The 144,179-nt window shown below is 40.0% G+C and overlaps 3 protein-coding genes and 1 long non-coding RNA gene across 7 annotated transcripts in view; 2 read left to right on the top strand and 2 right to left on the bottom strand.

Moving 5' to 3' along the window:
- Positions 1 to 19,362: 19,362 nt before the first annotated feature.
- LOC125935133 (uncharacterized) lies at positions 19,363 to 21,428 on the bottom strand. Its single transcript, XR_007461607.1, has 2 exons — positions 20,640 to 21,428; positions 19,363 to 19,568 (listed from the first exon to the last, which is right to left on the bottom strand). It is a non-coding gene; the product is annotated as an uncharacterized LOC125935133 (long non-coding RNA).
- A 20,617-nt stretch (positions 21,429 to 42,045) lies between these two features.
- Positions 42,046 to 115,362, bottom strand: AP3S1 (adaptor related protein complex 3 subunit sigma 1). Its single transcript, XM_049649057.1, has 6 exons — positions 115,195 to 115,362; positions 90,457 to 90,548; positions 88,463 to 88,574; positions 67,046 to 67,117; positions 51,876 to 51,983; positions 42,046 to 42,765 (listed from the first exon to the last, which is right to left on the bottom strand). The coding sequence occupies exons 1-6, from the start codon at positions 115,261 to 115,263 to the stop codon at positions 42,637 to 42,639; spliced, it is 582 nt and encodes a 193-aa protein (XP_049505014.1). The 5' UTR covers positions 115,264 to 115,362; the 3' UTR covers positions 42,046 to 42,636.
- A 121-nt stretch (positions 115,363 to 115,483) lies between these two features.
- Positions 115,484 to 127,954, top strand: ATG12 (autophagy related 12). Of its 3 annotated transcripts, none has more exons than XM_049649058.1 (4): positions 115,489 to 115,912; positions 119,843 to 119,979; positions 125,512 to 125,574; positions 126,915 to 127,954. In XM_049649058.1, the coding sequence occupies exons 1-4, from the start codon at positions 115,750 to 115,752 to the stop codon at positions 126,972 to 126,974; spliced, it is 423 nt and encodes a 140-aa protein (XP_049505015.1). In that variant the 5' UTR covers positions 115,489 to 115,749; the 3' UTR covers positions 126,975 to 127,954. The 3 variants fall into 3 exon arrangements, with proteins under 3 accessions (XP_049505017.1, XP_049505015.1, XP_049505016.1); XM_049649059.1 differs by lacking the exon at positions 126,915 to 127,954 and adding an exon at positions 124,437 to 124,489; XM_049649060.1 differs by lacking the exon at positions 119,843 to 119,979 and having other exon boundaries at positions 115,484 to 115,912.
- A 7,177-nt stretch (positions 127,955 to 135,131) lies between these two features.
- Positions 135,132 to 144,179, top strand: part of CDO1 (cysteine dioxygenase type 1) — a 13,630-nt gene continuing 4,582 nt past the window's right edge. The window contains exons 1-3 of one of the 2 annotated variants that reach the window (XM_049649055.1): positions 135,132 to 136,001; positions 139,499 to 139,576; positions 141,497 to 141,651. In XM_049649055.1, the coding sequence (XP_049505012.1) occupies positions 135,832 to 136,001; positions 139,499 to 139,576; positions 141,497 to 141,651 (403 nt within the window). In that variant the 5' untranslated portion in view covers positions 135,132 to 135,831. Of the gene's footprint in view, positions 136,002 to 136,071; positions 136,938 to 139,498; positions 139,577 to 141,496; positions 141,652 to 144,179 lie in introns of those variants that run through there. The other variant, XM_049649056.1, reaches the window with a different exon arrangement.

The raw sequence follows: 144,179 nt of genomic DNA, 5'->3' as shown, positions 1-144,179 counted from the left end.
CTCTGTCTCTCATTCTTTCAAAATAAATAAACAAACATTAAAACAATATTTAGAAGAATTAAAAATTTCATTTGGTCTTCTTTAGAAGCAACTGTACATTTCCTTACTTACACATAAATATTTATTGGTTACTTTTTATATATACTGGATTCTGGGGTATGGAGGTTTAAGCATGTACACAAAGAGTTATAAGACAAGCAGAATGTGATTAAGTGCCATGAGAGAAACGTGACCTATCCTCAATACCAAAGAGTGCACAAGGCATCCAGGGGAGAAGAGCCCTCACTGGCTGCCAGACAGATGCCAGGGAGGCCTAGCTGCATATTAGCTAAGGGCACATACTCAGGAACCTAGCATCAACCTTGTGCCTCCATTAATCAGCTGTGTCACCCGGGACAGATTCTTGCCTCCTCAGAGATACAGTTTCCTCACGCATAAAAGGGAAAGAAAATGCTACTTACTTCACAGGGTGACCACAAAGATGAATTGAAATAATCTAGGTGGAAAGTTTTGCACAGTGCCTGAATCATTCCTAATAGTATCGTCGTGCTGTTAGGATGATCAAGGTTAATCAGTAAAGGCTGACTTTCGCTAATACAGGCACATAAACAAATACAAAAGAATGTATTGGTAATTTAAGGGAACAGCTTACAGATTCAAGAAAAGAGTTAAAGAGTCAGGTCATGGAAGAAACAGGAGTTCAAGGTCAAATCAGGGATCAGAATAATAGGAAAAAATGAAGAGTCTTTGGAGGAAACCACTGTCACTGCTTTTCAATCCTAATATCACTTGGCCCAGATTTGCATTCCAGGCAGAAAGTACAAGATTGGCAGACATCTTGGACACATGACTGGCCACACCCACTTTGTGGACAGAGGAAGGAAGGGATAAAGAGTCTTAGAAGTCTTCTTGGAAGCTCTGGTGTTTGTTGGTCCAGGGAAAGAGAAAAAGGGCCATTCACAGTAAAGAGTCTGAAGACAATGGGCCACAACCAAGCAGCAGCAGCAGTTCTGATGGCAGGGTCAGAGCTGCCTGAATATCTGGTCAGGGAGGAGAAGGATTGTGGTGAGGCAGATGGGAAGAGGCTGGATTTTCCGGGGCTCCCTGAAAAGCCAGGAGAGGAGTTCAGAGGTAGTGTAATAGAAACAGAGAAGCCAACGGGGTGCCTGGGTGGCTCAGTCGGTTAAGCGTCCGACTTCGGCTCAGGTCATGATCTCGTGGTTCGTGAGTTCGAGCCCAGCGTCAGGCTCTGTGCTGATGCCTCGGAGCCTGGAGCCTGCTTCGGATTCTGTGTCTCCCTCTCTCTCTGCCCCTCCCCTGCTCATCATGCTCTCTCTGTCTCTAAAAAATAAATAAATGTTAAAAAAAAAAAAGAAACAGAGAAGCCACTGATGGGATCTGAGGAAGATGAAGCAGAGAAGAATGCACATTTCCTGTTTCATAGTTTTGCACACCTCATAGAGTTTGGCAGCAGTGGGCAGTGTGATTTGGAAAGGGGAGAAATTAAAAAAAAAAAAAAAAGGCCTAGACTCCAGAACTCTGCATGGGGTGATGAAGTGCTAAAACAGGGTGGCAGTGCTGGGAAAAGACAAAAAGTTCTAGGTAAGGGAGATGTTGCCTTTTTTTTTTTTTTTTCAGAGAAAAAGGATTTTTCTCAAGTCGACAAGATAGCTAGAATCAAAATGGGAGGCAATAATAACTGTGGGAGAGAATGTGGAGAAGTTGAAACACTGTATGCTGCTGGTAGGAATGGCAAATGGTGCAGCCACTTTGGAAAACAGTCTGGCAGTTCCTCCAAAGGATTAAGCTTAGAGTTACCGCCACCCAGAAATCCTACTCCCAGGTATATGCCTAAGAGAAAGGAAAATGTATGTTCACACAAAAAACTTGGACACAAAGGTAGCAGCATTATTTATGACAGCCAAAAAGTGGAAATGCACCAGAGGTCCATGAATGGAGAAACAAAATGTGATATGTCAGTATAATTAAATATTTGGCCATCGAGAAGAGTGATATACCGAAGTAGGCAACAACATGGATGAATCTTGAAAACATTAGGCTACGTGAAAGAAGCCAGTCACCAAAAAAAACATCTTGCAAGATTTGTATTCACGTGGAATTCCAGAACAGGCCAATCTATGGAGCCACAATGTAAAGCAGAGGTTGCTGAGGGCTGGCGTCAGGGGTGGACAATGGGAGGGCACAGGGGTGACAGCCAAAGGGGACAAAATTTGTTTTGGAGGTGATGAAAATGTTCTAAAATTGACTCTGATGATAGCTGCACATATCTGTGACTATCCTAGAAACCAGTGAATTGTACCCCTGGAATGGACAAAGTGTACAATGTGAATTATATGTCAATTAAAGTGTGTTTTTAAACAGCCGACAGGATGTGGTGATTTAGTAGAATGGGAGATGAAGTAGAAGACTGGGTCCAAGATAGTTCCAAGGCAACCTACTTGGTTTAATGGGAGAGGGTATCATAACAACCAAGAGAAGGAAGACAGTAGAAGGAAGCTGGTTGGGAAGCCTAAAGAAGTGCATTGCCTGTTACACATGTCAGGTCTGCAGTGGCTGTTGAAAGAGCCATGTAGGTTATTAATGTAACCAAGAAAAAAAAAAAGGATGTGAGAATGCTCTTGCTCCAGCTATGTACGGTCCCTCTTCCCGGGGACCTGGGCTTCTTTCAGAATGACTCAGGAATACAGCGGGACCCGATTCCAAAAAGGCTGCCAACCCCACACAGGTTTAGAAGTAGAAGACAGATTTGCATTCGCAGGGTATCCATAATATAAGGTTGCTTGCTATTACAGTACTTTCTTGAATTCTGTCTGTCGATTACAGGTCTTGGCTAACTTATCCCCAAATCTGTATTACCAACCCTAGCTAGCTCACTGTTCCGCACTTGAAAGCTATTCAATAATTCTTACAGTAATTTCAAATTTCAAATTAGATTCTCATTTTCGCTAATATACCAAACATATGAAATACAAAGACAGTTCAGAGATGAATGTTTAATCAGATCTCTGACCAATCTCTACACATTGTGCAAAACTTGGAAACACATACCTGGGTCAGATTGGGTCTGATACAAGAAAGGCTGTAATCATTCTTCCTGCTGCAGTGACAAAAACGCATTCTTCTCCATCCTGAGAAGTCAAATAAATCTGCATAGTAAAGAATCTTTTAGGGTCTGAACCTGGCATTTTATGTTCATTGTCTTATTTAATGCTCATACGGATGAGGACATAGACCCAGAAAAGCACAGGGATTTGCCCAAGGTCACTTACCTAGGATCTGAAACCAGACCGTTCTGTTTACAAAGACTGGACTCATAACTAATATATTGCGATGGCTTCAAGTGTATAAAACCCCCATTAGTGCTATGTCTTGCATTTATGAGCCATTTATTTATGAGTGTTAGTTAAATGCATTTGAGCGGTGAACCATCACTAAGTAATGTTTTTGGACAGTAGTGATCTCTCAACCCAGGCCAGTGGTTGTGTTGCACCACAGGCCTCACAGCTGGGGAATGGCCTCAACGGAACCAAGAATAGCAGCTCCCTGCCACTCAAAGATGGGAAATCCTGGAAGCAGGCCTCGTGCTCTGACTTACCTTTCACATACTTTAATATTGACCACCTCTAAACCGGATGTTGCCAAATAATTCATTGACTCTCTTCATTTTGAGGACCATGTTCATTTTAAAAGGAAATGTAATCCATATGTTTCTGGTTCCTTTACACTTAATCACCAACAATATGTTCTTCTGCAATAGCTACTAGATGTCAAATGTTTTTGGAGACAATTTTTTTTTCATGAGGGCAGGAAGCTGATTTGGACAAGAGTAATCACCAAAAGGTTTAAGTTCAAAACTTGAAAATGCAAACTCATAAGGTTTGTAAACTTGTCCACTCCTTATTCTGAAAGGGCCCCAAAGAGCAGTAATAGCAAGGATCTGGCAAGAATTAATACATGAACATCTGGGAAAGGGGGACAGGGAGTGGATGAGAAAACAGGACAATAATTGGTAGGGATGCCATCGGAATGGCAGGCCAGGGCAGAGTCTCCTGACAGGTCCAGAAGACACAGTGTCCTTGGAATCCTGATGTCCTGTTTGTGAAGTCAGCAATGGCAGTAACAACCAGAAGAACACATAAGGAGCCATGAAGGAATTCACTGTTGAAAACAGAGCACAGACTTAGATCCATTTTTTATTTAAAACAAAATCTGTGGCTGGCCCACAGGCTTTTATTTGTTCAAGTGTCTAGGAAAAGGTCTCTACTTCTGCCACGTTGTGGCAAAATCTCAATCTGGGATACAAGTAAAAGAGTAAGGAAAGTTAATTTTTCAGAGTCAGTGGATTAAGCAGAAACTTTCTTGACAAGGCCTATATAATACGGTGCTTTATTATATGTTTACTTTGATCTTGATTTAGAAGGACTGAGTATTTTCTCAGTTGTAATAAATATCACAAAATGGAAATAAAATTTGGTTAGCTTGAAGAAAAGAGTAAATAAATGGTCCTGAAAATCGTTGAAATGTGAATATTTTCTATCATTAATTAGAGATAACAGAGAACAAATACTGAGTATGGTACAAAATCCAACCATATGGGCATTCTCCTGGAGAAAAATTAAAGTTACATGATTCCTAGTTCAAGGACTAGTTGTAGAATTAGCAATAAGAAAAGCATGATGGGGGGGCGCCTGGGTGGCGCAGTCGGTTAAGCGTCCGACTTCAGCCAGGTCACTATCTCGCGGTCCGTGAGTTTGAGCCCCGCGTCAGGCTCTGGGCTGATGGCTCGGAGCCTGGAGCCTGTTTCCGATTCTGTGTCTCCCTTTCTCTCTGCCCCTCCCCCGTTCATGCTCTGTCTCTCTCTGTCCCAGAAATAAATAAAAAACATTGAAAAAAAAATTTTTTTTTTTTAAAAAAGAAAAGCATGATGGGTTTCCTCTTGTGCCATCACGGGCCCCACAGAGACACAGGCGACACTGGAGAACAGGAAATTATTGTCTCATAGACAAATTCCACAGCATGACCCTGAGCTTCATATTACTCACGCACATGTCTCTGTCAAGTGCTACTCCTAGCCTCCTTACCAGGGAAAGATGTAATTTGAGGAATGGGGGCAGGAGGGCAGGGAGAAGAGAAAGCCTGGGGAGGCTCTAGGAACCAAAGATTACAGGGAGAGAAAAGAGGCCTATTGTGGCTTAAGTGGTCTTTATCCATTTCATTGCTTCACTGCTTGGAAGCTATGTTCTCCAAGTTCACTGGAGTAGGAGAAAGAGATTACAGTGGAGGCACACCAGCTGTTAAACGCCTCAGCATAAAAATGCCATGCATGACTTCTGCTGGGCTGTTGGCCAGGCCTAGACACATGCCTCAACTGCAAGGGACACCGGGAAATCTAGGAAGTCATGGATAGTTGGTGACCTCCAGCTGTTTCTGCCACAAGCACCTACCTGACCTGTGCCTGTCCTTTGACTTCCTCTGGATCTCTTTAACTTAGTTTTTTGTTAATTCACTGAGTTAAGTTGGCAATCTCCCAATAATTCCCGGCTCCACAAAATGAATCAGTGGTTAGGACAGGACATGGAAAGAATTTCCAATACTGAGAGTAGACATACTACATGAGGCCTGAACTATAGCATGGAGCAAACAGGGAGCTTCCTGTCAGTTACCATGCATCATTACGCTATGTCTGGATCAAATAACATGGAATTTGAGAGAAGATGGTTCCAACAGATGTTCAGTTCTCAATTACCTTTTCCATTTCTCTCTAAAGAAGTATATTTTGGGGCTCCTGGGTGGCTCAGTCAGTTAAGCTCCGACTTTGGCTCAAGGCATGATCTCGCTGTCCATGAGTTCAAGCTCCATGTCAGGCTCTCTGCTGTCAGGTTCAGAGCCTTAAGCCTGCTTCAGATTCTGTGTCTCCTTATATCTCTCTGCCCCTCCCCACTCACACTCTGTCTCTCTTTTAAAAATAAATACACATTGGGGCGCCTGGGTGGCGCAGTTGGTTAAGCGTCCGACTTCAGCCAGGTCACGATCTCGCGGTCCGTGAGTTCGAGCCCCGCGTCGGGCTCTGGGCTGATGGCTCGGAGCCTGGAGCCTGTTTCCGATTCTGTGTCTCCCTCTCTCTCTGCCCCTCCCCCGTTCATGCTTTGTCTCTCTCTGTCCCAAAAATAAATAAAAAACATTGAAAAAAAAATTTAAAAAAAAAAAAAATAAATAAATAAATACACATTAAAAAAGAACTGAAAAAAAAAAAAAGAAGTATACATTATTTTCACTGGGAGAGAAGACTGCCAAAGAGATTCCAGGTACAACTTGATGGAAAGAGGGATGAGCCTTGTCTGGAGGGTGTGCTGGAGCGCATAGGTGTGAGACCACATAAGTACACACTACATGTTCTGTGAGTCTCATTCATGGAATAATGGAGGCTGTAATGCTGCACAGGGCATGCCCCCTATGATGTCACCCCATAGTTTATGACATGAGCAAACAGAATGCTATCGTGATGCTAGATGGGACCAACCTAGAAGACCAGGGGTGGGGAAGAAGCATAAAAGAAGGATACGGGGCTCTCTGCCTCCCCCATGGACTAATAAATATGGAAACCAGGACAGTGGTAAGTAACCTAGAGAGCAAATACAAGGGTTCAGGTCATCTACAGCCACCAAATATTGAACATAAATGTACCTATATGTCCTAGCCTTTGGATATATCATGAGGTCACATGTATGGTAATGTTCCCAATGTACTACTTTGGGCACTTAGTTGCAGGAATTCCAAAGCTTTCTGTCCCCGGGTTCTCTGGCCCGTAGGTCCCTTGAGGCTGGTGGGGGCCAGAGGTGGGAGGTAGAAGACAAACTGTACATTCTTGAATGACTTAACTTTTCCAATTCATTAAACATACTTGACACATGGTGGGCATGTGATAGTGATGATATTGTCAGCTGGTTGTGGCAACGTGGGTTCTCCAGGGGCAGAAGCTGAGATGGCGTTTTGGGTATTAGGTAGATTTCTATTAGGTATCAACTCCTGTGACAGGATGGAAGGACTGACAGAGAGAGAAGTCAAACCATGACATAGACCAACCCAGAGGGGACCTCTGGAGCTGACCCAAGACAAATGTGTAGGACTTTATCTCCTTGAAATAAATGGCCAGCCCATGTTCAGTCACCAAATGCAGACTGCCCCAGGCTGGGAGTGACCTCAGGCAAAGAAACTCTGCAACAGAGGCAGAGCCTAAACAAGAAGCTGGAGGCTGTCTGCTGATTGCACTTCCCAAGGCTGGTAAGCAAATCCTGCCTTGAAGAAGGATCTCTCCATCATGCACATCGGTGTCTACCATGCTGATGGGTTAGTCCAAACCAAGGAGGAGGGTAAAGAGATGAGAAGATGCAAACATGTGAATGGTACACAGAGCCACCTGTGGTGTAAGGTCAAATCCCACTCTTGCCCTTGAGCCTAGAAGACACTGGAGTCAGAGGTCACTTGTTCCCATCCAACCTCCTCTGCAACAACCAGCTCCATGGAGCCTCCAACAGCCTGACAGTCCTCACCTCTTGCAACATGATCCCCTTGACCTGGGCCTCAACTTCCTCAAGGTTGGCGAGGCACGGGACCACTCAGTGCCCACAACTTATACAATCCAGAATGGGGACAGAGGTGGGCAAGATCTTATTTGACAGCCCAAATATAAATTCTTCTGCCCTTCTCTCAAAAGACACGTTGGCTCTCCCAACTCCCCATCTCTGCTATTTCCCCGACTCCTTTGATTGCACTCTCTAATAAAGCCATAGCACATAACCTCCTGCCTCTTAAAGAACCCACGTAAGAAGCTTTATTTCTTAGTTTAGGACAAAATATGTCAGGACCAAATTTTCCCATGCAGTAAAACATCCAGGCATGTGCAAGAATAGCTATGGATAGTCCAAGACCTCAAGACTGTTGCTGTATGGAAAGCAAGTCCCATATGGGGAACACTTAGATTCTGATCTTGCCCCTTCCCTACTCCGCCTTGTAGTCAGAGGTTTAATGAATGCAAATTTGCCTTAAAACCTTGCCTTTCACTATGACCAAACAATTAAAAAGTCAGGAAAATACTTATATCACTTTCTTCCTAAGTCAGAAGGCTGGAACTACTAAGCATGCTTGTGTTTCTTCTTTGAAGGTGAGGAACTCAAGAAGATAGAGATCAAAAACGTTTCTATGTCCCCAACTTTTTTCTGGTGTCTGGTGTCCGATAGAGAGGTATTGCTCCCATTGGATTGCTCCCATGTCAGTCAGACATCCAGCCTCCAACACACCTGCAAGAGCACTTCCAGATGTGCCTTCCTGAGGAATTCTTTGCGGCTATGGTGGACTGGGCCAAATGAAAACTGAAGTCTATTATACCAAGCAGTACAGTTTACAATTCCAAATATTACCAGACCAATGTAATGCGCCCAATGGAGCTTCTTGGCAATGGGCTTATTGTCAAGCATCACTCATAGTTCAGCAGTTGATTTGCACCTACATACACAATAATGTAGCTGAATCACCAGCTAGAGATTAAGTGTGTCTGCTTCTCCCTCTTTAAGTCACGGAGAGCCTTTCCACCTAAAGGCGGAAGCGCTGGAGTAGCTGATGTTGGAATAGTGCTAGGGTTCTGTCAACCAAAAATTGTCAGGAGGCAAAGATTAAGCAAAAGTGTTTATTTGTGATCGGAGAATTGCAATTCAGCGTCCACAGATTTGGGCAGCAACCCAGACAATATCCCACTAGGGAGCAAAAATCAGGGGCTCTTAAAGACAAAAAAATTTTAAGTTGTTTACAAAACATTTTGATGGGTGTTGGCAGAAGAAAACAAATCAGAGCTAAATGGAACTGGTTGCTAAGGCTCTCTCTACGCAAAGGTCTGTTACTGTAGCAACTTGCAGGTCTTCAGAGTTTTTGGAGTATTTGTGGTTTGGCCTAGTTCAAAAATTCATGGTTCCACCTGGCGAGGACATATGGAAGGCCCAACTCCTTAGTAGCCTCCTGGCTCCATTTTAAACCCCCACCCCACCCCAGCATGAGCGACTCCATTTTATATCACCTTTCACAGTATCACTGTTGGAAAAAAGAGCAGGATCATCAGCCTTTCGGTGTCCAAGATTGTTACACTACCAAATACCTCCAGGCTGCCCCCAGATACTATGGGGTGTTGATGCACCGGGACAATGGGGGTTGGTTAGAACCTGCAGCTACCCTCAGCCAGAAGGTGAGGAACCCATACTCTAGTGATGAGCTGGGACCCAAGAGAAGGATGGCAGCATTCATTAGAATGGCCTAAAGCTACAGCAGCCATAAGCTCTGTGATCTCTTTGTCTCCTTCTGCTCTCTCCTCCAAGCCTCCAACATGACAGAAACAGAAGCCTCACCACAGAATTCAGCATGAGGCTCAGAGGGCGTAATAAGAGATCAAGAGGGCTTGTCAAAACGTCAGGCTGCCATTGCACAGAGCCCAAGACAGCTGTCCAGATGTTTACACTCAGATGTCTCCTGACTTGGGACTCCCCGTGCTCTCTCCTCCTGTGGCCATAGCTCCTTTCAGGATTCTGTGGTCAGAGACATTATTTTGAAAGGACATTTTTCCCCCAATGGGCAGGAGAGAGAAAACAAGAGGAGGGCCCACTTCATTTGAAGGTGGCGGGGGGGGGAGGTGGTGAGCAGGAGCAAGAGTCTGGGGCTGACAAAGAGGCCACTTGAATCCAGGCTGTCCTTGCCACGGGGAGACAACTGTGGGTGTCCAAGTAAGGCCCAAACTCCTTGGAACTGCAGAGTTCTCGGCTCTGAGAAGGAGAGTGTTTTCCTGTATCAGAAATTTTTAAACTTGTTTATTTTATGGCATAGCACTCTTTATTCGAAATGGATTTTGAAAAAAAGAAGGAAGCTGCTGTTGTTGAACTTGGAAAGGAGACCATTGAAAACTAATGGCCTAAAGAATTGCTCAAGTCCCTGACTGAAATGCCCAAGGGCGCCCCCGTCTTATGCCCTGCACTCCCCACCCCAAAGGGTAGATGGTGTTCTATCCGCCATGTGGCCTAGATCCAACCTTATTTTGAAAGGAAATTTTCCCCCCAACAGGCAGGAGGGGGTCGCGGTGGTGAGTGTTAAAGTTGTGAAGTGATATTCAAACACTGGAACTGTTATTCTGTCCTGGAGGGAGAGAAGAAAGCTGAAACACGATCCCAGCCATGCTTTGTGACAATTAGTTGAAATGTGGCCATGGCTGGAAATCCCTTGACGAACAGGAGAATAAAAAGTGCATGGGAGGAAATGAAAACCCTATGCATGGCTCTGTAGTTGAGATCTTCAGTTTGCTCGAGGTTACCAAGGACTCCTCTGTTCTGCAAGAAAGTTTTTCAGTCCCTTGAAGGTCTTCCACCTATCATTGAAAGACACCTTCATTCCACCTTGGCTCATCCCAACAGATCACGAATTCAGAGACCCTCATGGCTGGATGTCAAAGGCCTCCAGCCTCTAAGAACCTCCTTCAGCATGCTGCCAATAGCTTCTGAGGGTCTGGTTTTCCTTAGACACCAGGGGAGGGGAGCTAGGTAGATCCATTTGGTGCCTCCTGATTCACCAGCTTGTAAAACATAAAGGTGGAATTCTAAGCATGCAGCTGGCTCAGAATCACTAATATACAAATCTTTATATATACCTTGGGAAGTCAGTCAACCAATTAGCACTGAATGAACTTTATGGGAGTAACGTAATATTTAAAGTATTTCCCAAGTGCTACATCACATGAATGGACAAATCAGAATCGATGAGGGGCTGGAGTGAATCCTGGAGACCTCCTGTTTGCCCAAGTTGGTAGATGATGTTATGGGTAAAATTGTATGTTATGGGTAGAATTTCAACACATCAATTTGGGGGGGGGGGTGAGTGGGTCATATGTTGAAATCCTAACTCAGAACCTCAGAATGTGACCTTATTTGGAATAGGATCACTGTGGATGTATTAAGAGGACATCGTACTGGAGTAGGTGGACCCCTAATCCAAATGACTATTGTGCTTATAAAAAGGGGGAATTTGGACCCAGACACTCACACGGGAAGAACACCATGTGAACATGGAGGTGGAGACCAAGGTGACAATCTCTGATCAGGTTACAAGCCCAACGAACACCAAAGATTGTCAGGAAACTACCAGAAGCTAGAGGAGAGGTCTGGAATAGATCCTTCCCTAAAAACAGCTTCAGAGGGAACACCTGCATTTCAGATGTCTACCCTCAGAATTGTAATACCTCACATTTCTGTTGTATAAGCCTCCCAGTGTGTGGACTTGAGTTACAGCCATCCTAGCAAACTGGTACAGTTGGTGAGGAGGTCTGGGAGTCCCAGGGGTGGAGCACGGATGGCAGAGGGAGAACGTTTGGTGGCTCAGAGCAGTGTCTGTTGACCAATAGGGATGAAAGCAGTTCAGTATTTTCCAATCAGTTTGACCATACCTTTGCACACAAGCTGATTGTCTGGACTGACTGGAAGATCACGGGGGTGGGGAGGAGGTGCTCACAGTGTCTCACTTCCAGGGTTGTGTAAGAAGGTGAGAGAGAAGTAGTTTTTTGTAGAGTTAAGGATGCACTGTTTTTTTTTTCTTTTAATATTTATTTATTTTTGACAGAGAGAGAAAGAGCATGAGCAGCGGAGGTGGGCAGAGAGAGAGAGGGAGACACAGAATCTGAAGCAGGCTCTAGGCTCCCAGATGTCACCACAAACCCCAGTGCAGGGCTCGAACCCACGAGCTGTGAGATCATGACCTGAGCTGAAGTCGGATGCTTAACCGACTGAACCACCCAGGTGCCCCCCGGAATGCACCTGCTTTAACAAGAGGATTGCAGATTTTTACTGAGGGCGATGTTAGTTTTGTGAGGAACTCAAATTCCATTTCATATTGTGCACCTACTATTAGCTGCTTAGGTGCACTAGGCACTGACAGAAGAAGCAGAAGCCTGAGACTCAGCCTCTTGCAATTTCTTGCACGTTACTTGCAAAGACAAGATTATGTCATTTGAAAGAGAACTTTACATTAAACAGTCAAAACTTAAAATTTAAGTACAACATGATGCATATAAGTTGTTATTTTAAGAGCCAGCTCAGGTGACTAAACTTGGATTAAAGATTCCGATCAGTGGCACAAAAACAGACACTCAGATCAATGGAACAGAATAGAGAACCCAGAAATGAACCCACAAACATATGGCCAACTAATCTGTGACAAAGCAGGAAAGAATATCCAATGTAATCAAGACAGTCTCTTCAGCAAATGATGCTGGGAAAACTGGACAGCGACATGCAGAAGAATGAACCTGGACCACTTTCTTACACCATACACGAAAATAAACTCAAAATGGATGAAAGACCTAAATGTAAGACAGGAAACCATCAAAATCCTCAAGGAAAAAGCAGGCAAAAACCTCTTTGATCTTGGCTGCAGCAACTTCTTACTCAACACATCTCCAGGGGCAAGGGAAACCAAAGCAAAAATGAACTATTGGGACCTCATCAAAATAAAAAGCTTCTGCACAGCGAAGGAAACAATCAGCAAAACTAAAAGACCACTGACAGGATGGGAGAAGATATTTGCAAATGACGTATCAGATAAAGGGTTAGTATCCAAGATCTATAAAGAACTTATCAAACTCAACACACACAAAAAAACAAATAATCCAGTGAAGAAATGGGCAAAAGACATGAATAGACACTTCTCCAAAGAAGACATCCGTATGGCCAACCAACACATGAAAAAATGCTCAACATCACTCATCATCAGAGAAACACAAATCAAAGCCACATGGAGATACCACCTCACACCTGTCAGGATGGCTCACATTAACAACTCAGGCAACAGATGTTGGTGAGGATGTGGAGAAAGAAGATCTCTTTTGCATTGTTGGTGGGAATGCAAGCTGGTGCAGCCACTCTGGAAAACAGTATGAAGGTTCCTCAAAAAACTAAAATAGAACTACACTACAATCCAGCAATTGTACTACTAGGTATTTACCCAAGGGATACAGGTGTGCTGTGTCAAAGGGGCACATGCACCCCAATGTTTATAGCAGCACTATCCACAATAGCCAAAGTATGGAAAGAGCCCAAATGTCCATCAATGGATGAATGGATATAGAAGATGTGGTATATATATACAATGGAGTATTACTCGGCAATCAAAAAGAAGGAAATCTTGACATTTGCAACTACGTGGATAAAACTGGAGGGTATTATGCTAAGTGAAATTAGTCAGTCAGAGAAAGACAAAAATCATATGACTTCACTCATATGAGGACTTTAAGAGACAAAACAGATGAACATAAGGGAAGGGAAGCAAAAACAATATAAAAACAGGGAGGGGGACAAAAACATAAGAGACTCTTAAATATAGAGAACAAACAGAGAGTTGCTGGAGGGGTTTTGGGAGGGCGGATGGGCTAAATGGGTAAGGGGCCCAAAGAATCTACTCCTGAAATCATTGTTGCACTATATGCTAACTAACTTGGATGTAAATTTAAAAAGTAAAGGAAAAAAAAAGAAAGGAGAGATTACCAAGGACTAAAGTCAGGGGTGGGGAAGGTGGAGTTATTCCTTCAAGAGTACAGTGGACATTTTCAATCTGGATGTAACTCATACTCTTCATGAGTACAGAGGTTATTTTCAATTTGGGGTAACTCATAGTAATGGGTACAAAGAATTTTGAATGTAATTAATGCCACTGAGTATATGCTTACAAATATTACAAGGATAAATGTTATATATATTTCTTCACAATAAAATTGTAAAAACAAAAAGAAAAAAGAAAAAAGATTCCTATCAGTCTTGGAAGCTCATTTGTGAGATGGACAGCTGTGAAATACTCAGGCTGATTGTTCACATCTTTTTCTGCCCCTCCTTCCCCGGCTCTAGTTTGCAAGTTGCTCAGAATATTTGGCTATGAGGGACACCTGGGTGGCTCAGTCGGTTGAGCATCCAACTCTTGATTTCAACTCAAGTCATGATCCCACAGTTGGTGAGATCGAGCCCCGCGTTGGGCTCTGCACTGATAGTGCAGAGACTGCTTGGGATTCTCTCTCTCTCTGCCTCACGCCCACTCATGCTCATGCCCTCTCTCTCTCAAAACAAATAAACAAACAAACAAAAAAAGAATATTTGGATGTGAGCATCCCTCTCAGATTGCGGGCTCTTTCTAAAAGAACCGGAACAGACGTGTGAGCTTTCCACTTGTGTTGTCAATGTTATTCTCCCAATTTCTTTTTTTAAGTCTCCATGTGGACATTTTTAATTCAGTTTAACATTTTAATTTTGTTTTCTGTGAGCCCTTCTTTGTTGTGAAATGTTAGGGTGGTTAGTGTGTGTTCCATTAACTTCCGCTCAAGCCTATGGAGGTTTCCAGTTTGCTGAGGGCACATGGATGTGGGCCAGACCCATAACTGTTGGCTGGGCACTGACCCTTTCTAGCAACCGCTGATGGGGTGTTCTCTGCGTGCTGAGGAAACTGGGTCTGACTGTCAGGAAGGGGAGGGAACGGGCGAGGCTGAAACGCAGGCAGCAATGGGTCTTCCCAGAAGAGGCAGAATTTGCCAAGGGACATATGGGGACACGGCGCCTGCCAGGGACACGGGGCCCCAGTCACACCAGGGTGGAGCAGACTCAGCATTACTTCCTCCAAATGCAAGTGTATTTAAACGAGGAGGACAGGGACAAGTTCCCGTCCCTCCCAGGGAACTCTTGACTCGCTTTAATCAGATGTTTGTGGGCTCTTGGCCTGGCACACAGAAGAGCAATGACAGAGAGAGAACTGAAGAGGAGGAGGAGGGCATCAGGAAATGGGTGTGACCATGGTTTTTGTTCCTTGTAGTTGGACTCTGAAGATTTCTGAAAATGGTCACAACCTGTTTTGTATGTTTCCAGGAAAAATGAAGTTTTCTTCAAGGTCATGTAACACTTCACAGTGAGGCGGGGTGTCTCTCTCAACGATGCCCATGGTGCCCCGTACAAAGCCTTGCACACATTAGACATTCTGGGAATGTGTATCTGCTAAATTTAGATGAATTCCTAAAGGTCATGTGTGTGCATGTGGATTCCATTTTTATAAGCTGGATTGCACTTTAAAAGCATATGGGGAGCACATTGAAAGGAATACTGCATTGGCTCATTTTGTGAAATTAGTATCCACTTCCTGATTTATTTGTTTTATAAGCAGAAGTAGGCTTGTACGGTTTCCTTAAAAACCAAGCACACAGATGCTCCGTTCCCCATCTGGAAGGTGATGGGACAGGACTCGGCAATTTTGGATATTCCTTCCAGTGCTACAATTATAAAGCCTTAGAAACTACTTCCAGTTAACATGAAGATTTAGAAATTGAGAGATCTGGTTGCCTTTTCTGCTTTGAGCGACAGGGGAAAATAAGTAGAGTGGGTGGTTCTTCTCAAGTTTTGTCATCTTTCCATTTACTCATCACATACGGCAGTTACGTTCACCTGAAATAGCAATTATTTGTAGTAAGCCACACTCACCTCTCACATGATGCCCATCTCTACTCTGGATTAGTTTCATCGCTTCCTTTTTGATATGCTTTCTTGGCTACAAAGAACTGAGCTCTGGGGCTCCTGGGTGGCTCAGTCGATTAAGCGCCCGACTTCAGCTCAGGTCATGATCTCACTGCCTGTGAGTTCCAGCCCCGTGCGTCGGGCTCAGTGCTGAGTGTGGAACCCGTTTCAGATTCTTTCTCTCTCTCCCTCTCTCCCTCTGCCACTTCCTCCACTTGTGCTCTCTCTCTCTCTAAAATAAATTTTTAAAAAAGACAAAGAGCTCAATTAAAAAATAAAATTTAAAGTAGTTTTAGATTTACAGAAAAGTTGTAAGAGTACTACAGAGGGTGGGTTTTTTTAAGTGAGAATGAGAGTGTGTGTGTGAGTTGGGGAGGAGCAGAGGGAAGGGGATAAAGAGAATGCCCAGCCTGGTGCCCGATGCAGGGGCTCAATCCCACAACCCTGGGATCATGACTGAGCTGAAATTGAGAGTCAGACACGCAACTGACTGAGCCACCCAGGCAACCCAGTACAGAGGGTTCTATACCCAGTGTCAAGTTGTCCCCAGTGTCAATATCTTACATTAGTATGCACAATTGCCAAAACTAGTGAGTCAATACATTATTATTAACTAAAATCCATACTTTATTTGAATTTCCTTAGTTTTTACCTGATATCCTCTTCTGTCCCAGGACCTCATCCAGGATATATTATATTGAAACATCCTTTCTCCTTAGGCTTCTCTGGACCAGGACAGGTCCTCATATTTTTCTTGTTTTTGACGTTGGGAGTTCGAAGGAGTATGGGTCAGGCTACTTTCTAGACTGGCCCTCGGTTTGGGTTTGTCTGATGTTTTCTTCATGGTCAGGTTCAGGGTTCTTGAGAGGGACACCACCAGGGTTAAGTCCCATCCTCACCACAGCACATGCAGGTTTCATGCTGTCCACTGACATCAAGCTTGATTACATAGCAGTGGCAGTGTTTATTGGGAGGTCTCCAACCGTGCCCCCCTTTCCATGCTGTACTCTGGACGGAGGTCACTATGCACAGCCCACGCCGAAGGGATAGGACGTTCTGAGAGTATTGATTCAAGAGCAGAGGACCCTACATGAGTTGTGTGAATTTCTTTTGTACAGCAGATTTCTCTACTCTTATTTCTTTATTTACCCACTCATTGCATCAGGGTGGACTCAGATATTTATTTTCTACTTTGGGTTATAATCCAATACTCAGTTATTTATTTCGTTGTTCAGATTGTTTCAGGTTTGGCCACTGTGAGTTCTTTCAGTCAGCTCTTTCTTTTTTAAGTTTTTCTATTTTATTTATTTTGAGAGCGAGAGAGTGCGGTTTAATCTCTATCCTGGAATCGTGACCTGAGCCAATATCAAGAGTCAAATGCTTAAATGACTGAGCCAAGCAGGCACCCCTTTAAGTTGGCTCTTGAGTCCCCTTGACATGCACCCACCATCTTTTTTGAGCCCTTCCTTACTTCCTGGCACCACAACATGTTCCAGGCTCATCTTGTATATTCCCAACCCCAGCCCTAAGACCAGCCCTTTCTCCAGTGAGCTCTGTTCCCTTTTATTGAAGAATGGTGTTTAGAATCCAAGATCTGGGTGCTGGGTGTGTTCACTGCCACCAGGGTGTGGCACTTCTTTCCTTTTGCTTCTTCTGGACCCTCTTAGCAGACAGACTAAAGAAGTATGTGGGCATGCCAACTAATGTATATACGCATCTAGAAATAGTACTATACATGTCCATCTGTATCTAGAGGAAACTAAATGTTCATACTAATGTCTCCAATTCTAATCCATTGCCACACATTTTTAGACATTGCAACTGTGGAGAAATATAAAGCCAACCTGACTTCCGCCCTTCTACATAATTCACGTTTCCTAACAGTTTTGCTTATCTTTGAAATCCAGCAAATTCACCAGGCCATATATTTGAATTCATCATTATCACTGGACCCTGACTCCATGAGATGGACAGATGTGTTTAGAGGGCAAGCCCAGGAGGCCATCTTCTCTATGACTCCCAGCTGAGCCCCACAGTGGTGGCTGAAATCTTGGGACAAGGAATTCTTAACTTCAGCCTTTCTTACTGCCCAGCTGAGGGAAAACCTTAGGGCAAGGAATTCCAAGTAAGGAATCTGTAATTCTTTCAAAGTCACTCAATTTTAAAATTTATGTTTAAATTTGTGCAAAGGAAAAGTCACTATCTGTGTGGTATACAGTTCCATGGCCTTTGACAAACATATAGAGAAGTGTACCTATGACCACAGTCACAATAGGGAACAGTCCACGTGCCGCCCAGATGCCGTCCTGTTGCCCTTTGTAGTCAACACCCCTCCCCAACCTTTGTTAACCACTGACCTGTTCTTCATCCCTATAGTTTTGTCATCTCCAAGATGTCACATAAATGGAATCTTATAGTATGCAGCCTTTTGGATGTGGTTTATGTCACTTAGCAAAAATACTTTGAGATTTCTCCATGTTATTGCATAAAATCACTTGCTTTTTTTTTTTTTAAGTTTATTTATTTATTCTGAGAGAGAGACAGAGATCACAAACGGGATGAACAGAGAGAGAGGGAGAAAAATCTCAAGCAGGCTCCACACTGAAGGCACAAAGCCCAATGTGGGGCTCAAACCCATAAGCTGTGAGATCATGACCTGAGTCGAAGTCGGACACTCAACCGACTGAGCCACCCAGATGCCCCGTAAAATCACTTACTTTTAATATTGCTATCCAGGTGCTACATCAGCATAGTTTAGATTTTTGCACTAGTGATTCCCTTGAATGTCTGTATTAGTTTCCTGAGGCTACATAACAAATGACCACAATCTTGGGGACTTAAAACACGATTTATTAACTCACAGTTTCTAAGGGTCTGGACTCCAGACACATCTTGACTAAGTCTTCTTTCTGTTGAGAGTCTCACAAGGCTGCAAACAACATCTCATCTGCTACCTCCTCTGAGGCTTACAAACCTCCTGTAAGCTCACTGGTTGTGGGTAGAATTCAGTTCCTTGCAGCTAGCTATCAGATTGGGGTCCTTGCCCTGTCAGCACATTGACTGTAGGGCAGTGAAACTGATTTAGGATTTCTGACCTCCAGAACTGTAAAAGAAGAAAGTGGTCTGTTTTAAGTCACTAAGTTTGTGGTAATTTGTTAGAGCAGCAATGAAAAATGAATAAATACATTGCACATTAGAAGTGAAGTAAATTGGGGCACCTGGGTGGCTCAGTCAGTTAAGCGTCCGACTTTGGCTCAGGTCATGATCTCACAGTTTGTGAGTTCAAGCCCCGCATCAGGCTCTGCTGACAGCTCGGAGCCTGGAGCCTGCTTCAGATTCTGTGTCTCCCTCTCTCTCTGCCCCTCCCCTGCTCATACTCTGTATCTCTCTATCAAAAATAAATAAACATTAAAAAAAAAAGTGAAGTAAATGTTCATAGGACATGTTAAAATAGAATAGAGATTCTCAAACTCTTTTAATTGCCAACTCTTGGTAAGAAAACCATTTGCTGGGGCACCTGAGTGGCTCAGTCAGTTAAGTGTCTGACTTCAGCTCAGGTCATGATCTCACACTTGGTGAGTTCGAGCCCTACATCAGGCTCACGGCTGTCAGCGCAGAGCCAGCTTCAGATCCTCTGTCTCCCTCTCTCTCTCTGACCCTCCCTCACTTGTGCTCTCTCAAAAATAAAATAAACATTAAAAAGAGAAAAAGAAAAAACATCTTATATCAATATCCAATATGAGCAAGCAAACACAGTGGTACACACAGGAAAACATAATTGAAAGTTTTACAAATCATTTATTTTTACAAAGTATACTCTGATATTTTCTGTAATGTTTTATTCTCTTTCTCTTTCTTTCTTTCTTTCTTTCTTTCTTTCTTTCTTTCTTTCTTCTCCCTTCCTTTTTAATGCTAGTTAGGACCCACTAAATTGATTCCATAATCTCCTGATGAGTATCTTCAAAAATGCTGGAGCTCAGGGCCCTACAGTGGATAGACGGGATCAAGTTGAGATGGGTTTAAAAAAAAATTTTTTTTAATGTTTTATTTATTTTGAGACAGAGAGAGATAGAACATAAACAGGGGAGGGGCAGAGAAAGAGGTAAACACAGAATCCAAAGCAGGGTCCAGGCTCTGAGCTATCAGCACAGAGCCCGACGTGGGGGTCGAACCCACAAACCACGAGGTCATGACCTGAGCCGAAGTCAGACGCTTGACTGACTGAGCCACCCAGGCGCCCCAAGTTGAGATGGGTTTTAAGTGTCAAACTCTTGGGACACCTGGATGTCTCAGTCAGTTAAACGTCCGACTTTGGCTCAGGTCATGATCTCTTGGTTCGTGGGTTTAAGCCCTGTGTTGGGCTCTGTGCTGACAGCTTGGAGCCTGGGGCTTCCTTGGGATCCTCTGTCTCCCTTTCTCCCTGCCCTTCCCCCGTTCATGCTCTGTCTTTCTCAAAAATAAATAAGCATTAAAAAAATTAAAGTCAAACTCTTGACAGAATATGACAAATGCTTCATAGTAGCTCATAGTTGGTGGCACTGCCATCAGGGGCCTCAACAGGTAACAGTGCAAAGTTTTCCTCTGAAACTCTGAATCCTCTACTTCAATGGTTCTCAACTGAGGGTGATTTTGCAGCCCAGGGGATGTTATGCGATGTCTGGAGACATTCTCTGTTGCAACTGGGACACAGCTACTTACCAGCACCAAATGTGCAGAGGCTGGGGATACTATGGCTAACGATTCTACAAGGCAAAGGACAGGCCGTACAACACTAAATTATCCAGCCCCGATGTCAGCAGTGCCAAGGTGGAGAAACCAAGTTCTAGTTGCATCTTCTCTTGGTCAGCTGTGTCCAGACTGACTTTTTCCATCTCTCTGGCTTCCCCAGGTTTGTCCTCCCTTACTATGTCCTGTGGTCCACAATTATGCCTTTCCTACCTAGCATAAAACATTCACAAACTCTTGGGAGCTAGGTTTGTGTTTTAGTCCGTTTGGACTGCTGTAACAAATACCACAGACTGGGTCGCTTATAAACAACAGAAATTTATTTCTCACTGTTCTCACAGTTCTGGAGGCTGGAGGTCCAAGATCCAGGTGCCGGAGTGGGCAAGCGAGGGCCCTCTTCTGGGTCACAGACTTCTTGTGGCTTCCCATGGCAGAAGAGGCTAGCAAGCTGTCTGGGGTCTCTTATATAAAGGCACTAATCCCATTCATGAAGATTCTACCCTTGTGACCTCATCACTTTTTTTCATGACATCACCATGGGGATTAGATTTCAACATATGAATTTGGGGAGGACACAAATGTTCAGACCACAGCAGCTTGTTATAGGTGACAGCTGTATTTTTTTAAAGTTTATTAATAAATCTGAGGGGTGCCTGTGTGGCTCAGTCGGTTGAGCGTCCAACTCTTGATTTCGGCTCAAGGTCATGATCCCCGGGTCATGGGATCTAGCTCTGTGTTGGGCTCCACACTGAGCATGGAGCCTGCTTAAGATTCCTCTCTCACCCTCTCTGCCCCTCTACTCTGCTTTCACGCATGCACTCTCTCTAAAATAAAAAATAGGTATATTAAAAAAAAGTTTATTAATGAATCTGAGAGCAGTGATTGGTGAGGCGTTCAAGGGATACTGTCGACACACAGTGGCTTATTTCAGGCTGCTACTTTCAGTGAACTACATACCCAGACCTGCAGACTCTTTGTTTCAAACTTCCAAAAGTACTGGGGCACTTGGGTGGCTCAGTTGGTTGAGCATCTGACTCTGGATTTCGGACTCAGGTAACCATCTCACAGTTTGTGAGTTCAAGCCCCACATCAGGCTCTGCACTGACTGAATGGAGCCTGCTTGGGATTCTCTCCCCACCTCCCACCCTTCCCCCACTAACTCTCGCATGCATGCACTCTCTCTCTCTCTCTCAAAAATAAATAAATTGGGGCACCTGCTGGCTGGCTCAATTGGTTAGCCTCCGACTTCAGCTCAGGTCATGATCTCACAGTCCGTGGGTTCAAGCCCCGCGTTGGGCTCTGTGCTGACAGCTCAGAGCCTGGAGCCTGCTTCGGATTCTGTGTCTCCCTCTCTCTCTGCCCCTCCCCCGCTCACGCTCTGCCTGTCTCAAAAACATAAGTAAACATTTTTCAAAAATGTAAAAAAATAAAATAAAATCTACTGGTTTAGGTTATTAGATTTTCCTTCAGTCAGATGTGAAGTACATTTGGAATTCATTCAAATAGGACACAGGTAGCACTGGTCCCTTTGAAAACTGAGAAGATGATGACTTTCTGCATTATCAGGCCATTTAGGAGCTTCCTTCACCCTAAAAATAATTTTTCCCAGCATCCCTGATTCTGTATGTCCTCTCGCAGGGCACTAAGAAGGCAGCTTAAGGGTAGAAGGCATAGTCAGTAACCAGCTTCTGCTGTTTCCACAAATAACTGGTATAAAAAATACCATATATTTAGGAAATAACATCTAATTAAAGCCAACACAGGACAATTCTCTGAGGGAGGCCCAGGCCACATGCATGGGGCCAGCTCACTGGGGTATGGGTGGTGCTTAGTGTCAAAGGGTGGAGTGTGAAAATAATCCATTTTAGCCTTCATATTTGGTGGTGATGGGGTGGGGGTGCCTTTGGAAAAGAAGAGTCACATGCATTGTTAATTCCAGAATGAATGGTTTTGTGGTTTGGGTATTATTGCCTCTTGTAGTTTCACAGGAACATGAAAGCACCTATAAATAAACTGCAGGAAGTGGGAGATACATTTACAAAGAGGGTTTTAAACATAATAATTAGAATTCCTGACTTCTGAAACTAAGATAGCTTTACAGTGGAAAGCACTCTGATTTCTGTGTTGCAATATGTAGCCCCTCTCCCACCCCAGGGTAGGGGTTGGGGGCTGGGTTGGAGCCGTGGTGAGGAGCTCGAATGGTGAAGGAAGGTTGACTGAGAGACAGGGTTCCAGAAGGGCAATGTGCCAAGCAGAGCAAACCCCTGCAAGTGAAAAATACTCTTTACTAACCAGTCTATATTTGTATATAGTTCCCTCTGGAGCAAAGGCAAATAAATTTAATAATTAAAAAAAAAAAAAAGCAACGATTTCATTATGCGCTGACGTGACCTGGGCATGACACACGGATTAGTTCGTGTAGCTATCACAGTAATTCAATGAGGTAAGTACCATTGGCGTTCCCACTTACACACGAGAAAATTGAGGCTCACAGGGACTGAGGGTTTGGATTAACAAGGGGCCATGTGAGGATTAGAAATGGGACAATTTGACTCTAGAGGCCATGCAGGTAATCAGTCCTGGAGCACGCGGTGCGTGGGCTCAAGGTGAAAGCAATGGCTGGTTGAAATATGGACAGCTGAAATAGAGACGTCTGTGAGTTTCTTTTTCCTTTTCCCAGTCCTATCAATTTTTTTAACCGAAATATATTTCACATATACCATTGTGTAAACTTAAGGTGTACATGTTGATTTTATACATGTACATAATCCAGGATGATTGTCATTGTTGTTAGCACCTCTACCATATCACATATCATTTGTTTTCTGTGGTGGAAATAACTAAAATCTGGGCTCTTGGCAAGTTTGATTTTTTTCTGATTTTTTTAAATGTTTACTTATTTTTGAGAGAGAGAGCAAGACAGTAAGGGGCAGTGAGAGAAGGAGACACAGAATCTGAATCAGGCTCCAGGCTCCGAGCTATCAGCACAGAGCCTGACGTGGGGCTTGAACTCACAAACCGCAAGATCATGACCTGAGCCAAAGTTGGACACTTAACCAACTGGGCCACGCAGGTGCCCCAAGTTTGATTTTTGTAATACAATCTTGTTATCTGTAATCACCATACTATACATAGATTTCCAGGATTCTTTTTCTTTTTTCTCCACCACCCAAGTGTCTTTTTTTAAAAAAATTTTTATTTAAGCATATTTGATACAGTGTTACGTTAGTTTCAGGTACACAACAGTGATTCAACTTCTCTGTATATGGTGTGTTCACCCCAAGTGTAGCCCCCATTTGTCACCATACAATGCTATTACAGTACCATCGACCATCATTCCCACACTGTTCCTTTTATTCCCATGACTTATTCATTCCATAAATGGAAACCTGTATCTCCCACTCTTCTCCACCCATTTTGTCCATCCTCCAACCACCCCCCCCGACCTCCCCTCTGGCAACCATCAGCTTGATCTCTGTATTTATAGACTTGATTCTGCTTTTTGTTTGTTTATTCATTTGTTTTGCTTTCTAGAGTTCACATATGAGTGGAATCATATGGTATTTGTCTTTCCTACTTTGACTTATTTACTTAGCATAACACACTCGAAGTCCATCCATCTTGTCCCAAGTGGCAAAAATATCATTCTTTTTATGGCTGTGTAGTATTCCATTGTATATTTAAACTACAACTTCTCCATTTACTTATCTATTGATGGACACTTGGGTTGGTTCCATATCTTAGCTACTGTAAATAATGCTATAATAAACAGGGGTGCGTATGTCTTTACAAATTAGTGTTTCATTTCTTTGGGTAAATATCCAGTAGTAGAATTGTTGGATCTTATGGTATTACTATTTTTAATTTTTTGAGAAACTTTATATTGCTTTCCACAGTGGCTGTGCCAGTTTACATTCCCACCAACAGATTCCTTTTTCTCCACATCTTTGTCAACACTTATGATTATCTTTTTTATTTTAGCCATTCTGACAAGTGTGAGGTAATACTTCATTGCGGTTTTACTTTGCATCTACCCCTGATGATGAGTAATGTTGAGCATCTTTTCATGTGTATATTGGCCATCTGTATGTCTTCTTTGAAAAAACGTCTATTCAGGTCCTCTGAACATTTTTTAAGTGGACTATTTGGTTTTCTTTGTGTTGAGTTGTATAAGTTCTTTATATATTCTGGGTATCAATCCCTTATTGGACAGATTATTAGCAAATATCTTCTCTCATTCAGTAGGTTGCTTTTTAGTTTTGTTGATGGTTTCCTTCACTGTGCAAAACTTTTAATTTTGATGTAGTCCTAATGGTTTATTTTTGTTTTTGCTTCCTTGCCTGAGGAGACATTTCTGGACAAATGTTGCCAATGCCAAAGAAATTACTGCCTGTGTTCTTCTCTACAATTTTTATGGTTTGAGATCTCACATTTAAATCTTCAATCTATTTTGAGTTTATTTTTGTGTATGGTGTTAGAAAGTGGTCCAGTTTTATTCTTTTGCAGGTAGCTGTCCAGTTTTTTCCAGCACCATTTTTTGAAAAAACTGTCTTTTCCCCATTGTATATTCTCCTTTGCCATAGATTAATTGACCATATAAGCATGGGTTTATTTCTGGGCTGTATTCTGTTCCATTGATTTATGTGTCTATTTTTGTGCCAGTACCGTACTGTCTTCATGATTACAGCTTTGTAATACAGCTTGAAGTCTGGAATTGTGATACACAGCATTGTTCTTCTTTCTCAAGATTGCTTTGGCTATTTTGGGTCTTTGTAGTTTGTACAAATTTTAGTATTGTTTGCTCTAATTCTGTTAAGAATGCTATTGGCATTTTCATAGGGATATTGCTGAATTTGTAGGTTGCTTTAGGTACTATGGACATTTTAACGATATGAATTCTTCCAATCCATGATCATGGACTATCTTTCCATTTGTTTGTGTTGTCTTCAATTTCTTTCATCAGTGTTTTATAGTTTTCAGAGTACAAGTCTTTCACTTCTTTGGTTAAGTATATTCTTAGGTATTTTGTTATTTTTGGTGCAATTGTAAATGGAATTGTTTTCTTAATTTCTCTTTCTGCTACTTCATTATTAGTGTATAAAAACACCACTGATTTAGGGGCACCTGGGTGGCTCAGTCAGTTAAGCATCTGACTTCAGCTCAGTTTATGATTTCACGGTTTGTGGGTTCGAGTCCTGTGTCGGGCTCTGTGCTGACAGATCAGAGCCTGGAGCCTGCTTCAGATTCTGTGTCTCCCTCTCTCTCTGCCCCTGCCCGGCTTGTACTCAGTCTCTCTCTGGCTCTCAGAAATAAATAAACGTTTAAAAATTAAAAAAAAAAAACAAAACACCGCTTATATCTGGGTATTAATTTTGTACAGAACTTATTTTATACTAGTTTCAAGTTTGTACCATTAAACATCTCTCCCATTCCCTTATCCACCAGCCCCTTGTAACCACCATTCTACTCTGTTTTCATGAGTTCAGCTTTTTTTAGATTCCATATATAAGTGATATCATACAGAATTCTTTCCCTGTCTGACTTATCACACTTAGCATGATGCTCTCAAAGTCCATTCATGTTGTCACAAATATTTCATGACATATATCTATATATATCTTCTTATCCATTCTTCCTTTATGGGCATTTAAATTGTTTCTATATCTTGACTGTTGACTGTTGTGCAGAAGACTGCAATAAACATAATACTGCTTATGTTTCTTAAATATTGTGTTTTTATTTTATTAAGGTATATATCCAGATGTGGAATTATTGGATATGATAGGTTTGTTCTTATTTTTTTGAGGAACCACCCTATTGTTTTCTGTAGCAGTGTAAAAAAATGTGTGTTCCTACCAACAGTGCACAGAGTTCCCTTTTCTCTACATCCTCGGCAGTTCTTGTTATCTTCTGTCTTCTTGATGACAGCCATTTTAACAGGTGTAATGTGATATCTCATTGTGGCTTTGATTTGCATTTGATTTGCATTTGATGATTAGTAATGTTGAGCCTCTTTTCATGTACCTGTTGGCCATCTGGATGTCTTCTTTAGAAAAATATCTATTTAGTTCCAATATCCATTTTTAAATCAGTTTTTTTTTTGTTATTGAGTTGTGAGTTCTTTATATATATTGGACATTAACCCCTTGTCTCATATATGGTTTGCAAATATTTTCTCTCATTCTGTAGGTTGCCTTTTTCATTTTGTTGATTGTTTCTTTTGCTGTGGAGAAGCATTAGTCCTACTTGTTGATTTTTACTTTTGGTTGTTTGCGCTCTTGGTATCAATCCAAAAAATAATTGCCAAGAGCAATGTCAAGGAGCTTTGTTCCTGTGTTTTTTTCTAGGAGTTTTATGGTATCAGGTCATATCTTTAAGTCTTTGATCTACTTCAGGTTAATTTTTTTTTAAGTTTTTATTTAAATTCCAGTTAGTTAACATACAGCATAGTTTCAGGTGTACAAAATAATGATTCAACACTTCCATACATCACCCTGTGCTCATCACAAGTGCCCTCCTTAATCCCTATCACCTATTTAACCCATCTCCCTATCCACCTCTCCATGGGTAACCATCAATTTGTTCTCTATAGTTAAGAGTCTTTTTCTTGGTCTGCCTCTTCTTCCCCTTTTCTCATTTGTTTTATTTCTTAAATTCCTCATATGAATGAAATCATATGGTATTAGTCTTACTCTGACTGACTTATTATTTAGCTTAGCATATTATTCCCTAGCTCCATCCATTTTTTGAAAATGACAAGATTTCATTCGTTTCTTATGGCTGAGTAATATCCCATTGTATACATGTATACCACATCTGCTTTATCCATTCATCAGTTGATGGACACTTGGGCTGTCTCCATATAATTGGCTATTGTAAATTATGCTGCTGTAAACATCATGGTGCATGTATCTCTTTGAAATAGTATTTTTGTATTCTTTGGGTAAATACCTAGTAGTGCAGTTGCTGGACCATAGGTAGTTCTAGTTTTAACTTTTTGGGGAAATTCCTTATTGTTTTCCAGAGTCACTTCAAGTTGATTTTTGTGAGTGGTGTAAGATAGGGGTTCAATTTCATTTTTCTGCATGTGTCTACCCAGTTTTCCCAGCACCATTTGTTGAAAAGACAGTTCTTTCCCCATTAGGCATTCTTGGTTCCTAGTCAATTATTAGTTGAGGATATACGCAGGGGATTAATTCTGAGCTTTCTATTCTGTTCCATTGGTCTATGTGTCTATTTTTATGCGAGTACCATACTGTTTTAATGACTATAGCTTTGTAGTACAGTTTGAAACCTAAAAGTGTGGTGCCTCTGGCTTTGTTTTCTTTTTCATGATTGCTTTGGATAGCTGGGGTCTTTTGTGGTTCTGTACAAATTTTAAGTTTTTTTTCTATTTCTGTGAAAAATGCCATTGGAATTTTGGTAGGGATGATGTCAGCATCATGGCAGCATAAGTTATACCTTTTACCTTTTTCCTTTTTCCTTTTATTTGCAACTAATTTGTCATTCATAATGAAACAGAAGTACCTCTGGACATTACACCAGAGTACACAGGAGATTTCTACCAACTGTGATTCAGAAAGTAGTAGGCCTGAACTTTGAAGGGGGCTGTGGATTCAAGGGAGTCACTGAGTCTCCACACCCTCACTTGACACAATAAGGGCTAGTGGCGGAAGCAAAAGTGGAGAATACAAAACAGAGCAGACATGCAAGGGATGTAGAAAATTCGTAGAGTTCTAGCAGCCTGATGGAGAAGCAGGCATGCCATCGGAGCAGGACAGAGATGAGTATGGAGACAGAGGGGAAGGAGGCTATTAAGGAGTCAGTCCCATTCCCCAGGGTGGCGCTGCAGTGCTCTGGGGTTTTGCCAGCAGCAACGACAGTGACCTCCCACACAGAAGAAGTAGAAAGCAAAAGATGTGTGACTAACTGACCACCCGGCTGAGCAGGTCACAGACAGAGGGACCTGTTTTCTTCCAGGAATATGGTTTCTGAGGAGGGACCTCCATTACTAGGGGGTGGCGAGTGGGGGATGGAGAGAAGGAGAGAAAAGGAAAGAGGCAGACTAGAATAACCAAGTCTTTGAAGGTAGGAGTTTCATGCTGTCTGCTTTAAGATCTCAGTGGAAGGTCTGCCCACAAAACTCTGGGAGTAACCCCACTCAAGGATCCCCCTTTCAGGCAGTGGGCACCCACAAATCCCCAGGTGCTAAGTTCACACCCTTTCCCCCCCACCCAACCACCTTTCTTTATACCAGCTTTTTAAAGTGTGCCCTCCCCAGTGCTGCCCCAGAGCCAGTTCAGGGGAAGAGAAACCAAAAATTTGAGATATACTGCCACCTTGTGGAAAACCAAGTTTCTAACTGCTAGTCTGTAGAATTGTCAAAAAGAACAAGACAAGTGTGTGCTACTTCAGATGCAACAACAGAGGCACGTTTCATCAAACACTATGAAACATCATGGTAATATGGTATCACAAAAAGAAAGTGATAATTCTCCGGCAATCAAACCCAAAGACATAGAACAGTGATCTAAGTGATAAAGAATTCAAAATAGCTGTTATGAAGAGATTCAACAGATTACAAGAAAACTCAGAAAGGCAGTTCAAGAAACTCCGGAGTAAAATTAAGGAGTTCTTCAGAGGAGTTCTGCACCAAAGAAATGGAAAAATTTAAAAAGAACCAGACAGAAATTCTGGAGCTAAAGAATTCAGTGAATCCAATGAAGAATGCATTAGAGCCTAGGAAATAGTACAGATTAGACTGAAGAAAGAATTAATGATCTGGAGGATAAATATTTAGAAATAATCCAGTTAGAAGAAGAGAGAGAACTAAGATTTTAAAAAAAGTGAAGGCATCCTATGAGAGCTATTGGATAAGATAAGAAGTACATATATAACAATAACTGGTCTACCTGAAAGAGAAGAGAGGGTAAAGGGAGCAGAGAGTATATTTAGAGAAATACTAGCTGAGAATTTCCCAACCCTGGGGAAGGAACTGGAAATACAAGTCCAAGAACCCTGTAGAACAAACTTATCTCAGTGCAAAAAATCTTCTCCAAGACACATTACAATGAAACTGTCAAAAATCAATGATAAAGAATCATAAAGGCAGCCAGGGGAAAAAAGAACACAACTGACAAAGAAACCCCCATTAGAGTATCAGATTTCTCAGCAGAAACGCTACAAGCCGGGAGAGAATAGAATGACATTTTTACGTGCTAAAAAATAAAAACTGCCAGCCCACAATACTTTTATGGCCACGTTATCCTTCAAATATGAAGGAGAAACAAAGGTTTTCTCAGACAAAACTTAGGGAGTTCACCACCACTAGACCTGCCTTGCAAGAAATGCTCAAAGAAGTTCCTCAAGCTGAAATGAAAAGATGTTAATTACTTACATAGAAGTAAATGAAAGTGCACAATACTCTAGCAAAGGTAAAAATAAACAATAAGGTAGTATGGGTAATGGGGCTTTGGGCAGTTTGGACATTGTAACTATATTAATTCTTCCCATCGATGAACACACAATGACTTTCCATTTGTTTGTGCCTTCTTTGATTTCTTTCAGTGAAGTCCTACAGTTTTCATTGTATAGATCTTTCACTTCCCTAGTTAAATTTATTCTTATTTTGTTGGTTTTGAGGTTACTGTGACTAGGATATTTTTCTTTGTTGCTTTTTTAAGCATTTCAATTGTTAGTGTGTAGAGATGCAACTGATTTCTGTATGTTGATTTTATATCCTTCAATCTTACTAAATTTGATTAGTGCCAGTAGTTTTTGGTTGAGTCTTTGGGATTTCCCTATGTAAAATAATATCATCTGCAAATAATATCAATTTTACTTCTTCCTTTCCCAATTGGATGCCTTTTATTTAAATTTTTGTCTTGTCTAATTACTCTGGCAAGGACTTCCGGTACTATGTTGAGTAAGAATGATGACAATGGGCATACTTGTCTAGTTTTTGATCTTAGAGGAAACAGATTTCAATTTTCCTCCATTGAGTATAATGTTAGCTGTGAGTCTGTCATACATGGCCTTTATGTATGTTACTTCTATACCCCATCTATTGAGGATATTTATCATGAAAGAATATTGTATTTTGTCAAATGTTTCTTCTGTGTCTATTGTGAGATGACATGATTTTTATCTTTCATTCTATTAATGTGGTGTAAAACATTTATTGATTTGCATATGTTGAACCCTCCTCACATCCTAGGGACACATATCACTTGATCATGATGCATAATGTTCTTGCATTCAGTTTGCTAATATTTTCTGAGAATTTTTGCGTCTATATTTATCAGGGATACTTATCTACAGTTCTCTTTCCTTTGTAGTGTCCTTATCTGACTTTGGTATCAGGGTAATATTGGGCTTGCCTAACAGGTTTAGTTCCCTCCTCTTCAGTTTTTTGGAAGATTTTGCAAAAGATTGCCATTAATTCTTTAAATGTTTGGTGTTATTCACCAGTAAAGCTGTCCAGCCCTCTGTGTTGGAAAGTTTTTGATTATTGATTCAATCTCTTTACTTACTATTGGTCTATTCATATTTTCTATTTTGTCCCAATTCAGTGTTCCATGTTTCTAGGAATTTATCTAGGTTGTCTAATTTGTTGGCATATAATTGTTCATAGTAGTCTCATGATCCTATGCATTTCTGCAGTTATAATGTCTCCTCTTTTGTTTCTGATTTGAATGTTCTATTTTTCCTTGGTTAGTCTAACTAAAGGTTTGTCCGTTTTGTCTTTTTGAAAAGCCAACTCAGTTTTGTTGGGTTTTTTAATTGTTTTTCTTATCTTTCACTTATTCACCAGTCTTTATTATTTCCTTCTTTCTACTAATTTTGGGCTTCTCTTTTTCTAATTCCTTCAGATGTAAATTAGGTTGTTTGATATCTTTCCAATTTTTTTAAAGTTTATTTGTTTATTTTTTGAGGGGAGGGGTAGAAAGAGAGAGGGAGAAAGAGAGAATCCCAAGCAGGGTCTGAGACAGCATGGAACCTGATGCAGGGCTCGAACTCACAAATCCTGAGATCGTGACCCGAGCTGAAACCAAGAGTTGGATGCTTAACTGACCGAACCATCTAGATGCCCCAAAACTCTTTCTAACATTTTTAATGGATGCATTTATTGCTGTGAACTTCCCTCTCAGAACTTTTGCAGCATCCCATAAATTTTAGTCTGTTGTGTTTCCATTTTCATTTATTTCTTTGTTTTTCTTTAATTTTTTTTTACCATTTATTTATTATTGAGAGACAGAGAGACACAGAACATGAGCAGGGGAGGGGTAGAGAGAGGGGGAAACACAGAATCCGAAGTAAGCTCCAGGCTCTGAGCTGTCAGCACAGAGCCCAGCGCGGGGATCAATTGCGAGATCATGACCCAAGCTGAAGTCAGTCGCTTAACCAACTGAGCCACCCAGGCGCCCCTCCATTTTCATTTATTTCAAGATATTTATTTATTTCCTTTTTGATTTCTCCTTTGACCCACTGGTTGTTCAGAAGTGTGTTACTTACACATATTTGTAGATTTTCCAGCTTTCTTCTTGTTATTTACTGGTATCTAGTTTCACACCATTGTGGTTGGAAGAGATAGCTAGTATTATTTCAATCTCCTTAAATTTGCTAAGATTTGTCTTTTATCTTATATGATCTATGCTGGAGAATGTTCCACGTTCACGTGAGAAGAATGTGTATTCTGCTGTTATTGGATAGCATGTTCTACATAGGTCTGTTAAGTCCATTTGGTCTAAAGTATGATCCAATTCCAATGTTTCCTTGTTGATTTTCTATCTGAATGATCTATCCTTTGCTGAAAGTGGGGTATTGAAGTCCCCTACTATTATTTTTTTTTAATGTTTATTTAGTTTTGAGAGAGAGAGAGAGATGGAGCACGAGCAGGGGAGGGGCAGAGAGAGAGGGAGTCACAGAATCTGAAGCAGGCTCCAGGCTCTGAGCTGTCAGCACAAGCCCGACATATGAGATCATGATCTGAGTCAAAGTTGGATGCTCAAGCGACTGAGCCAGCCAGGCGCCCCATGAAGTCCCCTACTATTATTATATTGTTGTCTCTTTCTCCCTTCAGATCTATTAGTAATTGCTTAAAGTAGTTAGGTGCACCAATGTTGGATGAGTACATATTTACGACTCCTCTATCTTCTTGGTGTGTTGACACCTTTATCATTATATAATGAATGACCTCTGTTTCCTGTTTCCATGTTTGGTTTAAAGTCTATTTTTTCTGACATTAGTATAGCTATCCTGCTTTCTTTTGGTTTCTACATGTATGGGATATCTTTTTCCATCCCTTCACTTTGAGCCTGCGTCCTTAGAGCTGAAGTGAATCTCTTATAGGCATCACATTGTTGGGTCCTGTTTTTTTTTTATCCATCCATTCATTCTGTGCCTGGATGTGATTGTGTGAATTCAATCCATTTAAATTTAGAGTAATTATTGATTTGTAAGGACTTACTATGGTCATCTTATCTATTGCTTTCTGGTTGTTTTGTACATCCCATTGTTTATTTTTCCTTCTGTTTATGTCTACCTTTTGTTCACGGATGGATGTCTAATTAGTTGTTGATTGTTATGTAAATTGGTGATCTATTTTCTCATGAACTTGGATTCCCAAGTGTTTCCTCAGGTTTAGGAAGTTTTCAGCTATTATTTCTTTAAATAAACTCTTTGTCTCCTTCTCCCTCTCTTCGCCTTCTGGAATCCCAATTATTCTAATGATTGCCCTTGTGACTGAGTCCCATAGGTCACTCAGGCTTTGCTCTTTTTTATTCCTTTTTCTTTGTTCACTTCTGAATTATTTCTAAATTTCTGTCCTCTAAGTCACTAATTCTATCTTCCATTTGTGTGATTCTGCTACAAATGCTCTCTACTATATTGTTCATCTCATTCACTGAATTAATCTAGCCTCAGAATTTGTTTGGTTCTCTTCTAGAATTTCCATATCTTTGGTAAAGGATTCATTTTTGTTGTTCATGTATGGTTTTCCCCTAATATCACTGAATATCTTCAAAATAGCTATCCTGAATTGTTTCTTTACCAGTCAGATCACAGTATTCTGTTGAGTTGTTGGGAAATTATAACAACTGGGTTATTGGGAAATTATATCTTTTGGGGGGTGACGTATTTTCTTTATTTTTCACATTCCTTATATTTTTGCATTGCTGTCTTCCCATTCATCTTCTTAAATCTTTATTGATTGCTTCAGATGGGGGTAGTGATCACTGGAGTTACTAAATCTGGGGTTTCCTCAGCCTTTGAATGGGTAGATCTGGCTCCACTATCCTCACTCCTTCTTGTGGCAGAGTTCTTAAGCTTTTCCATCTTTTCCTAGGCTTGTAACTCACGAGGCTGCTGCTCGAACCCTCTCGTTTTCCATAACGTGACTCTTACAGTTGCAGTTTGTGGTTTCTCCTTTGCCCACAGACCCATTTTTCTGAGAGTTCTCCAATAACCGGACCTGCTCTCACCCGTGCACTTGGGACCACTCACAAAGTGGGGGGCCACAGGGTGGGGGAGGTGCAGGTCTAGCACTCAAGGTGGGGGGGTGGGGTTCTCAAGTGGGATTTTCCCGAAGGCTTGGGGGCCGACTTCCTGGTGAAGTCCTGAAGCAGTCAGAAGGAACCACGTTCCTTTAATGCCCTTTGATATTCTTGTCTGTTTCCTACCCTTTCCCCTCCTTCCCCCAGTCATGGATGGCCTACCCTGGGTGCTGCTGGAGGGAAATGGGTTTCTTGAGCCATGACCCACAGAACTGGATTAATTGGGGTAGTCAGGCACTCACTCACAGCTCTCTGCCTCCTCCACAGGAGTGGTTGCCCACACCTGACAGTTTAGCCCCATGGAGTGTTGTCCTGGGTGGGAGGGCTCTAGCAAGAGCTTCCCTCTTTCCACTGAGTACAAACTCATCCTTCTCATTCCAAAGTTGTGTTGGCATCTCCCCACAAGCAGGCTGGATTTCTACAAATTCTTTCTTGCCCATGTGTATCTGAATAGGCCAGTGCTCTTCAGGTTTTTTTTCCCTTACTGGGGCAAGCAGAGGTCCGCAGGACTACCTTGGGTCCACAGCCTTCACCCGGTGTTTACTTTTGAAAGCACAGGTAGGTAAGAGTCCTCTCAGATTCCTTGGTGTAGGGTGCTGGGTCCAATAGCTCCCAGGGAGGCCCTCTTGTTCATGCATAAATTTCCAATTAGTGGTTTTAAAAGGGGGGGGGGGAAGGAGGAGAATCCTACACCTCCATGATGCTGACATCACTCCTTATCAATTCTTAGGGACCAATCCACTAAAGAAGGGAATTTGGACACAGAAATAATATTATCCCAATTCTGTGATACTGCATGGGTGGGAGCCTACTAGGTACCCTCACCTCTGCTTCACCCGCAATAACCAGTTTCCCTCTCTTCAATTTGAGATCTCCCTCCCTCTCTCTCTCTCTCTCCACACTCCTCCCCCAACATATTTTAATATCTGATTTCAGAGTTGCATCGAGTAAGCTGTGTTGTCAGCCGCTGGGAACCCAGCAGCAGGGTCCTAATGAAATCTATCTCCACAAGATAGCTGTGATTTTCACTGGATGAAGTTCCTTTTGGTGCTGTGAAGGATTTTTTTTGGTCAGATGTCAAGGAGCCATGGAGGAGTGGTGGACAGAGGCTCTTTTCTTTGCCAACTGGTCTTTTGATAGGAGGAGCCTGAAATGAATGGAAGGCAGCTATAAGGTTTAAAACTCTTGTTGTGACGCTGGCGGGAACCAAGGCCTCTGTATCCACAGATCCTAGAGTCGCAAGAACAGGAAACAGATTCCCCTGGTGGGTCACTGGGAGTGCTATGCTTACTTCTATCCCTTGGTACCTGGACCCATGTAGTATACCTACTGAGAACACAACACCACATAATGATTGTTGGTTCAGAGTATATGTCACACCCTGGAGAATGCGGTGCCATCTTTTCAGGGTGTCCTCTCCTGCCTGTTGCTTCAGGTGTGCCTTTTAAAGAGGATATTCCAAAACTAAAAAATAAAAATAAAAAGGATATTCCATCACTCTATGAGCCCAGCAGATTCTGAGTTTGGCAGCCAATGACAGGATCAGTCAATCTCATTGTTCTGTGTTTATTGCTGTGTCTCCTTTGTTGTAAAGGGGATTCTTTGGTTCTTTATGATGGTATGTAGGATCCTATGTAGGTCCGTCAAATGCTCTGCAAATCCTTGCATTGTGATGTTGGCAGAGACGATGCAGCCAGAAAAGGTAAACTCAGACCCAGAATATGTGTCAGTTCTAGTCAGGATAACTCACACCCTTTTCTAAGATGGAAGGGGTCCAAAGTTACTTGTCACCGAGTGGCTGCTTGGTTTCCACAAAGGAAGGTGCTGTTATCAGGGGCTAAGTGTTGGTCTGTTACTGGCAGACAGAACATTCGACACAAGCTGGAGCTAAATCAGCCTTGGTGAGAAGGAGCTCACACTGTTGGACCCATGTGTAACCACCACCTTTCGCTACTCTGTTCAAGCTCCCACTGTATCCACGCTGCAGTGGCCTATTACAGAAGCACATGGACACTTTCCTGAGTCATTCTGTTTGGTAGTATAGTGTCTCTTCTGCGATACATAGAACACGTGATTCAACAATCTTCATATTTTCATACTCGTTCCTATGGGTCTATTCACATGCCTCTCCCCACATCTCCTCACCCCTGATCTTCCAATCTCTCTTTTCCCAGGCCTTTGCCTAGCCAGCCATACCATCAGCTATTACCTTTGAGTCTTGGGCCACTTTGCACACAGTACATGTCCGGGTATACCACCCAAAGCTCTGCACCAGGGAAGGATTTCTCCTCACCATTATCCTTCCCCGGAGCCAAAGGAGAGGTACTGGTCAACAGCAGAAAGGGAAACGGGTGTCAGGATTTGTGCAGCTGATCTGTGCCCTCTGATCCCATTCTTTCCCATGTATCACTTGCACCTTCCTACACATTGTTGCTGGGTCCACCGAACCTTATGGTTCTGCGCCTAGCAGATCCCAGCTCCGTTTGGGATGCGTGATCATTTCCAAGATCACGTGCTTGTCTCAACCAGAGCCCAGGGGCATCCAAGGAATTGGGTTTCAATGATGTATAATTTCACACTGCAGGTGGCAAGGGATGGTTGCAGACTCACAGGAAGTTTATGTTGTTAACTCTCCAACTGGGCCGTGCCATAGACACCGCATGGCATCTTTTTCCATTGCTGACAGCTCAAATATCACTGGGTATGTCAGGCAGCATGGTCCAAGAGGCAAGATCACTTGCGCTGCAACCTGGACCCAGATCCCTCTCGTGTTCTGGGCCTCTCTCAAAACTGGATGAGATGCTATTTGTGTAAATGAACCGGAACAGTGTTCCCAGTCTGGAATATGCCACCTCCAGAGTCTGAAGACACCTACCAACCACTGTGCTTGCCACGGAGTACGAGTTGTGAAATACTGTTTTTTACTTTGAAAGGGACACCCTGGAATACCTTAGATCACTGGCTCCCTAAAAATGTTACGGTAGGCTTATCTCCTACCGTGGAGGGCATGTGTCTTAACAAGGCCTTCACCATGCTTGCAACTCCTCATTCATCCAACTCACGTAACCGAGTGTTATCCATGAACCAATGTGATCCTATGTCACATGGTCCAGACCCCTTGGGACTGTATTATTATTATTATTATTATTAAATTTTTAATGTTTATTTACTTTTGAGAGGGGGCAGGGGCAGAGAGAGGGAGACACAGAAGCCGAAGCAGGCTCCAGGCTCCGAGCTGTGAGCACAGAGCCCAACGTGGGGCTCGAACTCATGGACCATGAGATCATGACCTGAGCCAAAGTTGGATGCCCAACTGACTGAGCCACCCAGGGGCCGCAGAACTGTATTATTATTGAGGGCAGGCGAGTTAAATATTTAGAGCACACTGTGTTGTGCAGCCATAACATCAACTTTCTGTCCCTCTGAACAGGGGACAAAAAAGAAGGCGTTTACCAGATCAGTGGCCACACTCCATCCATGTGAGCCCTTGCTCACCTCCCTTAACAAAGATGCATGTCTGGTGCAGCAGCTACAGCTGGACCTACAACTCGGTCAAGTTTGCAGGGGCTCTCTGTCATCCTCCAAGACCCACCTGCAGGGAACACACTAGACAATTAAGTGGGTATGCAGAGACCACCGTTCTTGCATCATTTAGGTCTTCGAGTGTGACACTTAATCCCTCGCTTCTACCCAAGATGCGATATCGCTATTTACTGACTATCTTGGCTGAGAGTATGGGGGCGATTGCAAAGTGTCCACTTAAGTCTTCCTTTCTACCGTAGCTCTTACTCTATGGACTGAGGATGGTGTCCCTTTACACAGCACACTCCTTACTGCTTTGGTAAATGGAGGAACCTCTGTGCTGTCTCACATTACACAGTATTTTCAGTCTAACAGACACACACTGCTCTGAGTTTTTTTTTGTTGTTGTTGTTTTTGTTTTTTTTAATATTTATTTGAGACAGAGAGAGACCACAAGGAAGGGGAGGTGCAGAGAGGGAAACACAGAATCCAAAACGGCGCTCGAACTCATGAACCATGGGATCATGACCTGAGCCCAAGTCAGATGCTTAAGTGACCATGCCACCCAGGCGCCCCTTCTCTGAGCTTTCTGATCCCTTCTTCTTGTTCGCCTTGGAAGTTCTGTGATACTTAGCTGGGCCGAGCTAGGTGGCTAAGGCTTTCTCCAAGCTTCCAAGAACTACCCTAGCCATGTACTGGCACGGTCTCCTCAGGTCTCTGCCAGAGCTAAATCTTTTATCATTGGCAAGTGCCTACATATAAATAAACTCTCTCACCCAACTTTATGTTCCTTCCTCCCTTGACCCAGAATCCTCAGGATCCTGGCTCGTATATACTCTTCCTGGCTCCTCCGAGTTTATTTGGGCAAGGTTCTGCAGCAACTTTGGCAGGCCGGCACTTGATCCTGTGTTGTGTCTTCTCCTTACCTCCTGGCTTAGCGTCAGAGCAGGGGAGGCAATCCCGAGGAGGGTACATGTTATCCTGCGAGGCAGGAGTTAACACATCCTCTTTCAGCACGGAACAGGAAGGCAGTGAATGGTAGCGTAACAGAAGAAGCAGGCTGCTTCCGCAGGCCCACATCCAAGATTTTCATGGGTGTTAAGCTCAGATGTCCTCATCCCAGGTTTCAGGTCCTCCTTCTTTCCGATCATCTCCCTGACCTTGTCTTAGCAGACACGATGCTGCTTGAATCCAATCTTCTCTTGAGTTCTGCCAACCCTAGGGTCACGTCCTGGCCCTGATCCTTGGCATCTTCCACCCTCCCACTCTTTTTATATAAATGCTATCAAGAAGGCCCTGTGGCTTTCATACACAGCCTCTAATTGGTGATTAATCACCCTCAGGTTTCTCTAACGCACGGACTGCCCCCAGCAGCCACCCTCCAATTCCGTACTCTTTGTAATTACTACTTCTCTTGAACTTCTCAAATGCCTAAGACATTGTCCCTACCAGAGCATTTCCAGTATCCACTCATTCCAGTGGAAGTTTCAACGATTACCTTGCTATGGCATGCTGGTGGTGATCCATGTTCCATATGCCCCCAATAATAGGGTCCTCCGTTGCCAGCCTGTCAGTGGGTGATCCAGCTCCAAAACGTTATTTTAGGATCTACCTCCTGAGACCATTCTTGGCCTATACAGCTGCCTTAGATGGGCTGCCCTGAATAAGTCTCAGATGGAGATCTGCATCCAAGACATTCACTGTGGTACGCCACTGGGATCAAAGCCTGTAAGCGTCTGTAGGAAGGAGGATGAGGCAGAGAAATGTAGTTAAATAAGCAAGGCACTCACAACAAAGGCCTCAGCTGATGTCATGGGTAGCCCTGGGGCTGGGATGGCCTTCCAAAGTTGTCCTGCCTTAGCCAAGGGGGCTGGACTTTGATAACCTTGATGTAGGTTTTGGAGAGAAGTCATTACTTAAGTGAGTTAACTCTCTTCGGCTGGTGGCAGTTCTCAAACAGCAACTCTGCTCAGCCACCAACAATAATGTGCTCAGCCACCAACACTGCCAGCAGTGGAGGGAATGAGTACTTCGCCCCCAAAAATGTACCCTAGAACATCATAAGTCCAGCTTCTAGCCCCCAACTTCTGCTCTGTGTCCTCCCTCTCGCTACAGACAGATTTAAAAAACTATAGAGTGTATCCTTCCATTTAAAAATGTAAATACAGGAGCAGGGCACCTGGATGGCTCAGTTGGTTAAACGTCCAACTTCGGCTCAGGTCATGATCTCGCGGTTTGTGAGTTTGAGCCCTGTGTTGGGCTCTGTGCTGACAGCTCAGAGCCTGGAGGTTGCTTCAGATTCTGTGTCTCCCTCTCTCTGCCTCTCCCATGCTCATGCTCTGTCTCTCTCTGTCTCTCAACAATAAACAAACGTAAAAAAAAAATTTTTTTTTAACTATAAATACAGAAGCACGTGGGTGGCTCATTTGGTTGAGTGTCCAATTTCGGCTCCGGTCACCATCTCACAGCCTGTGGGTTCCAGCGCGTTGAATTCCGTGCTGACACCTCAGAACCTGGAGCCCGCTTCAACTGTGTCTCCCTTTGTCTCTGCCACTCCCCGACTCACACTCTGCCTCTCTCTCTCTCTCAAAAAAAAAAGATAAAAAAAAAAGTACATAAACACATGCACACACAAACAAACACACTCATTCTCTTTTTCTTAGATAATTGGTAGCCTACTGTGATGGCTGGCTGGGCCACAGGGGTACCCAGACATTTGCTTAAACATTGAGGATGTTTCTGAGGGTTTTTGCATGAAATTAACATTAAAATCACTACACTGAGTGAAGCAGACAGCTCTCCCTAATGAGGGTGGGCCTCACCCAATCAGTCAAAGACATGAATTAAGTAAAAAGGCTGACCCTCATCCAAGTATGAGAAAATTTCTCCTGTCTGTCTTCAAACTGGGACATTGGCTTTTTCCTGCCTTCAGAATTGAACTGAGTTTTATAATAAATCTCTTACGTTATTTAAAAAATATCACCAACACCATGACTTTATTTAAGTAAAGAGATTTAGTACAAAGGATTAGCCCACGTGATTATGAAGGCTGGCAAGTCCCAAGAGCTACAGAGTGAGTCAGCAATCTGGAGACCTAAGAGAGCCGAAGGTGAAGTTCCAGTCCGAATCTGAATGCCCGAGAACCAGGAGGGCCAATGCTGTAATTCTGGTCTGAAGGCTTGCAGACTTGAGACCCAGGATAAGCTGATGTTTCAGTTTGTCTGAAGGCAGGAGAAAGCTGAGATTCCAATTTGAAAGCAGTCAGGTAGAAGGAAATCTCTCTTATTTGGATGAGAATGAGCCCTTTTATTCTACTCAGACCTTCAACTGATTGGGTAAGGCCCACCCACATTTGGAAGGCCAAATCTGCTTTACTCAGCCTACTGATTCAAATGTTAAACTCATTATACAGGGAGTCTCCAACTTACAATGGTGCAAACTTAACAACTGTTTGACTTCATGATGGTGCAAAAGCAATATGCATGCAGTAGAAACTGTACTTCACATTTTGAATATTTACCTTTCCCCAGGCTAGGGATATGCGGCACAAAACTCTCTCCTGATGCTGGGCGGCTCCAGTCAGCCACGCAATCACAAAGGTAAACAAGCAAAAAAACACCCATATGACAGTTGTTTTTCACACTCAATACAGTATCAATAAGCTACACAAGACATCCAACCGTTTATTATAAAATTAGCCTCGTGTCAGCTGGTTTTGCCCAACTGTTGACTAATATGTTTTTCCATCTTGCTTTTCTCACTTAACAGTATATTCTAGGGATCAATTTGCAGCAACGTTACAGATGGTTCTCATTTTGACAGTTCTGTCAAAAAAAAAAAATGACTTTTCTTACATCCCAGAGCTCGTGGGGTAAAATTCACACGTGCCACAAATCTAAGGAAATGTGTCGAAGAGAACATCTGAGAAGGACTAGAATTGTAAAAATCACGAAAACAAAAAACAAGAAAAACAAACTTCGGCCTAACTGGAAGAGGAACCCAATTCACGGTCCAGAAGAGAAGAGCAAATAAGAAAGTGTGGACCAATAGTGAGAAATCAGAACATGAGTGATGAAACTTAAGAAAACAATGAGCTTAGGGTGCCTGGGTGGCTCAGTCGGTTGAGCGTCCGACTTCGGCTCAGGTCATGATCTCACGGTCTGTGAGTTTGAGCCCTGCCTCGGGCTCTGGGCTCTGTGCTGACAGCTGGGACCCTGGAGGCTGCTTTGGATTCTGTGTCTCCCTCTCTCTCTGCCCCTCCCCGGCTCGTGCTCTGTCTCTCTCGCTCTCAAAAATGAATAAACATAAAAAAAAAAAAAAAAAAAGAAAGAAAGAAAACAGCTTGACTTTGGGGTACATCAGTCAAGTGGAGCCCCGCAGGGGTTTGTGTTCAAAAGCAATGAGGTATTTGCCACAACCGTTTTTTGTCATCTGAGCAAGAAGGGAGAAGGGACCGGATGAAAGACTTAAACCTACCTGTATAAAACAAGATGTTGCAATTTCTCAGTACGGATTTTAGAAAAAAATCTGTCATCTCCCACCCCAGTTCTCTACACAGTGTGTGACCTCATACACTTGGCTTCTGAAATAATGGAGTTTTAGAAGGATTTCACCAGTTTTTGAATATTTATTCAATTAAATAAATCAACATCAACAGCTGCTTAACAGTGATAAAATATACTTTTATTTACTTTGTTGAGTCAGAGGGTCGTAAAAAAATTATTGCTAAAGTAGATATCAGGCAAACAGAAAGGTGCTTTAGAAGTCCAGTTACCTTGGAGTTTATTTAAACTAAGAGAAAAAGATCATAATGTTTTCATGCAATACATACTTGGTTCTTTAAATAACAAGTGTGACAAATAACAGAAAGAACTATGGAATGCTGCACTTGTGATCCATACAAAACACCAAAAGTTTGGATTGTACACAGTTGAAAGAAATGTCTCACACACCTTCTGAAATACTGTAGTAGCCAATACATAGAGGCATGCCTTAGGTGGGCACGGGAATGCAGTTTAGAAAAGAAAGTGAAGTATCACACTGGAACTACCCCATTTCTTCAAAATCACTGAGCAGGAAAAGCAACATTGAACTTCCGTACGGGTTTTACGCAACTTCTCTACAGTACCTTGACTTCAATCCAAGAGCAAAACTTAAGACTCTCCTCCTCTATTTTTGGTAAACAACTGCATGGTAAACTTAGATGACTTTTCCCCCTGGATTTTACCTGGGAGTGGCCTTTTTAACTTTTTTTATTTAAAAGAGGGCAGGTTTGGCACTTTTATACTGATGTCACCAATGTTAATATTTCTTGGGATCTCAGGAAGATTCATATTCTTTACAGCTGATACAGCACGGGCTGGAGCTCCCGCTAAGCCAGCCTGTATACAGAAGCAAATAAAAGAAAAAGAAAATGTACAACTCAGGTGTAGCTCATCAAAAAACACTAAAAATGGAGGACAATGATAAAAGATTTTCATATAACAAGCTTAGAGACCAGATGGTAGTTGGAATTGGTATGGGATGGTTACTTTGAAATTCTAATCTATAAAGAGAAAACAGTTGACACATTAAAAAGTACAGCGAATACATGCAATGGTAACAACGGAAAGATTTACATACAAGTTAACCTGTGCTTAGATACCACATACAATATGCAGATGACAAAAACTACATCTTCACCTATATCCTGACTTACTGACTTATAATAGAAGCATGAGGCATATTTTACATTAGTTCCTTTTTAAACATCTCTTGCAACAACATGATGGATTTGGGTTTGTTTTTTGTTGTTGTTGTTGTTATTGTTTTTTGTTTTCTTTTTGCTTTTGAAATAGCATTTATTATCAAACTGTGCTATGAAATAAAAACTGAAAGTAATAGATCATGCTTGCTTAGTTTCTTTACTTAGAGCCAACTCCTTAAAACATTTCAAAATGACAAATTTTTTTAAAAAAAATTCTTGTAATTGTGGAGGCTCTTCTAAACTTTTCTAGGAAAGTTCTAAAACATTGAAAAAAAATCAGGCTTTTCAAGTAAAGCCTCAGTCTAAAGAGAACAGTTCTGCCTGCAAATGAAACTGCAACAAAGAGGATCTTTCCAACCCTTCGATGCATTAGAGACAATATAATGATTAAAAATACTTTGTCATATAAAGTAGATTCAATGACATATGTTCAGTTTACAATATACAAATTTAGAGACAGAACAGCATAAATACAAAAGGCAGTATTTCTATAAATAACTGAATTTTAAAGCTTCTCGTAGCATTAGTGTACGATATTTGGCTTTATTCTTAATAGGGAAATTTATAATCTGTGAAATAATTTTGAAAGAAAATATGCTTAAAATTTAAAAGAAAAATGCAACTGTATCATCTTTCTCAAATAGCTACAAGAGTCTTCATACTTTTGGGATTTAAAAATATTTAGATTTCATCCATTTTTATTCAGGTGATATAAGAAAGCCAACAAACACGTCTGAATTCAGTGGCACACATCATCTTGCACAAAAGCAGACAATTAGGTAACAGAAACAAATCTTCCACTTTGCTTCAATTACACATATGAGACAATGTCTGTGTAATTAGAAACACTAGTTTTAAGTCCCTTTTTGAACTTTTAGGTCTTTTTCTCATATGTAATCCTACCTCTTTTGTTAATTAAAATAAGAGTAATAATAAAGCTGTTACCTGAGAAAAATCTTGACTGATACAAAATAGGCCAGTGTAAACTATTTGCTGAATAAAGGATACAAACATTGTTAAGCAATGAAATAAAAGCCATGGACTATCAAGTCAGAATTGGAAATAATAGAAAAATCAGTAAAATAATATTAATAATAGCTATGGTCCACACAGGCAATGATAAGGGTGATAGGGTGATATAAATGAAACACTCCATATCCAATTAAAAATGAATAGGGCTGGAGTATTCAATTTTTGTAAGTGAATAGAGGTTAGTTGTTTTTCATTGACCTCTACATTTATACCTACCTGAAGCAATGCAGTTAATTTGTGTACCCCCAAAAGATGTTGGAGATATGAATAAATATTGCGTATTCATTCAAAAGGGTCTTTAACCTGATTATCTCAAGTTCAACGTCTAGCTACCAAAATTTAGAATGGTTTAGGACCAAAGAAGGATCCATCTTATGGCTCTCTTCCTTTCACCCAAAATCTGTTCGTCTGCCAAGGAACAAAAATTATTTTACAGAATTACAGCCATCCTGGAGCTCGTATCTTTCTAATTAAAAACCACGTGCCACCATTTTTACTTGGATGTGTCTATACAGGGTACAAATGATGAGTAGATTATGAAAAAGTATTGATAAGATATTTGAATACAAGTATTTTAAAAGGCAGGAATTATTAGAGGACTTTATTACTGAGACAGAGAGAGAAAGTAGGTATGTGTGTGTGTTTTACTGGATGCTATGGTTTTAACTTTTACAAAGAGTGAAAATAATTTTTTTCAGTATTAAATGTCATTGCCAGAAAGCCTTCTTTTCCATACCACCCTGTACCATAAACAGCTCTAGACTGAACCTGAGCAAAGAAAATGAGAATAAAAATGCGTCCTGTTAAATTTCTTTAGATTAAGTCGTTTCTTTGTGACCAAAGATGGTGTTGACTGTTAGCTGCTAATGAGAATACATAAAGTCAATATAGCAATTGATTTAAATAGCATATATGTGCCAAGTTCTTATTATGTAAAACCAAAAGAAGTTTCTAAGTACAACAAACTACAATTCCTCTAAACATAAGCAGCAAGCCGTAGACATGCAAAGGATGGTAACTATTCAGAACACGCAAATGAATTAAGAGAATCAAATTATTTCTCAAGCATGTTCAACACTTTTGTGTAGTACGTCATGAATTTAAATGGCAGGAAATAATCAAAAAAACCTGTAATGTGTACTTTAATTAAGTTTTAATTAAACTAACATTTTAAGAAATCAGATTCTGCAGAATATAAAATATAAGAAAAACGTAAGTAGGACTGCTGATCAGTAAATAGATGCTTAAATGGGCTTTCAATATCTCCATACAAAAATGAAGGGCTTTAAAAAAAAAAAAAAAAGACTATTCAGGCGGTCAATACCAGAAGTGCTGTAAAACAAATTTCTTTTTTCAGACTTCCATGACAGTGAAGTCTGAAACATTTTTATTAAAGAAAAAAATATAAATGAGGTAATTTGCCATCAGGAGATTAGTTTGCCAACAGAGAGGTATAAAGTAAATTTTATCTTAGTTAAGATTATTTTTCCTTCAGTAACATACATTCAAAGCAACAAGATAATGTGTACTAGTTTGGGTTTTTTTGGACACTAAAATTTACAGAAATTAGGCTTACCTGACTTGTTAGTAGTGTGTACAATGTAAAATGTAAAATTAAGATACTCTGACAGCACAACATAGCCCTCTTAAAGATCTGAGATTACGCAGCTGACACAAAGCAGAAATAAAAAGAATGAAACCCTACTGGAGAAATAACTTGTTTCTGTCTATGTTATTGTACTCGAGCACCACCATGGCAGGCCGACTGCAGCGACTCCACTAACGAAAATAAATATGTGACTCCAAAGCAGTTAAGAGTATGAATTGGATGAGAGAATGAAGTACAGTATATAAAAGGATGGTCATGTTTTCTCTCCCATGGGATTAAATAAATTAACAGAATTAAGAGAAAGAAAACAAAATGAAGTCTGCAAGTATACCAAAATGAGGCCAAACAGATAGAAGACTTATACAGACATACTCTCGAAAATTTCAAGCACTTGAATCACAAAGATAGTAATGGATGGATATGATTTGTTTTTGATTTTGTTTTTAAATTGCCAGACCCAAAAATAAACAAAATATGTGCAAGCAAAAGTGGAAAAGCAGCATTGCTAAAATATATTTCAAAGGCTCCCTTTTCCTCATGCAATAAGGCAATTAACTTTCTCGAAGGGAAAAGGAAAGAATCTAGATATTTATTTCATCTAAGACATAAATTACTATCCTACCATCGTGCAATATTTTTCCCAGCTTGAAATGCCAAGTAAGATGGTAGTGGGATTAATTTGTACCTACTGAAACCTTTACCCACCCTTCCTGCTGGCAGCTGCTATATGCACATTCATAATTTTGACCTAACAGCAAAGTGAAAGAACACCAACATTAATAAACACAGTATTAAATGGTTTCAGACTCAAAATCATTAACAAAATAATGGCAGTTCTTGAATGCACGTTTTGAGCAAAATAGGAAATGTCAGTATTTTACTTTCTGAACGTAAGGTAGAATAACTTAATCTGGGATCTTGTAACAGGCTTGTTCTTTGCTTTAAAGGCAGTGCTTTAATATTACAATTAGAAACAAACAGGTTAGAAATGCTGCTAATGACAGTCCTTTAGGGAGCAAGAACTGGAACATTTTATCAAAAAGTTTTATCATAATTAGAATATTTAAAAATTTATAAACCTTCCCAATCATATAATCCGTTTTATATAATCTTCAGGTATATTTTCATTTCAAGCACAGGATTTGCCTGTGTGAAATAAATATAGCAGATTCGTGCCCAATTCGCAGATTTAACAGAACTAGTTCTGACTGTGCCAATGACCTCAGGGGGTCCTCACTGTAATTTTGTAGAAGAATAGAATAACTGCATGTCAAGGTAAGAAGCAGGGACCAACTCACAACCTGACCTTCCAATATCACTGTGTCTCAGGGCCACTTTTCTTACTCTCTGCTCTTTGAAAATAGAAACTTGATTTCAAAAGAGAAATCTAATTACTAGTTCTCGTGATGGAAGTTAACAGACCCAAGCAGTTCTTGGCTAGAAAATAACAATCTGACATACATTAAAGACTAGAACGTAGAAATTGGCAGTGACGTGGATCAGTGGAGTAAATGAGACCATTATGGATTTTCTATTCCAGGGATAAAGTAATACAGATCTAAGGACCAAACGTCGTACTCCTAGCTTCATGACACAACCCGCGATCTTGGGATAAGATAAGCCACCTGTATGCTGCAGCTTCTCAAACCCATCCAGAAAGTAATAAATTCGTGGCTGAAAAACAATGCCAAATTCTCAGTAGCATTTTTCTAATTAGTCAAGTGGGTCATCTAACTTGTGAATTCAAATTTTTTTTTCCCTCTATGGGACTCAATATAGTATTTTCACTTTGAAATTTTTTAATGGAGGCCTATAAGCATTTTCATTTTTGTACAGAAAAAGCTGTTCATCATCATTTAGATTGAAATTTCTAAAAAATACTTTACACAGTTAATTTAGGGTGTGAAAAAATGCACAGGAAATGTCAGAGAATATAGAGTTTTATGAAGCTAGGAGTCTACTGAGTCTTATTCTAATATGTTTGGGATGTCAGAAGGTTGCTATGCTGGAAAGCCATTTTATTTTGGTCAAAATATTTAATTCCAATTTTTAGAACATTTAGTGCAATTTTAGGAGACTTGTTATCTGATACTTTTTGTTGGCCACTTTTTTTTTTTTTTTCAACGTTTATTTATTTTTGGGACAGAGAGAGACAGAGCATGAACGGGGGAGGGGCAGAGAGAGAGGGAGACACAGAATCGGAAACAGGCTCCAGGCTCCGAGCCATCAGCCCAGAGCCTGACGCGGGGCTCGAACTCACGGACCGTGAGATCGTGACCTGGCTGAAGTCGGACGCTTAACCGACTGCGCCACCCAGGCGCCCCTGTTGGCCACTTTTAATATGTACTTGTTAGTCAAAAACATAAAAGCAATTCTGTTAAGACTTTGGAACTGAAAACCATTATGGGGAGAGAGAAAGTACTATTTAAGTCACTATTCTAAGCCTTCACTGCTTCTCACTTTGTATGCAAAACTTTAAAGGTTCATGAAGCCTTTAGTTTTCAAAGCACAGCTTCCAAAATTCAGCAGGCAGTTTTATGTTAGAATTCTAATTTGAAAGATGGAGAAAAAACTAGCTGTGAGAGTTAAATTAGATTGATTCTACCATATGATTCTCGAAATAAACTCTAAATTTTTATATAAAAGTAAACTGTCATTTCTACAAATGTAATTTGTCAGTTAAATGACGATGTTAAAAAAAAAAAGAACAAAAAATTTACTTTCCTTTCACAATGCAGGCAGACAAAACACAACAAACATGACATCGATGAGATACTAGTAAAATACAGTAAGTCCAATAAAAGATGAAGAAACTACAAGGAGAAACTAGAATGGAAAATTGGCTACAGGGACTACATGGGTTCATTAACACAAAGAATTTTTGAGTCTGGCCTAAATAATTAATTGCCTTTGACATCATTTTGCTTTCCCTTTGTTAAAGTACATTTTTCTCAAAGTCAGCAATACCTTGTCTACCTGTCCTGTCTGGGAGATTGAAAGATAAAGGTCTGTAAGAGAGAAGAATGGAAAGAGCTAGAAAGATCAGGATGTTCGGAAAAAAAAGAAGACTGACTTTAAAAAAGTAGTGACTATATTCAGACCCATTTATCCCATTTATTCATCTTAAAAATAACATGAAATACATAAAAGCTAACAAGTCTCCCCGACTCCACCCCTCTACCCCCACCCCCAGGGAGTCCTGTATTCCTCAGGCAGATTCCTGAGTGCCTCTGACACCTTCCCCCAAACCCATCAACCTCCCAGCTTAAACCTTTTCCCAGACCCCATTGTTAGTAAACCATTTTTCTGTCAAATCAGGATAGATGAAAATACATTCAGAGCATATGGTTGTTTCTACTGTCCTTAAAGATCTGGCTGATCTTCGCTTACACTGGGAACTGAGGTGGTTCACTTCCAACTGTCACTGGAAATATACTACCTTTAAGCCAAAATAATAAACTCTTCAATTTCTGACAAGGTAAAGGCACCTAGATATACCCATGTTGCATCTCAAGAGGTTTAACCTTAAATATACCGAGGCTGATTTCTAAAAGATAAATGATATTCTAAATATCACTTAAATTAATCTTAAAAATGATACCCCCCAGGTCTTTTCATCAACCACGATATTCTGGAATTTGATTCTTTCTGGGCAAGTGTTTGCTTGCATTTTAACTAAAAGTTAGTAAGAATCAGATTAAAAAAAAAAAAAGCTTATAGCGTGTCCTCAAATAATTCTGGATGATTCTATAACCATTCATATATTTGGTATAAATGCCCAGTTAAGAGAAACAGGGAAATGGAACCCATATGAAAACTTCCGACATTTCAATGTGTCTGGAATAAAGGTGGTAGTCTTCAAAACATACGTATGAAAACTACGGAAAAATTACACCAAGTCAACATTATTTTGCTGAAAATATGATCAGGACTAAATGGTCTCACTTGAATTCAAAATCCTACTTTAAAACATTAGCAGACATCACATCTAGAGATATACTTGATAAAAAACAATGTTGTGGTTTATTCCCAGATTTTCTTTTTCTCCTAATTTGTACCAGATAACAGCAGATTGTGCGAGTTAAAAGATGATCAGTGGATGAAAAATATCAGTACTTTTTTCACCAGTACTTAAAACCATTTTAAATAGAAATGGTTCTGTGAAAAGACTTTTTTGTAAGTTACAGTATTCTTATAATGATTTCCATTGAAAATGTAAATTTTGTATTTTACTGCTTTTCACAGATAAGAAAAACTGCCTCATTAACAAAGTTGTACTGGACAATCAGAAAACAAATATTCATTATGCAATTATAATAGGTCCTTCATGACTTCTGTCAGTATTATAAATAGCAAACCAAGGCCAAAAAAAAAAAAAAAAAAAAAAGAGGAGGACACCATCCATGAAAAGAAGTTAAATAAATACCTGGAATGTGAATATTCCAGACAAAAGGTCAATATATTTTTACAGATAATCACACAGAAATCATGAATTACCACATTTCCATTCATTTCTGACAGATTATTAATGGACTGTGTCACTGTCTCTTGGCATTTAAAATCTATATCCATACATTTTTGTAAAGCAAGTTTTAACAGATTACATAAATTTCAAGTTATCACTTAAGACTTTACAGCTCAGAGGTTATAGTAAATCTCTTACTATACTAAACAATAAGATAAACCAACTATAGTCAATAATATTCTGGCTCTTTACCTTGTCCTAAAACAAAGCTTTCTGTATTAATCTAGTTTGTTTTCCCTTTTCAAAAACCAGTATTTTAAAAATTGCCGTAGAACACATAGCCTATACATAGTTATTGAAAAGAATCATAATTTTAAGCTCTTCACCATTACAAGTATCTCTTTTGGGCAATCATAGGGATGGTAAATTGAGATAAAGAGAAATCCAGAGCTATTGGAAAACATTGGAAAATGTTCAACAAAGCTTCAACTATTTCTAATTCTCAGATGCTGGATTTATCCATCATCCTATGTTTCATTCTATTCCAATGAGCATAGCATTATTATGTTAAACTGATCCTTTAAAGTGCCAACAAGATAAAAACTCTTTAGAACTCACCTGTTGTAAATTAATGCTAGCATATTTTTAATACCTTGCTGCTTTTATAGTAATATTTACTTTAAATCAACCAAACACCTGAACTTGAACTAATAATTATAAATATACAATTTGTTTTTCTAATCTGAGTTATGACTATAAATATCAAAAGTAGCAAATACAGTGTTGAATGAGATATCAAGACTATTCATCTTTCTAAACTTCCACTATTATAACAAGAAACAACCAAAATCGTGTGAACTTGAGTGGCTCAGCTACAGTACCTGTTATTGATATTCAGTACTTGAGGAAAGAATCACTAAAATTCTCAAGCAGGACTGTATACAATGCTAAAGTGCTGGTTGATTCTCATGCACCTAATCTAACAGAACAAAGTTAGGCATGTATGACTAACCAAATCTTTCTCATCTAGAATGCAGTAAAAGCCATGAATGCATGTATCAGTGTACAAAATATGTGCCTTAGCCAACTTGTAAGTGACCTCTGAGAAGGATCCAGAATTAAGCAATTAAGGCAATGAATTTTTTTCAGTGTTCACTCAGGCTTGCTAAGCCCCAACTGAAACCATAACAAATGAAATGCTCTATTCCTCATGAGAATCCCATTTCCTCTCCTCTCCTGTCCCAGAAATAGTTCTGTGACACTAAATTTATAGTCTTTAAAAATATCAGTTCTTGGATTTCCTTGATAATTACTGAATTAGGTTTTGTACGGCAAATCCTGATTTCATTATTTGAATATCTAATCTCTTTAATTTTCAAGCAAGAAGAATCTGAACTGTTTATTACCCAAGGCAGTTACAACTGTGACTAAAAGAGAATAGACAACACTATCAGGTGGATAATAGTCACAGAACATTGAACATACTAAGATATGTATATTCCATTTTTTATAACCTGAAGAAGCCTCTCAGCTGTCCTTAAAGGGTGATACTGAAGGACAAACGTTGAAAGCTACACATCATGCATAATTTGTGATCATGCTTTCTACCTTCATTACCTAGAGCACTTTCCATTCTTACCTCAGACTTCTCCAGTTTATTCTGGGCGTCAATTTGTGTAACGATCTCATTCATGTTGGTCTCCAACACCATCCCCCCCATCACCATTTCTGCAAGAATATTGTGAACCTAAAGGAAAAAATAATACATGGCCGTAAGGAAAACTCACTACAAAAATGTTTCATGATTCCAGTACTTTTTGTTTCAAAACTGCTGTGGCTATTTTATAAGTATGAAATGTAAAAAACAACAACAACAACAAATAATAACTCGGGGGGTGCCTGGGTGGCTCAGTCGGTTAAGCATCCAACTCTCAATTTGATTTAAAAAAAAAGAAAGAGGGGGCGCCTGGGTGGCTCAGTCGGTTAAGCGTCCGACTTCGGCTCAGGTCATGATCTCACGGTCCGCGAGTTCGAGCCCGCGTCGGGCTCTGTGCTGACAGCTCAGAGCCTGGAGCCTGTTTCAGATTCTGTGTCTCCCTCTCTCTCTGCCCCACCCCTGTTCATGCTCTGTGTCTCTCTGTCTCAAAAATAAATAAACATTAAAAAAAATTTTTTTTTAAATAAAAAAATTTAAAAAAAGAAATAAAATTGAATAATATATATTTAACCAAAAGAAGTGTTTTTTTTAATAAAATTACTTTATAATACCTTTTAGGTCCTATGCTACATACTCTGCCTGAATTATTCTTACGATAACCCTATGAGGTGTCTATACTGTTTTTATCTCTATTTTACAGATAAGGTAGTAGTTGCACATGTATGAAAGGGCATACAAGTAATAAGTGGTAGAGTCAGTATTTATACCAGTCTAATTTCAGAGTCTCCATTCTTTTTTTTTTTTTTTTAAAGTTTATTTTTGACAGAGAGAGAGAGAGAGCAGGGGAGGGGCAGAGAGAGAGGGAGATACAGAATCTGGAGCAGGGTCCAGCCTCCGAGCTGTCAGCACACAGTCCAACACGGGGCTTGAACCCACAGACCATGAGATCATGACCTGAGCTGAAGTTGGATGCTTAACCAACTCAGTCACCCAGACGCCCCTATATTATTTCTCATTCTTTTATAAGACTGTATACAGATGTATTCATGATTTTTAAATCCTATCATTATTTACTAATTTTCCATTTTGGAAAGAGGGATACCTGATGTACAATTCTTGAAGAAAGAATTAGAGAAATCACTTTTCCTACAAACAAAACAAAACCAGAAGTCACAACTGTTTTAACTACTAGGGCTAACTATCATTACTTCTGACTGCTACCTCTTCTGCAACTAGATACCATTTATTAAAACTATGTTTTGGTGTTGCATTTAACAGTATCTAATTTAATTCTCATATTAACCTTTGTTACAGTTGAGAGAATAAACCAGCTTCCTCAAGACACATAAACTAATACGTAGCAAACAAACAATTCAAACCTAAGTCCCAATCCTTGCTTTCTTCTGTTAATGTGAAACTGATACACCAAATTAATTTTTAGCCATATTCTATGAAGATTCAATTAAGGCCAAGAAGGTGATTAGGTGATAAAATATAATGTCCTCACAATAGCTAACAGGTACTATCCAGAGGAAAAGTATTCAGAAAGAAAGGCCATGGCCAGCAAAAGATTCATTAAAACTTGTTTTAACAGTAGAATTTCCCCTCTTCTTTTTATTATTATTTGTTTAAGTTTATTTATTTTGAGAGACAGAACACAAGCAGGGGAAGGGCAGGGAGAGAGAGGGCAGAGAGAGAATCCCAAGTGGCTCCATGCTGTCAGTGCAGAGCCCGACATGGGGCTCGAACTCACCAACCGTAAGATTGTGACCTGAGCCAAAATCAAGAGTCATACGTTTAACCAAGTGAGCCACCCAGGTGCCCCTCCCCCTTCTTTTTAAAACAAATTCTCATGAGAAAGCACAAACTGTAGTGCTGATAAAAGTGTAGCAACTCCACCAACCTGACTTTGCTCAGGCTTTCTGGGGGTCTCACCCCTACATACACTTACTCCTGCCTTTCCAGAAACATCTCAGAAGCACAAGCAGATTAGTAGAAAGTGTCGATTTCGGTATTATAGAAATGTCTACCAAGTTTAAAGGTATCAAAATATGAGAAGCCTGCAAATGTGGGTCATACCCAAGAAATTCTAAGAATGTATGATAATTTAATAAGGTCTAGGATGTAAATCTGTCCTCAAAGTAAAAATAACTCCTATGAAAGCAAATTCAGAAATCCAGAGAAAATAAAATAAATAAACGAGAGCCTGTGAGCTAAATCCTTAAACACGGTGTCACTTATTAGAAATATAGTAAGCGCCTAAAGAATGTATTCTAGGTGAGGAGGTACTATGTGTATAAATCCCAGGAGATTAACCATATGGGAATGAGAAGTATTAATTGGGAGGCCAGTTCAGTATTTTCAAGGTTATGGTTTTCAAGTAAGGTATGGAGGGATCACTTAGAAACTGTCCAGTGACCGAAAACTTCCACGTTTCAAGAATTGATTGGGAGGAATTTCTGGCAGACTTAGTAAAAGAAAGAAGATGATAAAAGCTTTAGCTTAGCTCTAACACATACAGATGACAGATTCCAGTATTTTGTCTTTAAATTTTACTTGAAACAGACTTAATGAAATAAAAGGGTGACAATATGCTTGAAACATAACTCATCTACTGAAATCCTTTGATGTTCACCTATAATAAGAGTTCGATAGGTTTTTATCCCCTTTTCCTGAATATTTATAGGTATTTAAGTGTTTTTAAAAGTAGCAAATACCACATTAATGATGTATTTTTGCTTTTTTGTTTGGTTTTAACTATATATACCCTATCTATCCAATCGCATAGCTTCTTATGGACATAAACCAGAATTTCTAATTTCATTTTAATTTTTTTAAATCACAATACAAGGAAATTGTTAAAGTTCAAGCTATACCGAAACTTAAGTATGAACAGTAACAGTCTCCACCACCCTCAACCTCTGTAGGTCCCTCTATCCGAAGATAATCACAGTTAATTGCATCTTATACAGGTTTCTCCCACTTCCCGCAAAGTTTGAGTCCCTTCACTTTTACAAAAGACCTATGCTCATATCTGTTTTTGTTAACTGCAAGAAATCCAAAGAGAATTTTCAACTTCTATGAAATGGTACTGCTTCAGTGCTTTAAGCCACTTTGGCTTATGGAGTGGTTTATAGGAACACTCTACTTTTTGGATAGCAAGGGAAAACCTGTACACCCTTCTTGAAAACTTTTTATGCATATACTTGTTATGTGTGTGTAAATCTAAGTCTAATTTATACAATCATATAATATACATTATAGTTACAGTTCTGCAAGAGAATAAGGAATGGACTTAAACAGGCACTAGGGAATTAAGGATGTGAGTTAAGAAAATAATAAAAGATAATAATAAAATAATAAAAGATAATAATAAAAGATACAGATATATGTGCAAGAATGATCAAGCAACTTTGTTGGTAACAGTAAAAAGACAAAAAACCAAAACTGTAAAATGGTAAATCTATACCATTTTTTTAAAAATTGTATTCAAATTCCAGTTAGTGTAATATTAATTCCAGGTGTATAATACAGTGATTCAACACTTCCAGACATCACCAGGTGCTCATCACAACACATACACTCCTTAATCCCGGTCCCCTATTTAACCCATCCCCACCCCTGCCCCTCTGGTAACCATCAGTTTGTTCTCTAGAGTTAAGAGTCTGTTTCTTGGAAATCTACCCTGTTAATGAGAGACATCTACAGATTCCTTAGTAATACAGATTATTAAATGAAAAGATGGATGGGATAGAATAATACCTATAATATGATCCCACTGAGGTATACAAGAAAATTACATGTACACACCTACTTGGATATACCTAGAAAATGCCTGGAAAGACATGCAAATACTTTTTATCCATTTACCTACTGAAGGACATCTTGGTTGCTTCCAAGTTTTGGCAATTATGAAATAAGCTGCTATACGCATATGTGTTCGGGTTTTTTTGTGGACTTAAGTTTGCAACCCCTTTCGGTAAACACCAAGGGGCATGATTGCTGGATTGTATGGTATGAACATGTTTAGTTTTCTCAGAAACCACCATACTGTCTTCCAAAGTGGCTTTCCCATTTTGCATTCCCACCAGCAATAAATGAGAGAGTTCTTTATCACCACTAGGTGCTGTCAGTGTTCAGGATTTGGGCCATTCTAATAACAGGTGTATAGTGGTATTTCACTGTTGCTTTAATTTTCTGCAAATATTTTTAAAGGATAGTAGTTACCTAGAGAATGGAAATGGAGGACTGAGGAAGAATAGAGACTTGTCTTTCGCTTTATAGTTTTTATTTGTTCTGAAAACTTTTATCATGTGCATATACTAAAACAAAAACGAACAAACAAAAGCTTGCTAAAAATAAAAGAGTGTCACATAGTAATTCAGAGAAATAATATTAAAGGTTATAGCCATGCACATATTTAGGTTAATTTAAGAGGCAGCCCAAAGGTGTTGGATATTTGTAAGTGATAACAGAAGCGGGTCACCTTTTCCATGCGTTTAAATAGTAAAAATTCTATCTCATTGTAAGTGTCAGTGCAGAACTTGGAGACTTTTGCTTAAAACTACTTTAACTTATTTAAGATTAAATGTTCTCTAGGGGCGCCTGGGTGGCTCAGTGGGTTAAGTGTCCGACGTTGGCTCAGGTCATGATCTCACGGTTCGTGCATTCGAGCCCCGTATCGGGCTCTCTGCTGTCAGTGCAGAGGCTGCTTCAGATCCTCTGTCCCCTCTTCCTCTATCCCTCCCCCAATCATACTCTCTCAAAAATAAACAAACACTAAAAAATACATAAATAGTCTCTATATTATTCTATTATTTATAAAATATAATGTACATTGTGGGTATCTAATGAATGTTACCCACAAATTTTCTTCAAAATTATTTATCTCAATTATCTTAAAATTCAAAAGTTGAAGAACAAGCCATGTGTTTTTCTTTAGCAATTTTTACCACTCCATCAGTAAATCATGTTTATTAAATATTTTCTTAAGTGTTGATTTAAATCCCAGTTAATATACAGTGTAATATTAATTTCAGGTGTACAAGTTAGTGATTCAGCACTTCCACACATCACCCGGTGCTTCTCACACATTTATTAAATATTTATGTAAAGAGATCACTGACAGCAGCATCCTGGTTTGAGGAAAGTGCACGTAATCACTGGAGACTAAAATGAAATTAAATCAAACACATTTCACTTGTAACAGTTCCCAGCCCTCCACCAGATAGAATGAAGCATATAACAAAAGATGACAAAAGGAAAGGAGGTCCAGTTATACAGATTCCTTTCTACAAACTGTCACTTGTTTGCAGAGTATCAAAGTTACTTGCTCTAACTTCTGTTAGAAATGAAGTCCTCTGCACCAAGTATTTTTCACTTTGCATTAATATTTGATGATAGGGGTGGTCAAGTAAAATACGGCAAATCATTCCGTTTAATTCTTCACCTAAGAATAAAGCGGTTATGTACGTGTTGACGGGAGACTCTAAAGACACATGAAGTTAATAAAGCAAGGCACAGAAACACTGTGTAAAATAAAAACCAACCTGATCACTCACTAGACCAAGAGAACTATGCCTATCTTTGAAAATAGGAAAAAAGTCTGGAAGCCTACCTAGCCAAACTAGGAAGAGAAATGACTGTAGGGAAACAGCGTGGGATGAGGTTGAGTGGATATGAGGAAGGGGACAAGAAAAGAAGAACTTTAATGTTTAAGCATATAGTCTTTAGTACTGTTGGGCTTGTTTCTAAAGAAAGGTAAGTATTATTCATGTAATTTTAAAATAATAAAATTGTTTGCTATACATAACACTGTAATGTTCTTTAATGGTTTTATGTCTGTCAGAGAAAAAGAGACACAGGTGTCTGCTCGAAAACAAGCTACAGGAAGCTACAGGAAGACAAGGATAAGAGCGCCGTCTTCTCATCACCCTGCAGAGGGTTAAAGGCTCAATAAATATATATTTTTTTAATGTGTTTTGCAAGGAAAACCTCCTCCTTCTCTCGCTTGAGGCAAAAGGAAACTGAACAGGAGTTTTAAAAGTATGGATGGAGGGGGAGTAAAGCAGAGTTACAGGTCTACTCTAAAAACTGTAATACTGTAAGACATGACTTTTTAACTATTATGACAGAATAGCCAATTAAGATGAAATGACCGATTTTAAATTATGTTAGAAAATTTCAATTTATGTACTTCTGTGGGTCATACTGTTGTTACTGATTTGATAATAAAACTTAAATACATACGTTTGCTAATAAAAATTTTAAACACTAAAGTAATCTATTAACACCTGTATTTGTAATTCTAACTGTTGTAAACAGATCACTCTTCATATTTTGGTATTTCTTCAAATCTAAGCTACAACTGATTATTTAAAAAAACATTATGTTACATACTACTGAAAAGGAAAAACACTGCCAATTAAATTATGACAAGCTGTAGAATATAACATGCATCCCAATCTCAAAAGTGTTAAAATGTGAGAGAAATCTGCAATTTTAGAGGCAACGAAATATGGTATTTTCTCAATTTTAGCCCCATGAGGGTTGCTAAATAAAATAAAAGCTACAACGAAAAAATTTAAGTAAAAAAAATGAATGTTTTGGGGGTTTACTGGTGTACTGTCAACATTAGAAAAACGTTTAATTCTGGATGTATTCTGAAAGTAAATGCATTAGGATTTCCTGATTAACTGGATCTATGATAAAGAGATTCATTAGAAATGATTCTAAGTTAAAGAGAAAAAAAAAAAGCTTAGCTTCAGAGATATACCCTCTCAAAATGGATTTATCACAATTTAATTAAATCTAAAAATATTTTTTTAAGTTTTTATTTATTTTGAGAAAGAGGGAGGGAGAGAGAGCGCAAGTGGGGGAGGGGCAGAGAAAGAAAGAGAGAGAGAATCCCAAGCAGGCTCCATGCTGTTAGCGCAGAGCCCAATGTGGGGGTTCGATCTCACGACCGTGAGATCGTGACCTCAGCCCAAGTCAAGAATCGGATGCTCAACTAACTGCATCTCTCAGGCACCCCAATTTAAAAGTTATTTTAAGGGGCTCCTGGATGGCTCAGTTGGTTAAGCGTCTAACTTCAGCTCAGGTCATGACCTTGTGGTCCATGAGTTTGAGGCCCACATTGGGCTCTGTGCTGACAGCTCAGAGCCAGGAGCCTGCTTCGGATTCTGTGTCTCCCCCTCTCTCTGCCCCTCCCCCGCTCATGCTCTGTCTCTCCCTCTCTCCTTCAAAAAATAAATAGACATTTAAAAAAAAAAAATGAAAGAAGTGACTAGGGGCGCCTGGGTAGCTCAGTTGGTTAAGTGTCTGACTTTGGCTCAGGTCATGATCTGACTGTTCCTGAGTTTGAATTCCGAGTCAGGCTCTGTGCTGACAGCTCAGAGCCTGGAGCCTGCTTCAGCCTCTCTATCCCTCGCCCGTTCTGTCTCTGTTTCTCTCAAAAATAAACATTAAGAAAATAAATAAATAAAAATAAAAGTACTTTTAAATTTTGCTATAATTATTCTCCAACAGGCTATCTGACATACCAAAGTGTTAGACAAATCAAAACTTACAGTTGATGTTATTAACCTTACGAAAGTATTTGCTGGGGCACCCGGGGGGTTCAGTAGGTTGAGTGTCCAACTCTTGATTTCAGCTCAGGTAGTGAGATTGAGTGCCATACTGGGCTCTGTGCTGAGCGTGGAGCCTGCTTGGTATTGTCTCTTTCCCTCATGTTCTACGCCTCCCCTGCTCACATGCATGTTCTCTCTCTCTCTCTCTCTCTCTCTCTCTCTCTCACACACACACACACACACACAAAATAAACATTTAAAAAAAAATAAAGTATTTGCTAAGAAAATAATCAGTTTTATAGTCATCTGGTTAATATTATCTTGAGACTGAGTCAGTTAAGCAGATGCTGTTGCTAAACAATACTATCCTCCCCCAAACTACTGATGTCTTTCATACTATGTTATCATAATGACTTATCATTATAATGTATCAATCTAACATATATCATGTTATAAAAGAACATTCTAAAGTATGACAATTTGGGAAATAATTCTGAAAGGAATTAGGAGTATATTTTGTTAGCCTATCAAAATTTTGGTACAATTTTCAAGACAAAAGTAGAAATGAAAAGCATGTAACTTATTAATAATAATGAAGACATTTGTTAATTGCCAACCAATTAACAAATGGAAAGCAACAGGGATATAGTAATTCAAAGTAACGGATAAGAGTAAACCTATTTTGGTACACGATGCATGTTATACTAACACTGAATATTTCAAAATCTGAAAATTCAAAATATTCCAAGTCTGAAAAACTGGAAAGCTGTTCTACTTTCTGTTCTATATTCTGGGCTGAATATCAAGATATCCTTTTTAAAAACTGCTTATTATAAAAGTCAGAGCTGCTCATTAAAAGATCTTAAACTATTCCAACTCCCTTTTCCCCCCTTCCTGGCTTATGTTTTCTTGGCGACTTGTATTTTAATGCTACAAACTCTTTTCATATTAATTCCACAAGTACTTTAACAGTCAATGTTCTTTTACCCTCACCCACACATTTGCAACTTTCTCTGTTCTTCTTCCTTCTATAACTCACTCCTGATATCTGACACTTCCTTCTGTGTCAAGTACCTTTTTAGAATTTCTTTTGAGAAAGGCTTGAAGCAAACTCCCTCATTAGTTTTCTTTGACAAAGTCTTTATTTTATTTTCTTGTAAGATATTTTTGCCAGCTTTAGAATTACAGTTGGACAGCTATTTTCTCAATACATTGCCTTCTAACTTCTGTGACTGCCGTTGAGAAGTCATTTCCCAATTTAACCGCTGCTCTTTTGAAGGTAATGTTTATTTCTGGATGATTTTAAGAGCTCTTTCTCTGCTCTTCAACTGTACTATAATTAGTCTAAATGTAGATTTATTTTTATTTATTCTACTTGTGATTCTTTAACGTGTGGATTGGTATCTTTCCTCAATTCTGGCAAATTCCCATAATTTCAGATGTTATGAAATAAATAAGAATTTATTCTTCTGAAACCGAGAATAAATGTCCATTAGACCTTTCTTGCTCTATCTTCCCTGACCTATAAACTGTCTTCCATATTTTCACTCTTTCTTGAGAAGTTTTTTATGCTGCATTTTGGACAACATGTTCTATTTTTCCATTTACTCAGATATGTGTAATCTACCTTTATATACCCATCCACTGAAATTTTTAATTTTGACAGTTCTGCCTCTTCTAGAAATTCTATGGAGTTGTTTTTCAATCATCTAGACTCTTTTTTGTAATACTTTATTCATTACAAATTTTATCAGAATTGACTTTCTAACAACTCGCTCAGTTGATGGGATAGGGGCTGGTGGGTCTGGGGCCAACCTTTTGGCTGGTGCTGGCAGGGAAGAGTGGAGACTGGCATGTCTGGAGTTTAGCTTTCCAACAGCCCGGCCAGGAATTTGGTTACAGAGAGGAAGAATTGAGCAAGTAAGTAAATGCATAATAAATAATGGGAATACTAAGTATGAGAATAATCGGCATAATCTTTCACTGTCAGAGTAGCAAGTTGCAAATACAGAAAAGGAGAAGGCTGGAATAACTTCTGTAGTGTTGCACTAGACTCTGAGGCATTAAGAAGAACTCAGTGATTTTTGATATACATAAATATTTAGAAATAGGTTAGGGTGCATGTGTGCGTGCACACATACCTACATCTATTTCCCTGCTTGGTTCAGAGAACCAGGAGTTACATGATGCCAAGACTGTCATTTCTAAATATCACTGTCCCCTAAAAGGAACCAGGGTTCCTTGAAGAAATAGGTGACTCAAGGGCTGGACAGAAAACATGCTCTCTCCATAGAAAAGGCCTAGAAACAATGACCAGCCTCATAATTATGAGCACCTCCAGACTGTGGTTTCCATACACCATTTCCCACTAAAAGGAATCAGGGCTCCTACATGCAATGGCTGACAATATGTCTATAGAGGAAGAAATGAAGAAAGCGAGTCTGTAACATCTAGTTGTGCCAGAACACAAAACAGCTATCAGAGTCCATGGAGAGGAGGGAACGGCAAAAGGACCCAGAAGACGACCTGAAGGGGCTCCCATGGGTCAAGACAGGGCAATCTGAGCATCCAAAAAAGTAATATCTCCAGTGGATTAAAACAAATCAATTCTGGGGCGCCTGGGTGGCTCAGTCGGTTAAGCGTCCAACTTTGGCTCAGGTCGTGATCTCGCGGGCTGTGAGTTCGAGCCCTACGTCGGGCTCTGTGCGGACAGCTCAGAGCCTGGAGCCTGTTTCAGATTCTGTGTCTCCCTCTCTCTGCCCCTCCTCAAAAATAAATAAACGTTAGAAAAAAATAAATAAAAAAATAAAACAAATTCTGTTCAAAGTCCTACGTTACAGGGTACTTAAAAGAAAAAGAAAGAAAGAAAGAAACAAACAAACAAACAATCATTTTTGGTGGGTATTAGGGAACCAAATGGTTATGAAAACTGGTCAAGAATTTACCTGCCTTTCCTATACAAACTGTACCTCTTAAACCCATCATCTCTGTCTTTTAATTCATTTAGTTCACACTTAGTGTACTAAATATCTACTTTAAAATTTCATTTAAGTTACTTTCATTTTTCATCACAAAGTTGGTTGGTTTGATCAAATTTTACTTATATTCTCCCCCTCCTCTTTTAAACCAAAGATTCTACTGTTTATAATAATGATTATGATTTCTTTCTATTTTCTCTTAATCAAATAAATGACTTTACTATTACTTGTAAAACCTTCCTATGTGAGCGAGAAACTGTTTCAGATCAGAACGTCTTGGTGTGTGTGTGTGTGTGCCATCTTTAGTCTTCACATCCAGACCAATTCTGGGTAGCGGGGGGCTATCTCTACCTCAGGGTGTCTACAATGTTAGTTTATGTGGCTGACACAGAAATAAGTACTTAAAGATTCATAATAAGATACAATAAAGACAGTAAAGGAAAAGACACTAGCTTAAGGGCTGGGCATTGGGCCACACGGAAAGTGGTATACTGAGGCTAGAAAATGAGTGATCGATGTATGCAGTAGCAAAACATTTGGTAAAGCTATCACCTGTGACACTCTGAAAAGCAGATAAATTTGCCCACGAAAGCTCTTCTCTCTGACATAGAAACTGACGATGCTCCGGACAGTGACAGCTTTGTTACCGTGGATCCCAGAATTAAGGTATATGGAACAAGATAAACATACTGCATGAATGAGAGGTATTCTGCTATTTCTTAAACTGTAGCATAAACTAGCCCATCCCGATTGAAAACAGAAGGGGTAATCTTTACAACTTCCCCCTTTCACTGAACCAGCTGTGGTCCAAAAGGAGGCTGAGGGCTGCGTGCAAAATTTTGTACCTGCCCCTAAGAAAAAATGAGCTGAGCTGGTTAGGAGATCCCTGGCTGGGGAAGGTCCAGGGCTGCTTAAGAGTTGAAAACAATCCTACTTTCATAGAAGGGCTCAAAACAAGACTAGCATTGTTTTAGACAGAGAAGGGAGGGATAGGAAAGGTCCTGCTATCCTGAAGCTTTTATCTCATTGCACTGAAAAAAATTAAAACAAGAGCTTAGCCCAGAAAGAACAGATCTAGTTAATTTTGGCAGGTTCTAAAATAGTGATACACTGTTGTACAAAGGTATAGGCTACACATACTATATACTGCAGGATTCCATTTGTGTTGGTCTTGTTGACGTATTTGTTGGGGCGCCTGGGTGGCTCAGTCGGTTAAGCGGCCGACTTCGGCTCAGGTCATGATCTCACGGTTCGTGAGTTCAAGCCCCGCGTCAGGCTCTGTGCTGATGGCTCAGAGCCTGGAGCCTGTTTCGGATTCTGTGTCTCCCTCTCTCTGACCCTCCCCGTTCATGCTCTGTCTCTCTGTCTCAAAAATAAATAAACGTTAAAAAAGAAATTAAAAAAAAAAGACGTATTTGTTTCTGTACTTACTTGTACAAAACAATCTAGAACTCTAACACTCTAAAATGTTAACACTAATGTTCATTAAACAATTAGAGTGAGGTGGTTCTAATATCTAACAGCCTAAGTAAGCAAACTAAAACCTAAGCCTGTAAATGTCTCAAGGTTAAGAAATCAAAGCCTAAAGACAACCAATCACAGCAAACTCGACTTTTTCAAATAATACAACTGCTTGAGTTATAATCAGTCAGTTAATTCCCTTGCTTTGCTTCCGCCTTTTCTCTATAGAAGCCTCTCCCCTCGCTCCTGTTGGAATACTCCTAAACATCCCTGGTTTGGCACCGCCCAATTTGAATCAGTATTGTTCAAATAAACTGATAAAACTCTTTTTTTTTTTAATTTTTTTTTAACGTTTATTCATTTTTGAGACAGAGAGAGACAGAGCATGAATGGGGGAAGGTCAGAGAGAGAGGGAGACACAGAATCTGAAACAGGCTCCAGGCTCTGAGCTGTCAGCACAGAGCCCGACACGGGGCTCGAACTCATGGACTGCGAGATCATGACCTGAGCCGGAGTCGGACGCCCAACCGACTGAGCCACCCAGGAGCCCCTGATAAAACTCTTTTTTTTTTTTTTTTTTTTTTTAAATGTTTTTTGGTTTTTTTTTTTAACATTTATATTTTATTTTTGAGACAGAGACAGAGCACGAACGGGGGAGGGGCAGAGAGAGAGGGAGACACAGAATTGGAAGCAGGCTCCAGGCTCTGAGCCATCAGCCCAGAGCCTGACGCGGGGCTCAAACTCACGGACCGTGAGATCGTGACCTGAGCTGAAGTCGGACGCTCAACCGACTGAGCCACCCAGGCACCCCCCTGATAAAACTCTTAATATGCCTCAGCTTTTCTTTTAACATAAGGCAACCTCTGAAATTGAATGGCTTCTACTTATTTTCCACTTACCTGTATTTTCTGATTTTTCTTAAGTGAATGTATATCAAGCAATGTAAATTAGAAGTTTTAAGGGGCGCCTGGGTGGCTCAGTTGGTTGATCATCAACTTCGGCTCAGGTCATGATCTCACGATTCGTGAGTTCAAGCCCCAAGATGGGCTCTGGGCTGACAGCTCGGAGCCTGGAGCCTGCTTCGGATTCTGTGTCTCCATCTCTCTCTGCCCCTCCCCCCCTTGCGCTCTGTTTCTCTCTCTCAAAACTAAACATTAAAAAAAAGAGGAAATTTTAAAAACATTGTGTGCCATGTACGGAATCTGTAGATAAGTGGAGCTTAATTTCCCTCTTACAGATCTCTTTTATTCTCTAGTACAAACATGAGAACTTTACTCTTACTACAATGTTTCTAAGAGATTCCTCAATTTTCTTAAACTGCTAGATGTATTACACAAACTAATGATTTTGAACAGTCTTTTTTAAGCATTTTAATCATATTTAAGCATTTTAATCATGTACCAAAACATAATTTTGAATATTGCAAACCCTAATGCCTAAAAATAACAGAAGCCTTTGTAATTGTGAAAAAGTGCAAGGTACCGTAATTAGAGAAAAACTAAAAACTGACTCTTAAAAATATCAAGTTTAAGTCTTCTGCCCAAAATCAAGTCATTTAGTAAATAAGAAATATGACCAAGAAAACTGGCTAATAATAAAAGTATTCTTTGATTATTCAGAAATAATAAAATGCATTCCTTCGTTGTGCTGTATCTTGAATGTGGTAGCAGTCACATAACTATATACATCTTCTGGGACTAACTAACTGTATGCTTAAAACTGCCGAATTTTGGGGGCACCTGGATGGCTCAGTTGGTTGAGTGTTCGACTTTGGCTCAGGTCACAATCTTGCAGTTTGTCGGTTTGAGCCCCACTTCTGGCTCTGTGCTGTCAGCATGGAACCTGGAGCCTGTTTCAGATTCGGTGTTTCCCTCTCTCTCTGCCCCTCCCCAGCTCATGCTCTGTCTCTCTCTCTCAAAAATAAATAAATGTTAAAAAGAATAAAAAAAAAATTTTAAACTGAATTTTGGTGTGTGTAAATTATACCTCGATAAAGCTGATTTTTAAAAATCACCTTTTCTGCTAAAATTTTCAGCATATTATTTCAGACTATTTTATTCAATGGATTAATTATTCAAAACAACTTGTTACTGAGGCCTGTGTGGCTCAGTCGTGAGCTTTGGATTCTGTTTCCCCTCTCTCTGCCCCTCCCCCACTCGCACTCTGTCTCTTTCAAAAAGAAACAAACACTAAAACCAAACCAAACCAAAACAAAAAACCTTGTTACATTATATAAGCTTAATAAAGAAAAAAACCTGTGTGTGGTAAAAGTGTACTCTCTTCCTCCCAAATTCCCTATCACCAGCACCAGGTAATAAATACTGGCTACAAAGTTCAGCAATCTTTCCCTCCTCTCATGTATGGAATCTATAGGTAAGTGGAGCTTTTTAGCAGACCATGATGTCTTATCAATTCACCCTCCTGCATCCCTACTGTACTGTCTTACTTCTCTTCTTTCTGGAACTCCTCAAAAAGATTTCTAGCGGATTTCCCTGCCTTTAATCTCCCACCTACCACCAATCCAATCCAATCCAATCTTCGTAATGTAGAAAAAACTGATCTTGCCAAATCAAAACAAAACAAAAACCAATGTACATACAAGGCAACAATAAATGCCAATACATATTTTTATTAAAAAAATTAAAGTGTGTCAGAACAAAGTCCAAAATCCGTGCACTGAAGACACTTAAATTAGGCCTCTCAATCAATACCACCCCACCCCCACCCCCCACAACACACACACCAAAGGCCTGTATTTTATATCTCTGCCTCCAGAGCCATCCTCTCCACTTCGGTCAGTGAAATATCTACTAATCCTTAAAAATCCAACTTTAATGTAATCTCCACTCACATCCCCCTGGGCAGAGGCAGGTGGGACAGCTGTGTTCCCATTAACACTCAACACACTACTACTTAATTAATGCCACGGTCTCCTCCTCTAGATGTGGATTCCTCTGGCCAGGGTCTGAATCTTCGGCACCAAGCTCAGTGCCTGGTTCATAGTAAACATAATTTATTAGTTATACTAAATAAATAAGGAATAAAAATAGTATTATTCACTAAATCCATTTTTACTTTGACAAATACAAAATAACATTTTTCTTAGATACAGAGCTCAGAAGATTTAACAATACAGAAAGAGTACCTTGTCTACATGGAAAATTAAATCCAGTTCACAGACATTTTCAAAACACTTGTCTAATGTTTCCACAAACACCTGAAGAAAAAGAAAAGAAAAAAAGGTTAAGAGCTCTTGAGAACTGTATAAATTCATTCAAACCTACCATCTACAAAGGAGACAATTCTTAATTGTGAACAAACACTTTTCTAAACTCCGCTATCACATTTGTTTTAAATTAAATACTGCATTAAGTGCAACAGGAATAATTACACGCTATTCCTCATAACTATGTTTCAATACATTAACATACAAAACAAAATAAACTTTGCTGAAAATAACTAAAACTAGAAATTCTTAGCACCATTACTTTAAAAAGCGCTGAAAAAAATAATCAAATCAGGCTCCCTATCTTCATGTGAGGAAAAAAGAAAACTTACTGGAAAGATTTATCATGATAGATGGACATAGTCCAAGTCTACCACATCTAATGCATCCAGTTGGTAATAAGCAATTAATTCAGGATAAAAGATCACTCAAAATTATCTATGGAAAAAGCAAAAAAGACTTTGGAATCAGACTTACCTGAGTTCAAGCTCTGGTTTGAATACCTTGTAGGGCCTTCCAGGGGAAAGGGTTAACGCAACAGGACTGTGAGGCTCAAAACCTACACATCCCCCAAAATGGCCTGTTTACCAGACTAGCCCTTGACTAGCTCCTGGGAACTGAGCTCTGAGCCCCTGCAAAGTTCTGATAAGTATGTTCTGGCATGCCTGAGTCCTTGGGCTGCACTGTATACCAGTCTGAATGAACAGTTTATGCTAACAATGTGATTTATGATGAACAACTCCTTACCTCTGAGGTTCTAGAGCTTAAGTAAGCAAGGTCAAGTCACAATGGTGCCACATGCCTATGTGACTGACCCCCAACAAAAATCCTGACACACAGGCTAGGAGTGACTGTCCCTGATTGCGAACACTTTACACATACCATTTCTGGGGGAATTAAAACATATCTTGTGTGACTACAGTGGGAAGGGACACATCGAAGCTTGCGCCTGGTTTTCTCCAGACATCCCCTCATGTGCTTTTCCTGTTTCTTACCACTGTACTAAACCCTAACCATGAGCACAGCAACTTTGGAGTCCTGTGAATCCTAGCAAATCAATGAGATGGTCTTGAAGACCTTAGACACAAACTTTCGAAAATTAATTTCTTAAATTCCCTTGGATAGGCTGTCACTCTGTTTCTATCTCTATTCCCACCACCCTTCTCAAAGGTTGGTGTCACAGACAGGATGACCACAAAATTTATCATACAAACTGGGGGCATGAGGAGTAAAAAGGAGCAGCTAAAATTTTATGATTATTAAGCTATAATAGAATGCAATGTTATCATAATTTCTTAACAGCCTGGAACGAAAAATATAAAGAAGGACTTACTCCCAAATGGAAACGTATGGTTACTTTATTCACAGGTGATCCTATAGGACAAGGAGTAAAATGCAAACAGCAGGCGTCTTGCTAAACTACTCATATCTCAGGCCAATTTACACAGATCTCTAACCCAAGGTTCCTTCCATCCATGCAGATGGTAAGATAGGTGAAACATTACAAACAAGGAACTGTAGGACTATAATCAATATCTCTCAGACCAAGAGTTGGCAAACTTTCTCCACAAAGGACCACAGAATGAATATTTTAGCTTTGTGGGCCATATGGTGCAACAAAAAGCAACTATATAGATATATAAACAATGAGCATGGGGGTGCCTGGCTGGCTCAGTTGGTTAAGCGTCAGACTTCGGCTCAGGTCATGATCTCATGGCTCATGAGTTCGAGCCCCCTGTAGGGCTCTGTGCTAACAAGAGTCTGCTTCAGATTCTGTGTCTCCCTCTCTCTCTGCCCCCCCCCCCCCCCCCCTCATACTCGTCTCTCAAAATAAATAAACATTAAAAAAAAAAAAACTGTTTTAATGAGCATGGCTCTGCTCCAACAAAACTTTACAAAAAGGTGTAGCAAGCTGGACTTGACCTGCTGTAGTTTATTGGCCCCTGGCTTAGACCAAAGTCACTAGAAGTAAGAGATCTATAAGTAACAAAGAACATGCAGTTTTACTCGACAATTTCATTTTTGAGAATGCAAATTATTCAGATGACCAACTGTGGGGGCATACAGGGGTCAGCCTCAAAGTTTCCAGTTAATTTCAATTTTTTGAGGTAGGTAGGAAACAAAGAATATCCACTCAACCTCCCAACTTTATCTTAATTTCTCCTCAAGGTCTTAGTGACATGATACCTGGAATGACTTTATTCACTCTACTTGAAATTAATTCAGATTCATTTTCCTTCTTTTTATAGCAGATTCTTGCTTATAAGCACTGAATGGGATAACGCTGCTTGAACAAAGAGTTGAACAAGCTTAACAAACTTGAACTTCCTAGAAGAATGTGAGAAGAAGAAACAAACTTTTCCCATTGATAAAGTAGAAAATATTACTTCTGAAACCGTACCTTTAAGTTGGAAATGGTCTGAATTCCAATTTATAACATCATAATTAAATAAGTTATAGTATGTAAAGCCATTTCACTTCTGCTCCCCGGCTCCAGGAAATTTTTCCTGAAGCATAACATACATACACAGAAGTACACAAATCACAACAATGTATATAACCTGATGAATTTTCACAAAGTAAACATACCTGTGTAACCAACACCCAAATCAGGTGTTGAAATATTACCTGCACTGCAGAAGCCTCTCATACTTCAGTAAGTCACCATCACCATTAAAGGTAACCACTTTCTTTCTAATACAACAGATCCGTTTTGCCTATTTCTGAACTATATTATATGAGATCACACAGTATGCAATCTTTTGTGAGTGGTGCCTTTTATTCATCAATATTTTTGTGAGATTCAACTATTACCTAATAGCTCATTCATTCTCATCTACTGTATGCCATTGCATGAAAGTATTTATCCATTTCGCTGTTGACAGTTTGGGTTGTTTCCAGTATGGAGCCATTATAGTTAGCACTGCTAGGAATATTCTTATTCGTGTCTATTACTGAATGGATGCACACATACCCACTGAGTGCACACACACAGGAGAACTGTGGGGTCACAGGGTAGCAGACGGCTTCAAACAGACTTCCAAAGCAATTCTAAAGCTGGATACCCCAAAGAGCAGTATATGGGAGTTCCCACAATCACACACCCTTGTCAGAGCGTTATGTTGTCCATCTCTTAATTTTAACCAATCTCATGGGTATGTGGCAGTAAGTCATTGTAACATCAATTTGTATTTCCCTGATAGCTGTAATGACACTGAGCGCTGTTTCATATTTATCAGCCATTTAGATATCTTTCTTTGTGATGTCTGTTCAAGATTTCTGCTCATTTTTGTATCGGTCTTTCTTGCTAGTGTCTCAAAATTCTTAAATTATCCTAGATACAGTCTTGTCATCTATACATATTACAGATATCTTCTCCCACTCTGTGGCTTGCCTTTTTATTCTACCAACGTTCTTGGAAGTTTTCACTTTCAATATTTTCCAATTTATCAGTCTCTAAGGTTAATCTTTTTTTTATGTCCAATTTAAGAAATCTTAGCCTACAGTAACATCAAGAAGATATTCTCCCAGAAGAAAACAAAAGCTTTACTGTTTTATCTTTCATGTTTCGACTAAATCTAGTGGAGATTTTTGTGTATGGCGTGGTTGAATTTAATCTTCTTTAATTTAAAATCATTATTAGGGATGCCTCGCTCAGTTGGTAAAGCATGTGACTCTTCATCTCAGAGTCGTGAGTTCAAGCCCCAAGTGAGTGTGGAGCCTACTAAAAATTAAAAAAATAATAAATAAAATCATTATTAGACCTACCCATCAGAGTCAAAAGTTTCTAATATGTCTTTATTTTTCCATGCTTACTTTTTCCAAATTACCTGGTTTCATTACCCATATACTATAAGCCATTGGTTTTTAGCCATCAGAAGATGACTATCCTGGTGAAAATGCTGTCTAAATACTTTCCCTCCATTTATGTACACTTATAAAAGATCAGTGGAACCCACTGAATCAATGTGCAGACTATGTTGGGCAAAGTGAAAACAATTTTCCTGGTAGCTTTAAGTGAGCCAGTGGCAAACCATGGAGTAGCAAAAAATTATGGCCTGTCAAAGAGACAGTAGGGTCTAGTGGTGAGGAAACCAACTCGGTTGCTACCTTGCTATGTGAGCTTCAGCATCACTTACTCCCCCAAACCTCAGAACTAGAAAACAGTGATAAAACTACCTACCTTTTTGGATTACCTCACAGATCTAGCTCGATAATTTTGATAAAGTGCGTAACACATCTAATAAAAGGAAACCAGTACTGTTCATCTGGCTGTTCAAAACATGCAAGGATTATAAAATTGAAACAGAAATAGAAAAGTCTAATTCTGCAGGTAAACACTGATATAAAAGCAAGGTGACTACCTGCTGAGGCTGGCAGGCCTTTGTGATATGCTTATTAATATAGAAAGAAAAATGTTGCCTATATTTAAACCAGAACAATACCACCTTTGAAAAATATAAATACAAAAAAAAGTGTTCTGCAGTAAAATGTCATTATAACTACAGGTTCTTAATTTAGGAAAAGAATTCTTAAGATTTAAGACATTTAAATGCTACATCTGGTCTAAACAAATCAAAAACCCTCTTCAAAAAAACCCTCTTCCACTGGGTGCCTGGCTGGTTCAGTCATAGAGCACGCGACTCTTTGGGGTTGCGAGTTTGAGCACCATGTTGTGTGTAGAGATTACTTAAAAAATAAATCTTAGAAAAAAGTTTCCATTAATTTTATTTTGATTTAGCAAAAATTCTTAATATAGTTAGAAATCTGGAGCTTTGTATATAGATACACACACTGATGTGTCATATGGACAAGGCCAAGACAAAACTAATAATCTACAAACTGAAGTAAAGAAATTAAGAACAACGAATTAATGGGCCTTTGGGGTTCTAGCCAGAACAAAAAATAGTAACAAAGTTGTGACTGCATTATATTTCACAAGGAAATAGATAAAAAGAACAAAGTACTAAAAGTGACATGGTAAATACCACTCTCTTACGTTTCATTTTTTTTTAAGCTTATTTGAGATAGAGGAAGAGGGAGAAAGTGAGCACAAGTGGGGGAAGGGCAGAGAGAGGAGACCAAGCAGGTTCTGCACTGTCAGAGCAGAGCCCAATGCAGGGCTGGACCTCTCAAACCGTGAGATCATGATCTGGGCTGAAATCAAGCCACACACTTAACCAACTGAGCCCAGGCACCACTTTTATGTTTCATTTTCAAAATGATAAAAATGTTGGGGTGCCTAGGTGGCTCAGTCATTTGTGTCTGACTCTCGATTTTGGCTCAGGTCATGATCTCACGGTTCAAGAGATCGAGCCCCACGTCAGGCTCCGTGCTGCCATGGTGGAATCTGCTTGGGATTCTTTCTCCCTCTCTCTCTGTCCCTCTCCCACTTCCCTCTCTCTCTCTTTCTCTCTCAAAATAAATAAGCTTAACAAAAATAATACAAATAAAAAAATAAAAATGATACAAGTTTTAAGGTCAATTTAAATAGAACGGTTATCTACTAAGCAGCAACTCAATAATCTCTGCCCTCCAAAAATTCAAAGGTTAATGGGGAAAATATTAATTTACTAAGAGAATCATATTTTAAGTTTTCCCGCATTTTAATAATTATCTAATTTTCCAAAAAGAAACAAAAAAAACAGATTCACATCCACATAGAAATACTCTCCCTTCCCAGTGCCCTTGTAACAAAATTTTCTTCTGTTTCCTTTATCTTTAATTACAAACCTGGGTCTAGGCCACAAAGGTAACCGGAATCCGTTATGAGGCAGCTTAGTATTTAACAGTGCTTAGAACGTAAGAGCATAAGCTTTGGCAAGCATGTCTCTATTAAAATTCCAGCTTAGCCTCTATGAAATCTAGGGCAAGTTATTTAACTCTAAATCTCAGTTTCTTCATCTGGACATAATAATGGTACCTATGCCATACAGTCGTTTTAGTGATGAATATATATAGGGGCGCCTGGGGGGCTCAGGAGGTTAAGCATCCAACTTTGGCTCAGGTCATGATATCACAGTCTGTGAATTTGAGCCCCCCATCGGCTCAGTGCTGACAGCTCAGAGCCTGGAGCCTGCCTTCAGATTCTGTCTCCCTCTCTCTGTCTGCCCCTCCCCCACTCATGCTCTGTCTCTGTCTCTCCCTCTCTCAAAAATAAACATTAAAAAAAAAATTAAACATATATTGATGAAAATAAAGCCACACTCAATGACAAGAAAATGAACTCTTGGAGGACAAAGGCCAAAGAAATCAAGTTGAAGCTATCTTGGGAATACATAAGCAGGGTATTAAGTTGAGACTCTCATGAGAGAATTCAAGCACATAAAACAATCAAAAATCGGGGCACCTGGGTGGCTCAGTCAGTTGAGCGTCCAACTTCGGCTCAGGTCATGATCTCACAGCTCGAGTTCGAGCCCCGCATCAGGCTCTGTGCTGACAGCTCAGAGCCTGGAGCCTGCTTCAAATTCTGTGTCTCCCTCTCTCTCTTCCGCTACCCCACTTGTGCTGTCTCTCTCTCAAAAATAAAATAAAACATTAAAAAAAAATGAATACACATAAAGGGCTTAGAACAATGTCTCCCTTCAAGAATATGTATGTTGGCAGGGGCGCCTGGGTGGCACAGTCGGTTAAGCGTCCGACTTCAGCCAGGTCACGATCTCGCGGTCCGTGAGTTCGAGCCCCGCGTCAGGCTCTGGGCTGATGGCTTGGAGCCTGGAGCCTGTTTCCGATTCTGTGTCTCCCTCTCTCTCTGCCCCTCCCCCGTTCATGCTCTGTCTTTCTCTGTCCCAAAAATAAATAAAAAACGTTGAAAAAAAATTAAAAAAAAAAAAAAAAAGAATATGTATGTTGGCTAGTATTATAATATACACATATGGAGAAATAAAAATATGCCTTAGGTAAAACAGAAGCCACAAAATATCCTTAAGCAGTATCACTTACGTGGCAGACCCACCCCCACCACTTTATTTAAAAATATATATATTTTTTAAGAGACAGAGTGTGTGGGGGGGAGAGGCAGAGAGAGAAGGAGTCACAGAATCCAAAGCAGACTCCAGGCTCTGAGCTGTCAGCAGAGCCTGACGAGGGGCTCAAACTCATAGACCATAAGATCATGACCTGAGCTGAAGTCAGACACTTAACTAATTGAGTCACCCAGGAGCCCCCCACCCTCCCTTTAGAGTTTTGTTTTTAGGTAAAATATTTTTTTCTGAGTTTGAGGATTTCTATCAGATTTCAGCAGAAAATCTATAACATTAAGTGAAATATGTAAATGTTAAATAGACATATCATAAGATAGAAAAAGTCTTAAACCCCAAAATAGGAGGCACAAATTTAAGAATACTAATAATATGGCAAGAGATCTAAAAAAAAAAATTGTTTTTAGTCAGCAGCAAGATGTTCTAGAGAGATACTGGTTTAGCTCAAGCCAAGAATCAAAAAAACGCCACTAAAAATGTACCAGAAGAGGGGCGCCTGGGTGGCTCAGTTGGCTGAGCATCCAACTTCAGCTCAGGTCATGATCTCACACTCCATGAGTTCGAGCCTTGCGTCGGGCTCTGTGCTGACAGCTTAGAGCCTGAAGCCTGCTTTGGATTCTGTGTCTCCCTCTCTCTCTGCCCCTCTCCTGCTCATGCTCTGTCTTTCTGTCTCAATAATAAATAAATAAAAACATTTAAAAAAAAATGTACCAGAAGAGCTGGGGAAGGCAAACTGAACTTAAAACCAGATCAATGGCCTTTGAAGAACACGATGAATACAGCCTAGGGACACTCTCCAGTACGTACTACTGCATGGAGATTCAGGATCTTCAAAATACGGTGCTTAAGGTGTGTAAATGGCACTCAACTTGGAATATGACTGGGTTCTGGACCGAATTTCCACCAAACCTGACCTGGATGCTAACATGCCGATGAGGACAGTCTTAGTAAAAACAGAGCCATTTATTGTGCATTTACCTCGTACCAGTACTTTACACAGATTAAACTCTCAACCTCAGCATGTAAAAATTAAAAGTTGATGAGAGGGCAATCTGTCTTCTACTCTCACATCAAAATGATTCTAAAAGAGTTCACATCAAGGATTCTTTCTATGTGACTTATTTCTGTTTTTCTTAAAAAAAAAAAAAAAGGTTAATGATAATAGCCAAAATCTATTGAGTACATGTTATTATGTCATTGCTATGGTTCCAGGCGCTTTAAATATATTATTTTATTTACTCCTTCATGGTAAGTCATAAGGCAGATACTTTTATTATCGGCCACTTACAGCAAGAAAGGTTCTAGATTAGCAAAAAGTCAACTAACTACTAACCCGGGTAAGTAGAAGAAAGTCTCACTGCAGAACCCAAATTCTTATTCACTAGGCATACTGCCTCCAACAACAGGAAATAGTACTTGATTTTAATGTAGTAAGTAGTTACTTAGAAAATTTGGAAAATACAGAATAGTATAAAGCAAAAACTAACTTTCAATACTTCTACCACCCACATGAACACAGAATTGTGCAAAGCGGACTTCTTGTACCATAGGAAACTTAATTATATTGGAGCCCTTCCATTAAAATGACTTAATATGATTTGTATGTTGGATTTAGAAGTCTAAGGAAGAACCAGGGTTTTCAACCAAATATTAATTTTGGTTTTTTTAATGTTTATTTTTAAGAGAGAGAGAGAGCATATACGCACACAAGCAGGGGAGGGGCAGAGACAGAGGGACAGAGGATTCTAAGCAGACTCCATGCTGACAGCAGAAAGCCTGAGGCAGGGCTCAAATTCACAAACTGCGAGCCAACCTCACAAACTCATAGACCTGAGCCAAAGTTGGACAATCAACCAACTGAGCCACCCAGGTGCCCAAAATACTAATTTTGAAAATGAAAATAGCCTCTGAATCATTTCCTTCTGTGCACAAAAGCAACTCGTGAGATTATTAAAATTATATTTAAACTTACAAGCAAAAGCTGATCTAAAAATCATATCTGATCTTGAAAAATATTCTCCCACATATAATTAAAAAATGTTCTTCCATGTATATGGTACAATTGATATGACTTAGAACAAAATAAAATAAATGCAAAACCTAGAAAGATTTTCCTTATATAATTTTAACTAGTCAATACAGAGGGCATACTGGAAAATCACCATTTGGCAAACGCCAGAACACTAATTCTTCAGGCAAGAATCATTGATACAAACTGAAATTAATGACCAAAAAGATGATTAGATAAAGGATATTTACATCATCTCAAAATTATTCCCCATAAGATACTTTCAAGCACAAAGAGATAACAGAAGTTTACAGTAGACGAACCTGGCAGGCACGGTCTTAACCAAGGGGTCGGAATAAATATTATAGTGAGACAAAATGAGATCTTGTCCCTCTTGATACGATGCACTGCAAAGGATGTTAACAGCACTTCTGTGGTATACTCAAACTGAGGAATATTCTATAAAACAATGGGCTTGTACTCTTCAAAGGCTCCAGATATGAAAGACATGGAATGCGGGGCGCCTGGGTGGCGCAGTCGGTTAAGCGTCCGACTTCAGCCAGGTCACGATCTCGCGGTCCGTGAGTTCGAGCCCCGCGTCAGGCTCTGGGCTGATGGCTCGGAGCCTGGAGCATGTTTCCGATTCTGTGTCTCCCTCTCTCTCTGCCCCTCCCCCGTTCATGCTCTGTCTCTCTCTGTCCCAAAAATAAATAAAAAACGTTGAAAAAAAAAAAAATTTAAAAAAAAAAAAAAGAAAGACATGGAATGCATGAAAGACAAAGATGAACTATTACAGAGTCAGGGAGACTCAGGAGACATGAAAACTAAATGCAGTACGTGACTTGAATTAAACTCTGAATGAGAAAAATGACAATAACGGGACAACTGGCAAGTTTTGAATGAGGTCTGCAGATTAGATAATAGTATTATATCAATGTTGATTTCCCGATTTTAGTCATTATACTGTGGTTATAGAAGATGTTAAATTTAGGGAATCTGGGTGAAGGTATGATATGCAAGAATTCTTTGTATTGTACTTGTCACTCTTTTGTAAGAATGAAATAATTTCAACATATGTTTTTGAAAACTTTAAAGAAGAAGAAAATTTGAAAACCCAAGCTTAATGAGTCTCCTCCTGTATTACCAATTCCTCCCTGAAAACCAACCATCCTACCCTGGCAAATTAGGAATTCACCTTAAGTCAAAGAAAAACACCAAGATAAGTTGAGTTTTTCTCTCTCTCTCAAACCTACTTTAAAAGGAGAAAAAAATAAATCTTATTTTTTTCTAGTTCCAAAATTCTGACTTTAAGTACCTGAGTTCCAAAATACTTTCTTTACAGGTGTGCCTGAGTGGCTCAGTTGGCTGAGCGTCCGACGTCAGCTCAGGTCATGATCTCACGGTGAGTTTGAGCCCCACTTCGGGCTCGCGGCTGTCAGCAGGGAGCCCACATCAGATCTTCTGTCGCCCTCTCTCTCTCTCTGCCCCTCCCCCACTCACACTTTCTCTCTCAAAAATAAACATTAAAAAACTTTTTTTAAATACTTTCTTCACCACTAGAAATTACATAATAACATATTTACCATGTTCTAGGCCCTATGCCAACTATACACATTAGCTCTCATTCTTACAACAATATTGTTAAGGTAGGTATGCCTATCAGCACCTACAGACGAGAGAATTGGGAATGGATAAGTGGATACAGTTAAGTAATTTGCTCAAAGTTATATAACTGTTAGATGGCAAGAGGCAGTATTCAAATCCATGCCATTTGACTCCAAACACCAACCTGACTCTATGATGCCTCCCTAGAGGGTGGCTGAAAAGTTAACAGGTAAATTAGAAAAGAATCTTCAAATTCAATACCAAGATTTATCACGAAGCAGCAGTGTAAATAAGTGAAAAGTGAATATATTTCCAATTTTGGGAAATAGACTTCTCAGTAAAAATAAGATAGAAAACGAATTGTTTATAGAAACATTTTTTGGTTTCTTACATGTATATGAGAAATGAATCTTACTGAAAACAGAAACTTTTAATACTCAGGTTAAAGTATGGTGTAGCAAGTGTAAATTTTCCTGAAATGATCCCAAGTAATCACTCTGGATTGCTGGCAAAATAAGCCAACTGGGCCAGGGCTCCCTCTTTCGTCAGAAGAGGAACTGCACCAGAACTCATCCTCCCATGGACCAGCGGTTTATCTCCCGGCACCCGCCGCCCAGGGGAGCTGCAACTTCCCAAAGTCCCTAAGTGCTGGTCAGCCGATCTTCCTAGATAATTCTTAAAAATAACCTAGAGAGCCCAAATTTGATGCAGTATGCTACTTAACAAGGTGCTTTCAAGCACAGCCTTATAATAAAAGAGAACAATGACACGGGGTGGTAGGCAGTGAGGCTTCCACTGGCATACCATTCTATGTCCAGCAGCACCCACCTAGCACAATTTCCTATGTGATAAAGGGAAGATCACGGGATCTTTCTTCACTTAAGTATTCTTGACTTACAAGTTCCTCCAATTAGGTCAATTTCTTAGTGGCTAACTCTATCACCATATAAAATTCATTCTAAGCACACAACATAGAGGATAAAAAGATTAACAAATTCTCATAAAAATAAGATAAAATAGAACTTCCTTATCCAATTCAATTTGCATACTAATGGAATAATACTTTGTATGCCTTCCTTATAAATATACGCTTTAATGGTAAAGTTAGCTAAAAACCACTGTCTACTACACGTCAGTCATTTAGCCATAAGCTTCATGTATCTTTTTTGATGCTTATACCTACTCTATAGGTTGGCATTATTATTATCACTCCATTTTGTAGATGAGGTCAATGAAGGTCAAAGAGGTTAAGTAACTTGCACAAAGTTACACAGCCAGTACAGGGGCAGAGGCTGAATGATGTTAACCATAACTAGCTTGCTTTAATTCACTGATCTTTCTAACAACCTCATGAAGTTTATAGGCAGCAAATTAAAATAGGCACCCTTGGGGCACCTGGGTGAGCATCTGATGACTCTTGATTTCAGCTCAGGTCATGATCCCAGCGTTGTGGGATCAAGCCCTACATCTGGCTCCATGCTGAGTGTGGAGGCTGCTTAAGACTTTCTCTCTTTCTCTCTCTCTCTCTCTCTCTCTCTCTCTGCCCCTCCTCCAACTCGTGTGCACACACACTTTCTCCCTCTCTAAAATATAAATGGATGAAGGAAGGAAGGAAGGAAGGAAGGAAGGAAGGAAGGAATAAGTAAATTAAATAGGCATGCTTTATACAGGTGAAAAAATTCAAGGTCTATTAAAATCAAACGACAAGCTCAATCAGCATCAGCAGCCATAAGTAAAATAATTTCACAAAAGTCGGTCTAACGTTCAGTACCACAGCAACAACAAATGCTACACATGGAGCTCTGGTTTATATACATATTATAACACCATGTATGATCAAACATCTTTTTTAACCTAAAAAAGTTCAGCTGTTAGTGTAATAGGAAAGGACAGGATAAAATAGGCAGAGAGGGAAAGGTTAGGACCTGAGGTCCCTGGGTGGGGAAAAACACATATTTTGTAACAGTACTACGAGTGTCTAACCACAGCAAACCCCCTTGGGTGTAAGGTTCCTCTTAAGAATGTAACAGAGCCCACCTACTCCCCGCCTCAGGTTCCCCTCAGGAATTTGACAATCAAGGTACCTAACTAAAAAAAGTAAACCATGAAACTTATGTTATACGAGGGACAGTACGACCAGTCTGACCCCTCACACAATGGAGTCGAGCCAATCAGGAATGGACAACCCAGCACCTAGAGCTATCAAGCCAATAAGGGTAGAACCTGAGAAGGAACTAGGGGGAAGGGACGAAGGGGGGCTGATCAGAACCTTATCAAACAAGGACCCTGGCCTTATGTTCCGGGTATTCATTTTCTAATGCCCCCCTCTCTGTAAAGAGAGCTCTCCTAATACTCTTCTTTTCTTGCACTCTAATAACTTTTGCCTGCTCCTCAATTTTTGTCCACCTCTTTCATCCTGCAAAGTGGCAAGACAACGAATCCCGAGTATTGAGGTAGAAAATCCTGCAACATTAGTACTCAATTTTGTCCTGACTACAACCAAACAAGACCTGATGCTGAGGTAATTGCTACATGCGGTACCGAAAACTGTAATAGAATTTGGAATTATCTAGTGAACTTTTATGCCTCCATTTATTATCAGCTTGGCATAATAAATTAATTGAGGACAATATGACTGCTTATAAATAACTCAACCAACCACTGTCAATATTTAATGAACCTCTCATTCTCACTCTGTAAATATTTTAACGCTTCCAATGAAGACATGCTACAACAGAAAGACTAAAAAAAGCCAGGTATCAAGTCTGAAATTTGCTTATATGGCAGTCAATATCACACTCGAATAGTATGTATCAGAAACAAAAAGGATCACCATTTCCCCAACTTACTTACAAAGAATTAAAAAAAGAGACAAAAGAAAACAGAGGCTGATGGTACTCAATTTGGTGATACAGTGGCCTAAATTCTACAGGGAGTTTAGTGATGATGCCTTCTCTCAGATTTCACAAAAGATAAAAAGTCAAATCTGGGACAGCATATGCATACCTCAGAAACACAAAACCTCTGCATAAAAATACATGCTCCCAATGATCATTTAAATGGTATCATTTTCAACATTGAAAAAAAAGCAAAATCTAGCATATTTCTGAATTATATGATGATGTTTGGGACATCTGGGGGGCTCAGTCAGTTAAGCTTCTGATTTCGGCTCAGGTCATGGTCTCACAGTTCATGAGTTCGAGCCCCACATTGGGCTGTCTGCTATCAGCACAGAGCCTGCTTGGGATCCTCTGTCCCCCATCCCTCTCTGCCCCTCCCCTGCTTGGGCTCTCTCTCTCAAAATAAATCAATAAACTTATTTAAAATAGATAGATAGGGGCGCCTGGGTGGCTCAGTTGGTTAAGCGTCTGACTTCGGCTCAGGTCATGATCTCACAGTCTGTGAGTTCGAGCCCTGCGTCAGGCTCTGTGCTGACAGCTCAGAGCCTGGAGCCTGCTTCCGATTCTGAGTCTCCCTCTCTCTCTCTGACCCTCCCCCATTCATGCTCTGTCTCTCTCTGTCTCAAAAATAAGTAAACATTAAAAAAATTAAAAAAATAAAATAAAATAAAATAAATAGATAGATAGATAGATAGATAGATGTTTTGTTTTCCTGATCAATTCTTTAAAGAATATACAAGACCAAGAAGTTTTGATCTAAACTCTCTTGATTTATAATTTTCCATTTCTACTTTTAACATTACACTTGACTTTCCTGAAGCTAGAGAGAGGATGGACGAAGCAAGAAAATCAGCTCCAACTAAGCTTCTGATTAGCTGTTTCATGAAACAGAAGAAGCTATAAGCTATTCCCTTCCAACTTTGTTCATTCAACCAACATTTTTAAAGTGACTGCCTCATGCATGCTCAGCACTCCCTCTGAAGTATTTAACGATCCCTGGTAATCACAGGGGAAAGACAGCAACCACAGAACCTCCAACATGTTGGTGGTAAGCGGTAAATTTAATTGTCCCTGTAAGGGAAGTTACAGAACTTTTTTTTATGACATGACAGATCAACATTTGATAACTCAATTGGACTCTCTTAGAATAACAGCTCTAAGCTACATTAGTAATAGGAAAGTGACACAATACTCCTGAAATCTTCTTTTCTGTGTCTTACCTAGTATCAAGAGAAATTATCAACATTTGAACAGTAATGGCTAAAATATCTTACAAAACACAGACCCAGTTTCCACTTTCCAGAAAGGTGTGATAGAATTTATTTCAGATTTGATGCAGGATATTTGTTCTTTGACAACTCCCCATATAATTCTCTTCTGAGATATAACCACTAAACTATCGTAACCATTAAGATCAGTCACAGAAACAAAGAAATAATGATGATGGCTTAAATCCCAGGACACAAATATAAAATACTTCTGATTGGTCTCTAGGAAAATTCATATTTGTTTTAGTCTTTCTTAACTGCAATCTTTCTCTTACAGAGTAAATTTGAAACAGATTGCTTTTCTCCTTTTTTTCCTCTTGTAACATTAGTAGCTAGCTCAAGGAAATAAAAAAGTGTTTTGGAATGTACTGTGTATGTCTACCACTCCCTTCAGTTGTGGACAAGTGAGAGAGAAATAGAAAACACAGTTTCATGTTAACAAATCATTTTCTAAAAAACACAAAGTTTCTATGAAATAATAGTGTAATGAATTAACTACTACCTATATGGGATAAACCAAGAAATGTGTTAATGAACAAAGTTAAAAGGCAATGCAATACTGGGTTCTGATTAACCCTTAACTGTTACCTAATTCATACATAAGTAAGTTTGCTTCTTTTTTCTTTACTAGAAAAGCCTTTGGGAAAACAAAACACAATAAAACTTAGCAGCGTTTCTCACGGAGGCCCCAGGAGGAAATTAAGTAGCTGTCTAAGGGCTCGTGAGGCATATTCACCTCAAACTCAAAATTTCTTTGAAGTTTCCTCTTACAGCTTTAAGTACTACAAAAATTTCTATTCTACCTCATATTACAAACATATATATCTTAAAGGCATCATTTCTTCACCACCAATTAAAAAATGAAAGAGCAGGGGCTACTGGGTGGCTCAGTCAGTTGACCATCAGACTTCAGCTCAGGTCATGATCTCACAGTTCGTGGGTTCGAGCCCCACATAGGGCTCTGTGCTGACAGCCGAGTCGGCTTTGAATTCTGTGTCTCCCCCTCTTTCTGTCCCACCCCTGCTTGTGCTCTCTCTCAAAAACAAATTTTTAAAAAATGGGGAAAAAAAAAAAAAAGAGCAAGAATGTCTGCTATGATCACTTTGTGGCTTCATGGAACTCAGACACCCACCTCTTTCTCAAAACCTAGTTTGAAAATTATGGATCAAGAGTAATTTGGCATATGAAATGCTCCATTTATCACTTGTCCTTTTTTTTTTTTTCTTCCATTATTAACAATATTTGATACCAAAAGCCTTAATCTGGCCACTTTTACTGTTCTTAAGCTTTGGAACTCAGAATTACTGCCAAAGTTTTCTGCTTTGGTTAATTTCTCATTACCCTATCATATTAACTAGATCTCTAAGCATGCCCCCTTTGTGCCGACTGCAAAACCATGAAACTTATTTGGCACAAAAAAACTTCTTTTTTACATGCAGCTTTCTCCAATTGACTACCATGTGCCTACACCATGCCCCTATGTTTTTGCCCTGTCTGGGGCCAAGAAAGAGAAAGAAAATGTATGTTCAGAGCACTCCTTCAGGATAATCTTACTCCAGCACAATTATTTGTAGCAGTTACATTTGTTTATTGTGCCAGAGTTAGTTTTAACTATCACAAACAAAAGGTACAAAAAATCTCAAGTGTATACACAGCTTCATGACTTTCGCCAATGGAATCAGTGCTCAGATAAAAAAAAATAAATAAACAAAATAAAATATCACTAGCACGTAGCAACTAAATTTTATTTTTCTAGCAAACTCCTTGTGCCCCTCCCCTGCTCATGCTCTGTCCCAAAATAAGTAAGCAAACATTTTTTAAAAATTAAAAAAGAAAAAAAAAAAAGAACAAACACAAAGGTTCTGAGGTGGAGGCACGGCTGGTGTTATTTGAGAAACAGCAAGCTGGCCACAGGGGCTGGAGCAAAAGGGAGAAAGAGAGAAGATGAAGTAAGAGAAGCAGAAGGGTACAGGGAGAGGAGTCAGAGCCTGTGGGGCCTCATGGGTCAATCGTAAGGAATCTGGATTTTACTCGGAGCTAGAAGGAAAGCCACCGGAGAATTCAGAATGTAAGAGGTGACCTATTTCAACAGTATCGCCAGCTGTTTTGCTAAGAAAAGATGAAACAGAAAAGACAGTGGAAGCAGGAAGAACATCAGGAACCTATGTTAACAGTCTAGGCAAGAGCCAACGGAGGCCTGGACCGGCGTGGTGGCCGTGCAGATAGTGTGTGGTCACATTCTGTGTCTCCTACGGGACTTGCTGAAGAAGAGGTCAGAGAGACCAGGCGACTGAAATGAAGCACCTCTAGGGGCAGGTGAAAAGCAGGCGAGTGCAGTGGCCCAGAAGCCAGGTTGGCAAGTAAAGAATCTTAATCAAATAAAGGAGGACTGATGAGAACCTCTGGATTTAGCAACAACAGAGCTGAAAACCTGAATGGAGTATGTTTAAAAAGAGTGAAGAAGAGAACAAAAATCTGAAACCGTGTGTGCTGACACCTTGTTTAAGGCATTCTGACAGAAAGGGAGGGAAAGACAGGGGGCAGTGGCTGAAGGGGGAAGTAGGGGTAGGACTTCTTTCAAGATGGGAGAACGTACTAGAGCTGGTGGGAATGACTGGGGAGAGAGAGGGAAAAGGATTCAGGAGAGAGAGGGAGAAGTGCTAGAGCCATGGGGAGGAGACTGCTTCGTAAGTGGGTGAGCTGGTCTTAGGCAGGAGCATGGGGAGTTCCTCCCTCACAGGAGAGAAAGCAGAGTGCATGGACCCAGATGTGGAGTCTATGGAAGTTCTCTTCTGATGGCTTCAGTTCTCTCAGTGAAGGAGGAAGCAAGACGCCAGAAGTGCCAGAGCTTTGACAAAGGAGAACCTACCAGTTGACCAGGAGTCTGGGAGATGGAGGGATCAGGGAAATATGATTACTGGGTAGCATTAAGGACTCACCGAGGTTGGAGATCATAAATTTAAATTTATAAATTTAAACTTAAAATTTAAAGTGAGACCTGTAGCTTCACAGAGCTAGAACAAACAATCCTAAAATTTGTATGGAACCAGAAAAGACCCCGAATAGCCAAAGCAATCTTGAAAAAGAAAAACAAAGCTGGAGGCATCACAATCCCGGACTTCAAGCTGTCTTACAAAACTGTAATCATCAAGACAGTATGGTACTGGCACAACAACAGACACTCAGATCAGTGGAACAGAATAGAGAACCCAGAAATGGACCCACAAACATATGGCCAACTAATCTTTGACAAAGCAGGAAAAAATATCCAATGGAATCAAGACAGTCACTTCAGCAAGTGATGCTGGAAAAACTGGACAGCGACATGCAGAAGAATGAACCTGGACCACTTTCTTACACCATACACGAAAATAAACTCAAAATGTAAGACATTTTGTAAGACAAAATGTAAGACAATTTCATGTAAGACATAAAAAATGCTCATCACTCATCATCAAGGAAACAGAAATCAAAACCACAATGAGATACCACCTCACATCTGTCAGAATGGCTACCATTAACAACTCAGGCAACAACAGATGTTGATGAGGATGTGGACAAAGAGGAACCCTTTTGCACTACTGGTGGGAATGCAAACTGGTGCAAGCTACTCTGGAAAACAGTATGGAGGTTCCGCAAAAAATTAAAATTAGAACTACCCTACAATCCAGCAATTGCACTACTAGGTATTTATCCAAGGGATACAGGTATGCTGTTTCAAAGGGGCACATGCACCCCAATGTTTATAGCAGCACTATCAACAATAGCCAAAGTATGGAAAGAGCCCAAATGTCCATCGATGGATGAATGGATAAAGAAGATGTGGTACACAGATACAATGGAGTATTACTCGGTGATCAAAAAGAATGAAATCTTGCCATTTGCAACTACGTGGATGGAACTGGAGGGTATTAGGCTAAGTGAAATTAGTCAGAGAAAGACAAGTATCATATGACTTCGCTCATGAGGACTTTAAGACACAGAACAGATGAACGTAAGGGAAGGGAAACAAAAATAATATAAAAACAGGGAGGGGGTACAACACATAAGAGACTCATAAATATCGAGAACAAACTGAGTGTTGCTGGAGGGGATGTGGGAGAGGGAGGGTGGGCTAAATGGGTAAGGGGCACTAAGGAATCTACTCCTGAAATCATTGTCACACCATATGCTAACTAACTTGGATGTAAATTAAAAAAATGAAATGAAATGAAAATAAGAGCAGCTGTGGGGTCTAGCCCCCACTCCAGCACTGACTTCTGCTTTCAGTGGGGATACAGGTGAGGAGCCACCATTCTTTTTAAAAAAAAATTTTTTTTAATGTTTATTTATTTTTGAGAGGGAGAGAGACACAGAGTGCAAGCAGGGGAAGGGGGGAGAAGAGAGAGGGAGAGACAAAATCCGAAGCAGGCTCCAGGCTCCAAGCTGTCAGCACAGAGCCCAAAGCAGGGCTGGAATTCATGAACCGTGAGATCATGCCCTAGCCGGAGACAGACACTTAACTGACGGAGACACCCAGGTGCCCCAGGGATCCACCATTCTGAACTTTATTGTACTAGGCACCTGATGGGTACTTTCAGTGGGGAATAAACCACTTTTTACTCTTTTAGATCTTTCTTCTCATATATATACCTCTGTATTTCTAAAAAATATACCCATATTCTGTTCTTTCTCGAAAAAAAAAAAGTGAGACCTGTGGAATGGCTATGTTTGTTTTTTTTCTACAAGTACATTCAGACATCTGGATACAAAGGAGCTAAGTGTATACCAGACTATGATTTATCACGACTGACTATGGAATTGAAGCGGGGTAAGGAATATAAGACATCAGGAAGATGGACAGTAAAAAAAAAAAAAAAAAAAAAAAAAAAAGCTAAGATTCAAAAGACTGAAGGTCCCAACAGGCTCAAGGAATTATTGCATTAAAAGAAACTGCGATATGGAGAAAGGTGGTAGACAGAGGGGAAACTGAAATGGAGATTATGGAGAATGGCAGTTTGGATAAAAACAAGGTCTAGAAATGAACACCAGGTGCAGCAGAAGGCAAAAGTTCAATGAAAGGGAATACTCAGTCTGAAGACACCAGGGTACTGGGAGAATTAACCACATGAATACTGAATACTGAAATCACCAAGAATTAGAACACAAGTAGTACCAGTGACTGCCAGTGAGCTAAGAGTAAAATTTTTAGGAGACCCCATGGGTCTGCCATTTCTGCATATAATATAAGCAGAGGTACAGACTGCTATTTTTGCGGACTATCTTTTTAAGCAAGCCTGTATAAGAAAACAGCCCCAGAAAATAGAGAGTATTTCTCTCCAAAGCAACAGATAGGTTTATCTATACCCATGGAAGATATTCTTTTCCTCCAGGACATGGGCCGACATGATTAGTGTCCAGTATAAAAGATTCCAGTTCCTCTTCTATAACTCAATCCACTGTTTGTACAGGTATCATCTGGCCCTCTTAACGTCACCCTTTGGCAACTTTGGAGATTGGCGTGGGGATCCAGTGTAAGCAAATGCTGTTACTATGTCTACTGTTTGTGCTGTTCGGAATAAGTCCTTTGTTTCTTTTTTTTTTTTTTTTTTTCAACGTTTTTTATTCATTCCTGGGACAGAGAGAGACAGAGCATGAACGGGGGAGGGGCAGAGAGAGAGGGAGACACAGAATCGGAAACAGGCTCCAGGCTCCGAGCCATCAGCCCAGAGCCTGACGCGGGGCTCGAACTCACGGACCGCGAGATCGTGACCTGGCTGAAGTCGGACGCTCAACCGACTGCGCCACCCAGGCGCCCCAAGTCCTTTGTTTCTAATCCAGAAGTCTCCTGTCCTCTGCTGGCATCCACGACACTGTGGTAGTGAACTTGTTAGCTTGCAAGTAGGGTAGAATCTCAGACCTTTGAAAGTTTTTGATAAAATCCCCAACAAATAGGAGGTGGGGATGAGAGGTTACTCAAACAGGATGGGCAGAGAAGGTGGTATAGTTTACAAACAAGAAACAAAGTTTGGAGGCATTTTAAACAAGAGAATGGTCTGGAAAAAGCAACAAGAAGCAAAGAAAACACTAGCAGGCTCAGCAGTATGAAGAGAAGAGAGCAGGACTGTTATTACTTGAGATGGTTACAGGTAGTGTCAGCAGGGAAGCCAGATGTAATTTATTACAGCAAAAAAGTGAAGGCAACATTAACAAAGAGGTTGAAGATACAGAGGAATGTGCTTATGACTGACCTTGAGTTCCAGGGACATTAAGAAAGATTTTCAGGAGGCAGGGAGGGGTGGGTTTGGGGATCAGATCTGGATACACATGGTAAGAGATCCGGAATCGTGGGCTTCTTGCATGACTTACATTAACAGGAAAAAAGGGCATGATTAAATTAATTGTGATTAGTCTTAATCTGATTAAATTTACCCATGTGTTTTAGCACCCTTAGTCCCCATTTCACTCATCTAATATGTACTATGCAACAATTTATTTCTTACCAAACATAACATCATTTTAGAAAATTTAGAGCATACAAGTTTTAAAATATATAAATGCCAAAAATGGTATTAAGACAATAAGTGTTAACTTACTTGAATTAGATCTAAAATGCCAAGTTCACTTTCTGAAGAATCCACACAGAAGACAAAGTATAATGTTGCATAATGTCTATAAATCAGTTTGTTGTCAGATCCTCCAATTAACCTAAATGACAAAACAAAACCAAAAAATGGAATGGTATAGGGATAAAATGAAACACATTTTCATTAGCTCAAGCAAACTGACAATGTGTTTAAAACCCTTTATAAAATGTCTGGGCATAGCATTTAAAGGCATAGCATTCAAGTGAACTTGGGAGATCAAGTAAATTATCGTGGCTATTTTCTTCAGAGATAACAAGTAAAAGAAGCTGGTGCTTAATTTTAGTTCATTAATTCATTAAGCTATCTACTGAGTACCTACCATTTGCCAGGTACTGAGAGTGGGTAAGAAACAATAAACAAATAAGAAAAAATGATCAGAGTAGAAAACACTACAAAGAGATTCAAAATAGGGGGATTCCATATTGATGGATTTGCTACTTAAGATGGATTCTTAAGAGTGACATTAAGAGGCTGAGAGGGGCTGCTGGGTAGCTCAGCTGGTTAAGCTGAGTGATACACTGAGTGTCTCACTCTTGATTTTGGCTCGGGTCATGGTCTCACGCTTCCTGGGATCCAGCCCCATGCTGGGCTCTACAGTGACAGACGGAGCCTGCTTGGGATGCTCCCTCTCCCTCTCTCTCTGCCCCTCCCCTGCTCAAGCTCCCTCACTCTCTCGCCAAAAAAAAAAAAAAAACAAGTAAGTTTATAAATTGTAAATGTGTATTTGCAAAATTTAACTGGAGCATGATATACCCTTTTAAGAAATTCAAGTAAACTTTCTACATGATTAAAAAATAATTTATGATCAACAAAGAATGAATTTTTTATTATCCAAACTCTTTTTCATAACATAAATCATACACATTAAAATACAGAAAAGTGTGGGTTTCTCTGACTAATCTCTGATTATTCATAATGGGGCTCAGCTAGTTTAGTGTTTGAATTGTCAATGAGGAAATATTAAGAAATTGATTATATAAACACTAGAGGGAACATTTATAAAGCTATTTTGAGAACACACTGTTTTCATGGAATCTATTAATTTAAAAGTATTTATAATAGTTGGCAAGATAATTATAACTGATTTTTATTTATTCATTTTAAAAACCAGAAAACTGTATTAGCTGAATTCTATCTATATACATATGCCTATATATAGATACATATACATTCACACTGATATATATGCGAAAAGCAGACTTCAGGCTTGTTTACAATAAGATAAAGAATGTAATCTAAATTTCTATGAACAGGTCCATTTACCTAGGCTGTTCTAAATGTGCTTATATGCTTTTCAAAATATTAAGTGAAAACAAGTAACATGCAAACAAGCATACCTAGTGTGATCCCATAAGTAAAAGTTTTGAGGGTTTTTTTTTGTTTTTTAATGTTTCTTTATTTTTGAGAGAGAGAGACAGAGTGCGAGCAGGAGAGGGGCATAGAGAGAGGGAGACACAGAATCTAAAGCAGGCTCCAGCCTCTAAGCTGTCAGCACAGAGCCCAAAGTGGGCTCGAATTCACGGACCACAAGATCATGACCTGAGCAGAAGCTGGATGCTTAACCAACTGAGCCACCCACGCATCCCATAAGATTTTACTTTTATATGTTAGTCATAAAAAACTTAATTTTCTAGAAGGATACACAAGAAATCGAGAAAGACTAAAGTCAGGAAAGGGAAACTTAGTTTATAATTTTACATGTCCCTGCAACGTGTGAATTGTTGCCATGACCTTTATATAAAATGACTCCACAAAAATTTTTAAAAAAACAACAAAGATTGCATATCTTCAAAAAATTCAAGTTAGATTTACAGCTAACATAGGTGGTAATCTCCTAATCCAATTCATAAAAAGTAGGAAATTTTTACCATTAACCAATTAAACAGCATATATTTTAATCATATAGCCAAAGATTAGAAATGTTCATGAAATGCTTTACTTACAATCCTCCTTCTAGGAAATTACAAACATTTTCATCTCTCTTAGATACCAAATGGAATGTCTCCCTGATGATTTGCTGTTGTGTATCTTCACTCTGAGAAAGAATAATTCATACATGTTAGGATTAAATTTCTAGGTTTAACAGCATTTTAAGAATTAAAAAAAAAGTAAAAGGCACTAATATCTCTCAGGGACATTAACCTAAGGAGCGGTCCTTGGAAAGCTAACATCACATCTCACAGAAACAAAATCCACCATTTTCTGATGAAAAACAAAAAGGAAAAAACAAAACAAAACCAACATTTTACAGTTTGGTACTATAATAAAACTAACATTTCTAAGTTTCAAAAACCAAGAAGAAAAATATTAGATGAATTAAAGACACTAGTAAAAGCGATACTAGGTATTAACCAGTCAAAGCCCATTGTTTTACAAATAAGTAAACTGAAACAGAGAGAGAAAATTATAAATAATTCATGTACCTGATCTATATTTTATTGGAAGAAAAACACAGTAGTTTAGAGCTTCCAATTGTTTAAATGCAAACTGAGATGAATTCATCCATATTAGTCATGTAAGCACAGCCTAAAACCAAGATTTGGCTCAAAAGATTTTAAATTCACCAAGCAATTCACATCCCAGTAAAAAAGAGCCAGCTCTCAAACACCGCAATAGAAAACGGGGGAAAATCACAAATAGGAACTTCACAGGAAAGGAAATACGATGGTCCATAAATATATGAAAAGAAGTTAAAATGTAACAAAGTGAAATACAAATTAAAGTACAAGGAAATAACTCCACATGCACCACAGTAGCCAAGCATAAAAGTCTGTCGGTACCAAATGTGGGACCAAAGAAACTCATCACACCAAGTGGGAGGGTAAATGGCATAATCACTTGAGAAAACAGTTTTATAGTCCAGCATTTCCACTCCTAGATACTATACTAAACCATATGAAATCATTGTTTTTGAAGATCAAAAACAAAGCAGTGTTGGCAATTACATATACACAATAAACTCTTAACCTGTATAGCAAAAGACATGTAGATGTTCATCAAAGCACTGTAATGACCAAAAAAAACCCTGAAATTATCCAAATGTCCACCAATTCCAGAATGGATAAATTATGGTACGTTCACACAATGGAATCCTGTAACAAGAACACTTCTTTTTTTATTAAAAAAAAATTTTTTTTAATGTTTATTTATTTTTGAGAGACAGAGAGAAAGGCAGAGTGCGAGTAGGCGAGGAGCAGAGAGAGAGGGAGACACAGAATCTGAAGCAGGCTCCAGGCTCCGAGCTGTCAGCACAGAGCCTGACGTGGGGCTCGGACCCAGGAACCATGAGATCATGACCTGAGCCGAAGTCGGCACTTAACCAACAAAGACCCCCAGGCGCCCCAAGAAGCAAAACGTAAGGAAATAAATTATACCCATCATATGAAGGATTGTCAAAAACTTAATGTGGAAAAGGGCCTTCCCTTTATCTGAGCTCAGGTTACCATAACAAAATACCACAGACTCAGTGGCTTTAACAGAAATTTTTTTTTCATTATTGTGGAAACTAGTGATTCAAGATCAAAGTGCCAGCATTAAAACAAACAAACAAAAAATGCTGGCATAGTTGATTTCTGGTGAGTGCTCTCTTCCTGGCTTGAAGACAGTTTCTTTTCATACGGGCCTCACATGATAGGGAAAGAGAACAGGAACGAGCTCTCTGGGGTCTCTTCTTATAAGCGTACTAGTATCACGAGGGCCCCACCTCATGACTTAATCTAGACCTAAGTATCTCCCAAAGCCCCAATACCAAATACCATCAAATTGGGGGTTAGGGCTTCAATATATGAATTTGGGAGGTGGGGGGACAGAATTCAGTCTATAGCAGGGGGAAGAAAGCAAATACCAGAATGACATGTAATCATTCCACTAATATAAATTCCAAAAAAATGCAAAACTAAATAATAATATTTTATTTAGTGACACACATATAGGTAATAAAAATAAAACTATAAAGAAAATCAAGTGAATGATTATCATGTTTCAAAGGATTGGTTTTATAAAGACTGTATTCTTTAACCACATTGCAATTGGATAATATAATCAATAACTAAAAGGATGTTTTGGGGCGCCTGGCTGGCTCAGTAAGAAGAGCATATGACTTTTTACAATTCTTTTTTAATACTTATTCATTTTTGAGAGACAGAGCATGAGCAGGGGAGGGGCAGAGAGGGAGAGGGAGACACAGAATCCGAAGCAGGTTCCAGGCTCTGAGCTGTCAGCACAGAGCCCGATGGGGGGCAGAAGAGCATGTGACTATTGATCTTGGGGTCGTGAGTTTGAGCCCCACATTGGGTGTAGAGATTGCTTAAATAAATTTTAAAAAAAATAATAATTAAAAGAATGGGGTTTTTTTGTTTTTTGTTTTAACGTTTATTTATTTTTGAGACAGAGAGAGACAGAGCATGAACAGGGGAGGGGCAGAGAGAGAGGGAGACACAGAATCTGAAACAGGCTCCAGGCTCCGAGCTGTCAGCACGGAGCCCGACATGGGGCTCGAACTCACGGACCGCGAGATCGTGACCTGAGCCGAAGTCGGACGCTCAACTGACTGAGCCACCCAGGCGCCCCAAAAGAATGTTTTTTTAAAATCACAAACAGGCGTTCAAATTGGAAAGAAGGAGAATTTCTATTCACAGATGACATCTGTGATAGACTTATCATATGTCTACAAAACTCAAAAGAATCCATAAAAAACTATTAAAGTTAATAAACAAATCTACCAAAGTTCAAGATACAAAATTAACACTCAAAAATCAGCTGTATTTCTATACACTAGCAATATATAATCCAAAAGGGAGACCTAGTTACAGATGCTGCAGAAATTTAATAGATAATAAATTAGTATGATGAAGATCTTAAGCCAATAAATTTAAAAATCTAAGATGAAGTGGCAAAAAATGCCCTCAAAAAATTAGTAAAACACTCCAAAGGAGAAATAGAAAAACTTTATTAATCCTATTATCATAAAGAGAATAAACAGTAATTTAAAAGATCTCTACCAAAAATAAATCAAGCCCTGATGACTTTAACACCAAGTCTGACCAATGATTCAAGAGACAGATCATTCCAATTTAACACAACTCTCCAGAGCACAAAGAATTAACATCCTCAATTCATTTTTATGAGGTTAACATGACACAAAACGAGACAAGGAATGTATGAGAAATGAACACTGCAGGCCAATCTCACTGAAGACCAGAGATACAAAAATTAATATTTAAAAAAACTAACATAACATGACCCAAATAAACGTGTTTATCCTGGTGATGCAAGGTTGATTTATTAGAAAACATATTGATGTAATTTTCTATATTAACAGATTTAGGGAGAAAAAATAGGTCATTTCAATGGGTGAAGAAAAAGCATCTGATAAAATAACATCAACTCTTGAATTAAAAAGAAAACTCTTAGTAAATTAAAAAAAAAAAGAGAGAACTTCCTCTAATTAAGACTATCCTATCAAACACCTTTTGCAAACATAGTCACGAAGAAAATGTTTACAGAGTCTCTCTTTTAAGATCAGAAGCAAGATAACTAATAATGGTTTTCCTATTCAGCACCATACCAGCTGTCATCAGTATCAGAAAAACAAGAAAAATAAAAGATAAAAGAATTTGAAAGAAAGAAAGAAAACTGTCATTCAAAGGCCACAAGATTTTCCGTGTAGAAAATCTAACACAGCTTACACAAAAGTGTTGAAACTAATAGATATAACAAGACATAGCCAGCACATAAAATTCTATTGCAATTCTAAATTTCTCCAACTATCAGTTGGAAAGTGTAATTAAAAAAGATACCACATACAATACCATCAAAAAAATATGCAGTGTGTAGGAATAAATGAAACAAAACATGCAAGACTACTATGGAGAAAATATAAAACTTCACTGAAAAAAATTAAAAAGGAGCCAAATAAATGGAGAAATGTACAGTGATTACAGAATGAATGATTCAACATTAAGAAGATGTTCTATATCTCCAAAATGCTCCAAAGGGTCAAGGTAATTCTAATGAAAATCCCGAGAGAGACAGAGGCAGAGACAGAGACAGAGACAGAGAGAGAGAGAGAGAGAGAGAGAGAGAGAGACTGAGGGAAACTTGAAAACCTGAATCTGATTCCAAAATATATATATTAGATCAGAAGACAAGAATGACAAGACACTCTCAAGTAGAATGTTAAGAGGACCTGCTGAGCAGGTAAGAATTATTATAAAACCACAATAATTTGTTAAGAGGACCTGCTGAGCAGGTAAGAATTATTATAAAGCCACAGTAATTAAGATAACATGATATTGGTACAGAAATAGGGAAAGTGACTAATGGAACTGAACCTTAAACACACCCACGCAAATATAAGGTAATTTAATTTAAAACGAAGTAGGCACTGTAGATCAACAGAGAAAGACATTTCCATGAATTGTGCCAGAGTCAGTTGTTGTTTTCATTGTTTTATTATAATGAACTTTGACCTCTTACATTACACTAAAAAAAAAATCACTCCAGGTTGGTTAAAAATGAATGTCAATGCTCAAGCTACAAAAGCTTTGAAGACGTAATCAGAAAATACCTATATGACTTTGTAATAGTGCCGAACTTTTAAGTAAGACACAAATTAAGGCTAACCATAAGAAAAAGACCGGTCGGGGAAGGGAAGAGGGGGGGGAAAAAAAAAAAAAAAAAAAAAAAAAAAGACTGACAAATTTGATATTTGATATCAAAAGCAAGCATGCCTAATGTTCAGAAGACACCAGAAAAAGAAAGGAGAGCTACAAACACAAAGAATATAGCCACAATACACAAAAAAGGCAAAGGAATAATACCCAGTATATATAAAAAACACTTAGATGTCAATAAGAAAAACATCTCAACATAAAAATGACTTAGCAAAACAGAAGAAAGGAGAAGCTACAGAAAAAGAAAAAGAAAGGAGAGCTACAAACACAAAGAATATAGCCACAATACACAAAAACGGCAAAGGAATAATACCCAGTATATATAAAAAACACTTAGATGTCAATAAGAAAAACATCTCAACATAAAAATGACTTAGCAAAACAGAAGACTTAGGAAACCATCAAAAAAAGGAAACTAAAATGGTAAATAAACTATGAAAGATATTCAACTTCATACAGGGGAAAAAGGAAAAAACAACTTATAGTTAAACCTATAATGACAACATTAAGTACTCATGCTATCAGGGAAGATATATAAATATGTCTAACAATATGAAGTGTGGGCAAGAATACGGAGCAACAAAGCACCAATACTGCTAAAAGAACTGTAAGCTGATACAACCACTTCTGGAAACAGACCAGCACTACCTTGTAAAGTTGAACATGAACAGACCCAACTCCTAGTTATACCCTAAGGAGTTTCAAAAAGACATCTATAAGAACGCTTAGAGCAGCAGCACTGTTTGAAATAGCAAAAACAATTACAAAGTAAAATGTCCATCAGTGCAAAATGTAGAAATAAACTGTGTTTTAGTCTTGCACGGAATACTACACAGCAATGAAAATGAATGACCAAACACCAGGAATGATGTTAGAAATGTTGAATTAAAAAAAAAAAAATTCAAGTCACAGAAGAATATGAATACTATGATTCTGTTTTTTAAAAGCTCAAAAACACGTAAAACTAACCAGTGAACTGTTTGAGGGCGAAAACGTGGTAAAACAAAAATAGGAGAATGATTTTAAAAATTCAAGGTGGTGGTTATCTAAGTACAGGGGTAACAGGATAGAATGGGAGAGGTGCAGAAAGAATTCGAGGATACTGGTAATTTTTCTTGAAAGAGGATAGTGAACACACAGCAATTAGAGTAGCATTTCTTGTACCCTGTGGATATTTAATAGGCACATTTATGTTTCATCTATTCAATATTTCAGAAAAATATCGAAAAGAGTGAGGGAGGAAGAAAAACCAATGTAGAAGACTGCTACCCTCTTCCTTTATCATCTCCATCACCTCCTCCTACTCTTCATCTAGAGCTAAACGGTGTCCCTTGAATGACCTGACTTATTCATGTAGCTTCAACCTTGTTAATCTCCCCAATCTTTTTTTCTTGACAAACGTCTTTTTTTAATTTTTTTTTTTTAGAGATCTCCCTAATCTTTAATTCTCCTACATCCCCAGTGCTTAAAAGAAGCCTATCTTCTTTTCTGAGTTGGTGACAGACAGATGTTTCCAGCTTGCAAACAGACATCTCCATTTATATTCCATAAAGTGATATTAAAACTTGTGAAAGACTTTCACAACTAACATACATTGTTATATTAGTTTCAGATGGAGGACATAGTGATTCGACAGGTCTACGCACTGCTTAATGTTCAGCACGCTTAAGTGCAATCGCCATCTGTCACCATTCAACATCCTTATGATGTTATTGCCTATATTCCCTCAGCTGTATTTTTCATCTCATTTTTCTCATCATTTTTCACAATGCATTTATTTTACCTAGAAGTCTGTACCTCTTAACAAAACCCATTTTTATTCCTATATTTCTTTTTTTAATTAACTTATTTAAAAATTTTTTAATGTTTATTTATTTTGGAGAGAGAGAGAGAGACAGAGTGTGAGGCAGAGACAGAGGGAGACACAAAATCCAAAGCAGGCTCCAGGCTCTGAGCTATCAGCACACAGCCCAACACGGGGCTCGAACTCATGAACCACAAGATCATGACCTGAGCCGAAGTCGCAGGCTTAACCAACTGAGCCACCCAGGCGCCCCTCCTATATTTCTAATTTCAGTTAATAGCATTACCATTCATTTAGTCTCTTAAGTCAAAAATCTTGATGATTCCTTTTCTTTCACCTCCCAAGTCTTTCAGTCACCAAATCCTGTTAATTCAACCACAGAAACAACAGTAAACCTGGATTCGAAGATATTGTCTCAACTCATATTCTTCTTACCCAGGATACTCTAAGAACCACCTAGGGGCACCTGGGTGGCTCAATTGGTCAAGTGTCCTACTCTTGGTTTTGGCTCACATCATGATTTTACACTTCCTGAGATCCAGCCCCATGTCGGGCTCTGCGCTGATGATGTGGAGCCTGTTTGGGATTCTCTCTCTCCCTCTCTCTCAAAATAAAATTAAAAAAAAAACAAAAAAAAAAAAACCTTAAACATTCACTCTGCCACCTGTCTCTCCACTCCAAACCACCCCACATATGCCACTAGAATTGCTTCCTAATAAACAGTATTTGTTCCATCCTTTTCTTAAAGTTGTCCAGTTTCCATCTGACCTAACATCCAAACTCCCTACCACGCCATACACAAAGCCTTCCAAAATCGAATCCAGATCTACTCTGAGCTTTCATCATCTATTTCTCCTCCCTACACAACCCACCTTCAACCACACTGAACTTCTCACCATTCACTCCCTTCCATTTTCCTACTCTCTCCCATTCTCTAACAACACCGTTTGAAGACTCAGATCAAATGTGAAGTCTTTTCTTACTTTCCCAAGAAAAATTAGTTCCTTATTCCCCAGTGCTTCCTTTGTACTGTTTCTATTCCTATGATATACTTTTTAATAAGTTTACCTATTTATTTTGAGAGAGAGAGAGAATGAGAATGAGAATCCCAAGCAGGTTCCACTCTGTCAGTGCAGAGCCCAACCCTGAGCTTGATCTCTCAAACCATGAGAACATGACCTGAGCCAAAATGACTTGAGCCAAAATCAGAGTCCGACGCTTAACTGACTGAGCCACCCAGATGACCCCTACAGCATACTTTTAATGGTGTGCTCAAATTTCCTTTGCAGCTGAGTTCTATTAGACTCTGACCCCTACAAATCTCTTTAAATCTGAAATGCTTAAGAGTGGCTGGCACAGAGTCACCAGTAAGAGTACACTGAATAAATGAATATCTAATGTAGAAGATGGGATCCACATCCATTTATATTATCAGATACATGGGTTACGTTACATACTCAAAAAAAGGTGGGAAGAATAAAGTAAATGCAGGATGGTATAGTAGTTAAAGGTATGAGCTCTGTTCTAATTAAGAGACTAAATGCACAAAAACATCTATTTTGTTGCCTTGCCAAATCTCAGCTCAAACAATATCAAAATCTTCCCCCCCCCCCCCGACACCTTTTTTTAAAGGCATAAATCACAAGGATGAGGAAAATAGGAAAGGAAGGCAAGGGCAACAAAATTTAGCAAGGGGCTAAATGAGTGGTCAAGCATTAAGTAAACTTCAGAAAATTTAATCCCAAATTGGTTACAGAGAAACCCAAGAGCTAACCCAATATGTATCACAAAATTAGCCAAAGCCTCAAGAATTGGTGCTTTTAGGTACTTCTGAAAGGGAAGATGAAAAGAGGAGTGTAAAATAATGAGCTTAAGAAGTAGAAGGACCCTAAATTCCCTTTTTCATCCTGAAGAAAAGTCTGTAAACTTATTTCAAGGAGCAGATAAAGCAAAGGGTCTTTGGAGAACAAGTGGTACTATGGTAGGCAGAATAATGCATTGCTCACCAAAGATGACAACTTCCTAATCCCTGGAAACTATGAATATATCCCCTTACATGACAAAGAGGACTTTACAGGTTTGATTAAAGTACAGACCTTGAGTTGGGGAGAATACCCAGATTATCTCATTACCTAATCTAATCACATGGCTCCTTAAAATCAGAGAACCATTTTCCTGGGCTGTGGTCAGAGGGAGATGTGACTAGAGAGTAGTCAAAGAGATGCTATTCAGTTGGCTATGATGATGGAGGAAGAGGGTCATGAGCTGAGGAATAGAGGCAGCCTCTGGGGGCTGGGAAAGGCAAAGAAATGGATTCTCCTCTAGTCTTCAGAAGGGGATGCAGTTCTGACGATACCCTGATTTTAGCCCAGTAAATCCCACGTCAGACTTATAGCTCACCGAACTGCGTGGTAAGAAGTTTGTATTGTTTTAAGCCACTAAGTTTGTGGTCATTTGTTAGGGCAGCAGTAAAAAGCAAATACAGGCATCATACTGAAGACAGGGAGTTGAGGAAAATGTACACATACCTGATGCTAGCCCTTTTTTCAGTCAGGTCCCAGAATACCTGGGCCAGGCCTTCTTCACCCTGCAGGCAGGAGCCTGGCCCAAACTTCTCCAGAAACTCTACCTAAATCTAAAGAGAATGACACTGGAAGCTCTAACAATGGTGGAAACAGTTACCTGTTCACCAAAATATAGCTCCTTTACTTCCCAGACACACAAGTCAACAATGATTTTCATACTCTCTTGAATTAAGGTTGACCCACACAAACTGGTTCTGGCCAGTGAAATGTGGCTGCCAGTGGTTTGCCAGAGCTGCCACAAGTGAAACACAACTGTCCCGTCTCTTCCCAACTCTGCATTATGTGACACCATGTTGACAGCCTGAAACCTGGCCCTTACGGGAGTACTGACCCCACGCAGCAAATGCTACCACTTTTTCCTCCCAGGTGAGCTGGTTGTTAAAAATATGCCGTCCAGGGGCGCCTGGGTGGCTCTGTCGGTTAAGCGGCCGACTTCGGCTCAGGTCATGATCTCGCAGTCCGTGAGTTCGAGCCCCGCGTCAGGCTCTGTGCTGACCACTCAGAGCCTGGAGCCTGTTTCGGATTCTGTGTCTCCCTCTCTCTGACCCTCCCCCGTTCATGCTCTGTCTCTCTCTGTCTCAAAAATAAATAAATGTTAAAAAAAAAATTTTTTTTTAAATAAAAAAATAAAAATATGCCGTCCAAGCTTCACCCATAAAATTCCTGCACAATCTCCCATGTTAACTAGAAGCAGAGTTTCCTTTGATAAGCCCTTCCTCAAAAACAAAGAACAAACACAGAAGTTTCTAGCTGATCAGGTTCACCAATACTGGACTTTATGTGAAAAATGCACTTTTATTGTGTTAAAGCCACTAAGATTTGGGGAATTGTTACAGCAACTATCATTTTTAAACCAACTAAACTGCCAACTCAGATCAACTCAAGAACAGCTCATATGGGCAACCTCTGATCATGAATTCAGAGCTTCTAAATTATAGCTTTCAGTATGCCACCCTTAGACAGGATCAGTCTACCAAGCATTACTGGACATCGGAAGACAGTTCTAACATAAAAACTAAGGACAAAATAGTGGGTGAAAGCAACTCAGAGAAAACACACCACATAGGGCAAAGAAAATTGTAAAATACTTATAATTAATATCAGAGAAGTAATAAAGAAAATGCACCTGTGAAACAAGAACAGCATACTATAAGATGCCAACATTCAGTAATTTTAGAAGAAGCTCATGGAAATTAAAAATATAAGGATAAATCTTTTAATTCAGGGGAAAGACTGGAAAATAAAGCTGAGAAAAAAAAGAATCAACCAGAAAACAGAGCCAAAGGACAAAATGATAGAAAACAGAAGAGAAAGAATAAGAAAAACAGAACAGTCCAGAGGGATGCTGAATAAAAGCAGATTCAAAAAAAGAACAGAGAAAACAGAGAAATTTTTCAAGCAGAGAGAAAAAGAATTTCCAAAATAAAAGGCTCATCAAGTACTCAGCACAGCTGGTAAAAACAGCCTCAGACAAAGGGTCTGTGACACTTTAGAAAATGCAGAAAAACGAGAGTGTACATACTTTCTGGACAGTAAAAATCGACCATACACAAAGAAAAAGTAATCAAAATTGCTTTAAGCTTTTTGATAGCAATACTGGAAACTAAAAGGTAATGGAGTGATGCCATCAAAATACTGGGGAAAAGTTATTTCCAACTTAGAATTCTGTAGGCAGACAATGTGAAGTTAGGAGTAAGACTCTTTGCAGACAAGCAAGGTCTCAAAAAATCTCCGTATGGCCTTTCTCAACAAGCTGCTGGAAGACATGTTTCACCGTGGTAAGGTACTAAACCATGCTATCAAGCAACAGGAGGTCCAATGTAAAAACAGGCAAAAGATAACAGACACATCTGCCATCCAACAGGTCTAAACTGGGTCTAGTTTGCAAAAGGCTCCAGAAGCTATTTCTCCAGGAACGTGAAACCAATAGAAGCATATGACTGACACAACTGACAAAGACGTGAATTAGTGGTAAGTAAAAAAAAACCCATCAAAGGAAAAGGCAATTGTTTATTTACAAGGAAAATAAACTAATAAACTGTCAGGAGAGAAAAAAACAAGCACAATTTACCACACGGTTCAGGTGAGAAAAGCATTTTACACAGTAAATTAAAGAAAACACGGAATACTGCTCTAAGCAATATTATGAAATAACACTGAGAAGACTGGCAAGGATACAGACATTGGGCAGGACGGGTGGGGAGCTAAATAAGCATTTTCAATAGCAGAAGTCAATAGATTATGCCGACAACTGAAAAATCAGGCAGGAAAACAAGCGTGTTAGAGACATGCACATAAATACTGAGTAAGCAGCTCAAAGTACTTACCTGTAGGAAGGGGGAAATCAAAGAATATTACTTTTTATAATAAACCTTATAGAAGAACCATTAGATTCTTTAACCCATGTGTATGTATAACTTTGTTAAACAAAGTAAAAATAAAGAAGGAAGGAAAGAGAGTATGAAGTCTGCAGGCAGACTACATGGGTTTATTCCTGGACACACTCTTTATTAACTGTGTGACTTTGAACAAGTTACTTAACCTCTCTGAGCCTGAATAAGGCAACATTTGTAGCATGAATAACAAACAATATCTACCTCATAGAGTTGTTGGGAGGATTGAGTTAATACACATAAAGCTCTTAAAAACAATGCCTGGCACATAATAAGTATTGATTAACAATGACTTATTTTAAAATATCTGTGTCTGGGATTGTCTGTGAAATAAGCTCTTGAATTCTAATGATGGGTGTAAAGACCTTATAGGAGTTTTCTTTTTGAAAAGAAAAGGAAAATTATCTTTTTGCATTATGTTTTGTTTATAAACAAATTACAGATTACATAAGCTAAACCTTAAGGATGTTTTATTATTTTATCAGTGAAAAAAAATTCCTCATATAAACTTTAAGAATGCCACTCGTAATTACCTTTCTTAAAATGCCAGCAATACTCATCTGAGAAAATCAATACTGGAAAGAATGCCTTAAAATTTTAATCAAACATCCAAAGTCTAAGATTAAACAAATCAAGTCTCTGCTGACATAAGGTAATTTCCCCTTCTTTAATAATCAATTTAATTTAATGGCTTTCATAAAGAAGCCTGGAGCTTGCTTCAGGCTGATCAGATTTCCTAACACTGTAGCTCCATCACAGAAGTCAACAGATACATTGTAGTTGGTCATAACGCCTAGATTACATCAGTCTAAAGATAATTAGAGTTGCATAAAGGCAACAACTTTTATTAAATACTTCTTAATGAATTAATCAAAACTAAATTTTAAAGATTCAGTAACCTACTAATAAAACATTCTCTTTCTCAACTCTCCTTTCCTGTTCCTGTGCTTTTGTCATAATGGCAATTTTAAAACCAAAACATGCCTCTAATCAAACAGTAAATATGTCATAATCCTCATCCCTCCCTCCTACACACACTCAGAGAATTTTTTCTTAAAACGCATTCATTCACTCTGCTAGATGCTAGAATATCAAAGATTACCAAGAAACAGATCTTTTTCTCAGAGAGCTTAAAAGAAGAAATAAAATGAATATAACCATCTAAAATTTTTATTTAGTGTTCTGTATCTTATTTTTTTTTAACATTCCCCAAAAGAAATAGACGTCTTTATAATAAAAGTTAGAGATCATTTCCTGACATAAGAACAGTACACACAACAAGCTACAAGAGGTGAAGGGGAACAATGATTTTCAGTAGCAAGATCATCATCTTCAAAAAAAGAGACAGGTATCTACAAAAAAACTTAGTAATTTAGAAATTCAGAGAATAGAGAATGTGAAGTTGCAAGACATCCAAAGCAGAAAAAAAAAAAAAAAAATGGACAAACACTGGGGATCAGGAAAACAAGGAGCATATATAAGGAATCATAATTAGTTCACTGTTCATTAAAGGCAAGAGAGGTATTGGGGCACCTGGGTGGCTCAGTGGGTTAAGCTTCGGCTCAGGTCATGACATCACAGTTTGTGGGTTTGAGCCCCACATAGGGCTCTGTGCTGACAGCTCAGAGCCTGGAGCCTGCTTCAGATTCTATGTCTCTCTCTCTCTCTCTCTCTCTCCCTCTCTCTCTCCTCCCCCCCCCCCTTCCCAACTTGCGCTCTGTCTCTCTCTCAAAAATAAAAAAATAATAAAGAAATAATTTTAAAAGTAAGGGAGGTAGGAAGACTAAGCCTCAGAGCAGCCCAACATTTAGAAATCATGAAAAAGAAAAGATCCCAGCAAAGAAAATTTAGGGAGTGTGGTTTTTCTGCCAGGCCTCTCCCAAGTAGGAAGTCTGGCTGGAGACTTGGTGTATGTGAGCAGGCCTTACGTTAGCCTGAGTGCATAAAGAATGAACCACTGGGATGGTGCAACACTTAAATCCCAAACAAGGAGGGAGGAGTATTAGTTCTTGCCCAAAAACCCTCTGGCATCTTCCCTCACAACGTATAAAAATGTATGAAAACCACTTAGCACAACAAGGAAAGTGCTCAATAAATGGCAGCTGTTAATTGACACTCTGAAACTTCCCATCCACTATAGTAAGACATTACCCAGTTTTGGTGGCAAAGATCCTAGTTCTTTGTTTTGTTTTGTTTTTTTAATTTAAATAACATATAGCTGAGAAGGTGACAGACTGAGTTTAAAATATTTAAAGAGAGAGTCTGAATCTTGGTGGCTGCTAAAAGGTCTGAGAACTCAAGAACAAGCCAAAATTGGCCAGGGTGGGGGGCAGGGAGAGTTGGAGTAAGAGACCAAGACAATTCAATGAGTAAAGAACAGTCTTTTCAACAAATGATACTGAGAAAACTAGATAGCGACGTGCAAAAAGAATGAAGTTAGATCCCTACCTCATATCATATATAAAACTAACTCAAAATGGATCAGAAACCTAAATGTAAAAACCAAAACTACAGAACTCTTGGAAGAAAACCCAGGTATTAATCTTCATGATCTTGGATTAGACAAATCTTTCTTAAGTGTAACACCAAAAGCACAAGCAAAGAAAATAGGTAAACTGGACATCGAAATTAAAAATCTTTGAGCTACAAACGGTATCAGCAGGAAAATGACAACAACCAGAAGAGAAGCAATTATCTGCAAATCATATATCTGATACGGCACTTGCATTCAGAATATATAAAGGACTCTTACAACTCAGTGATAAAAACACAACCCAACTTACAAATGGGCAAACAATTTTAAAAGACTTTTTTTCAAAGAAGATACGCAAATAATAATCACATGAAAAGATGCTCAACATCATTTGTCATTAGGAAAATACAAATCAAAATCACAATAGATGCACTGGACATCCACCAGGATGGCCACAATCAAAAAGGGACAATAACAAGAACTAGTTAATGAGGATATGGAAAAATTGGAACCATTCGTACACTTCTGATGAGAATGTAAAATGGAACAGAAAATTTGAAAAACACTCTGGCAGTTCTCCAAACAATTAAAAATAGAGTTATCATATGACCTAGCGATTCCACATCTAGATATATGCCAAGAGAAATGAAAACAAATGGCCATGCAAAAATTTGTACATGCATGTTCATAGCATTATTCATAGTAGTCAAAGTGGAAACAACCCAGACACCCATCACCTGATAAAGAGATAAACAAAGGTGGTATGGCAATACAATGGGGCATTATTTGGCCATTAAAAGGAATGCGGTACTAACATATGCTATAACAGCGAATCTTAAAAGCATCATGGTAAGTGAAAAAAGCCAGTCACAAAAGACTACATATTTCATGATTTCATTAAATGAGAAATCTAGAAATGACAAACTTGTAGACACAAAAAATGGATTAGTGGTTGCCAGGGACTGGGGGGTAGAAGGGAGTGGGAAGGAACTGTCAACGGGTACTAGGTTTCATCTGGTTTGATGGAAATGTTCCAAATTTAGATTATGGTGCCGGTCATACACACAACTGTGAATACTATAAATTGTGTTGAACTGTACACTTTCAATGGGTGAGTTTTATAGCATGTGAATTTTATATTTTAAAGATTAGGACATTCTTTAAAAAAATAAAAAATAAAAAATAAAAAAAACAAAAAAATTAAAAGCTGGGGCAAGTTTTATAACTAACTTTCTCCTAAAAAGTCTTCTTACAAAACTGCTCTCTGGAATAATTTTGGAGGACTCTGTATTCTGTAATAACAAAGAAGTTCATTCTAAAACAAAGCCTACAAAAAGACAATTCATTCTGCGGAAATGCAAAAAAATATCTCAGAACAATCTCTGGAATATTCTACAGTTCTTTAGCTATATAATCTTCCAACCAACGGTAGGAAGTAGCAAGTACTAGTAATAATAAAAATAATTGTTAGTACCAACTTTGTTGTTATTTATTACTTATCTGTATTATGTGTCAGCCTTTACAAGTACAGTATTTCCTTATTTAATCTTAAAAAAAATAAAATAAAATAAAATAAAATAAAACCTTATTCAAAACAAAAGTCCACAGTAGTAGGCTGTGGTAGATAAATTATGATACATTATACAATGAACTATTATGAAGTCATTACAAATCACTTTCTGGATATGACACTAAAAGCACAGGAGACCAAATAAAAGATTAGTTGTACCTTACCAAATTAATAGCGTTTGTGCATCAAAGGACATTATCCCTTTGAAAAAAGATACTGCAGTTTGGGTGAAAAGGCTGTGCATGGATTGGGAGATAATATGTGCAAATTATGTATCTGATAAGGGACTGATATCCGGAATACATAAAGAACTCCTCAAACTCAACAACAAGAAAACAACCAACCAGGTTAAAAAATGGGAAAAGGACTTGATATACATTTCTCCAAAGATATATAAATAGTCAGTGAGCACATGATAAAGATGCTCAACATCGCTGTCATTACACAAATGTAAAACAAAACCACAAGGAGATACCACTTCATAGCTGTATGGATAAATGTAATGAAAAAACAGAAAATAACAAGCATCAGCAAGGATGTAGACAAATTAGAACTCTTGTGCACTGCTGATGGGAATGTAAAATGGTACAGCTACCGTGGAAAATGGTACAGCAAATCTTCAAAAACATGAAACACAGAATTGTCACATGATCCAGTCACATGATTCCACTGGGTAGAAAAAGAAGTAAAAGAAGTATAACAGATTATCTAGTTTTAAAAAATAAGGAAATTTTGACACAAGCTAAACACAGGTGAACCTTGAAGACATTATACTAGTAAAATAAGCCAGTCCAAAAGGACAAATATTACATGATTCCTCTTTCATGAGGTTCTTAGAGTAGTCAAATTCAGAGACAAAAAACAGAACGGTGGTTGTCTGTGGCTGGGAAAAGAGAAGAATGAGGAGTTAGAGTTTAACGTGTACAAAGTTTCAATTCCTAAAGATGAAGAAGTTCCAGGGATGGATGGTGGTGTCCATTCTACAACAATGTGAATGGACACAATGCCACAAAACTATATGCTTAAAATGGTGAATTTTATGTATATTTTTCAATCTTTTTTTTTTAATTGGGGGGGGGGCGCACAGGGGAGAGGGCAGAGGGACAGAGAGAATCTTAAGCAGGCTCCGTGCTCAGTAGGGAGCCCAACACAGGGCTCAGTCCCATGACCCTGGAATAATGACCTGAGCCAAAATCAAGAGTTCGGGTGCTCAACCAACTGAGCCATCCAGGCACCCCCATATATTTTTCCATCTTAAAAAACTTATAACCATCACACTAAGATATATTAATGACAGGAAATAGAATATATTTGTGGTGGGACGAACTGGCAATCTTCCCCGTTTAGTTAGCACACAGAAATCAAAACAATTCAATGGGTCTGGCACATTGAAAAAGAACCCTTTTCGCCTGGGTAACAAAGACAACAATGACTGACAGCTAGTGACTCTTGAATTACACCAGGCTTCAAACAAGGCAGGAAAGATGTAAATGCTTCTCAGCACAATAATAGAGGTGGTCTACTGGGCTTCACCTAAACTTTGCTCACCTATAATTAAAGTTGTGAGATGTCTGAGAAAAATAAATGCTTTTTTGAGTTCACAGGTGACTTAGGAAATGGAGCCAGCTTGATCACAGATCTCAGCAGTATAGAGGCTGCACAGAATTGGGGCACTCATTGGGTTGGCACTCCCACCTCTCTGGAGCCTATTGTAGACTGGGTAGAGAAAAGAATAATTGAGCAGAAGAAAGCATCACTGCCTATCCTGTAGAGGCCAGAGGCACTGCTCAATCGTGCAAACTACAAGTAGGATTCAAGGAGAAATATCTCTTCTTGTGGACAGCGTGTTGGGGGTGACGTCATGAGACTGAAAGAGTTTGGGGGGAAAGGGGCTGTAGGATTTGGTATACAGGCGTGATCTGCCCCTGCCTTTGTCTCCGGCCTCATCTCCTGCCACTCTTCCCTGGGATCACTCAGCTCTCCTTCTTGCTATTTATTCCTCGGCACCAACTTTGGTCCCGTGTGAGAGATCCTGCACCATTTTCTGCCTGAAACAGTCTTTCCTCAGCCGTTCTCATATACTCCCTTACCTCATTCGGTTCTCTTCTCAAATGTCACGTCCTGAAAGAGGCTTTCCTTGATGATCTTATCTAATAATCTCTCCCCCATCACTCTTTCTCCCTTTTCATTGTTTGATTTTTCTTCACAGACTGATCACAATCCCACATGATTTGTTTATTGTCTATTCCCTATCACTAGAACGTAAAACTCATAGCACAAGGATGGTATCTGTCTTAGTCATGACAGCGTTACCTGCTGTTTAGGAGAGGGCTATACAAACAAAAAGCAGATATTTGTGGAAGGAACATGGGCTGGGAAAGAGAGAAAGCAGAGTGCAATGGACAGGTCAGGTAGTCTCCAAAAAGACCATTCCTCCTCTCAAAGCACTGTCACGAAGTGCCTCCCCTCAGGGGCTTAAGAATTTCACACCCATTAGCTAGAACGCAGGCCTTTATTCCTCCTACACTGCAATATCCTTCTACCTTGCCTGATCTTTCTGTGAAAAAACGTGCATGCATATCTGTACTTCAGTTCAAAGGATGTGGTAAGGGAAGGCTGATAAGGCAGAATGGGCAAGGAAAGCACGTGTATAATTTATCCCAATGTAAGAGTTTTATGTGACCAGAGGCTGGAAGAAGACTGGCTCATCTGGGTAGATGACAACTCAGAATCACCTTGCTCAGCAGCAGCAGTGAAGAAATCCATAACCCACAAGTACAAAGACAATTCCAAGTGCTAACGACACAAAAGAATTCTTGGACTTTCCAAAAAAATTAGCAAAGATTTCCCTTTGGGATAAGAAATGGAAGGGATAAGTTCAATTTGTGAAAAAAGATATACACGGAGGAAAAAAATGCACGCAAATTATTAAAGTGCGATTTACATTAATGTTATTTTTAAACATTTTAACGATAGCCAGACATTAATATATTTGGTTATCTTAAGGCCACAAACATTCGACAAATCCACCAATAGCTTCAATGCATTCATCTTATGTTATGAATGTCTAAAAGGTACATATTTTTAGCTATTACGTTATGGGAGGAAATACAATAAACGTTAACAGTTAACTATGAATGGTGAAATCAAGGGTGACCTCAGTGATCTTAACACTTAAATATTTTCCATGGAATCACAAAAAGGAAATGTATTTAAAAATCAAAATAAGTAATTTAATAATCAATAACTTTACTAAAGAAACATAACACAACCACCCTATACAGAGTGCTCCACTTTTCTGACAGGCAGAGGAATGCCCTATAATATTGTTTATAACCTTCTCATGAAAACTGAAAACCACTGTATTTTTTTAAATTTTTTTTAAAGTTTTTATTTTATTTTTTGAGACAGAGACAGAGCGCTAGTTGGGGAGGGGCAGAGAGAGAGGGATACACAGTATTTGAAGCAGGCTCCAGGCTCTGAGCTGTCAGCACAGAGCCCGATATAGGGCTTGAACCCATGAACTGTGAGATCATGACCTGAGCTGAATTTGTACACTTAACTGACTGAGCCACCCAGGCTTCCCTGAAAAATCACTGTAATTTTGAGCATTTTATTTCCTTCTTCAGAATTTTCAACAAATTTAATATTAATTTTTTAAAGGAAGATTTCAAGGATACTACCTACAAAAACGATGATATTAGAATTTGAATTTTTCAATGATACTTTGATATAAGGAATACCTTGAACTCAGATCTTTTGTGGTACAGTGTTCAGAATCACATATTATCAATATGTGTTTCCCGATATTAACAACCTCAGAAGCAATGTAAAATTACAGGGAAAGAAATAATAGTATTTATTCAAAAGAAATAACGTCCACTAATCAAGTGGGAATAGTGACACTTGTTTGCCTACCCAACATCCACTCTTCTCTTACACGTTTCCAACAGAATACTCATTTCATTCATGTTTCTACCCTTATCCTCAGCTCCAAGGGTGGATCTTGATAGTATGAGCTGTTATTTATCTTGGGTGGAACTAACCAGACTGAAGGGGAAGACATACTCTAAGACTGCAGAAATAGATCACACTGTCCTTGTGGACTACACTGATTACCACTGATTTCAATGAGGAAACCAACCTTTGGGTATCAATTTTGTGAAGAGGCAAGGCAGACAAAGAGAGAGAAACTGGATCTACAATGAAGTCATCAATTTGCCGAAACAAATAACTTTGGAATCTGTCTACTATTTTGCGCTTCCTATTATGTAACCTAACATGATTCTTTACAAGCAAATTTAAGTCAGGCTACATAAAACCCTAATTATATAGCCAAAGCATCCCAATTAATATGGAAAGAAATCAAGTCATTTGGAATTCTTTTCCGAACAAAAAGAGCTCCAATGGTATACATTATTATGTACTAACACCTTAATCCTTACAACCGTTGAAAATTATATTTTGATCATAAAAAGAAGTTTAACTATCCCATCTGCCACACTGTCTTAAGAGTCACTAAGAAAAGGTATCGGTAAACATTGATGCATCTTTCTAAAAATTTAAAAAGGAGGGAGCGCCTGTGTGACTCAGTCCAGTTAAGCATCTGACTCTTGATTTCAGCTCAGGTCACGATCTCACAAACCGCGAGATGCAGGCCTGCATCGGAATCCGCACAACAGTGCAGAGCCTGCTTGGGATTCTCTCATTCTCTCTCTCTCTCTCTCTCTCTGCCTGTACCGCACTCGTGCACGTGTGCTGGCACACACCCTTGTGTGCTCTCTCTCTCAAAAATAAATAAATATTTTCTAAAAAATTTAAACAGAAAAATTTGCACATACTTGTAATTTTTACTTTTCATGTAAACCAATTCAACAAAGGAAAGAACAATCTTAGGTTCCTTCTAGGGCCTGCATTTAGTTGACAAACAATAATAATCAGATTTAGTTCATATGACAATTGAGGCAACTCACCTACACAACAGTTTGTAACTCAGTATGAACAGTGCATGCTCTACATGCACAATCTTTTGTATCTGAACAGAAACAACCACTATAATTCATACCAAAAAAAACCCACTTTTACTTTACTTAAAGCGATATGTCAGGGTTTATTAATAACACAGGAATGAAAACCCAAGGGTTTTATTTGTTTGATGGCTATGTAAAAATATATCTGGCTTATGAACTATACATCCCATTAGTCCTTCATAGTAATACACAAATACAGCCAGGCAAATATTAAAAGACTAAAGTTTATTGTTGCCAAGTTGCTGGGGCTAAACATCAATTAAAGAAACAATTAAACCAAGGAAAACGTTTGAACTTCTGCAGTCATAGCTCAAGGATACAGAGGGCAAAAACAAGAAATGATGACATTCTGAGTCCACCCTTGAATTCTTAATATGTGACTCCAGCAGAATGAATCAAAAACTTCAGTTTAGCAAAACAGGTGTGTGACTTCATATACATCAAACCTCACAGCAGTGTGAAGGAACAATCAAATCTAAAAATCTACAGCAGGAAACAGAAGTCTGCACTACTAAAGGGTAAAGATGAACAAATAAATTGTTGTATCATGAGGAACGATAAACAGGGAATGGAAATTCAGTGCAGTAAGGGAAACTGGTTGGCAAATGGTTCAACAGTTTTCAAACTGCTCACTGCTAAACCCCTTTACTGTTGGACTCAAATCTCTGCATCTTATCAGGACCACACTCGTAGGTACTGCTTAATAAATTAAACTCAAAACTGTCAATCTTATTGAATATACACTTCTCAGAAACTTCTTCAACTTAAAACAAATAGTTGAAGTAACAGCTATTCCACCATTGCTCTTATCCTGAAGGCATGAATTCTTTTCGTTTTTTTTTTTAATGCTTATTTATTTTTGAGAGACAGAGAGATACAAAGCGTGAGTGGGGAAGGGACAGGGAGAGAGGGAGACACAGAATCCGAAGCAGGCTCCGGACTCTGAGCTGTCAGCACAGAGTCCAACGTAGGGCTCAAACTCCCGAACTGTGAGATCATGACCAGAGCCAAAGTCAGAGGCTTAACCGAGTCACCCAGGTGGCCCTGAAGGCATGAATTCTTAAAACCTCTAGTTAATGAAGGACAAAACATTAAAAGTTGGAAGGAGCCCTAGGAAGTCACTTCTAATCCAGACTCCATATTAAGCTAGGAGAATCTAATGAATCCGTTAAACAAAGATTTTTTAGAACTTTCTATATTCAAAATTCAATGGTGATTGCTGGGGGTGACACAAATATATCTCAAACCTGATCCCTTCTCTCAAGGAACCTATAGGATGCCTCCAAGGAATTACAGGCTGTGAAACTAAATATTATACCATTAAGATAAAAATAAAATCCTAAGAACCAGGCAGAGTCATCCAGCAAGATAAAAAAGGTTCAGGAAATGTTTAAGTGATGTTTGAGTTAAATGGGGAACAGGAGGTCAAATCTGGACATCTGGCAATAGAAGAGAAGGACATTCCAGGCAGTGAGAAAAGAATAAACTCGGAAGCCCTACACAAAATACACCTTGTTTCCAAGGACTCTTTCCATGCACAGTCTGCTTGGGCCACACCAGTTTTCTTGGTGTTCTGGATCTTCAAATAGGCATTCCATCCTCAGGGCCTTTGCATCTGCTGCTTCCTCTGCCAGGAATGATCTTCCCTCAGATACCCACAAGGCTGGCCTTCTTAACTCCTTCAAGGCTTTGCTCAAACATCACCCTCTCAGTGAGAAGTTCCACAATTATCCTATTTTAAACAGTCATCCTTGTGTTCCCTATCACCCCTATCACCCTTCCCTGCTTTATTTTTTCCACAGCACTTACTACCATCTGACACAGTATATACTCTATGTATTGGCTTTGTCCGTCCCCTGCCAAAAGAGAAGTTGCTCATTTCCAGATTTTAAAACACCACCTGGACACGGTAGGCATGAAATGAATATATGCTGACAAACTGGCTAATGGAATAAACGCATAAAAAAGATTTCTGCCCTCAAACAGGTTATGATCTAGTAGAAGCAAATAATTATGTGACATCATTCTTTTCTTTTTTAATGTTTATTTTTGAGAGAGAGAGAGAGAGCACACAAGTGGGGGAGGGATACAGACGGAGACACAGAATCCAAAGCAGGCTCCATCCAGGCTCTGAGCTGCCAGCACAGAGCCTGACAAGGGCTCCAATCTGCTGACCGCGAGATCATGACCTGGGCTGAAGCCACACGCTTAACTGACTGAGCTGCCCAGGTGCCCCCATGTTACATTATTCTTGAAAGACAAAAACATAGTTGGCAGAACCCAATTTCTAAAAGACTGATGCACAGAAGCAGCTCCTGGCATCCCCACTTCTACATGTCCAGCGAGCGCTAGGCTCTTCTGTGCACACCTCTTAGCTCCCTGCCCCCAGTAACACTGTCACTAATGCAATGGCCAAAAATGACACCAGAGTTGCCACTGCTGCCAGAACTGTCTCTTCCCACATTAACCTTCACTGTTACCCCTAAGCAAAAGCAAAAAGTATTTCTGATCCATTTTTGGATCAGAGAAACATGTATTCTTGGATTTCCAAATTAAATACATTTTTCTGCAGATGCTTAAATACTGCACCACATGAGTGGTTACACTGACATTACGGATTTGCAAGAAACCTAACTGTTTTGAATAATGATTGTTAAGTGTAAGTATGAAAAAACACATCTTTGATTTCTGTTTCTGTATTGCGACGTAGCTTTTCTATACTGCAAATGGACAGCCAACGCAATATGGTTAAGAAAAAGATGGGTAACAATGTAAAGTTAAGGGCATTTTTTTTTCCCCAGTCAGAAGGATCGACTACCATTTTATTCTGGGTTAACAAACAATGTTGAGTTCGCTACTAGAGCACGAGTATTTGAATTATACTACACTAAAACCAAACAGGAAAAGGAGAAAATATTCTTTCTCACTAGCAAAAGCAAAACCACTTAAGAAAATGAGGAATAAGCTCAAGATTTCTCACTTCGACTAACACCTCCACAGACTGCATTATCATTTTCAGCAAAGTGACATTTTCACATTTAATTTTTAACGGCAGCAATCCTTTCCATCTGGGCTTTATCTGCAGAGAAGTGTTAGCCTTGGCACAAGTTCAATCTTTAGTTGAAAGTCCATTTCTGACTATAAGCAGAAGCGCCCCAATAGTTGTACCCCTACATTAATCCTTACCCTGACAGCTCAATGTTATGTTTTACCTGGGGGTGAATTTTGCCCCCAGATGGGCACATATGTCTGTAACCCTTCCTCAATCATTGATAAATTACTTATCCTTACTCCCTTAAAACCTCCTGCGTTTTCTTCAACAACATTTACACTTGTCAAAGAGTTTCAGGAATATGACTATTCCTCCTAAATGGGAGAAAAGCTACAAACGAGGGCAAATTCCCTTCGGCCGGGAACTGCCAGACCAGCAGGCTGACATCGTAACTTTCAGGTAGAGAGAGTCAACCGTTCTCAGCGGACAAACGTCGCCGGTTATTGCAGGACCTAATTTACAGCCACTAGGGGAGAAGCCCGAGCGAAAGGTTAGGTCCTCACTTCTCTTCTTTAATAAAGAGACACCTGAAAGTCACACCGGGCGGCCGTTGGCTGTATGGCAACACAAGGGAGAGACCGCACAGAGCGAGCGCCCGGCTGATCGCAGGAAGCCCAAGTTCCTGCGCGACCAGAGGATTACGGGGGGAAAACAGAAGCCTCTCTGTCCACAGGAGGAGAGAAAGAACTCGACCAGGAAAGGCTGCGAGTCGGGGAGGTGGGGCTCGGCGCGCACAGAAGCCGCGGGCGGCAGGAAGGCCGGGGCTCCGCCGGGTGGGCTCGAGGGCACAGGTGGGCTGCGGCCGCCCCACCGCCGAGGGCCCCGCGCCGGGCAGTCCCCCGGGCCTCGCCCGCGCCGCCGGGGAGACACCCAGCCCACAGACGGGCGGAGGAGCCGCCTGGGCAGAGCCCCGTCGGAGCACGGGAGCGCGGAGGGAGGTGAGCACCTAGCTCACGCCCGGCGGGAAGCTGACAGCCCGGGAAGCGCGAGGCGGCCGGGGCGCGCGACGGGCCGAGGCGCGCCTGAGGGGGTCGCCCTGAGGGCGCTGCCAGCCGCCAACGACTCCCCCTCTCGCGGATCGGCGGCGGCGGGATACTCACGTAGGGCTGGTAGAACTTGGAGAGCCGCGGCTTCCCGTGGTTGTTGAAGATGAGGATCGCCTTGATCATGGCTGAGCCGGGCCGACCGGGTGGGCGCTGGGGGCCAGGGCGGGGGCGGGCGCGCGAGCCTCGCCTCGGGATCTCGCCGGCGATCCTTCCCCACCCGCCCCCTCCCGCACGCGCGCGCGCGCGCTCCCGAGCCGCGGGGCGGGGTCTGGGCGGGGCCGGGGCGGGGCCGGCGTGAAGGGAAGCGGAAACATCTCCAGCCCCGAGCCCGCTTGTCGGACAGGCGCTTGCGCGCTTGGCGGGGCGCGGGTACGTGGTTCAGTGACTCCTTCCGGGGGCTGTTGCTGTGAGAAAACCGTAGTTGCGGTATTAAGAGTCAGGGCTCTGCGACAGGTTCCACATAGAGGACCAACCGGCAACTCCAACCAGCCCCGTTGGGTTGGGTCGTGCCGGCCTACTCTGGCGCCTCTGTAGCGACGCCCTCGGCGTAAAGCCCTCCCACTGCACGCGCTGAGCCACCACTTCCGCCCTCGCCTTCCACTGAGCAAGATGGCTGAGGAGCCGGAGTCTGCGCTGCAGCTCCCTCCCTCAAGTACTACTGATGGCGAAGGACCTACGGAGGTCTCCCCAGAAACAGCCACTCCGGAGCCTCCTTCTTCCGCTGCAGTCTCCCCGGGAACAGAGGAACCTGCCGGCGACACCAAGAAAAAAAGTAATTTTGAGAGCAGTTTCTTTCTAGGCAGTGGCGGGAGGCTTAGAGTGCGTCCGACTAGGTCCCTGGCGGCCAATAAAGAAGCAAAATTTAGAGGAGGGCTGGTCCCAGGCGTGGCTTTTGACCTGTCAGGAGAGAGGAAGTGTAGTTTTCGGCTTTCGAGACCTTTGAGTCGAGTCCTTCTCTAGAAAGCCATCTCTGGACGCACCTTAGCAGTGTGGTACCGGTTCTTGGCTGCCACGGTACTTACTACACTGCCTTCGATTCTTCCTTTCAGTTGTCCAGACTGCGAGGTCGTTGAAGATGGGAGCCGAGCGGGATCTCGGTGGCTGCAGGCTCTTAGTGTGTATGGGACCTAATTATTTGATTAACGACTTATGGTGATAGGGATGGACGGTGATAGGGATGGTCGGTAGCAAGCCTGGATTAGAATCCACGCCTTCCGGCCGGTTCGCTGTTTTTTGTACCAACGGCGCGCGAATTCACTCCTTGTACCAAAAAACTAAAATTTGATCAAGGGTAAAGAATGTTCAAAGAAAACCAAAGGCATAAGCATCGCCTCCCCCGCCCACCCCCTCCAGCCCATTTTGGAACCTTTATAAGCGAGTCATTTCATTGGTTGAACCCTCAACCCTTCATTGCTTGAGAATTGGTTGGTCATTGTAAAATACGGAAAATCCTAACGAAATCACTTGTCCTCGAGCACTGTATGTAGAGTTGCAGATGAAAAAGGACTGAAATCAGCAATTACGATGCGGATCATTTGACCCTGGGCCTCAGACCGTTTTTCTCACTCCAGAATTTTAAATATGGGTATGGTATGTTTTCTACTTCCTGATCTCACAGCCTCTCAATAGAACTTCATTCAGTTGCTGTTGCTTTTGGAGAATTGACTCTCCCAGCACTGTCTCCCTTTTAAGTCAGATCGCCTTTACATTTGTGGAAAACTTGTTCTGTTATTTCCACATGATACATTAGCAGAGAAACAGAAACCCAAGATTATTTGTGTAGATTACCGCTAGAATCTTTATTTCTGAAGAATTCCGTGGTTTTTATGGATTCTTGCTATTTTTTTTTCCTTCATTTTTACTGTAAGCAGGAACAGACTTTTCAAAGGTTCTTTTGCTCTTTTGGCTTTAACAGCCTTAGTCAAAAGCTTACTACTTGATCCTGAAGATAGCTGAGTAAAACAGAGGCGAGAAAACAATGGCTCACAACCCAGATATGGACTCGGGGTTATATGGCATGTTTTCTTTGGTCTACATAGTTGGGTGGGTGGTTTTTTTTGTTTGTTTGTTTGTTTTGTTTTGTTTTTTAACATTTATTCATTTCTGAGACAGAGAGAGACACAGCATGAACAGGGGAGGGTCAGAGAGAGAGGGAGACACAGAATCTGAAACAGGCTCCAAGCTCTGAGCTGTCAGCACAGAGCCCGATGCGGGGCTCGAACCCACGGACCGCGAGATCATGACCTGGGCCGAAGTTGGACACTCAACCGACTGAGCCACCCAGGCGCCCCTTGTTTTGTTTTTCTTTAAACCACCTTTGGAAGATCCTATTTTCATTTTCTGGCTCTTGGAAACATTGGAGTTTGCCTCTGTGATGTAAAACTTAGCTGCTAGCTGTTGAATTTCTACCCTGAAGTTGTCCTTTTTTTGAGGATCTCTTCTGGTGAAAGAAGCTTCAGTATTTCATATGATCCACTTTGTTTTAATCTACAGAAGAATAAAGATTCTTGAAGTTCACCAAGGTTGTTGGTCCTTAGGAACTCATTAGGATGTCCTGGGAGAGCTTTTGGACATACCAATGCCCTGCTTTCAAAAGATTCTCATTTAATTGATATTAGATACCTGTATTCTTGTAAATGTTCTCCTAGTTGATTCTAATATATAGCTAGGGTTGAGAACTCTAGGCAAATCACATGTAGAATTTTAAAAAAGAAAAAGTTAAGGTATAACTACAATAAATAACTTTCCCTTCTCTAGCTTCTTGCCCTCCCACTCTTGTTCCTTCAGCAGCATATGTAACTCACAATATTTTCTGCTTCACTTTACTGAAATTCCCAATTACAACTGAGTTATTGATAGTCCCCACGGAATTAGGGGAGGTGTGGAAGGTGAATCCACCAAAATCTTCTGTTACCTCCCAATTCATCCCTATTTAGGTAACTGAAGCCATAATTATTATATGGAAAAAGGAAGATAAACTTTATCAGGAAGATAAGTTGTATGTGTTCTGTGTTCTAGGTGCCTTCATTCCAGGGGGTAAGCTTGAGAAATTGATTTCAGTGACCTGGTGGAAATCTCCATCCATTTTTAATACCAAAGAGTGAGTCAAGAAGGATGTAATAGAAGAGAGCTAACTTTAGGGGGCAGCAGTACACTACTTTGCTTTCAGTGTTACTTTTGATTGTAGATGTCTGGGTTTTGTTTGTGTTTTGTTTTTTTGTTGTAAGCAAAGTAACTTTAGGAGAAAGGTTCATAGTCTTTGCATTATTAGCACTGTTGTGTTTTGGATTATTGAAACGATTTCTCTATCTGAAATTATCTAGTACTTTCATTTTAATACTATTACTTTCCTTTATTAAGTTTATTGTGGAAAAGTTGGTGGTTACAAAAAGCACAAATCAAATCAAATGATCGTCTATAATGTCACTACTGAGAAGTAGCATTTTGGTGCATATTTCACATTTACGTGAATATGTGTGATGGTTTTAATGAAATCAATATCCTATTATACATGCTGTTTTATATTTAGTGCATTTTGATAAGTCATACTGTTAAATATGCTTTTATAATATGTTTCTCTAATGGCTGCTTAATCCTAAGGCTCAGTAAGTATGAGCTGATATTGCTCTGAGTACTTTACACATATTAACTCATTTAATCCTGCCAATCTTATGAAGTAGATGATGATATCGTTTTACAAATGGAGAAACTGTGGCACAGAGAGATTAAAAAGCTTATCCATGGGGCACCTGAGTGACTCAGTAGATTGAGCGTCTGACTCTTGATCTCAGCTCAGGTAATGATCTCACAGTTTGTGGGTTCAAGCCCTGTGTCAGGCTCTGTGTTGACAGTGTGGTGCCTGCCTTGGATTCTCTCTCTCCCTCTCAGTCTCTGCCCCTTCCCTGTGTGTTCTCTCTCTCTCACCTTCTCTCTCTCAAAATAAATAAATAAATAAAAGCTTATCCAGATATATATACCTAGCAAGTAGCAGAGCCAGGATTTTGAATCCAAGGAGTTTAGAATGTGTATACTTTACTATATTATTTAAATTTTATCAGAGAGTGTAACATCCTTTATTTAGCCAATCTCTTCTAAATATCCTTGCTACATATTTAGGTTTACCAGGTTTTTTTGTTTGTTTCTATAAAAATGAATTCTTCAGCAAAGGTGAAATCCTCCTAAGTGACTCTTTTCACATCTTATATTTTCTTAGATTAGATTCCTAGAAGTTTTGCTGAGTCAAAACATATCTTAAGCACTTTGATTTGTATTACCATAATACTTTGCAGAAAAGGTATATGTACCATTTTGTTTTCCCAACAGTAATAATGTCTACACAGTTACTGTAATTTTACTAGTTTGGCCGATGAAAAAGGCCATGACCTTATCATAAAGATTTTTTCGTATCTTTATTCACCAAATATTTACATTTATTCTCTTTGGAATTGCCCGTTATGTCCAAATACATTTTAAAGGTCAGTTTCATGGGGAAACCTTTGTGGGACTGTAGAATCACGGGAAAGAATCCACAAAAGTATGATGAAAAAGAATATCGCCTAACATTTCTACGTCTTGGACATCCCTCCAGTATCATAAATACACAAACGTGTGTAGATTAAAGGTTTAAGTTTTCTGAAGTCTTTTATATCACATTCTCTTTGGATGCTCAGTATAATTGCCAGTATTTTTTTTTCTTTGACAGTTGATGTCCTCTTGAAGGCTGTGGGAGACACCCCTATAATGAAAACAAAGAAGTGGGCTGTAGAGCGAACCCGAACCATTCAAGGACTCATTGACTTCATCAAAAAATTCCTTAAGCTTGTGGCCTCTGAACAGTTGGTATGAAAGCAACAGTGATCATTTGCCTACATAAATTCACATTAGTTCCTAGGCAACCACAAATAATTGTTGTATACTGAGATGTTGGTGGAATTTCTGTACTTTATTAAATTCTCTGGGGAACCCCAAAATGAAATGAATTTTAGATTTGCTTTTACATTGTGAACCACTTTTGTACCTACTATATTGGTGGTTTTTCTCAGTCACTGAATGCCCATGCAGAAAGATCTCTCATAGAACATTAGTACAGAAAAATTCTGAGGTTTTTTTTTTTATTTATTTATTTTGTTATCAATGTTCCTTTCTTCCCAGTATTGAGGTAAGCAATATATTTTTGCCACATATCATCGAAGAACTAAGAGAGATACCTATTTCATAATATAGTACTTTGTGGTAGCATTTGTAAGGATTAATATTTTAAATGCCACTGGTTTTTAATTTAGTATTTGACTACAGAAATTTAAATGTCTCCAGGCATCTGGTATTTTTTTGTCACATAGTAGTATATAAGATCCCTTTATCTGCATATCACAATCTTAGTATTAATACAGATAGTGTATGAGTGGATAGGTAATTGAAGAATCACTAAGTATTTTTAAAATAAAAATTAAGAGTTTGTATGTATTAGTGTTGAGGAGGGATAGAGTTGCTTGTAAACTTAGGAGTGAGAATGTATAAGATGAGTGAATTAATTTATTAAAGTGGAATGTGTTGAAATATATTTCTGCCATTAAAGAGGAAGAAACAGATCTAAGAGTTTGGCTAGAAGTGGCTCTAATGAAAGGTTTATAGGCACAAAAGTAAGTGCAAGGTAGGTCAATCACTAGAAGTTATTTGAGACAGGAATAGCATAAAACCAAGGATTCTTCCGGAGGAAGTTGCCTTTGTGACCAATGAGAGTGTGTAAAGCATCTGTTTTATAAGAATGCCATATAGAATTTAGTTAAATAAATGCCAGAGATGGGCACAAGATGATAGTGTCATCCACATGCATATGGTAGCAGAGGACCTTGCCTAGACTCCAAGTCTAAATGGAAAAATTAGGGGAATGAAGACCTAATACTTAAAAGAAATGAGCAGAGGCTGTCTCTACTAAGGGTGCAGCCTGAAGGGATGGTGAAATAGAAACCCAGAGGAGTACCAAATAAGGCATTACTATTAGAAATTAATGAATACAAAATGAAATGATGCTGTGTTCTATGTTAATGTTAGACTATTGACTCTTTGTATTGCCTATATCCAGTAATCTGAAAGGACCTGATAGATATCAGTATGTATTAGGTTGAACCACATAAAATTGTCATCAGTCAACCACTGTAACATGTAAAAATAGCAGTTTGGTATGGTTTGACTTTAAACCTTTGTAGTGAATCCGATTAGTTCTTCCCATTTCAGCAGTAGGAAAAAAAAAGTAGAATCATTTTGTCACTTTCATCAATTAAAGTAGAACTCAATCTGACTTTCATCCGGGTGTACCCCACATTATTTTGAGTAAAATGGATGTTATTTTAAGCAAAGTGGTGTCAGAGGTGTCATCAAGTTTCCAAATTCCCACAAAAACAGAGTCGACTAGATACCAAAACCAAAAAACGTTGATCAGTATTTATAACAAAATTGGATGACGGGCACCTGGGTGGCTTAGTCGGTTAAGCTTCCAACTTCAGCTCAGGTCTGTCCCTCCCTGACTCATGCTCTGCCTTCCTCTCTCTCTCAAAAATAAATAAACAGTAAAAAAAAAAAAAAATTGGGGACGCTTAGGTGGCTTAGTTGGTTGAGCGTCTGACTTGGGCTCAGGTCTTGATCTCACGGTTCGTGAGTTCGAACCCCATGTCAGGCTCCGTGCTGACAGCTCAGAGCCTGGACCCTGCCTGGGATTTTGTGTCTCCCTCTCTTTCTGCCCTTCCCCCATTCGTGCTCGCTCGCTCTCTCTCTCAAAAATAAATAAAAACATTTTTAAAAATTAAAAGAAAAAACTGTATGATAGAGTATCCTCATGAACCCTAAAATGCATGGTATCAGCAAATATGCCAAGAAAAGCATGGAAGCAACAGATTGGTATCTGACAGCACTGGGAAAAGGAGAACCTGAAAATAGCCAACAAGTATTCCCTGGAAAGTGGAGCAGGTCAGTTTAAGAATGGTAGCTGAACCTGAGAGGGTCCTCTCCAGTAGCAGGTGATTACATATGTATCAGTGCTAAGGAGGACTGAGGAGGCTGGAACAGTCTAGCTCCAAAGAGCTGTCAAAACAGACTCAGTGGGGCTCCTCTACTGAGGAAGAGCTTCTGGAAGTGAAACAAAATTGAGCAGCGTAACAACCTGAGAGAAGAGAGAAAGACCAGATCAAAGTGGAGAGGAACAGTGGAAAGCTCGAAGTTGAAGAAAACAAATTATATATAAAAGTAAGCAATGGAGAAGTACAAAGCTCAAGTCCCATACAATGTTACAAGAAAATAATGACATTCCTGAAGACCAAGGCATGCCAGAAAGATGTGCCTGTGATAGAAGTCAATAACTAACTTATTTCAAAACGAGCTAAAAGACATTAAGAAAAACATAATCAGCATCAGTAAAACTCAAGTGAAGTGACAGAGCTAAGGAAAAGATTTATAAATAAAAGTTATTTCAGAAATGGACATTTAAGTAGAAGAAACATAAAAGCAAATAACAGATAATGCTTTAGGAAAAGTAGAAGGCAAAAACCAATTTTTTAAAGAAAAAAATGGAAGGTAGAAAAGATTTCAGAAAAGGTGGCAAGGGCGTCTAGGTGGTTCAGTCGATTGAGGGTCTCGTGGTTCATGAGTTCGAGCCCCGCATCAGGCTCTGTGCTGACAGCTCAGAGCCTGGGGCCTGCTTCAGATTTTGTGTCTCCCTCTCTCCCCCTCCCCTACTTGCGTGTTCCCTCTCTCTCTCTCTCTCTCTCTCTCTCTCTCAAACATAAAAAAAATTAAATAAGAAAAGGTGGCAAATGGTGAGTATAAGCAAAGGAGAGTGAACATATGGTTAACAGGGGTCCCTGAGAAAGCAAAGCAAAGGAACAAAACAAATAATTTAAAACTATAAATCAAAACAATAATTTGAAACCATAAATTTTTTTATTAATGTTTTTACTTATTTTTGAGAGAGAGAGCACGAGCAGGGTAGGGACAGAGAGAGAGGGAGAAACAGAATCCAAAGCAGCCTTCAGGCTTGAACTGTTGGCACAGAGCCTGACACTGGGCCTGAACCCATGAGACCATGACCTGAGCCGAAGTCGGAGACTTAATTGAGTGAGCCACCCAGGTGCCCCAAGGAAAATGTCTTAAAAAAACTTGAAACTACATAGTGAAAAAGTGCCTGAGAATATCAACAAAGAATAACAAGTACCCAAGAAACATTCTGGTAAGATTGTACTACACTTGAAACTAAAAGAAAAAACTCCTTTGCACATACAGGGGAGAAAAAGAGGACATGACTTTGAAAGAAAATTAGTTTATCATCAAGCTTTGACAGCAAAGTTACAAAGAAAGAAAATGTGAGATAAGGATTTTATATGCAACAAAACTGACTTTTAATAGGCACAAACTATTAGCAATGTGCAAGAATTTGGAATTGTCCCCATGAACCCTTCCTGCGGAAGCTACTAGAAAAAAAAACTTCATAACAATTCAATTAAAAATGAATTGATTTAAAAAAAAAATCAATTTTTAATCTTCCCAGGGCGTCTGGCCAGCTTAGTCAGTTGAGCATCTGATTCTTGATTTCAGCTCAGGTCATGACCCCAGGCCCTGCATCACACTCTGTGCTGGGTATGGAGCCTGCTTGGGATTCTCTCTCTCTGTCCCTCTGCCCCCCTCCTCTGTGTGCTCACGTGCTCTCTCTCTCTCTCTCTCTCTCTCTCTCTCTCAAATAAAATAAATACAATCTTAAATGTTTCTTGAAAAAAAATTTATCTTCTGAAGATGTAGCATTTAACAAAAGATTGCATTTTAAGGTTTTGTTTTTTTTTTTAATGTTTATTTATTTTTGAGAGAGAGACAGAGACAGAGTGCAAGCAGGGGAGGAGCAGAGAGAGAGGGAGACACAGAATCCAAAGCAGGCTCCAGGCTCCAAGCTGTGAGCACGGAGCCTGATGCAGAGCTTGAACTCATGAACTGCGAGATCATGACCGGAGCCAAAGTCGGATGCTTAACCAACTGAGCCACCCAGGTGCCCCCAAAGATTGCATTTTTCACATTTTACTTCTGTGGAATTTTTTTTAAGTTTATTTATTTTGAGAGAGAAAGTGCACAAGCCAGGGTTAGGGGTAGAGAGAGAAGGAGAGAGAGAGAATCCCAAGCAGGCTCTGTGCTGTCAGCACAGTATATGTATGTGTATGTGTATGTGTATGTGTATATGTATATGTATACGTATATGTATATGTATATGTACCAGGCACTGATAGGTGATGTGACTTATCTCATTTTATCTTTTCCGACAGTCCCATGAAGCACAAGTACTGTTATTTTCCACATTTGCAGATAAAGAAGCAGGGTGAGAAAGGTTATTTGTATTTGGAGCCAAGATTCAAACCTAGATCCATCTCTGTAGAGCCTCTGTTCTTAGTTACCACACTGTATTGCCTAAGGGAGAAATGGAAGGAACATTTATTCTTGCTATAGCTGGTGATCCACGTAGGATCTGATGTTTGGTTGTCTTTTTTTTTTCCAGTTAAGACTATGCTAAGCCCAGGAAATTTTAGTCTTCAAGTTTGATTACAAAGGAAAATTGAATATGTTACCTGCAAATAATGTTGTTTGTTTTCTAAAAAGAAAATTATCAAAACCCACTTTGACACCGAGGCCTTTTGTTTCAGTTATCTTCAGAAATGTATTAAGTACTAGAAATGTTTTAGTAAGAACAGACCACCGAAGCATTGAACAGTGAATCCTTTAAAGAACAAGGCTGTAAGGATACTAGGTTTCAGTTACATTACTTTTTTTTAATCTCATATGGCTGGAAGTGTGACTAAACAGTACTCCACTGATGTTCAGTACTTTTGAGAGTCTTCAAAGGTGATAAAGGTTAAAAAAAAAAAAAAAATGTTTTTAAGTCCAAACATGTGTGGCATTTATACTCCCATCCCAAAATGCACAAAGTAGCTCAAATACTAGATTTCTTGATTTGGGGCTGTATCTGTGTGGAATTTCCTTAGGAGAAAGCCTGTCTTTAATTATGAGTAAATGGGAAAATTTATATTTCCAGCAATTCCTTGAATAAACCTTCAAATGCTATTTGTAAAGACAGTATTTAAAAGTTTCTCAGTTATAAAAAGTTGGGAGCCACTGTTGTAGGACCAGAAATTTTGTTATGTGTGTTCACCCAGAGGAAAGAGGTGATTGATCTTTATAAAGCTTTCATTGGGTTGACTAACTTATTAGTATTAGAAGGAGTTTAGGGAAGCTTTTTTCACTTGTGAAGACACCTTGAAATAGCTGATTGATTGGAGCACAGAAAAGTATAGATTAATCAGGATACCACTGAACATGAGTCACCTTTTTTCTTCTCTCTTGCAGTTTATTTATGTGAATCAGTCCTTTGCTCCCTCCCCAGACCAGGAGGTTGGAACCCTCTATGAGGTAAAACATCAGTGCTTTGTTTTCTTTCTTTCTTTTTTCTTTAATAATTTTTTAATCCTTTTTTTAAAGCATGGCATATATATTTTTTAATTTTTTGCATGTCTTTATTTATTTTTGAGAGAAAGAGACAGAGACAGAGTACTAGCAAGGGAGGGGCAGAGAGAGAGGGAGACACAGACTCTGAAGCAGACTCCAGGCTCTGAGCTGTCAGCACAGAGCCCGACATGGGGCTTGAACTCATGAACTGTGAGATCATGACCTGAGCCGAAGTCAGAGGTTTAACCAACTGAGCCACCCAGGCACCCCTTAATTTTTTTTTTTAATGTTTATTTATTTTTGAGACAGAGAGAGACAGAGCATGAACGGGGGAGGGTCAGAGAGAGGAAGACACAGAATCAGAAACAGGCTCCAGGCTCTGAGCTGTCAGCACAGAGCCCGACGCGGGGCTTGAACTCACGAACCGTGAGATCACGACCTGAGCCGAAGTCGGACGCTTAACCGACTGAGCCACCCAGGCGCCCCTAATAATTTTTTTTTAAGTTTGTTTATTTTTAAGAGGGAGCACACGTGGGCCTGTGCGCTTGTGCACGGGGACAGGGGCAAAGAGCGAGGGGGACAGAGGATCTGAAGCAGGCTCTGCCCTGACAGCACGGAGCCTGAGAACTCAGCACGGTGAGATCATGACCTGAGCTGAAGGCGGATACCTAACCGACTGGGCCTACCAGGCGCCCAGCACTTTGTTTTCTTGATGGAGTCTGCACATCTGTATATATTATGTGATCATTAACTGACAACATTTGAAGAGATGATAGGCCATTCTTAGTCGGCGTGAAAGGAGAGATTACTTTCTTGTCATATCTAACACTTTGAACATAGTTGGATCTCAAATTATAGTGGTGGGGGAATTAGGAAACGCATAATACAAACAGAAGATGACTATGAAGTACAGTAAATCCAGATCTGCCTCCCGAGACACTGAAAAGGAAGACAACCCAAGAATGACTTTCTTATCCCACATTCTTACGGGGGGTTACTGGTCCTAATCACTCAAGTGTGCATACTAGCACCACTACTGGAAAACAGTACATACCTTATAGTCAGAGATGGGACAAGGTACTATGCAAGCCCAGCCATGCCTAAAATACTAGGTTTTATTAAATATTTATGATTACTGATATGTGTCTGAGAGTAACCTGGACCTGTGGAAAGAAATAGTCTTATAGATAACTTACGTGTATGAGGACATTTATAATACGTGTAACTTTTTTCTTAGTTTTATCCAGGAACATCAAAAATTGAGTTTAATTTACTGCCTTTTTTTTTCTTTTTTTTTTTTGTAGTGTTTTGGCAGTGATGGTAAACTGGTCCTACATTACTGCAAATCTCAGGCCTGGGGATGAAGTACAGAGAAAAAGATCTTGCTACCCAAATGAATCTTCACAAAGGAAACAGCCTTGGAAAAAGTTTTGATACTTGTGACAAGAGACTTGTGTATGTGATCTAGTTAGCATGTATCTACCATGACTTCTGTTTATGCCTAAGGAAATCCATAGAGTAGATGGGCTCACAAAAATGTGATTTGTATTAATACACAAATCATCATAGAAGATTGACTTTAGAGTATACCCATTACTACAGCTCTTGCTCCAAATCTGCCTCCAGTGTGTTGAAAAGGAGACTAAGACTGTAGAAAACTTCTTCGTTACCAGTTCTCAGTGACTGAAATTGTTTACTTGTCGAATGAACACTCTGCTGATTTTTTCCACTGTAAAAGGCAGTTTACTAAGGGATTCTTTTTGTGTGCATTCAGGGAAGTTCAGTTTGAGGTATGGGTTATGCCTTTTCTCATGTGCATTTAGACCTACGGTGTTAGGAAGTAGGAACAGAGACTGGCTGGCTTTATATCTCACATGGTCCAGTAGGTGGCAGCCTAGCTGGCAGAAAGATTTCAGCAGTTTGGTTTTACATTTTTCCCGGATGATAATGGAGGGAAAAAGCGTCTCCTGCTACTTTGTAGCAATTTGTAGCAAACATCTAGCCGAGAGAGCAGGCATGTTGACACATTAGAAGGCTGCTTTAGAGAATGTGCCTGGTTTACAATTATTTTAGTGGGAAACGTAAGGAATTTTACAAATTCTGGACAACTGAGCATACAGCACTTCAGTCCTATCATTTAAGGAGTGTGAGTCCTAATGGTTGTAACTGTGGTGTCATTTTGTGTCTTATTTTTACAATGTCAAAAGCATTTAATGAGTAAAGCCAGGAACATCTTTGAGTTTTTTATAATCCATTTTCTACCCTGAAAATGCTCAAAGAATAATGGATAGCCTTAGGTTTTTTGTGTATTTCATTCTATGACTAAAAGTACCATTTTTCCTGATGCTGTAAGACTGGTAATTGCTTACAGGTGAGATTCTGTATTTTATCATTCTGTACTATAATGGTAATGCAGCATTTCAAAAAAGCATTCCAATAAATGGATTGGAATGTTCAAACAGGAGCTAATACACGGATGAGAATTCTGAGTGTTTATTTTCAAAGGTAATTATGATTTTGTCAAAAGACTTTGAGCTACACTTTTGTCCCTTAAATCCCACGATGTACTTTATGGTTAATGATCTGCCATATGTTAGCATCAGGGTATGCTAAGGAACAATTCAGTTTACAGTGATGCAATCACTCTTCGGTACTCGTTTTTCTGCCCAAGAATGAATTCTTAAGTCTCCTTATACTGATGGCCCTGTGTACTAAATTAATATAGCTAGGAGTTAGCGCTGGAATAATACAGGATGAATTATGCAAATTTATCTTGTAAGACTGGGGAAGAAATTTATATATATGTTGAAAGCTGGGAAGGGTATTATTTTTGAGTCAAATAAGTTGGATATGGAAAAGATCTATTCTCTAGCTTTATCCACTTATAGTTACTGAAGGGTGTGGATATATTTATTTATATGCGTGTATGTAGCAAAAATGTGTTTAAATTACATTAAATTTGCCATTGAGGTTTCGGATAGAATATTTACTACCTCAGCATTCAAAACTGCTTGAGTTTGACTTTGTAACATCAACTTAATTATCCTTTTTTGATCTAAATGACAAATCTAAGGTTAGCTAAGTATACATACCTTATTTGTTTTCATCCCTAATAACCTTGAAAAATATATGGGGCTTTATGTATTTTTCAAACCATATTTACATTATCTCTTAAATCCTTGCCCAAAGGATTTAGTCATTCTGTGCTAACTTTGCAACAGTTAACTTTTAAGCCTGGATCTCATAAGTTATTGAGTGGCTAGAAACTAAAACACACTTCACAAGTATTTTTACAATTATCTGGTTTAAACTGCCTTAATTGTAATTCAGTCTGGGGCAGGGAGCACCAAACCTTCCAGTTGTACTTCAAGTTTTGCATCTTTATGAGAAAATCAATGTCAGTAACTTCATGCCTTACCTTGCTGTGCGAAGATGACCCACAGCACACACAACATATATAGTAATGGAATATTGTGCTTCCGTCTTTGAAGGTCCCAGTGCCAAGGATTTCATAATGAGCCCCCCCACACTTAGGGTATAAGGTATGCTGAGAATTTTATCTGTAGTCAAAATAAGATTTGCTACATCGTGGAATCTATGATTTTGTAGAAGTTTTAACCCCCAAGGGACCTTAAACATCTACTCTAATCAGATTAGAAAACCAAGTGCAAACTGCTCCTTAGATTGTATGGCGCTAGTCAGCTGGATTCATTTGTGCTCAACCCAGAGCCCGAGGGGTCTCGGTGTTGAAGGACTATGGAAATGAAAATCCCCTTTCCTGCACCTTCTTCATTTTCCAAAGATCATAATACAATGGGTAAGCATCTGGCAGTAGGGAAGTCAATTACAGACCTCATGGTGGAAGAAAAGTATTCAAAATAGTTCAGCAATGTCTTGCTCTTTCCCTACATTATCCAACCCACACTGGACTACTCACTGTTTCCTGAACAGGCCTTGTGCTTTGTTTCCTACATCTACTTATGCAGTCCACTTCTAGAAGTATACGGAGATCTTCCCCTCTGAAAATCCTACCTCTCTGCCTAATTCAGATTTTAACTTTTCCTCAAAGCCTGTCTAAATCATTTAGGATACTCTCCCTCATAAGAACACTCACAGCGAACTCCCACTCTTTCAGCACTTACTGTATGCTATATTATAAGCACCTTTCAACTTATAAGCTATATTATAACACCTTTCATGATTGTCATGTCTCTGAAAACAGGGATGCTTTTTGGTGTTTTATTTGGTCTCCATGCATAATATTCAGTATGTTTCCTTATACATATATAATCAGTAATTGATTATACAATACAACTTTGGATTGCGAGTCACTTGTTCTGCGAGTGTTCCGCAAGACAGGCAGACGTCTCTAATAAATTTTAATTTGATAAATGAGTGAGGTCTTGCGATATGTAGTATGCAACACCAAATGTCACATGATCACAACTGAGCTAATGGTTCTTGAAATTCGCTTTGATAGACAAGTGGTTAGGATTATAAGCATGTTTCTGGAACAAATTATGCTTGCAAACCAAGGTTTTACTGTATATTGAATGAATGAATTTTTTTGAGAGAGGGAGAGAGAGCCCGTGCATGCACACAAGTGGGGGAGTGGCAGGGGGAGAGAGAATCTTAAGCAGGCTCTATGGACAGCCCAGCGCAGAGCCCGATGCAGGGCTCTATCCCACAAAACCTGATATCATGACCTGAGTCAAAATCAAGAATCGGGCACTTAACTGACTGAGCCACCCAAGTGGCCTGAGTGAACGAACTTTTTAAATGTGGCTTTAAAATACTCAATTTAGCAAAGCAACATTAAAGGAAATATATTTTACATTTTTGTATGGGGGAAGGTAAAGGAAATTATTTGCAATGTGTAGGGTTTTAATACTCAGTATGCATAAAGGACTGATTTCAATTGATGAGAATAAAAGAACCACCTGGAAAATGGGCAAAAAAACCTTAAAATACAATTAAAAAGAAAGAATACAACGTGGAGGAGTGGATGAAATAGATGATGGGGATTAAGGAGGACACTTGTGATAAGCATCCAGTGATATATGGAAGAGTTGGATCACTATGTTGTATACCTGAAACTAATATTACACCGTATGTTAACTATACTGGAGTTAAAATTTTTCAAACATTAAAAATATAGATGCTTAAGTGCAAAACTCCATTATGCAAATAAAAACTGAGATGCCACTTGTCACCTATCATGGTGGCCATCACAGAAAGCACTGTAGTTGTCAGTACTGGCAAAGTTGTGGGGAAATAAATCCTGTCCTATTCTTGGTGCACGGAATATGAATGGACACTACATTTTCAAGGGGCAGTTAAGCAAAACCTATCAAAAGCCTAGCCTAAACTCTTATTTGTACCTTCCCTTGGTTCATTCACGTACCAAGTGCCTATTAAGCCCTCAGCTCTAGAGTAAGACAGGATCCATATTCTCAGCACTTTTGTTCTAATTAGGCAGGTTTTTAGATGGAGACTGAAATCTTGAAAATTTTTACACTGAATTTTTAGAAATGATGGAAAGCAAAAAGAATTTATACCAGATACTAGACTTACCTCTGTTTTCTTTCATAATAATGAAAAGTAAACCACGTATGTTTATGAGTGGGTAAAATCTCAGGTTATAAATCCACAGTTCCTTCTGTGTCCTCCTAGCAGATACACTGGAAGCTTAAGTTGATCACCTGTCGTGGTCGCCACAAAGAAGGCCCTATTCATTTTGACAATGCTCAGTTCCTTAGAAACGTCTTCTGTGGTCCTCCCTGCCTCCTCCAACTGTTTGTTCCCAGTTTTAGTATCTAGATCTCTGAAGATTATCTTTTTCCACATCCCCACCCTCAGTCCTCCTAAATCTTCTCTTAGTCTATAGCACATCTATTCCTTCCAGTGAGACTCATTCTTGATCCCTCTTGAACAACCCACTTCCAAATCTCTGCAAATCCTGACAGCTTTACCTTCAAAACGTGTCATTGGTGTAACCATTTCTCTTCTGCCCCTGCTCTGGCCACAGCCCACAGTTATCCCTCACTCCCATTGCTGTTAATAGCCAGCTAATTGGCTTCCCTTGATTTGCTTGCTCTCTGGCCAAAATCCCTGAATGGCTTCCATTGTTCTCCCTACTTCCACACCCTGCCACCCACATCCATGTTCTTGAAACACTTAGTGTTTCCTCCCAGGGCTTGTGCACTTAACTGTTTCCTCTACCTGGAAACTTCCCCCAGACACCTGCAGTCTGACTTCCTTCAGTCCCGGCTGACATACCACTTCATCAAGAAGTGTTCCCCTAAACTCCCCTAAAGTGACAATTCCTCAGCACATCCCACCCTGCTTCTGCCTTATTTTTCTCCATTATATATCTGTGTACATTATGTATCCATTTCTCCCTATATACTATAATATTTGTTGGCAGTGTCTACCTCCTCCCCTCCCAACCTTATTAGAGCATAAGCCCTGTAACGGCAAAGACTTAGTTTTGTGAAGAGTGCCTGGTATATAGCACATGCTTTTAAAAATGTGTTCAATGGATGGATAGACCATTATTTCCAGACCTGTAGTAATTCGTATTCCTTTCTCTGGATATCTACCCTATGTCAATGTCTGAAAATGTGGTAATCCTTACCCTTGGCGATGCAAAGTGCAGTGAACCTACATCCCTGGACCTGGGTATTCTACTTATGTTAATAGAGCCTGTAATGGCAATCACTTTCTCCTCCTTCCCCTCCTCCTCCTCCTTTCATCCTCCTCCCCCTCTTCCTCTTTTTTCCTTCTCCTTCTTTCCTCCTCCTCCACCCCCTTGAAGAATTCAGGTGTCCTTTGCAAAGAATCCAAAAATACTTGAAAGAAACAAGTCTCTTGGATTTGAATTCACTACCCCAGGATCCCTAAAGAAAAACTAGCAATTCAATTGCCCTAGCCAATTACCTATGCTTTTCCTAACTTTGCCATTCCTGCATACACAATGCAATGTGTGCTGGGCAGTGAGGGGGATATGAAAATAAAACGTAAACAGAGTCTGTCCTAAAGGTTCTCCCTGTTAAGATGATGCACATAGCAACTGGGATACATGCTCTGACGTAGTTAAGTGCCCTAAAAAAGATACTGATTATTGTACCAGTTCAGGGAGAAATACTACAGCTTATTTGAAGGAAGGCATTTGAGCTAAGTCCTTAAGATTTGGACATAGAAACAGTCTTCTAGAATCTAGTCAAAAGGAAAAGCTAAAGCAAAAGAATGGATTGGGTAAGCACCAGAAATAGTCACTAATCCCATTTCACTGGAAGGGATGTGGGGGGGGGGGGGGGGGGGGAAGAATGGCAAAAGGTGAAAGATGAAAAACGTTATTTAGAACCAAAGGTGTAGAACTTTGAATGCCAGCCTGACAAACCATATGTGTTGGAAATAAGAGTTATTGAAAGTATCTGGGAAACAACATCCTTAGTTCTTGCCTTAGGATAATGAATCTGGTGGCTGTGAAGAAAAGCTTTGACAAGGCATGAGGGGTGGGGGCGGAGCTGGAACTAAGGAATACAGTTTAGGAGGTCAGTACAATTATCCAGCCAAAATTATTCAGCTTGAGCAAGTGCAGTAGCAGTTAAGAATAGAAAAGCAGGAAATCACAAAAGATATGGAGGTGCAAAATTTGGCATTGGGTTGAAGGATTTCAGAATGAAGCAAAGAAAGGGTAGGCAGTGGTGGATGTGGCTTTTGAGTCAAGGTAGCCTCACTGCAGAAATAGAAACTCCAGGGGCACCTGTGTGGCTCAGTCGGTTAAGCATCTGACTCTTGGTTTCGGCTCAGGTTAGGTCTCACGGCTTGAGCCCCACATAGGGCTCTGTGCTGGCAGTGCTGAGCCTGCTTGGGATTCTCTCTCTCCTTCTCTCTCTGCCCCTCCATCACTCTCTATCTCAAAATAAATAAATAAAAACTTAAAAAAAAAAAGAAGAAGAAGAAGAAGAAGAAAAGAAATAGAAACTCCAGGAGTTGAAAAGCTTGCTTGGAAGGAGTTCCAAATATCTTGCATTTTAGATGCCAAAAGATGTTAAATAGACATTGCTCTCAGTATTTAAAATTAGGGAGATGTGGGAGGCATCCGCACAGAAGTGACCAATGAAATTGTGAGTTTGCGGGAAGGTTTAGAGAAGAGAGGCAATGAATATGAATGTGTGAATATGGGTATATTAGGTAGATTCTAGAAGTCTTTGAAAGTCCAGAAGAAGAGCCAGTGAACGTAGATTAGGATAGCTGAAATGAAGCAATTAAGAGACTCAATAGAAAACACTGACAAGAATAAAAAAAATAATTTTGAATAAACAATAAAAACTGTTCAATGTACTCTGTCCCCAGCTAACCACCTCTCAGCAACATATATCACCAAAGGTTGGGTTCTGGAGTGCCTTCTACCTTTTTTTGAACAATGGGGATTGAACTGTCATTTTTATTTCCTAACAACATTGTTAGAATACTTGCAGTATAATTAGTTTAACCAGGGATGTTTAAAATAAGACCTTATGGGGCACCTCAGTGGCTCTGAAGGTTAAGCTTCAGACTTCTGATCTTTGAGCTGATAGTATGGAGTCTGCTTGGGATTCTCTCTCTCTCTCTCTCTCTCTCTCTCTCTCTCTCTCTCTGCCCCTTACCATCTGGTGCTATCTCTCTCCCTCTCTCTCTCAAAAAATAAACTTAAAAAAAACAAAACTAGACCTTATGGGGCACCTCAGTAGCTCTGAAGGTTAAGCTTCAGACTCCTGATCTCTGAGCTGTTGACATGGAGTCTGTTTGGGATTCTCGCTCTCCCTCTCTCTCTCTCTCTCTCTCTCTGTGCCCCTCCCCAACTGGTGCTGTCTCTCTCTCTCTCTCTTTCTCCAAAAATAAACTTACAAAATAAGACCTTAGGCGGCACAAGTAAATTTAAAATAGACACACATACATTGATGCAAAGAGCAGTCTTTCATAAATTTATGCCTTTAATAACACTGAATTTGAACTCTTCCCTGGGTCCATTTATAATGAGAATTAATCTAGACTTGCATTTCTCCCGTCCCTCACATTTATTTTCATTCCTACTCAATTTGTGTTGTTCACAAAGCATGCCAAGTGCCCTGCACAGCACACAGAAAATGTTTCCCTAACCAGTAGGCTCATTCATGCGCACGCCTAGATTTGAGTTTAATAGTATAATTAGAACCCTATAAATTATTGCATTAGGAGCCCGGAAGAGCATTTCTTTCACCATTAATTGACACATCAGGTCTTTGCACGGAATATATATTATCTGAAAGGAAATGTTTGATTTTAAAATCAGACAGGGTTACCTGGCCTTACTTCGTTTCGCTAGTCTTGCTAGAGTCCCGAGTGTCCTTTGTGAAAAATGTACTTTCAGTATAGTACATTTAATTTTTTTTTTTTTTTTCCAAGAAAGACTTCCATTTTTCCCCCCACCTAGCCTGGAGCATATTATGGACAGTGTCAATCAACAAAACAGTAGCTCTCCAGCTAGAGAGTGCACTCCATCGTCAACCTTCGCAAGCTCTTCATAACCTCAGCTCTGTTTGGAAGCGAGGGTCGCTTTCCTCCGCCCTCCGTCGGGTCCCCCCAGCGTCCTCCCGATCCCTTCTGTCTACGTCCCAGTGTCGCCAACTACAGCGGCGGAGGGGAGCCTCCCAGAGTAGCTGGGGGCGGAGGGAGGGGGCGCGGGTAGAGGGGCTGGATGGGCGGACACAAGGCGCCGCGCGGAGGTGGCGGACACCCCGCGCAAAGCCCACCGCGAGCGCGCGGACGCCAAGACGGGGGCTCCCGAGAGCGCTGCGTTGTCGGGGGGCTCGGGGCCGCCTGCGTGGACCTTGTCCGCACGGTCTCGCCGCCTCCGCCCGGCTGCCCAGCTCGCTCCCCGCCTCTCCCCACCCTCCAAGAGCCGTTGGTACAGTCCCGCTGACTCCGAGAGCTTAAAAAGGGCCGGGGCCGCCCAAGCCAGCCGATTTGGTCCTGATTTGTGTGCGCGGCGCGTCTCCTGCGATCCCGGATCCGCCACGCCGCTGGAGGACGTCGGGGGGGGTCTCTTGCCGTCTTGGTGGGGGGCGTTCCTTCGGCTGCGGCGCTCGAGCGTGTGTAGCCGTCCAGCCAGCAGCTAAGGCCCCTCGCCGCCGGCTCCTCGGTTCGCTCAGCTCCCGCACCGGAGAGCCGCGCGCGCCGCCCGCTCGGCGAGGGATGGAGCAGACCGAGGTGCTAAAGCCGCGGACCTTGGCGGATCTGATCCGCATCTTGCACCAGCTTTTCGCCGGCGAGGAGGTCAACGTGGAGGAGGTGCAGGCCGTCATGGAAGCCTACGAGAGCGACCCCGCCGAGTGGGCAGTGTACGCCAAGTTCGACCAGTACAGGTGAGCGCGCCCTAGCCCTGGCCGCGGGAGCCCCGGCGCGGGATCCGGGTCCCAAGAGGGATCCGAGGGCGCGGCGGAGGAGGGGTCTGGCCGCTCCGGGCCCGCCGCTCGTCAGCCTTTCCCGCACCCCCCGCGCTACGCCTGCTCGCCCGCGGCTCGGCGCTTTGGGCCAAACGTGGATCATCCCCGCCTGGCCGGAGACTGCGGCAGGCTCCGGGTGCGGAGGCCACCGCGCGGCCGCAAAGGGTTTTGTCCTCTTCGTGCCGGTGCACCGCCTTCTCCGGGCCCCGGGAGCACTGCCCTGACCTCCGGCGCAGTCGCTCGCCCCGGCCGCCGCGGCGCGAGGTGGGGGGACCCCCGGTGGCCCCAAGCACTCATTCTCCGCCGGGCCCGCCGCCCGGGGGGGACCGACTGGCCGGAATGTCGGAGCGTGCCCCCGGGAGACAGGGGTGGCGGCTGGAGGACTCGATTCCCCCCCGCCAGTTCTCCATCACTCGATCGCCTGCAGCCAGGCACCTGCCAACGCGCATTTTTTTTTTTTTTTTTTTTTGCCGATATTAAAATAGCGTCGTGGGGTTCCCAGCTGCTGCTGTTTTTCAACTTGTGCCGCCCCTCCCAAACCCATTTAACTTCCCGGACTGCGGGTTTGTTTCAACCCACGATCAGGGGTGTGCGTTGAAGGGCTGCTTCTGTTTGAGCCCTCCCAAGCAGTTGTGCTTTCTCGAATCCTCAGTTCTGAGGCCCTCTGGAATGTCAGTTGAAGACCGCTGCCTTTGCCACATGTGATGGAGCGAGGGGGCCCGTGGCAGCCCTCGCTTGGTGGTACCAATACAAATGAATCTCCCTACCAGTCGTCCGGGGCCAGAAGTAAACCTGAATCACCCTGAAGGGTGAGGGTTTCTTTGCCGACGGGCAGCTCGCGATTCAGTCTTTATGGTTAGTCGGGCTGAGGGTAGGGAGAGGAGGATCCCTGAAAGATCAGAATAAACCGAGATTGTGTTCCTTGGGAACAGTTTTTGTTAGTCCCCTCACCTAAACATAGCGTGTTTGTCAGCAAGGGCAGTTTCCTCTGCATTTTAGGGCTTGAAATAAAAATGTGAAGCCTTTGTAAGATCCCATTGGCTGCTTGCAGTGGCTCCAGGAAATTCCTTCGGTTCCTATCCTGAAGTGGTTGCCAGTAAAGCTACCGGAGGCCACTTTTTAATTTTGCCACCAGCTCCAAGTAAGCAAGGGCTTATTATGGCCCAGATACTCCTTACCTTATGCTTGTATTAACTCATGCACCTCATGACAGCCCTGTGAGATAGGTACAATTTCTTACCCTTTTTTTTTTTTTTTTTTTTTTTTTTTACAGATGATGAGTGGTAGGCATTAATAAAAAGGTTGGATTACCTGCGTCAGGTCATACTTCTATCAGGTAGCAGCTCCAGGATTCAAATTAACCTTGTCCCACAGCCCAGAGCCTTTCCTCCAAACAACTACTAAACTTACTGCAGACAGATGATGTGGTAATAGTTTGCTTTCAGGGTAGATTATTGATCAAGTGAAATTCATCAACCAGGGTAGGCTGAGGGCTCTTTATCTATAGAACAATGCCATTTCCCCAGGCTTTGAGTTCATCTTGACTGACAAGCTCTAATTAAATCACTTGAGATGCAAGCATTTGGATTGATCTATTGCATGGGTATGCGGGGCGCAACTAATGAAGATAAATGGGTGGGCATTTGGAGAAAGGTGGGAGAGCAGAAATCATTTGGGCAGTATTTGTGTGTGTGTGGAATAGGTATCCTAGCACTGCAAAGGATTCTGATCTCTGACCTTGGGAAGGCCAGTACAGAAGAACCAGGACAGAATATGTTCCAGTGTGGGGCGCCTGGGTGGCTCAGGGGGTTAGCACTGGACTTCTGCTCGGGTCATGGGTTCATGTCAGTTCGTAGGTTCACGTCAAGCTCTGTGCTGACAGCTCAGAGCCTGGAGCCTGCTTCAGTTTCTGTGTCTCCCTCTCTGTCTGCCCCTCCCCCTGCTGGCGCTGTGTCTCTCTCTCTCTCTCTCTCAAAAATAAACACTACAAAAAAAAAATTAAGAATATATTCTAGTGTGAGCCAGACAGTAATTTCTCTGGGAACAGTCCCAGAGAAGCAAGAGGGGGGCCCCTAAGACTGGTAGAGGGAGAAAGAGTCTGTGTGTGTGTGTGTGTGTGTGTGTGTGTGTGTGTGTGTGAAACAAAATGTAGTTTATTGTGGATTAAAGGCTGTGTGCACAGCCTCTTGGTAGGTCCTCAAGGGCTACAAATTTAGGATGACTGACATCTGAATAGCACTTACTAATCCACTCTCTCCCTCTGCCAGTACCTGGCTTCCTGCCTTGCTGGAAGAAAGGGCAGGAAGGAGCATTAGGGACATAAGTGAACAGATGACTCTGTGATCAAACAGTACCCCAAATATGGGGTAAAGATTCCTTCTCTTAAAAAAATAAATCTAAATTTAAATAATTAAATAAATAAATAAATAAATAAATCTAAATGAATGTCATAATTATCAAACTTTACTAATTAGATGGTATGGGTGATACCCCCCCCTTTTTTTTTTTAAATGTTTATTTACTTTTGAGAAACTGAGACAGCATGAGCAGGGGAGGGGCAGAGAGAGAGAGGGGGAGACAGAATCGGAAGCAGGCTCCAGGCTCTGAGCTGTCAGCCCAGATCCCCGCCCGGGGCTTGAGCTCCTGGAGGGCAAGATCATGACCTAAGCAGAAGTCGTGGCTTAACTGACTGACCCACCCACGCACCCCTGGATGGTACCCCTTTGATCCATAGAAACTTGAAAGTGGGTTGTTGTGTTTTTTGTTTTTTTTTTTTTTTTTCCCTGATGATGGGCTTGTGGTGGTTTTGATTTGGGATTTTTTTGAGGGGGCCAGTTGCTGGCTTCTCCTGGAAAAGTTTTAGGGTGTTACTTACTATGCTCATGTAAATTTCCTTTGTTGTATACTTAAATCAATCCCCACCCTATTTGTGGAGGACTTTAAATCATGAGTGCTTTTGAATGTGGTTTGTGTCTGGGCTATAGCAAAAATTATGGAGAATTCTAAAAACAGCTGTGTAATGAAACCTTGTTTCTTATGGTTTAGCTTACAAGAGAAAAAAGAAAGCAATAGCAACTTTTTTGCATATACAGCAGCAATGCACTCTGCAAATACCTCTGTGAGAAACTGACTCTTTATCAGCTCCAGGCTGTCATGTGGAGAATCAAAGAATTTCCTTTTTTTCCCCGTTATCTTTTTTGTGCCTTTAATTAAAACGGAACATCTATAAACATGGTGGTTCAAAATACAAAAAATGTCCAAAATGTTGAACTGTGAAAAATTATTTGTTTTCATTTGAAGTTGTTTGGAGGAGGAAATGTTAGCATTTGTCAACCAGCCATACTTTGTGACACACTTCTTTTTCCCAGTGCATATTTCATCAACCAGATTCAAACTTCTGAATACCTTCCTTTTAGGTATACCCGAAATCTTGTGGATGAAGGAAATGGAAAATTTAATCTAATGATTCTCTGTTGGGGTGAAGGACATGGCAGGTAATACAATTATTCATTTGCAGATACTTATTAATTCTCTGTTCCATCGTAAGGAAAGTACAGTGCCAAAATGGTCACAGGCCTTGGGAGCACTAACACATCTCATGTTACAATTATTTTGTTTACAACGTCCCAACAAAAATTCTTACGGGAATTAGGGTCAGGGAGTTAGGCATACACCCTGGGTGTCAAAACCAGCCCCCCAAAATGAGTCGTAAATCAAAGGATGTATGTAACCAGTTTAACTTCATCTCTGTCTTCTGTGGAGTTAAGTATATATGGAATTTTGCTAAAACTTGACCTTTGTGGTGCTTTGAGATATGCAATCAATTGCAGGACCAAAGACCAAAGTGTCCACATCTGGACCTAGAAAAGCAGTTCACCAGTTCAGAAAATTTCTTTCTGCGTCAAGTTAATTGTTGACTGTTAATTTTTTAGTTTTCTTTTTAATTTTTTATGTAGAGGGTAAGGCAGCTTAAACTAATTCCAATTCTTTGAAACTTGGTTCCTTCATTGGTCTTTAGTTGATACATTTGTGAGTTGCTATTCTCTGTAAACAGATCCTTCTCAGGCTTTTGAGAATGGTACAAAAATTGCAGACCCATTTTTGATGGGAGAAAGAAAACCTGAATTTATGAGATTTGGGGGCGAGTCAGGTCTATCTCGAGGACATTTATTTACTCCTATGGAATGGAGTTGGTTGCATCCATTCTTTCAATATATTTTGAAAGTAGATTATATGTCGAAAGTGGGACTAGGCTCTGTGGGTTTAGGAAATGAGTTCTTACAGTTTTATGAATTCTTACAGTTTAATGGATTCAACATAGGCATTAAATGCTAATGACATATATGGCTTCCTATCTTTTAATCAACCCTATGGCTAATGCTACTTATTAAACTGAAATACCGTTTACGATTACATGAATAAATATTTCCTGCAAATCCAATGTCCTTTCTTTCTCCCTCCGTTATTGGGAGTTAATCACAGGTGGAATACTTTAAACCTACAAAATGTTAACATTATTACAGTATAACTTCTGGGTGTTAACATCCATATACATATCTTTTGTCCCTCGAAGGAAAAGAGAGAAAAGGCCTGGGGTGAGAAAAAAACACTATATGTTACATGATCTTACAAGTGAGACACAGTTATTGTAGATAATTATCTTTATTCTTTCCAGATTTTCCCTAATGTAATTGTATAATCAAGTTGTAGCCCAGCTTAACCAAGTTATTAAAAGCTATGTCTTGGAGAAGATAAAAATGCCATATGTACATTGATATGAAAGCCATAGTACAGTAAAACCTTGGTTTGTGAATATAATTCATTTTGGAAACGTGTATAATCCAAAGCACTTGTATATCACAGACAATTTCAAGAACCATTGGCTCAGTTGTGATCATGTGGTATGTACTGCAAGACATTTCTTGTTTATCAGGTTAAAATTTATTAGAAATGTTCACTCGTTGGGTCGCCTGGGTGGCTCAGTCGGTTAAGCGTCTGACTTCAGCTCACGTCATGATCTCACGGTTCAAGACTTGAGCCCTGCGTCAGGCTCTGTGCTGACAGCTCAGAACCTGGAGCCTGCTTCATATTCTGTGTCTCCTTCTCTCTCTGCCCCTTCCCCACTCACACTGTGTCTCTCTCTGGCTCTCAAAAATAAACATTAAAAAAGAAAAATGTTCGCTCATCTTGCAGAGCACTCCTAGAACAAGTTCCTTGCAATCCAAGGTTTTACTGTATCTTATATGTCGCCCTGAACAATGTTAATTATAAATTGATGACCTTTACAAATACAGCTGAAGTGATTTGTGACCTGTCCTCATGATAGGATGTGGCGGGAAGCTCTGGGCAGACTTACTGCACGCGTGGGGCCTGGACCATTTACTGAGCTCAGTTGTCTTTTTGTGTATATATAGCAGCATCCATGATCACACTGACTCCCACTGCTTTCTGAAGATGCTGCAGGGAAATCTAAAGGAGACATTATTTGCCTGGCCTGACAAAAAATCCAACGAGATGATCAAGAAGTCTGAAAGAATCTTGAGAGAAAACCAGTGTGCCTACATCAACGGTAACATCCAACACCTTTCTTTCTTTAAGGGCGAGCGGGAAAAGCCTTGAACCCCCATCTGCAATATTGCTTACTTGCACATGTACAGCCGAATTTGGATCATGGAGTCGTGACTTCAGATACTTGGAAAATGGCCTAAAAAGCAGTTGGTTTTGTTTTTAAAGTTTTGCGTCTGAATTGGAATCACTTATTCAAAATATATGCACGTAGATTAGCGTCCACTGAAAAGGCATTTCCTGCCAAGTCTTAGGACAGTTAGAATCGAATATGAATTTACAAAAGTAGATTGTTTTAATAAGGGAGTGAGGCTATGTGGAAAATATTAGTCTTTGTGTTAGAAACATTCTGGAAACAATTAGAAATGTGAGCTATAGTCCTTGTTTATAAAATGTATACAGCATACTTAAGAGTATTCTCAAGGGAGCTTTTACAAAGCACGTTATTTAGCAGTGATTTCTAGCTCTCTAACCAAGAATTCATTCTTTTTCCTAAAGGTGATTTGGCAGAGCCAAATGCTTTTCAAGAACAGTCTGTGATTAACATCTGTATTTTTTTTAAATGTTGTTTATTTATTTATTTTGAGAGAGAGAGAGAAGAGACTGCGAGCGGAGGGTGGGGGTGTGGACAGAGAGAGAAGGAGACACAGAGTCCAAAGCAGGCTCCAGGCGCTGAGCTGTCAGCACAAAGCCTGATGCAGGGTGGAACTCACAAACTGCGAGATCACGACCTGAGCCGAGTTCGGACATTTAACTGACTGAGCCACGCAGGTGCCCCTAACATCGTATTTCTAAAGAGGATAGTAACTTTCCAAATAGCCTGTTAATGATTATAGGAGATCATTTTTAATTCCCATTTAATAGATGAGATTGCCAACACATCGGAAGAATAAGTAATGCAGCCAAGGTCCCTCAGCTCTTAGTGCAAGTCAGGATTTGAACTCAAGCCATTCGATTCCAAAGACCATACTCTTAATTGGGATACTATACCAATGATGTAAAATATTGCAGAGATTTTCTGGTCATGCAGCTGCTTCTTGTATCTTTTGTTGTTGTTTTTTTTTTTTTAAGTTTATTTATTTATTTTGAGAGAAGGAGAGAGAGAATCCCAAGCACTGACAGCACAGAGCCTGTTGTGGGGCTCAAACTCACGAACCGTGAAACTGTGACCTGAGCCAAAACCAGGAGTCTGTGGCTTAACCAACTGAGCCACCCAGGTGCCTCGTTTCTTATATCTTAAAGTCCCATTTTGGCTTTAATACTTGGCCTGAATTTGTTCATTAGTTTAAGAATGCAAGCCAGTTACAAAGGTCAGATTGTATGGGAACTTTTCTCTCCCATTCACAAAACACAGAGATGTTCGTTTCTTAGGTGACAGGAAGCTTTTATTTGAGGCTTGCTGTATGTATAAGGCACACCAGATTTCCAAGAGCGATTTTGTTGCCTCTATCACTCACAATAAAGCCCAGAGCCTTTCAGAATAAATACTTTCAGCTGGAGTCACAGAGTCTACAAAACTAGATTAGATCTTAAAGAATAAGTAAGCTTTTTTCAAGGGTCTTTGATGCAGAACCTACCAGAGCCAAGCAGTGAGTGACGCAGGGCAGGAATAAGGCTGGGGTACTGGTGTGTGCAAGCCACACTATCCAAGGGGCAGTGACCGCCGTCCGTTTCCAGCCCTTTGTTCTGATTTCTTTTTCCACCAAAGTGGGAAATTCCCATTTTTATGGGAAATGTTGCCAATTGGTAAAATATTGGGTGGGATAAGCTGAATCGGTCTGTGGATGAATTTCCCGTAAGAGCAAAGGCCTCAAAAATTCAACCTTTGATTTTTACAGACGCAGGAGAAGGGGTGCAGGTGAATAGTGGTCAGCGGGAAGGATGTTTCCTGCACAGGAAACAGTGTGAGGGCAGGGGAGGCACAATGATTGCAAAGAATGGTCTTGACAGTGGGCTTGGACAGGAGTAGTAGGAGAGTAAAGTGAGATCAGGGCCTGGGCCTCCCACGACCTGCTGATGTAAGAGCCTGCTTTGGTCAGTAGAATTCTGTCAGGAGTGTCTTGATGGGTTCCGTAGCAGTATGCAACACAGGGTGGAGGAAAGAGAAAACTGGGACAAGGAGACCAAATTACTTATCGTAAAGGCACATGGTAGACATGTCTGGCGTCCATAACTACCACCAAGAAAGATTCAAGGTTATTGTGAAAGATGGTACCCCATGGGCATAAAGGAAAGGAGGCAGAGGCGGATGGACGGACGGACGGATGGATGGATGGATGGATGGATGGATGGGTGGATGGATGCTGGGATTGTTAACAATAGGTATTAGACAGGAGTTTCCAGGGTTTCTGTAAAGGATGGTGGCTAGGATTTGTGGGGTCTGTGCTTGCAGGGTTGTACGGCTTGCATTGGGTAGCATACGCATGTGCACCTGGAGAAACAAATGATAATTTGCATAAGGGACAGTCATTCCTTAAGAAGGTGGAACTTGTGTTCAAGATTGTTCTTAAGCCAGTGTCTTATGAGCAGTAA

Source organism: Panthera uncia, assembly GCF_023721935.1.
Source record: "Panthera uncia isolate 11264 chromosome A1 unlocalized genomic scaffold, Puncia_PCG_1.0 HiC_scaffold_17, whole genome shotgun sequence".
Taxonomy (NCBI): Eukaryota; Metazoa; Chordata; class Mammalia; order Carnivora; family Felidae; genus Panthera; species Panthera uncia.
This window is presented reverse-complemented; position numbering and strand designations above follow the sequence as displayed.

What these genes read in the sequence shown, in the direction of transcription:
- ATG12 (XM_049649058.1), top strand. Translation starts at nt 115,750, where the DNA reads ATGGCTGAGGAGCCGGAGTCTGCGCTGCAGCTCCCTCCCTCAAGTACT. An exon ending in CGGCGACACCAAGAAAAAAA is followed by an intron (nt 115,913 to 119,842) that starts GTAATTTTGAGA and finishes TTTCTTTGACAG; the next exon opens with TTGATGTCCTCTTGAAGGCT. An exon ending in AGGTTGGAACCCTCTATGAG is followed by an intron (nt 125,575 to 126,914) that starts GTAAAACATCAG and finishes TTTTTTTTGTAG; the next exon opens with TGTTTTGGCAGTGATGGTAA.
- AP3S1 (XM_049649057.1), bottom strand. Translation starts at nt 115,263, where the DNA reads ATGATCAAGGCGATCCTCATCTTCAACAACCACGGGAAGCCGCGGCTC. An exon ending in TAATTTTCCATGTAGACAAG is followed by an intron (nt 51,984 to 67,045) that starts GTACTCTTTCTG and finishes TTTTTCCTTTAG; the next exon opens with GTTCACAATATTCTTGCAGA. An exon ending in ATAAACTGGAGAAGTCTGAG is followed by an intron (nt 42,766 to 51,875) that starts GTAAGAATGGAA and finishes TTCTGTATACAG; the next exon opens with GCTGGCTTAGCGGGAGCTCC.